This window comes from Lepisma saccharinum, chromosome 6 (assembly GCF_977018435.1).
Source record: "Lepisma saccharinum chromosome 6, izLepSacc3.1, whole genome shotgun sequence".
Classification (NCBI taxonomy): Eukaryota; Metazoa; Arthropoda; class Insecta; order Zygentoma; family Lepismatidae; genus Lepisma; species Lepisma saccharinum.
In genome coordinates, this window is record NC_139234.1 from 16901141 (window position 1) to 17045319 (window position 144179).

The 144179-nt window shown below is 37.1% G+C and overlaps 3 protein-coding genes across 3 annotated transcripts; all 3 read right to left on the reverse strand.

Moving 5' to 3' along the window:
* Positions 1 to 5878: 5878 nt before the first annotated feature.
* Positions 5879 to 14530, reverse strand: LOC145988596 (uncharacterized). The gene is made up of 4 exons (XM_083123587.1): positions 14026 to 14530; positions 10077 to 10173; positions 8285 to 8592; positions 5879 to 6016 (listed from the first exon to the last, which is right to left on the reverse strand). The coding sequence occupies exons 1-4, from the start codon at positions 14298 to 14300 to the stop codon at positions 5899 to 5901; spliced, it is 798 nt and encodes a 265-aa protein (XP_082979713.1). The 5' UTR covers positions 14301 to 14530; the 3' UTR covers positions 5879 to 5898.
* Positions 14531 to 24161: 9631 nt separating this feature from the next.
* On the reverse strand, positions 24162 to 74463 carry rl (Mitogen-activated protein kinase rl). Its single transcript, XM_083123588.1, has 9 exons — positions 74308 to 74463; positions 66846 to 66972; positions 59716 to 59826; positions 55136 to 55270; positions 51065 to 51181; positions 42480 to 42647; positions 40812 to 41000; positions 37355 to 37488; positions 24162 to 34484 (listed from the first exon to the last, which is right to left on the reverse strand). Exons 1-8 carry the CDS (start codon positions 74439 to 74441, stop codon positions 37360 to 37362), a joined length of 1110 nt encoding a protein of 369 aa, XP_082979714.1. The 5' UTR covers positions 74442 to 74463; the 3' UTR covers positions 24162 to 34484; positions 37355 to 37359.
* Positions 74464 to 102967: 28504 nt separating this feature from the next.
* On the reverse strand, positions 102968 to 129842 carry LOC145988598 (ankyrin repeat domain-containing protein 13D). The gene is made up of 13 exons (XM_083123589.1): positions 129466 to 129842; positions 123740 to 123875; positions 121435 to 121559; positions 118423 to 118468; positions 117548 to 117691; positions 116780 to 116960; positions 115902 to 116127; positions 115274 to 115399; positions 114908 to 115058; positions 114085 to 114246; positions 113076 to 113176; positions 108390 to 108478; positions 102968 to 104027 (listed from the first exon to the last, which is right to left on the reverse strand). The coding sequence occupies exons 1-13, from the start codon at positions 129583 to 129585 to the stop codon at positions 103826 to 103828; spliced, it is 1809 nt and encodes a 602-aa protein (XP_082979715.1). The 5' UTR covers positions 129586 to 129842; the 3' UTR covers positions 102968 to 103825.
* Between the last annotated feature and the right edge of the window lie 14337 nt (positions 129843 to 144179).

A 144179-nucleotide genomic window follows, 5' to 3' on the forward strand; every position in this document is an offset into this window, starting at 1 on the left:
ACGTTGAGTTTTAAACGTCATGCATTATACCAGGACTAGGATTAATATGTACTAACAAGTGGCTTTGTATGTAGCTACATACATATGGACTAAAAATTTGCCAATTATCGACTAACATATACGTAAAAATACCAAAAATGCTGCAAAGAAGCATTCTTCAATGTGATTCCTTATTTGAGTGATTTCAAACAAAATAAACAATTTATTATTGTCCATTGTATTAATGCACTGGTGGCGTTCTAACTGTTCACTCCCAAAACCCATCTACACTGGTCCGGAACTAAAACGACAGATAATACACGACCGACACTACCACTGCTTTGAGAACTAATAACATGTGAACATGTTAAACCGTGACAATTGGACCACAACACTCCTCAAGCAGTATTATTGCCTCTCTGTGATCCGCGACAGTCTGTTGCCTTCAATTTACAAACGATGCCGGCTTCCACAACAATAACAAGTACATATACTGCCACTAGACGATAAGGTGCGCAGCTTTTTCTTTTGCTATGAACTTGTCACCCACCAAAGCATGGCAATTTTAACACAGAAAACAATTTACATCACATTAAGCAGCAAAAATGACAGCCTCCTCTATGCAATTTTTTCAATGTCGGCACTTCATTTTCACGCAAGCGTCCACTGACGATTTGGTCGCTTGTCTTTGTCGTTCTTTCCCGGGAGTGTGGAATGATGTGGAGGGGCCTTCTGACATCTCAAGAGATTGTCTTTCGTTCATGATAGCCCTGATTGTTCGTTCAGGAACTCCAGTTGCAGCCACTGCTCTCTTGCCAAAATTCTTTATTGGGATGCCTACACCTTGACTGGCTTCCTCCTTCATGAACTCGTGCACGTTGCGTAGAATTCCCCAAGCTTGGCTATGCAAGGTTTTTGATTTCAACCTTGACAGAACTGGAGGCATTATGGTATGAACGTTCATTAACAAACACACACTTTCACATACACACACAAGGTCAAACCGGCGCCGAAGCCTGATGCACGCGCATTTCGTGCTCCGAAATTTCAACTGTTTTCGGGTTGTTTGTGTGCTATTGTGTTTGTGTTATTTGTGACGTGGATTCGTAGTATTGCGAGACATGAAATTCCGGATAACTGCAAGTGTGTGGAGGACTGGTCGTTTAGTTACAGGCGATTTTCTTTCTCGGCCATGGGTTCGGATCGGAGCTTCGTGTGGGCAGTTTCCAGAAGCCGCAAGAACAACGCTTCCCGCCAGCCACGTGGTTCGGCCCAGCATTGCCTCATCGTGGCTGCGTTTACCCTTCTGCTAGCAGGCGACATTCATGTCAACCCTGGTCCCCAGGTGGCTTCCCGTGATGAGTCTGGTGTGAAAATATACTATCAAAATGTGCAAAGCCTAACAAAAAAGCTATCAACTCTACAAATGTTCTGTAGCGAGTTTAACGAGTACGATGTGATTGGTTTCAGTGAAGTGTGGTTCAATGAAATGATCGCCGATAATGAAATACCCCTGACGGAATTTCAGATATTCCGTAACGATAGAGGTTCACGTGGAGGCGGAGTTATGTTACTCGTAAACAACAAGTGGCCCTGCATCAGACGCCTGGACCTCGAAACGTCATGCGAGTTAATATGGACTCAAGTAAATATAGGCTCAAATAAACTTTTAATCGGTTGTTTTTATAGAGCCCCTAAATCTGGCACTGCAACCTTGTCAACATTATTGGACTCTGTGCTAAATGCTATGGAGGAAACTGACATCATTCTTATGGGTGATTTTAACCTTCATATAAAATGGTCATCATCGAACTCTGGCCTCTGCACAGACAATGATGACAGGTGGTTTTTCGACCATTACATCAAGGCGATTGGACTTCAACAATTTGTAGATTTTCCCACAAGACGCACAGAAACTCTCGACCTGTTGCTGTCCTCGCACACAAAGGTCAAGGCCACTCCCGGTGAGCAATTCATTGCCTCGGACCACACCCCCGTGCATGCCGAAATCCAAGTCCCTGGAAAAGCCCCCAGGCCCTCCCCCTCCTCCAGACCTGTCTACAAATGGAAAAGAGTCAACTGGGAGGAACTTTCCCTTTTCACCAGCCTCATTCCTTGGACAATGATGGACCCCCTCCCCGCGGAAGAAGCAGTGGATTTCCTCGTGGACTGTGTGCAGGCTGTAATTAAAGATCACGTGCCCCTAAGGAAAACAAGAACATCCCGATTCCCTGTGTGGTATACTGAAGAGACTAAGCTTACGCTGAAGAACAAAAAGAATGCGTGGATCCTGTGGAAACAAATTCCGAACGTTCATACACTGAACACTTTTACTTACTTAAGGAAGTATAGCAAAAACTTAATTCAAAGGGACTATAATAATTATATTCAAAGTGTAACAGAAAGTGCTGCTAAAAATCCTAAAACATTCTGGACGCTAATTAACTCACGCCGGCAACATGACCGTATTCCCCTTCAACTCTCCTGGAACGGTAAGTCTGCTACAAAGGATGAGCGTTCATCGCTTTTTAACTCTTACTTCCATAGTAACTTTACAAAGAACGCTGCTGCCACACTACCGAAAGTCAGGTCCATTATTCCTTACACACTCTTTCAAATCTCAACTAACTGCAATGAAGTTCAAGAATTATTAAAATCTGTTTCAAGTTCCAAAGCTACCACTCCTAATGATATTCCTGCGATATTTCTGAAACATTTAGCCCATATTTTATCCAAACCAATAAGCACAATCTTTAATAAATGCTTCTCCGAAGGTGTGTTTCCTTGTACATGGAAGCAAGCAAATATAGTCCCTATCCTCAAACACGGAAACAAAACTCATGTCACTTCCTATCGGCCGATTTCCTTACTTCCTGCACTTGCACTGCTAGCTGAAAAAATCATTTCTAATCGTATCCTTGCACATGTTTCTCCGTTTCTCTCTCCTACTCAACACGGTTTTCTCCCTCATGCTTCCTGTGATACAAACCTTGCTTGCTTGCTTACCAAAGCAGTTAACTGCCTGAATGCCAAGCAAGACATGGATGTTGTATACTTAGACTTTTCCAAAGCCTTTGACTCTATCTCTCACACGCAACTCATTCACAAATTATCGAATAGATTCAATATTCACGGAGCTCTTCTTAAACTACTTTCATCTTACTTGCACAATAGAAAGCAAAAGGTTATCGTATCTGGTTTCTCTTCGTCGTGGCTCCCTGTAGTTTCCGGTGTGCCCCAAGGAAGTTCTCTGGGGCCCCTGTGTTTCTCTCTCTTCATGGATGACATTCACGAATATATTTCTTCCGAATGTTCAGTATTATTGTATGCTGATGACTGCAAATTATTCCGAAACATTACCTCACCTCAGGACACATGCTACATCCAAGACAATCTCAAACACATTGAACGCTGGTGTCAAGACTGGAATCTCAAATTAAATCCGGATAAATCTGTTGTCATGAGGTTTACCCTAAAATCCAATAACACAGTGCCATCCTACAAGTTATGCAACCAGGTTATTCCGTTCGTACGACAGCACAAGGATCTTGGTGTCATTTTTGATAGCAAACTGACTTTCAACCATCACATAGACTACATAACTTCGAAAGCGATGAAAACACTTGGACTAATTTACAGATTTACAGACATAACTCACGTTTCTGCCCTCAAAACCTACTTTACAATGTGTGTTGTTCCTATTCTTGAATATGGCTCCTGTATTTGGTCAATGGCATGTGAAAGCAATTTAAAGAAAACAAACAAAGTAGTAAGTTTCTTCGTCAGAATAGTCAAACACAGATGCCCAGCCCTTGCAAACTTCTCCAAACAAGAAATTCTATCCACTCTACAAATGCATGACCTTTCTCTTCGCCGTCAACTCTCAGATTTAACACTACTCTTCAGAATCATCAATGGACAACTTTTCACCAGCGAACTCTTGCCACTTCTTAATATCAGAATCCCACGTCCCAACAGTAAATGCAACAACTTCTTTTACATTAAATCTTCAAGGCTATCCTTAGAACAAAGATCACTTCTCTACAGGCTACAAACCATTTACAACTCATTAAAAGACGCTCCGGGCTTCCATTTAACAAAGCAGACTTACAGAACGGCGTGCATAAAGCAGCTGAAGAGTAAATAATATTATTCTTGATCTAGTTGTTATTATTCTTGTTATATATGTATATGTGTGTGTGTGTGTCCATCTTATTATTTTGTTTATTTCTCTTCCGGTTGATATCCTGATGTAAAATGGATTTTTCTGTATTCAGGACTTTTCAAATAAATAAATAAAAATAAATAAATACTTACTATAAAATAAAAATATAGTGCTTCCAATCCAACAAAACACTCTGTCACTTTACCTGCCTTTCTCCTTCCGCGACAGAAATAGTGCTTCATTATTACAGTTACTGCACTGCATAAAAGAAGCAACCACTTCGTCATGCTATATTGCCACATTACTGTCCCTGCCAAACGGTGTGAACCCCGAGCCTAAGCGCTATTCAATTGTTTTCAATGATGTTTGCGCGAGTGTCTCCAGGAATGGAATGACAATATGGCAACAATGGTGAAGGTTGGCGAGCAGCGTAGAACAAGTGATGCTAAGGGAGAGGGACGGCAAAGATATGTGTGTTGCACTCTACCCAATTTCAGTCATTTGTGATGAAGGATCATCATCATGCCCCATATGCAGTTGTGTGTGTTGAAAAATCAACATGATATTCCCAACAAAGAGTGAGTTTGACCCTTTAAGAGGGCATAGACGTTTCATTTTATTTGTGGTGTCATCGGCTCATTATTCAACAATATCGTCACACATAACCTAACGAGCTAGAGAACCAATATGACTGACTGTACAGTGTGGTGCACAAGTATTATCAGACAAATTGTCCATCAAGATTTTCATTTATTTTTCTATTATATTCTATGTGATTTTAAGGAATAGAATTTCATTGATGCTGGTGCATGCATTCTGTTCTAATTCTTGAACCTCTATTACATTAAACAAAGTAAAGAAACATCGCAATCAAAAATTTTCTTTGTAATAATTATGCATCCCATTCAATTATGACCAATAACAGATTGGAGGTTTTATCCACTACCATTTAAATGTCTTACAAACTTGTTGGGTCATTTATTTAGTAATGTTCCATTTTTAACACTAGCATGCCTAAGGTTATAGCATTTATAACCTTCAACACAGTGAAGTTTTAAATGAAACATCACACACTCATATACTTACTGAAGATGATTATCAAGGCCAAAGTAGAAAATTACAATATATATTGTGCTACTGAACATAATTGCATTACGACAGTATATAACAACAGAAACATAAAATGTATTTTACACATATGCACTGAAATTATATTGAGGAACATATAACATGAGCTTCCACTTATACAAGGTTTGGGAACAGATCAACAAAAGTATCGTCCCACAAATCATCATGCATATCTGCCTCAGTGTCATCTGCGAGTGGAGAGCTGAGGGACTCATAGCCTGCATCCGAATGGGGCGAGGATGGTTTCTGGGGGAATGACATGACATCCAGCCAATCCATAGTTTGCTGGTCGGTAGTTGTAATGTCCAAAGAGAGAGAACTGCAAACTGACGGAACGGTTTCAACAACTACAGATGGACCTGAGCTGAGACAAGAGTCAGATGTTGGAGTGTTGCACTTCTGTGAAGCATCAGTACTTTGAAGAGTGTCATTCGAAATTTCCAGTACGAAAGCATCTGATTTGGGTGAACAACACACTTCGCCCAGTTCCATCAGTGTGGCCAAACAAAGGGGCTTCCTCTCGATTTCGGTGCTTTCCTTGGCCTGTTCTGCAAGGTCTGAGGGACTCACACACTCAATCACAAAGTCAGACTCACTCTCACTTGCTGCACTATCAGCTTGTTTTGTCAAGTCACTGGAACAACTGACATCAGTTTCCAATCTGGCGATTCCTCCATCTGCTCTGCTTTCTGCCGCACTATCTCCCAGCAGGATTTCTTCAATAACTCTGCTTTGGTCAAATGCCTGAAAAGAGCAAATTACAAAATTACTCTACATAAATTAGTATACCTTATACTCTACCACATGTCCTCTTTTTCCAGGACATACCCTACATTTTAGGGAAATTACACACTGAAGCGACAAGCAACAGATGCCACTTGGGAACAAGTAAATCAACAACTTTTTACACCGTAGCGGTGTGACAGACCACAGGAGCCTGCATTCGATTGATGAAATTCCTCAAGCGTATTTTAATGGAGAAACAGAATACCACAACAAAATTGGATCAGAGTTTAAAACTAGGGATGCCCAGGGTCATTACTAGGTAGTGGAAAAAATTTCAAATTGTGTATTAAAAGTTGTTTCTAATAAATGTGTGAGCAACAGGAGATTGTGTGGCAACTGCACCCAATGTTTTCTTTCTCTTTTTCTCTCTTTCTTTATCTCAAATTTGAACAGGTTATCACGTTTTACTATCCAGCTGCTCAACATTATTGGGAATTAGTCAGAATTGTTATCTCTCTTAGGAAACTATTAAGTTTTTTCTTCCCCCAAATTAGAAAGCAATTTGTAAACTATTCAGTGACGGGTCTCCTCAAATAACTCCTAAGAACCATCCACAATGTAAAAAAATCATGTTTGCCAAGTCATTCATATTCTAAAGGGGAGAGTTGACGAGCAGAATGTGTCTTGCTTGATGAAGAACATTGCTAAAACCTTGGTATTTAGGATAATCTTTTTGCCGATTTTTTCTGTTATTTAATTGTGTTCTTGAGCACCGAAACTGACTGAAGGAAAGTGTCCTTACGAGTTCAAATATATGGAAGTCAGATGAGTTAAAGTAACGGCTCCAGAAAATATGAATGTGTGGGCAAATTCCATTTAATTTACACCTTAATATGCATTTAACATGTGATATTTGAGATAGAAGTTGCTCATAAAAGTTGTTTTCCTGTATGCTGGAAGGAGGCAAAGAAAGGGTACAGAGAGTATGTTTGGTCGAGCTTTGGGGTTGGTTGGGGATATCCTGCTATGGTTTACAATGGTGACAATTGTGGAAAAATTGTGCAGGCTGAGGGGATACCATCCTCTCACATCCCCTTCACTTTGAGCACTGCAGGTAGGGGCAATTTTGATATAATATTTTTCAGTAAAAATTGACAGCTTTGATAAATTGATTGCTTACGTATGTTTTGTTTCTTGAGCAGTTTTACTTTTCCTTTGTGTTTTGTGGGATAAGAGTAAAAATTTAAGTGCTCTTCACGTTCATTCTCCTAATTCAGTGCATATTTTTCAGGTTTTTATGGCATATTTGCCAGGTGTTGGTGCATATAAATTCTTGAATTTGATATTATGAGCAGATGTTCTTTGAAAATCAAAAATACATGTTCAATGCTTTGAAAAATGATTATGAAGGAATATATTAGAGTGGCATTGAAAACAACACATTTCTTCAGTATTAATTAAGAATGTCAATTAATGGTATGGTTTTCTGTATGTTCTAATAATTGTACTAGTTGTAGGATAGTACAAATTCCCCAACAAGACAAGAGCAGCGCACCTAACGGCAGCCAGAGAACTACGAACAAAAGACGCACGCCAAGCAACAGCGCAGCAAGTTCCAACGAGGATGGTGGCAGTGGCCACTGAAATTAATCTAAAAAGAAGAAAAAACAGCTTCGCGGATAAAAGTGAGTACTAGTTTCTCCGTATTTATATACTACCGCGTCTCTCTTTTCCCAATCATGAAGACAAGAGAAATACAAAATAGCAAATACACATATTAAACTTTTAGTTTCAGGATAGTACATTTTTATTCCAGTCACATTAGGCTGTTTTACTAGCTGCTGTTTGCTGCCTAGTGAACCTGACATCCACTGATTTGCCAGCTACTACTTGAAATAGTGCATGTTTTGTCTTCAGCAAACACCTGTTAACCCTGTGGCTTATTGGCAACTGATAAATGGTGCTGCAACATTTCAGTTTGTACCATGTACAGTGGTATCCATAAGTATTACCAAGCAAATTGTCCATCACCACGTTTACTCCCTTTGTTTTGTGCAATGAGAGTAATAAATAGTCATAGACAATTTGCTGAGCAATACTTATGGATCCCACTGTACTAACACAGAGGGGGTTGCATCATCTGGTTTGCATTATGATGCCATTCTATTGTGCTGCACTGATAACACCAAAAGGAGATCAGGTGTGCAGACCTCATGGGCTAGTCAATATGCTAAATTACTGCCCATTATCCTCAGTACAATTAAAGAATTTAAGCAAATCGCATACCTGCTGAGGTTCTTCCTTGACATCAACACCTTCTCCACCTGAGAGTAAGCTCTCTGCCAGCTTCTGGAGCTGCTGGAGGTACTCCGCTGGGCAATCAAACTCCAGGAGAGGAAGAGTCTCGTCAGAAGCAATGCCAGCTGCGACTCCTGTCCCTTCGGCAGAGGGGCATTAATGGACGCTGCAGGTTCAACAGATCCGCAGCCGACATTGGTTCTCACGGACAGACGGTTCTTCAACTCCTCGTTTTCTGCCAGCAACCTCTCATTCTGTTTCCTAAGCTCATCGCACTTGCACGTCAAACTGTTATACTGCAGGAAAGAAGACAAAAATTACTTAGTCATAGGCATGGCACTGAGTGTCTAAATTTGTTATTCATTTTGATTTATAAAAGGGCAAAAAAGGCTCATTATTTTTAAAGAGAACAGCAGGGGGAGAAAACAGTCTATTCCAAAGATTAACCAAAGTAAAAATGTATTAGATCACAAAAATTTACTTTAAAATGCAAGATATGTTACAACTTCATGTTTTAGATTTATCACTTAAAATTCCCCCTAACTTTCAAAGATTTCTCTTTAAAGAGGCTTAAGCTACGCACATTAATGTATTAATAGTATGAAATGTAAAAAAATGTAAATAAAAAAAATGAAGAACCAGCTGCAATGGATAATATTCATCTGATGTTCATCACCGTGATAGGGTGGTTAGTGCAGCATTCTACAAAGGCATCCCAAGGTTGCATACTTGCCTGGACATGGTGTTCTTTGTGAGTGTTCCTTCATCAATTTAAACATATAAAATCACTCAGTCACTATCTTCACAATTAGCAAAAAGTGGCAGAAAAGCAAAGCAAAATATACCAAATCAATCAATCCAATATTCATTTGGTGGACTCAGTAGGTGTCATCCCTCAAAGATGATTATTATTATTTCTACCACTCAACTTACTATGTCCCACCCTACCCCCTGTGCACACATACATACACACAAATTTGTGGCCACATATATCAGGTAATATTTTTATTTTTCCTGCTGGTCAGGCTCCTTATCTCAGCAGATTAACCTTACAGTGGATCCCTACTTTGCATATTAACTCTGATAGACACTACAGGGCAACTGGGGGAGTGCACTTCTATCCTTCCCTCGTATATCCAAATTGAAGGGGTTCCAGAGAGGAGACTAAACAGTTAATCCTCACCTTTATCAGTTCAATACTCCCAGGACAAACATATTCATTCCCAATTGCATGGGGGGAACCACTAAGATAACAGAGCTTTGAATTGCCCCAACATACGCTCAAACAGGTCGTTGACCTTTTGTTTTGGGACAAAAATCGTTACATTTGGAACCAAAAGCCAGACAAAGAGGCAAGTACAAAACAATTGTAATAGATGTGTGTATCTGTGTTCAGCTATATCTATGAACATAAACCACGAACCTTTGGAACACGATCCGAGTTGCAATACAATGACAATGCCAAAGTTACATATTAAAATTGGGTCACCCTATAAGACACCTAGTCGATAGTTAATCACAATGAGAATGAATGGCACAATTACAAAATGCACTTTCCCCAGCATGTTTCCAAGTCCACTTTATGTGCAGCTAGGCTAATCAGGACTGGACCTACTCTTTCAATCAACCCACTACATGCTCCCACTCGGTCCTGAATCTGGGACCCCTTGGTTACAAGGCAATGACATTATCACTATGCTATTAGAGAGGTCCTGCCAGCATTTGAACAAAACTCCAGGACAAACTGATCCCCAGTTAAAAAATTCAGAGAGAACATTACCTTTTGTGTCAATTGTTTTACTTCCTTCTCCAACTCATCCATTCTTGCCTTCTTCCTGTCGCGAGAGCTCTGAGCAGCAACCCGGTTCTTCAGTTTCCTGCAAAGTGAAACCCAAGACCACTTAGCATACAGAGATGGACAATCAACACAAAAATATCTATGGTATCTTCGTAAGAAATACATAGTCTGATTTCCATATGCTGGATAATTCTCTCCATGTGTAGGAGGATAAAGAAAACATTTCAAAATCTTGACATGAGTGTGGTGTGATGTTTGAGATTTTGTAGAATGTGCATAAGCTATTTCTGAGGTTGCAGAATGCAGCAATTTCATCCAAAATGATAGTTCATTCAGAATTGTAAGCTATTTTTTTTAAAATGGGAGAACTGGCATACCAACAAAGAAACAATCAACAAATGGGTCAGAAAAAATGTTTTCAACTAAATCTCGGTTATGCTTAATGAGTTATTGGACCAATATATTGACACATGATCAGTATTAAAGTTCCTAATTTGGGCAATGAGTATCTGCAGGATTCTTTCCAACTGCTTGAGTTTGAAGTTGTTCCGATTTGACATAATCACACCTTGTGGGAACTTTGCGAACACTGTTTCTGCACATAAACTGGGGATCTGTTGACATAATTTAGACCCCTCCCTACCTCCGAGAATCATGTTGAATTTTTCTTTAAAAAAAATGTCTCAGTAATATAAAATTGGTTCCAGCATGCAGAAAACATAAATATCTGATACCAAATATGGTCTGCATAAGTAAAAAAACTGCCATTTTTTTGGAGTATTTTCGCGGCTTTTATTAGTAAAAAACCGCTAAATAGCGAAAGAACACATTGAAAATAACTATCAGTCCAAAACCTAACAATCCTAAACTAAGGATGTAAAATTATAGCTGCTGTCACATTGGGTGCTATATCAGGGTGTCTACCAAAATAACAAGTCCAAAATTCTTGACTTTTTTTTTCTTCTTAACCTTTATTTATTCGACCCATACTTAGGTAGTTGGAAATTAGCAATTAAGAAAATAAATATTTATTTAGTGAGTTAAGATTAACACTGAAGCTGTATTTAATAAGAATTAGACTTGCTTTACCCTGGACTGCATTTGGCAGACTAGCAAGGCTTTGGTGTCTGGACTCGCAGCCAACAGTGGCGGAAATTGGATTAATGGGGGGGGGGGGGGCAAGGACACTATATTTTCCTTTGCATATAAGGTTTAGCATAGTGTGGGGGCAAAAGTGGTGGGCAACTGCCCCCAATCGCCTTCACTGACAGCCAGTATAATCTTATGTGGGGGTTTGTGTTGTCGTCCCTAAAGGTTTGAGATTGATTGTCCCTTCATCCATCATCTTACCACCATTCAGCAGAAAAGTGAAATAAAATAAACTAAATCAATCAATCAGTCCTTCTCATAGCAAAATTCTTGACCACAAGCATAATTTCTGGACTTTTTGACTTATTTGTTGACTTCTTTAGTTTTTCTTGACGTTCTTAACTGGTAGACACTTGTGCAAAGCCTTAGGGCTGTTAGGCTTCACAATAACACATTTCTGCAAGCTAAAAACAACTGAAAATGTTCATATACAACAAAATCTTTATAAACCATGAAAAACATTTCACTTTCCCAAGGGGGTACAGAGGATCAAGGGTACCTGCTCAGGGAATACTACTTTTTCTCTTTTTTTTTTTTTTTTACATTTAGTTCTAAAAGTGTTCTGAATGTTCAATCCTAAGAGCTACAATCTATGTGTACAAGCGTGCTTTTCTAGAGATTTTTCTGATTTTTGCATGCCTTACTATTTGATATTTGTTAGGGCATGAATCTTAGACCATTTTTGGTGATACACACATTAGCTTGTTCAACAAAATAGCCTAATTTTTGTTGTTGTTGTTGTTTTGGCTGCATCGTGAAATCCGCCAACCCCGATTTCTAGCACATTTCAAAATTCTTTGTCCAAAATGAAGTTTCTTCTAAGAAAGGGTGTTTTTAAGTAGCGTGGAAGGAAATTTTTAGAGATACACGTGCTACGAAACTTACATTTTTGTAATATTAAAATTCCTTACCTACGTAAGAAGGTTGCCCGAGCATAGAGGAGGCGGGGCCGTTGCAGATCAATTACCCCAGGGGCGGAGCGTAGAATCTAGGGGGGGGATTTTTATGAACTTTTTGTTTAGCCCTGAAAAAGCGACTGTGACATATCCATCAGTACGGATTTGGGTGGATGCTACGACATGGCCGCAAGTAGACATCCACCTCGCAACTTTAAATGGCTGTACACTCTTACTTTAAATGGCTGTACACTCTTAAATATTTGTTTCCGCGCTCGAGAATTTTGTTTTTCACAATTTGCAACACACAATCTTCCTTAAAAAAAAAAAAAAAATCCTAGCAAAATCGAGGGTGGAAGATTTCACGATGGACCCGTTGTTTTTACAAAACTAAATCAACAGTCAATAGAATATTGCACAATTGTTCAAGATTCAGAGATGAACAGTTCATTTACTTGCAGTAGTAAAATATTTGGTACTAATTTACTATTCCACAAACAGATTTCTTCATTTTTACACAAGAAACTACTTACGGTAATAAGTTCCTGTAGCATTGTCTAACAGCTGGAAGGTGTTTTCTGTCATGTGGGAATGTATCATAGCAGAAATTCATTATTTTTGTTAAAAATTATTTCTCCGATGCACAATAGCCTTTGGCGCGTACACCTCCGTAGATTATTGCGAGTTGTGCTTGTGTTTTGCAGGGTTTCCAAACACGCCATTGTTTTCCGAAAAAATGACTTGTCATGGATGCATGGTGAAATTCAACCGGGTGTGGAAGATCCACTGGATTTTGTAATTGGGTACTTGAAAAATGGGTAGCCCCAAAAACCATTCACGCATAGCCCCCCGACCCATTTCTGGCAAGGTTAAGTTAGGCAAGCATAGTTAAAATTTTGTTCGTAAAATAATGCAAAGAAGCTTATAAAAAATTCACTTGAATATTTTTTGGGTTACGAAAATTGGAAACGCTGCATCGACAAAACACAAGCACGGCACGCAATGATCTGTGAAGGTGTACGTGCCATACTGTTTCTTACGGAAACGAAACAACGCAAATAAAGGATTACTCGCAATGTGAATAGCTGACATTACTTTCATCAAAAAAACGTGATTACATCTTCAAGAATGTTTCGCGAAGCAGATAGGTAAGTACGAATGTTAAAAGTGACAAAACGAAGAAGTTGCATGTGTTCGTGGAATAGTAAATTTTTACCCACTCCTCCTAAAAAAGGTAAATGTACCCTTGTGCATGTGCACACATGCCATGATGTCATATGGGATGATGTGCAGGTGTAGAGTTCAACAAACACTATTCCTAAAGTACTGCTAAACAAACAAAAATACTAAAATGGCATCCGGTGCTGTATAAATTAAATGTGCATTTTATATTGATAGGAACATATTACAAATAACTTGTCAATTGCGCTCATCACTATCTCAGGCATTTCCAATTGGATAAGATATTGGGATCGTTGATAGCACTCACTTTGCCAATCACCAAACCAGATGCATATCCTATTTTTTTGTCTCTTCCTTATATGACAGTAGTTTTAAGACACCACTGATCCTCAGGTTAAAAAAAAATACTTTAGTATAAATAGAGGTTGAACAGATTTCTTGTTCTACTAAATTCCATTAGCAAATGAAGTTTGCGTAGTCTTTGACATTATCATCAATTTAATTTTACAATTCCGAATTAGAAACATGAAACCGATTAAAACGCCTAGTTTACTGAGAAATCGCAAAAACACAACAAAAATCATTATAAGTGTACATACTGGCATGTAGCAATAACGAATTCCTATGGGTTACAGAAATAAGAAGATATTTACATCAACTTGTCACTCTTCATTTATGGCATTGCTTGTATCTTGAAAACTTACTTTCGCATTAACTTTTCTTCCAGAGTTAGGTGTTCCAGTTTTCTCTTCCTGCTACGAATTTCCTGGTTTTCGCTGTCCCTCTCGCACAGGGACTCCGAATGAACGCGTTGAATTGCTGACATCTCAGATATCTGTGAACTTTGTATACTTTTCCTAACTACGGAACCGACACACGAATTTCGTACACGAACTGGGATCAAAACTTCTTTCATACTTTCCAATCCGTTAGAAGACTTTGGAAAAGCTGTGATTATTATTGTTTTTGCTGTACTCATTTTGTACACACTTTCCTAGACTTTATTACCGAATGAAAACAATACCATACGTGTTCTGGAACACACAACTACAACCAAAATACTTGGAGAGCCTCCCAGAAGACACTTTTATCACTAATGTTTCCTGATGAAACTGTTCTCCCTGATGTGAAACTTTTTCTTTTCTTGTTGTTTCTGCTAGAGCTCTCGCACACCCACCGGAACGACACGCTGGCAGTGACCTAATTATCTTGTGACGTCAAGTGCTCGGCCCGGAAAAATCTGGTAGCCAACTATTACTTCCAAAAAATTCCCTTTCTTACACGTTCTTACATAAGGGGAACTTGGGAGCATTGAGCGTTCCCCGAAGAATGGTTTTAAAACATCCATATGGACATGCTATTCTTCCACCTAACCAAACTAGTAAAACCAACAGCAAAAAATAAGAGTAAAATTGCCCTTATGTACTTATTTGCTCCGAGCTTTCGACGTGCCTCTATTTTAAATATTTCGTTCGATCAGAAATGTAGTCTCTCTTCTACATAATAACCTATGAATAACCTTAGAAATTGCGAGAATAGTGTATAAATAAATTGATTTATTTCAGTGTCCAAGTCTGTATAATAAAACGTATTCATTCATTCCTTTATTTTGGACTTAACAGCTTTTATGCAATTTTTTGTCCATTACAATATACATATAAATTCTTCATTACTCCTTTACATTTTAAAATATCCGTCTTTCCCCCTATTACATATTAAAAAAGAACCACAACAAAAAACGTTCCCCTTTACAATTGTATGTTACACTTCCTTAAAAATGATAACAAACTAGAAAAAAAACTCCAGTATTATATGGTGTGTATCTGCACTTTCTCAGCCTAATAAAACGTAACACGTTGATTCAGCAGAGAGTTTTATACTGAGTTTGCAACAATGCTAGGCAGCTGATACTTTTCAGCACGTGGACGAAAGTGATTGGCTGAGTACTTAATCACCGACAAGAATCGACGAAGTGGTCACCACAACTCTCTATGTTGCATCATTCTTCTGGACTCGCAACGTAAATAAAATATTTTCATCGCTGCTTGCGTCAGCGGTCGAAACATGCATGCAGATTCACGCCATCATGACTGTTACTGTGTGAGAGAAGTAGGTTATGTATTGCCTTTTAATAAATGTACACCAGCAATATTCAGCACAGCAGGCTGTTAAAGCGGAATTCAGGGCCTCGTGAACTGAGACGCGGGGAAACACGGAAAAATCCGGCAGCAGAACTTCTGTCGTCTGCTTCTATTGAAATGAAATGGTGTACCGCTTACTACAGGGTAACGTGCGGAACCGAAGCACGGAATTTCCGGCTAGAAGTAATAAATAATAATAATAACAAATTCTTTATTTCCGTAGATCCATATCCATGGGTGTGGAAAACGTCATACAATACTAAATATTACAAATGGAGTAAGATTACAATAAAAAGAACAAAATGCAAACACAAAAATACAAATAAATCATATGGGTTAAACATAAACAGTTATAAGTGTTACATACTAAACTTGTAAAACAGATAATCCAAATAAAGGAGACATACAATATCAAAAGAATTTAAATGCTTCAATTTACTAATCCAGTTTAACTATTGAAATTCATTGAGATTATATAGAGGTATATCTGTTAAATACTGTTTAATTGATTTCAGTTTCTTGTGAGTTTCTGTAATTTCTTTGATGTGTACAAAAGCAAAGTCAATTTCGGGTTCAAAAGTGGTAAATAAAATGAAACTTCGCTGTTATAGCGGTGAAGAGGCGACACATAAAATTACATTTTGGTTTTAAAAATGTGAATATAATTCCAAATTTGATTTTAGAACTGCACTTATTACACAATATAAATATATCCCTTCTAATAGCACATTAAATCTTTACCAGAATATTAAGTTAGTTCCTGCAAAAAGGGGTCCATTTTTGTTTCTCAAATATTTACAGCAGAATTAATCAATTTTCCGTGAATTGCATAACTCGCAGGATAATCCTGACTTCAGAAAGTGTCGCATCGGTATATAGACGGTAAATTTCGTGTTTAAGAGTCTATTTCGCATTTTGCAGTTCATTTCGTGACAAAACAGGGTAGGAAAATGCACCTCACACCTTTCAGAAACAGATAAATTAACATTACAATTTGTTATTTCACATTTCGTGTTTTCGTTTTTGCAACCGACGGGTCTGAATTTCGAGAGAAACAACATTTTCAAATGAATGCAATGAAGAAATTTGGAAAAAAAAAGTGGTAAATGGAAACCACTTAAAATAGCCCTCGTTTAGCATTTTTGTCTTTGAAAACTATTTAAAACAAAGACTAAAAATAGTCCCTCCGGATAAAAAACAAATCTTGCGTACGCTATGTCGCGAGGGATTCTTAAATTTGGTTTGAGCAGTAGTAATTCATTAACATAATTTGGAGCGGAAATATTCTGATTAATTCAAAAATTTTGATGTAATGCAACATGTCAAATGAAAATCAGCACTTAACCAAATTATGTTGGCCTCAGGAAATCGCAAAATTTCAATAAATCCATTGGTAGGGACGTGAAGTTTTCGTTTTAACGATAACACCGAAAAGTTGAGGAAAGCAAAATAAAGTGTTTAAAATGTATTGGGTAGGTTAAGGAGACAAGTTTTTGGTGTTTCGAAATCGCGAATTACGCCATTTTTTCAGAATAACACCGAATTTGCACTTTAACGCGAAAAACGCCGCGAAATATGCACTATAAACTGGGCTTAATACTACTTCTGTTCAAAAAGAACTACCAAAAGCGCTATCAGATTTGTCCATTTCTAGTTGAGCTAGTGAAAGTTCGATTCCAAAGAGTTTGTCATGCTTCATGTATTGCAGTTTGGCGCAGAAATGACTGACAATGCTTTGACCTCGTCCTGAAATAGATTTCGCCGCGGGAATCTTCTCAAAAGGCATGTTTTGCAGGAACGGGAAAATGTTCAGGGAGAAACGCCTGTTGTGTGGGGAGGGGCATAGGGGTGCGGTTGTATGTGTGTACACAAAACGGTATTTTGAGATCGGAGAGGGATTTTTTTGGCATTGTTAGGGAAATTTCAGTCAGTCAGAATCACTGAAGCTGCATGGTTTGAGCAGTGTCTTTCATTTCCTTTTCCTTCTGTGGTGTACTTCGCAGCATCCCAAAGCCAGCAGTGAAGGCATTAGTTTGCTTCTGAAAGACTTTACGCTTCAGATAGAACTACATTATTTGGTAATCACTGAATTTCAAAATAACATGGGAGCGGAAGGATTCCTTGCAGTGACGTGCACTGAGGAGTAGCTAGTCTAGCAGAGATAGATCAATCAATCTCAAATCTCTAATTATTTTCAAATCACAATATTTATTGTTTTGTTGAAGCCACAGTTCATATGCAACACTTTTTTTCACGCGCTTCTCGTCCCTCGGTGCGTTCAGCGGCCTAGCTCGCTCTTTCTCCGCCTCACAGTTCCAGGTAGAAACGGGTTTTGGAAGGGAAAGGGAAGATTTCTGCCTCTACCTTCCTTGCCCCCGCTCCAATGGTTGAAAGCCCATGCTTTCAGGTCCACCAGTCTATCTCCTATAGGACAGATAGGGGATTGGATTCCCTTCGCTTCCTTTGTAAATCCTCTAAAGAACTAAGGGGAAATTTTTCTGCAGTATTTCTGTCCTCTGTATTTACACTACTTTTTACACGTTGTACAATATGTATGTATAATATGAGATGTACTTTTATCATTTATGCAATTGGAACGTCTTATGTGCAGACAAAATTTTATGCTTTTTTAAAAAATATGGAATATATAATGATTAAATAACAAATATTTGCTCACGCTCTCTCTCGCTCTCGTTTTAGTAGTGTTTTATTTAAATATACTAATCTCTTGGCCTCAAATAAAAAAATGGATAAGCTAAACAATCATAAATACGGATGTACTTATTTGGGCAAGAGAACGCGCGTTCTAATTCTTGTTGTTGGTTTGGTTTATTTTACTTCGCTTTTCTGCCACATTTGGTTACCCATCGCTTTTTCTAGTTGTATAGATTTAATCGGAATAAGTAGCTAAGAGCTTGGAAAGTCGTGAGGGACAATCATAAACAGAGAATTCTAGGCTCCTGATTTCACAGTGCCCTGCAGATGCACTGGGAGGAAATTATTTGTATTTTCTTCTCTCTTCCATCGCTTTACCTAATTTCTGCCATGACGATGAACGTTGATTAAATTAAACGTGTGAAGAGTGGTTGCAAATAAACACTCAAGCAAAGGCCAGGGCTCGAGCCCGGATCCTTCAGCAACGAGATCGTGAGATGGGGAAATTATGGAAATCAAGCAATCCAAAATTTTTGAAAAAACGTTAATCATATATAAAGATGGTATTTCAAAAATTCAATTGAAAATTAATTCTCAGGAGAAATGCAGTTTGCTTTACCGATACCCACGCATTCGAATGTTTAGCGTCTTCTTCACATGTTTGTTGTCGGCCGACCTCATTGGGGGAGTGCAAATGGTCCCGGATCTGTACCCGATGGAGGCATATAGTGGTTCGGATCCAACATTAAACTATAGGTCTAGTCCCGATTAGCCTTTCTGTGTATAAAGTGGACTTAAAACGTCAAATCAACCAACAGTGGGGGAGTGATTACCACAGCGCGCTACAACACCAGGAGTTCCGGGTTGGAACCCCTACCTGGACATTGGTGTTCTTTGTGTTTGTCCCTTCATTAATTTTGTCGTATCATCTTCGCGATTAACCAAATGTATAAAAAAGCGAATCAAATAAAATCATTCATTGATTGATTGTTTGATTTGGTTTATTTTACTTCGCTTTCCGCCATATTTGGATAATCGCGAAGACGATATGATAAAATTGATGAAGGGCAAGGGACACACAAAGATCACCCATTGCCAAGCCGAGATTCAAACCCGGCATCTCTGGCTCAGTAGTCAAATCAAATCATTTTTGATTTTCGAAAGTGGGTGGAAGTTATGTGTACAATTTTTTGTAGTCATTCTTAATATTGCAATTTTTCCTGTATTTGACGTTCTTCTTTTAGGAATACTGGGCCCTAAAAAAGGGGGGATTATGACCCGTTGAGCACGCCACTCATTGCTACCTGAAGTGTCGACGTCACCGCACGTCACTGATTCCTTGATTAAGCGCAATGGAAGTGAGAGGCTGTTTCACGTCCACTTTATGCACATAAAGGTTAATCTGAACTGGACCTACAGTTTGTTGAATCCGAACCACTGTGGTGCCTCCACCGGGTATCAATCCCATGACCGCTTGATTACAAGGTGGCCACACCTCTACGCCGAGGGGGAGGCCCGAGAATAAAAGTAACGTGAGTGTAACAAACCGGCAACTTTCTGTCGTCGAAGGCTTCGAGAAGCTTAAAAGTAGGAAAGAAGATATGGTGTGCATCACACTTCGAACTGTGGAAGCCTTTGTTAAAGCAATAATTCCATTAGAGTGAATGGGAAAAAAAACTGCTATCTTTCTATTTAGAAGTTTTTTTTTATATATATACATAGGAAGTGTGGTGAGTGAATACTGTGAACATTTACTTACTTGCTAAATAACTGTGACGTTTGCGAAATTACAAGTATTACTATTTATTGCTTTGCTCCTCAGGCCCTCTAACTTGTACATTTTAATAATCCTGAAAATTGGGGGGGGGGGGGTAAGTGACCTGCCAAGTTGTACCTATGAATCAAACTTAAAGTTATAGAAATAAGTGTAGACAAAAACAAATTTTTACACATGCCATAATTCATTTATCAATATTTAATTTCAAGAGTACATATTAATTAGTATGAACTTTAACAAACATCAAATTATTTTCGAGTAAATTCTAGATCGTGGCAGCGACTTCTAAGAATTTGCCAGGCCGCATGGTCCGCTTTACGTTCAGACGGACTAATCGGAAATGGACCTACAGTGCAAAGTGAGATCCGAACTACTATATACTTCCACAGGTTACCGAAGTCGCGATCTCTTGATTACAAGATGACAGATAACCATCATGCCATCGGGGAGACACACAAATCTGAACTGGACCTACAGTTGAAAAGTGTGATTCGAACCATGCCCCGACTGGGGAACGAACCCGATACCCCTTTATTACAAAGTAACAGTCATGTACTATTGATTACAATGATTGAGATTAAAAAGCGACAACAGTTTTCACTGAAAGGCAGGCTAATTGAGACTGGACCTCCGCAGTTAAACCGGGATTAGAAATTCCGAAACACTGCTAATGGATCAAATATATAGTGCATTTAAGGTGTATTTTGTTTACATATATTTTAGAAAAATATATAAATGTTGATTTTCATATTATTAGAAGGGACCCTCCCCCATAGGCACCCCTGATCGGAGACTTAAAATTGCTTGGTGCAGTGAATTTCAAAAACTTAACATTGTCTCAAAGCAAGGACGTATTTAGGGGGGTCCAGGGGTTCCGGACCCCTTGAAAGATTTATCAAGTACTAAAATTAAATAATGAAAAATATATTTCTTTAGCATTTGTTGTATAATTTCCTCCTTAACTTATTGGAAGACAAGGATTATATTGGGATCATAGGGCTTTGAGGGGCAGGAAGGACATATTTAGGAGGGGTCCAGACCCACGGAAAGACTTACCAAGTACTAAAATTAAGTAATGAAAATATTAGCATTTGTTGCATAATCGATGGTTATTAATTTCCTCTGATCTCTTTTTAATCAAAAACTTAGTTTTCTCCAAACTACATGTATTTTTAATTTAAATAATTGAAACTAAGCAGTGTCACGCACTGGAGATAGATTTGAATGTTTTTGATAATCTATTTCTTGATTTTCATTTGGCATCATTTTTGATATTTGACAAATATTCAATTATTCATCTATTTGACATTAATATCATTGCCAGAGCACTTGTTTTTATGTAAATTATTCAGAGCTTAACTAAAGGTAAGATACGTAATGAATTTGCACTGTTATATCTCTATTATTATAGCTACGGTCTTTTTAACTAATCATGTAATAATAATATATTAATTTATGTATTGTAATTAGTATTGATTTGATTTAATGTAATTGTTTTAATTTAAACATTATTATTATTATTCCTGAGACACTTGGTTCGGACCCCCCCCCCCCCCGAAACATATTTCTAGATACATGCATGTCTCAAAGGGACCAATTTTACTCTAAACCAGTGCAAGCAACAAAAATATGACACAATCATAGGAGTGCCCAAGGGAGGAGGGGGGGGGTTGGTGGGGATCATAACTCGCCCATTTGGCCCAGTATTCCTAAAAAAAAAAGAACATCAAAGGCAGGAATATGGCAAAATGAGGACAGACTACTAAAAACTAAAAAAAAGTAATTATATGCACCCCCCCCCCTTATCGTAAATCTTGGCATGTCACTGGACACGATTCCTCGTTCCTGTGAAAGAACATGCTGCGGTTTTGCAGTCTATTACTTTCATTTTCATAGTGCACTACAATCCTTCCACCCTGAGCGTTTTTGCCGTCACTATAGGCAGATATAGAATCAGAGGCGTCTCGTGAACGCATGTGTCAATTGTGGGGAAAAAAGACAGCTTGCTCTGCGACAACATTCATGATCATTTCTACATTCTAATTTCTTCATGTAGGAGAAGTATTTATTTTATACGAGAGCGCTCAACTAAGCTTATATTACATTTCTTGGATCTGAAGTGAAAGTAATAATTCTTTTCCCACAATTGATGCATGCGTCACTTCAGATTCAATAAATGTAATAGAAGCTTAGTTCAGCGCTCTCGTGTAAAATAAATACTTCTCCTATATAAAGAAATTAGAATGTAGAAATGCTCATGAATAGAGCAAGCTGCCCTTTTTCCCACAATTGACGCATGCGCATGCGTTCACGAGATGCCTCTGTATAGAATTATTATTATAGGCAGAATAGATGTAGAATTATTTTCAGCGAGAGGCACAGAATATTCATAAGTCCAGAATAAGTATATAACATGGTGTGCCGAGCATAATATGTGGTGAGTTTTTGTAAATAAAAAAAAGTTTGGCGATGGCGAAGTTTGTTTTATGACCACTTTGCAGTCAGGTAAGTAAAATGAGACTAACTCTATAAACTGTGCCATGTGGCTCCGCTAGAAATCGAACCTGGGACATCTTGATTACAAGTCAACAGTGTTAGCAGTTTTGTGAAGCAGAAGCAATTCTACAGTACTTGAATTAGGAACGATTAAAAGAAAATAGTAGAGAAAATGTGAGAATTCACTTTCTACGGTATAACTGTCACAAGCATCAGAAAGATCTGCACGTGTGTGTGCGACATCTTATAATATGCAGATTCTTCTTTATCTCCATTAGCATAACTTTGTGTATAATCTGAGTTTCCATATTTGACCCTTTTACATCCCCACAGGGAAAGTATTAACGTAATGGTTCTGTAATCAAGTTGTCCTAAATTCAGCGTTTGCAGTGGAAAATGTTAGCTGGAGGGATGTTTGGTCGAGCCTTGGAGGCAGCTGGGGGATGCTCCCATGCTTCAACATGGTGACAGTGAGACAGCTGGGGGGATGCATTGTGAAAATTGTGCTTCCACCTGCATCCCCTCACTTTGAGGACTGCCTAAATTCGATTACAGCTGGTGCACACTTCAGTGTCCAACAAATTCAGTTCCGATTAGTTTATTTGTGCTAAACTTTATTCTTTGGCTGACTGGAAAAGTATATTACCGGAGGAAATCATGATATTGTTCTACCTTGTGTTGCTCGAACATTTTTTGTTTGTTGCAATTTAAGGATACCATTACTTTCCATAACATTTTTTTTAGGGGAGGGCATGTGTCCGCATGGCTTTCCCATTATATCTGCCAATGGACATCTGAAGCTCGAGTTTTCTCCACTAGAGGCACTCGGCACCGACACTTGCTAGACCCCTTGATATATGGCTGGCATCTGATCATGGATATTACACAGGGTTTGATGGTATAAAGTTACTTTTTAATATAGCAGAATTATTCACAAATAATCCCTCTCTCTTTGGCAGTCTAGAGGTACTTGAACGTCTGAAGGAAAAGATCATGCCCACAATGCACAATTGTGGATCCTGCACCACGACAATGCACCCTGCCATACTCCTCTGCCTGTATAGGAATTTTTGGCCTCACAAAATATTCCATTGCTTCCACACCCTGTGCACAGTCCAGATCTAGCCCACCCTCCCTGACTTTTACCTACTCCACAAGATCAAAATGCAGTAGGAATTGTATCGTACATTTTAAGAATGCAGTATGAATTATAGCGTACATTTTAAGTTGAAGTCACTTCACTTCAACACAGTGCTGAAAATTAATTATTGATGTAGTTTACATTGTCTATGTACACTTGGTAAACTATAATGTGATCTAGACTCAAGGCACGGCTAGACCATTGGACAACACCAGTGAAACAATTTTCGAAATTCTCTCTTCTTTTGAAAAACTGCTATGATATTGCAAAATTCTAAAAAATAAATATTTTTAGAATATGAAATTCCTTCTAGAGCATTCACATGAATCTTCGGTTTTCGACATTTCAAAAATGGCTTTGTTGGCATCAGCCAAAGATCCAACTGAGCCTCAACAGTCTATGGTACATCACTGTAGACAATTTAACAATGTAATCTATGTCGACATGGCAGCCAGCATGATTCTTGTTCTATAAATGATTCAGAAATTCCTCATGTAAGCTATTTGGATGAGCCAATACTATTTTACATAGGTGCTAGAGCCCACCCAATGATGATGCCACCAATCGAGTGTCCATTTAGGAATAACCAAACTCTCACACATAGAAATCTACCAAAGTAAAGACAGGATATGAACTAAAGAAAATGTAATTTATTAGGTACAAGTATTGAAAAATCACAAATGCAAACTGTGAATAACATAAGCAAGGAATCGAAAACATCTGGTAACCCAATTACAATAATACTGAATGTCCTTGCACAGACAGACAGCAAATCCTCAAAAGAAACCACTTGCTTCAAGGTCAACTGATAACAATATACAAAAAAAGTATCACATTCATCTGAAAATTTGAAATCAATAATATATGCATTAGCCTTTATAATTCACAATTAATAAAAAATGACAATTTGAGTTTTTTCAATAGCTCAGTACAATAAGCAACAAATAAAATCCATTTCTTTAAAATCTCTTTATCATATTGGTACAAAAGTTTACACATATAAATATGATTCATGGGACTATGTGCATTCTTGATCAGTTGTGTAACTAATATGCTTCTTTTTCCATTGTGCAAACACGAGTCAACATTCTTGATCTATGCTAGGAACTGATAACATACAAGATTCGACATTTAGAAGAAAACTAAAATCCAAATATCTGTCAAACCTTACTGTACTTTGAGTAGAAAAAAGAAACTAGTTGACAGAACACACTGATGTAATTGTGTTAGAAATTCTAAAATAAACAAACTGTATTTCGCAGGACTTAAACTCCATTCCATTATTGTTGCATTGCACTTGCCTCCATTATAAAACATTAACTAATCAGTCGTCATACAGGATTTAGACAATAATAGTGTGCAAAAGAACAAACATTATACATAATAGGATTTAATCTGGCCAACAGCTAAGACTGTATACTTTGATAGGCTTAGACATGGATATTGTAGTCCATGTTACTTTTAGTAGTAGTATTACAAGCATATTCAAAATGAATGGTGCAACAAGAAAGGGTTACAATTTCAAATATATTTCAGAACCTGTAGCATTTGCAGGAATTCATGCAAATTGTGAAAAGGTGTGATGATTTTATTTTCAGGGGACCCAAACTAATAACTCTTATTTACAATATTTGCCAACTGAAAAATTTCAAAACCTGCAATCTGAATATGTACCCTCCGTCCCACAGATTACTAGTTACACCTATGCTACATTGGCTTCTTGGATTTAACACCCTCCATTCCATTTGTGAATTACATTGTGTTTCTTGTACTGCATATCAGTTACAGATTGAACTTTATTTTATGCTTTATTTTTTCACCATTCATTTTTGAATAACCCTGTATATGTTGTACATTATTTATACAGGTTATCCACCAAACTAGAAATTCTGGAAAAATCAAGTACTGTAATTTCACAAGGAAATTTTAAAAAACCTAGAAGAGTCAGAAAATATGATTATTGTGCATACCACAAATATGAGTTTTTCATTTATATGTAAGCCTTAAATTGCAACAACAGGTGTTCTCATGTGTAAAATATAATGCTTATTATATATTTTTTAAACTCTTAAATATAATGTAAATTAAAAAATTGCAGAATGGCATGGACATTTATTTAAAAAAAAAAAAACATGGAAAAGTCCGAGAATTTGGTTTATTAAAATGACTGCGAACCTTGCCTCCAAATATTTCCCTTTTCTTGAAACATATTTAACGGTTTGCTAAAGTCAAACACAATCGACCCATGACATAACATGGGAAATTATGTTTACAAATAACTTCAGCAATACACCAAGCCATTTATATATTACATTTTGAAGGTGTTAAATTGGCCGTCACATTTTGTCATTTCGCTTACAACAGTTCTTTGGATGGTGAAATATAATTCCTCAACTTTTGGGAGTCCATATTCTATTTCCTACGGGTAAAAATGCAGAGAATGTGCTCCAGTGGAGAGCATGTACTCACATTCTAATATAAATGAAAGAGTATCCTCTTGTATATTGGGGTGTGTCTATATGAGGGCTCGGGCATAAGTCATGGGAACTATATTTTTTCTTCAAGTTAAATGGAGTACCACAATATGCTCGTATGTCCCAGAGAACGTGGCACCCATAGTATGTGGACTCGCCACTTGATAGCAGGGTGATGGATGGTTATTGTACACAGAGTTTATTCGTTGTTGAGTCGACTGTTGTGCTGCACCATGAACATTTGTGTATCAAAATAGCAGTTTCTTCGAGAGAGAGAAATGCCAGAAAATGCCACAGGGAGCTGGTGGATACTGTGGGAAATAGCGTCCTACCATAGTATGTACCTCTTTCGTTCCTGTAAAGCTAATATATGCTTTCTGATTTGTATTCACATATGGCACGATGATACATTTAAGGATGTTTTGTTTGCTTCTCTATCATATACCTGGTACACATGATCTGAGTTATTTGTACATTCCACAATATCATAAGACTGCCTCTTTGAATTAGTATATTTTGGATTTTCGTGTTGGTTCCACATTATCGAGGAAAAAAAAAAAGTTCTCATGACTTATGTCCCAATCGTCATATGTATATATTGGGTTATTACTCTTCCCGGAGGTGTGAAGAGTCAAAGGTCAAATTCCTGGTGGGAGCCCCAAATATTTTGATGTTGACCCAGTATCGTGAGAATAATTAGGGAGCTACTTAAAAACAAGCAGCATACTCCAATCTTATATATTTGGCTTGGAGGAGTTTTCTTCCAGTTTCTTTGAATTTTTTTTTTGTTGGTTTTAGCTGTGATGGGATTCAATGTGCTGATCATGAATCACCTAAGAAAAGCCACTTGGCAGGCCCGACTCTCTGAGAGTAGTGCCATGGAGTTTGTTTACATACACACATGGGCAAACACAAAAATGTTGATGAATCTACGAAAATATCCACAGGTATGGAGCACATGCTACTCTGCCACTGTCGTGATACATGCTCATGAGAATACTCATTTTTATCAATACGAGCTATTATTTAAATGTAGCTGATGATAACTGAATGACATGGTGGATATGTTATGATCAGCATTTTATTATTTTCTTCACAACAAAAAAAGGGGAAATTTTAAATTTCACAGACAGGTTGGGTCATGGCTTAGATTCTTGGTGGAGGTGCATTGTAATGGTTCAGATACCACTTCTGAACAGAGTAATAAACGAAGATGTTCTAGCGAGAAATGCTTGTGCAATTCGATCGTACAAAGAACATACCGAGATTTGTTTTAAGTCCACTTTGTGCACAGATAGGCTAATCAGTTTAAAAGTGGGATACAAACCACCATGCAATGTATCTCCACTTGAGCTTGAACCCAAGACCACTTCACTACAAGGTGACAATCTTACCACTGTACCATTGGGAAGATGGGCTAATCAAGACTGGCCCTACAGTTTTCAAGTGGGGTCTTCATCACTGTAAAATGTCTCCACTGGGGTTTGAACCAAGACCCTTTGATTACAAGGTGATAGCCTTACCACTATGCCATTGAAGAGATGGGTTAATCAAGAGTGGACCTACAGTTTAAAGTGAGATCTGAACCACTGTGCAATGTGCCAGAGATTGAACCTGGGATCCCTTGTAATAGTTATCACTATGCCATCAGGTGAGACAGGCACCCTCCCACAAGCGCGTGTCTAACATGAAAGCACGTATTGTTGGTGGTGGGGTTAGTTGGTACAGGCATGAAGGAAGCACCTGTGTCCTGCCAATATCTTCGTCATCTGGCTATTCTGATCATACAAGGCTGTGGAATATGAAACTTTATTTTTGTTATGGTGAGTGCATCATTCATATATACTATTTAATAACCCCTATGTCTCTCCTTCCCTTTTCTCCAGGTTATACATTGGGCGCATAAATTATTAATATATTTTCAGTGAATAAATACAAGGGGAACTCCAAACCGTACACACACATCATCAGGATCGGTGGATACAGTGGTGAATACTGGGAATACACCATTTTCTGTTGAGGCAAATATGAAATCATGTCAAAGTTTCTGCTCGTACGCCAAGGAGTGAGGCAGCTGGAAATTTAGCCTTACACTCATAATTTCTGACACCATGGGAGATGTAAGATTTCAAATCTATTTAAATCTGAAATCAACTATTCACAGATGTTCAGCAAAATTATTCCATTTTGTTTCTTATTGCTGACAATTCCGACTGCACATGCTCTCTTATGAGGCCTCTTATGAGGCTCTTGTGCCTACTTATTTCTCCTGCTCAGATTCATTATGCTTCATATGGGAAATGGCTTTGGCTACTCTCCTTACATCTACTGGTGGACACTCAAACAGATTTCAACATTGACAGTACATCTCAATAGTGCCTATATTTACCACCAGGCCCCACCACTACCAGAAATGGTGTCCCCATGGAGAAGGATCTCTACCGGATTTAAAGGAAAAAATAATTTCATGCAGCGCCATTGCGTGGCCTTTCAAAAGATGGCTTTACTGCATATTGATTAACTGAAGTTGAGAATCACTTCAGCTATAAACGTAATTGACAAGAAACATGTTAGAAAGAATGGGACGAGCTTGCTAAGAATTTGGCATTCAGGTCATGAATGGAGCTGCATTGAGCATCTTTAGGAGTCGTAAAAATTGCAGTATGTTGTTGAAATCGTAATAGTTATAACTTTATAGCTGTACTACGAACAAATTAAAAATGTATCATTCATTTGGACATACTGTATTATATTAAAAATGTGTTGCTACAAGATGCAAGTTATGCATTTCACAAATGTCTTGATACTTTGTGCTTGAAAAATAACAAAGAGTATGCCATTATTTTTTAATACACATATCATTGCATATCTGACAAAGAAGCCTAACCACCCTTCTAAAATGTCCAATGTAGCGTAGCAAGGTTTCACACTTGATATTTCACACAATGATATAATCCTCCTCTGTGGACTAAAATGGTTACAATGACGGAACACGTACAAGATCACACTGCCCATTCTGGTAAGAACTTCTCTCCAGCCAATGATAATTCCTCTATAACGATTGTCTTTGATTCACAGCCAATCAAATTCTAAGAGTTTTCCAAAATTACAGGCTATTAAAAAAGGCAGAACAACAGTACAAAGATCACAAACATAACCTAGGCACACTAAGAAATTAAGATAAATATACCAAGAGGATTTACTGGCCTGCCCAGCTACATAAACCACGAGAATGTACAACAGTAGAATTATACATTTCCATACAAGTCACTTATTAATGAACAACAGGTACTCTAATAGGAATGAGGTTTGGCTGTTGCCAAAAAAAATTGAAGATGCAAAAAAAGAAACTCCTTTTACATACGACAAACATTTTGGGCCCATCTGTTCATTACACTATATACATCACCACAATAACATGAAATCGAAATATAATTAAAAAACCAGCCACGTATTATTACGTAGAATGTATACACTTGTACTGATACCTCGTCAAGGCTGTGGGGATCGAGATAAATATAGAAGATGCATTGCTGGCATCTACTTTTAGTTCCGATGATTTTACTTTCATTCTGCACCACTGTTTTAAGTAATACTGCCCGGCTTATATGCTACGAGGAGTAGTTCGGATATATGTTTAGTGGTATCCATATTGTGGAGGCAGGGAAAACAATACTGTGAACAGTTGTCTGCTTCCAAAGTGTAGCGTTTGGTCTGCAGATCTGTGCCATGCAAGAGCAGGTGTAATGAGTGACTACCGTGGAAAACATGCCTACATTATTATAGTGCAAAACATCATGGCAAAGAGGAGAGTTTTACCGACAGGGCAAAAAAGGAAGGAATTATGTTGCAGTAGCAGATTCAGGGATAATATTTATGCAAATATTTACCCTAACTGGATATTTTATTCTGACCTACATTTGCATTTATTTAAAGCTGCTCATGTCACATGCCAAAATTTTCATGTGTCATTACGTAAATTCTCAACTTGGCACGTCGATGTAATACAATCCAATATTTTGCCAAGTTCCGTCACCTTCCTCAAGTAGTTGGCATTTTGAGTGTCAATTCAACCCAACTTGCTTATAATTCCGCAAGACATATTCTCCCCTCCTAAGATCAACATCTCCTTGTTTTAATTTTACCTGCCTTGACCAACCATTTAAACCACCTTTCTTTTGAACATCAACATGCGAGAGGCTTCTGTTCCTTTGCAAGTGCATTGAGGGAGCCAAGTGAACTAGGTGAAATATCAGTTTGTATTACACCAACATGCTGTGATGAGGTTTTACTTTATGCTATGCCTACATTTGCTGTTTTTATACATTACAAACAAAAGTCATTAGCTTGGTGTACTGTGAAAATACATGTCCTGGGTGAAAAACAAAGGTTTATTATTAGGGCTCAGATTTTTACGTAAATATTTCTTTCTCTGCATAAGTATGCACTCGCAACCAACTTACAAATTTTGATCATGGTGATATATACAAAGTTTTAAATTTTTATTTCACATAAAAACACACGCTTTCCAACTTTGTATATTCATATTTCTTTATATTTACTTCTAGGTCCATAAAATAGAGATTTTGTGTAGAAAACCCCAAGTAAATTTCATGATTTTGCAAAATTTCCTTAATTTCTCTGAAGATTTATCAGAATAGCATAAAATCATTGAACTCAATATCCCGACAACAATGCTCACGTATGATCTTGTTCAGCTATTCAATATTCAACATAAAGTGAGCCTATCACAATTAAGAAACACAGAAACTTTCAAAATCAATAGCATAGATGCAATTAGACTGTTATGTATAAATGTGTCAAAATGTGCTAGATAATTTAAAATACTGTGAAATAATTCTTTTAATTTTAGTGCATATTTGCCACAAAAAAATAAATATTTTCTACATTTTTAACACCTAAAAATCTGGACCTTAATTATTATCTTTTGTCATCTGTATGATAATTCACTTCATTTTCACAATCAATCTAGCAGTATAAAGAGGCAAATGTAGGAAAACTAAATAAAAAGAACAGATTTTTGAGAATCACATCATCACTGCTTGGGCTGGGAAATTTAAAGAACCAGCTTAGTAGAGCAATTGGATTGTCAATAACATTAGGTAAACTTTCAAATGCACCAACCAAATCTTTCATAAAAACATTGGGCATCTGTAAGTGTATGCAAAAGACACAATCTGATGAAACCTTTTTTTGCATCTGGATGAGAAGGAATGACCTGCCCATTGTTGTCCTCCTCTTTGACCAGCGACATTCACTTCCTCTTATCTTTTGAAGAAGGTGCCAGCTGGACACAAATTCACTCATTTGCAAGGCACGATCTATTACAAGAAGTTCTTCTTCACTGGTATGCCAAGTGCCTCGGTGCGAGCGGGAACAATGTTGGAAATCGAATTAATGGCATTTGTAACCAGAATGGATATCCCATCCACTAACAGAATTGCAAAACTCACTTTCGGACTACCCCTCGTAGTTTTTCAGAAGCAAAACATCATTCCAACTAACATATCGTAAATATATATTACTTACAACTGCTCAATCACAAGCATTTATTGACAAAAGTCTTGTACGTATGAATGAAATTCACGTGTCTAATTTTACCGCTGTGCTCATTCCAATTGTACAAACATGAATCAAAAAATACACAATACTAGTTTGAAAATACAACTGCAGATAAAAGAGGAAAAGACAATGTGATGAGATTTCATATACATACACCAAGTGCCACTTTAACAGAAAGATATGTGAAAGGTTTCTCCAACGACAGCAACAGAACATCGCTAAGTTGATCAGAATTATCTACAATAAACTAACTTCAGCAATTTTTTTCTCTTTTAAATGTAGTATTTTCATCTCAATTAATTAATTACCTTATTTTAATTATATTTACACACAAAGAATAACATGTACAAATTTTGCATTAAGAACAGAACATGCTCCAAGGATCACTCATAAAGCAAACCATTTGTGCATTTATTCAATCTTTGAAGCAAAATTCACTCTTAACAAATTCTTAAATATTTCTGCTTCTTCTGCAATAATCCTAGTCTCTTCTTGGTCAATTATATGCAACAGGAATCAGTTTCACAGAACAGTTAAGACTCCTATCAAGGAAAATGACAGCAATGTAAAAGAAATAAAATATAGTCAGTCATTTGGATTTTTAACGGCTGCAAGCACTAAATGAATATTTACATCAGCATTCTTACAGCTCCAAACATACACAAGTAACTTTTATAATCAGGCTCAATCAAAGAGATACAAAATTATTATGTACATAACATGCAGCCAGTTCTTCATGAATTACAACCTAACCTTAAATCCTTGCACACTAAACTGTAGACAGTCAATGTACATTTAGTGATAATAAACTTACATTTTCCCAACATTTCAACACACTTCAAAATTTTTTTTATGCTTATGGAATAAAAGACGCAGTAGTATATTAAGCGAATTGCTGACTTTATCCGCGAGCCTTACTTTTAATGGTTCTATTAATTTCAGCGGTCCCTGGCACCATCAACTTGGGAACTTATTACTTCACTATTGCTACTCCTACCTGTGTCCGGAACATATTTCAAGAGGAAGTAGTTTCCAGCCATACCACAAGAGTGACATTCTACAGTTTATTACCAGACTTGAACAAATTCAACATGCACTAGTAGTATGAACGAGACTATCAATTAGGTTTTTGTTATAGGCACGTGCATGACAAATATTATGCTGCTGCAGCTAAGAGTTCCTCTCAAATAGTTACCAGTCTTTCTAGTCTGGATGCATGTTCCATTGCATTATTTGAGAAGTAAAACTTTTTTTTTTTAATGGGTTCATCCTTGCCGTTAAGATATATTTTTATTTATAGGCAAGTAACTGATAGCATGAGACGTTTTAAAGAAAAAGCAGCTTCTAATTTCACTATTTTGAAATGAAATTGAAGTTTATTTTTAGTGCAATTATGTTTTAAGTAATAATAACTGCATAAAGCAGCTATTGCAGCAGCTTATTTTTAAGTATGCAACTGTTGTCAAGTTGCCTTGCAATGCTAATAAGTTGCAGTACAAGTTATAAATTATACGTATTCAGTTTATTCATGCCCTTGCCTTAGTAAAAGTTGTGAAAAATGATTATTAGTATTATTATAAGGAGGTTCCATACATAGATGTGTAAATTTAATGTTCTGCAAAACCAGGCCTGAATTGTTAACAGTACAAAGAAGTAATGTTGATTTTAAATATGTTTTTAATATATTGGGCAAGTGTGTTTCCCTTGTTCATTATATTATGTTAATTTCTTGTAAATAAAATGTATATGTATTCTTAAAGCAGCAACAGTAAAGCAACAAGTTCCCAAGTGGATGGTGGCAGAGGGCACCAAAATTAATAGAACCATTAAAATTAAGTCTCGTGGATCAAGTTAGCAATTTGCTTACGTGTATTCATAATTTTCATCAAAAGGTAAACTTGAAATATAAATGACTGAAAACAGTATTATTTCAAATAAAAATTAATTACAAACCAGTTAACAATTAAGCTTAATTGTTATTTGAAACTGTAGTGTTTTCTGAACTCTATGTGTATTATCAAATGTTATCAATTGAAAAAGAGAAGTGTACTGTAATATTAAAAGAAATACACAGCTTCAGACACTAATAGAATTGTTACTAATACTACAAGCTACTTTATTGTGAAAAATGCAATCATTGTAAAGAAAAACACTTAACAAATAAATTTACTATTGTAAACAAAGGCTTAAAAAGATGATGTGAAAAGAAAATTCTTTGACATTTATTTCAAATAAATTAATTCTGAAATATGAATAAGATTTTATTAAATGCCTACAGCTATCCCTGGAAATCAGGAATAGATGACAGCCGAATGCTGTTATGACAATTCAGTTTTATATTTTGAAGTACAAGAAACAAGAATATAATTTTCACTCCTTTTAATTCTTCATTTACAATACGTTCATTTGCAGTGAAAACTATGGCTTTTAGTAATGCAAATTTCCCCTTAGATATGAAAGTGAATTCTGTGACATTTGTAATACATTGCTTTTTCTTTTGCTTTTGTCTTTTACAATTCAGTAACTTTAAACATGCACACATATACAGAAAAAAAAAACAATAGTGGAAGAACATTGGACATTAAAAACTTCTACAATATGAAACATCTCCAACAATACACAAACGTCAACAATGATTCTCAACATTTTTGTTCCCAGGGAACTTTCTTGTCCACACACGCACGAGTCCATTTCCATGCATACAGCAAATGATAGTGGAAAAATAATCATAATAATTAAATGGACTAGAAATGTAATTCACAGAAATATATTATTATTATGGCATATTATTGATGTGGAAATATTAAAAAAACGTGACCACATTATATTCCGCTTCTTCAACGGATGCCGGTCTTTGCATTTCCAAAAACGAACCATATTTCACTTCCTGTGCTGACTGAAATGGATTGAAAGCATTGCATTAAATTCAATCGTAAAAATTCTTGATAATTGTCTGTGTTATGCACTCATAATAAAATAGTACAAAAAATGTACCCAGAGAAGTTAATAAAAAACAAGGTAGTTGTTTTGGTCTTCTAAATGTTTTCATCAGGAACACATATCATCATTTTAACCCTTAGTCCCTTGACACAACCATGGAGTGGTGTTTTGTGGGTAATTTGTGGCATGGTTCATTAGTAAAATTGTAGATTCTATAGTAAGATATGTAATTTATAGCACTCGGTTGAGCCAAAGTACACATTGAATGGTAGGTTTACTCCATTCACCAAGGATGAGTGGTGCCACTATTCTCCAAGTGACAAAGAATTCCTAGTTGTCAGTGAACATGTGTCACTTATGAGGGCAGGTAGAAAGAGTGTGTGTTGGCCCTTAAACCAATACAGGAACGTTCATTATCATGAAGATGATTTGTTTTTGTTTTGTACTGCATTACCAAACTTAACAACTACAGTAGTTTACCAAAAGGGGGGTGGATAGCTTCATGGAATGTCCTGGTATTAGCGACTTTCTTGGTTTGACTGCGAAGGGACAGCAAGTGTTGCCTGGTTGGAGGGTGGTGTACAATTGAGAGTAAAGCAACAAAAGCAACAACAATGCACACACCCTTGGACCCCTACTTTATTTTGAGCCAAATAATCTAGCTCTATTCTTTTATCATGTGGACTTTAGTCTTCCACCAAAAATCTTGGGACTACATTGCAGAAAGATCACAAATGGTGCTACTGAATGACGTGTAAAAATAAACATTTGTATCAATCTTTTAGAAGTGTTTAGCAATAGCAATGTGTGAAGAAATGTATTAGTAGTTTTCAATATTCTAATGTTTTGTTAGTGTTAATATTATGATAATAATACACATAATAATCTACAAGTGCCAAGTATAGTCTGACCCAGATATTTCTGCAGTAGAATGCTAGAAAGTGTTGCTAATCTGTTCTATAGAAAAATCGCTACAGTGTGCCGAAGCACAGCTGTTAGTAGAACAAGGAAATTAGAGAACTCAGCTCTTTCTAACGTTGAGTTTAAACGCCATGCATTATACCAAGCACTGGAATTAATATGTGGTAACAAGTATATTTATATGAACATACATATGGGCTAAAACTTCGCTAAATATGGACTAAAATGTGGACTAATACATGCAAACAATTACCCAAAATGATGTAAAGAAGACTTCTTCATAGTGATTTCAAATAAAATTAAACGATTTATTATTTTTCCATTGCATTAATGGACCTGGTGGCATTTTAACTGTTCACTCCCAATAAGCCCGTACACAATGGTACTGGAACTGCAACAACATGTGATACACGACTGACACTACCACTGGTTTGAGAACTAATAACACTGTTCTACACACATTTTGTTACAGAAATGAGAGTACCCAATCTTTACTAATATGAGGATGCTGAATACGGAAGTGTTTAAAGTGGAGGAAACAGAGCTATGCTTTCCCCTAGTTAAGAGAATTATCATAAAGCATCAACAGCATTAAGTTAATTTGCATCTGTCTTTCACAACGTCTCTCATGTATATTTTCATGCTTTTATTTTAAAATTTGAATTGTATGAATTTTTCCCAGGAATTGGCGGCGGGGAGCAAGTGCCCATGTTAATTATGATTAATTGTTATGTAACGTGAATTATGCTTATCTTGAAAATAAGCGCCAATGCATTGCTTATGGGTAACATGAATTATGCCATAACTTCAAATTAAGAACCAATCTTAGAAAATGAAGTGCATATTCATGTTCAGGAGGTCAATTTCAGTAAGAAGGAGCTACTTTCCTTTCCGTAACAGAAAAAAGTGAAAGTTTGTAGAACAGTGTAACTTGCGAACATGTAAAACTGACACAATTGGACCACAAACACTCCTCCTTAAGCAGGATTATTGCCTCTCTGTGATGGCCGACAGTCCGCTGCCTTTGTTGTACATATTTGCAAACAATGCCCGCTTCCTCAATAACAACAAGAATAAGAAGTACATATATTGTCACCAGACGATAAGCCGCGTGGCTTTCTCTTTTGTTATGAACTTGTCACCCATCAAAGCATGGAAATTTTAATACACAAAAAAAACATTCATCGCATTGAGCAGCAAAAATAACTGCTTCCTTCATATAATTCCTACAAGAACACGTGCCGGAGCCGAGAGTTGAAATGGTCATGCATACACATAATTCATTTCTTGTTAGCAATTCTAAAGCGATAAAATATGAACAATAGTACTGGAGGCATTATGGAATTTAACATTCACTAACCAAACACATGCACTTTCACATACACACACTCAACGTCAAACTGGTCAAATACTTAAAATAAAAATATGGTGCCTCCAATCCAACAAAACTCACAGTCACTTTGCCTTTCTTCTTCAGTGACAGAAATAGTGCTTCATATTTACAGTTGGGAACACTAGTTACTAGCTAGCCAATGAACATGCACTGCATAAAAGAAGCAACCACTACGTCATGCTATATTGCCACATTAACGTCCCTGTCGAACGGTGTGAACCGCGAGCTGGAGCACTATTCAATTGTTTTCAATGATGTTTGCGCGAGTGTGTCCAAGAATGGAATGATAATTGGCAACAATGGCGAAGGTTGGAGAGCAGGTTAGAACATATGATGCTAAGAGAGAGGGAGACAAAACTAAAATTGGTATCTACGCAACGGCAGAGATTGGTGTGTTGGCCTCTACGCCCCACATTGATCCTACCCTGTAATTTCTATTTAGATAGAGAAAACAACCCCTGCATTAAAAAAAATGGCCTTTCTAGCAACCACGTAGCTGTAAGAGGGCTTACCTCAACTACATGCGATGCTCCAATTCCATCTTCTCCTTAAAGAATACAGTCTCTTCAAATATCAACTGTTTCAACTTCTCCTTCGGCAGGTCGTCAAGCTCCATCGCAAACTTGAAAGGCTCCTCTGCTACAGGCTATTGGAGAGTAAGAGGAGGGGAGAAGAAATGAAATAACACATGCTTTGAAGCACAAGCAGAAATTAATCTACTAAAGAACAAACCTTAACGAAACAAAACATAAAATCTGTGTAGGTAACAGTATATCTGATAAAGTTCATTAAGGCTTAAACAGCAGATGCTTTATCGCTTTCACTTTTTAATTTAGCCTTAGAATATACAGTCAGGAAGGTAGAACACACTAAAGAAGGACTACAATGGAGTAACTCAGCTATTAGCACATGCAGATGATACTGATATACCAGGAAATGAGGTAAATGTAGTTAAAAATAGTACTAAATCTTTTAAAAGCAGCAAAGGAGATAGGTTTGTAAGTTAGCACAAATTCAGTATAAAACCGAATTCTTAGATAGTAATCAAAACCTAATTACATAAAAGAAAACAACTGATTTTCAGTTTTGAAAGTCAAATAAATTAGGGTAATACTAACAAATGACAACAATATTGAGGAGAAAATTAAAAACAGACTAATTCAGGTGCAGCATGTGTACTCAGGTTCTACTTATTAATCATAAAAATAAAAGTCCAATAAATAATATTATTAGCCCACTATTATAACTTATTTAATAAATAGAGGCATGCATATTTAGTTATTGACAAAAACACGAAATGTGAAATAACACATTTTAATGTTAATTTTTCATGTTTCTGGAAGGTGACGTGCATTTTCCTACCCTGTTTTGTCACGAAATGATGCGAAATAGACTTTTAAACACAAAATGTACCGTTTGTATACAGACTCGACACATTCTGAAGTCTGAAGTATCCTGTGAGTTATGCAATTCACGGAAAATTGATTAATTCTGCTGTAAATATTCGAGAAGCAAAAATGGACCCCTTTATACAGGAATAAACTTAATATTCTGGTAATGATACAAAACAGTAATTTTGCCTGTAGTATTATATGGGTGTGAAACTTGGTCCCTTACATTGAAAGAGGAACATAAATTGAGAGTATTTGAAAATAAGATCCTTAGGAAAATATTTGGACCTAAAAGGGATGAGGAGACAGGTGAGTGGAGAAGGTTACATAATTTAGAACTACATAATTTGTATTCACGTCCAGATATTATTAGAATAATTAAATCAAGAAGACTTAGGTGGGCAGGCCATGTCGCACGAATAGGAGAGGAAAGAGGAGTTTACAGGATTCTTGTTGGGAAACCTGATGGTAAGAAACCTGTAGGAAGGCCAAGACGAAGATGGAGGGACAACGTTGAGATGGACCTAAAGGAAATCGGTAGGGATGGAAAAGAGTATATAGATCTTGCTCAGCATAGGGACAGATGGAAGGCCTGTGTTGCTGCAGCCATGAACCTTCGGGTTTAAGAAGGCTAGAGAGTTAGTTAGTTAATTCTGGTAATGATTTAATGTGCTACTAAAAGGGATATGTTTATTTTGTGTAATAGTGCAGTTTCAAATTTTGGATTATATTCACATTTTTGAAACCAAAATGTCATTTTATATACCGCTTTTCACCACTATGACAGCGAAATTTCATTTTACGTAATGCTTTTGAACCCGAAATTGACTCTGTTTTTGTACCGAAATTTTGCTCTTTTATTTACCAAAAATATGTGCCTCTATTAATAAAATATTATCCTCTTGCCCAATGCCAAATAATCTAAAAGGTTAAAATATACAAGACATTCATTATGCTTGTAGTTTTGTATAATTGTGAAATGTAGACCCTGACACAAAAATGAAACCACTTAGTAGCAAATAAATATACTGCTAAGAAGTACTCAGCTACATGTGAAACTTAATTTGTGTGGCTACTCACACGGTCTGTAGTATGCATGCATAGCAGACGAGAGACAAGTTTACTGGGTTCTTATTGGAAAACCTGATAGCAAGAAATCTGTAGAACAGCCTCAACGAAGATGGAATGACAATATTAAGAGTGACCTAAAGAAATTGGTAAGAATGGTCAACGGTGGTGCATTTTAATTTGGCCCAGGATAGGGACTGTAGGATGACATATGTTGCTGAAGAAATAAACCTCCAGGTTTAGGAGTGCCAGTTAGTTAAGAGAACAAGCCGAGATAAATGTAAGTATCAACCAAGCGTTAAAGAAAGTAAAAAGAACAAAATATATTAAAAAGAAAATAAGTCTGAATTCCATACATTAAAGGGGTTTCTGAAACAAATAACTATGATAGATAAAACAGGATGGAAAGTGATATTTAAACCTGGAAGAAAAATCAAGACTGCTATGTTGACCGAGACCAAATATTATTGTGCGTATTCTATGAGTCACTTACCCATACACCCGACCTCAACTTCTCCAACAATGTTTAGCATCTCTAATCTCTCAAGATGGGAAAGAGGACAAATTATAATGCAGCTCTCATACTGCATATTTTGCAGAATGTGCAAGACAGGGTTGCAGTTTGAAAATTCTATGTTGGTAATGCATGCATAAGAGAACAGTGGCAGCAAGAAGTGAAGTTGAAGGATGCTCTATCCAAGAAGTGGGCTTTTTAGGGGAAGCACCTGTTTGTAACAATTGCATATGTTGAAAATAATTTTAGGAAGTTATTTTCAATTATTTCTTATGTGACAAATATGGCTCCCATGTGACTGTAGGTATGAGTCTGATCTTGACCAAAAATCATGCCACTTTATTTATTGATGCAAAATGTTTTGATAGGTGAAGTATCATGGGAAACGGCCATTTACATGTGGTTTCATGTCTGTTAGTTTTATTCTATGTATAATACGCACCATAGTAATTTTGGGATAAGCCTTTGGAAAAATTGCAAATTATCCACATGTAAATAAGGCACATATTAAGCATGAACACATGAAAGTTGGATTTTCATTTTTTAAGTAGAAAATGTGTAGAAATTCGAAAAAAAAGATCACAATTCACATTTTATGCCGAATTCAAGTTATTTTGTGTTTTCGAATAAATTAAAAACATCTTTAGAACATTCCACTGCATTTTTGTAACAATTAACATTTTTCAGTTTATTGCGCTTACACAAAATCAAGGTTGTGCTTTGGGAAAAAAAAACTACACACATTTATCTTTACAAAACAAGAGCTTATAAATTACATGTTTGTATCATATACATAAAGATAAACAGAACCGAGGAATTCTGCACCAAACAACAGGCTAATTATAGATATATTGGACTGGTAAAATTACTGAGATACTAATAAGAGTACAGATTATTTTTTTTCAATCTGTCTTCTATTTTGCATGCATGAAAAACTGTTTACGGTCTAAACTCTAAGGGATACCTCAGTCTGACTGACATGTACAGAGAACGCACCTCATCAGCAGGATCATAATACTGCTCAAGATATGGGTGTGCTAGAGCATCCTCCACCACAATACGTTTGTGGGGGTTGAAAGTCAGCATCTTGTCAAGCAGGTCGATTGCTTTGGAATCTGCATTTGGGAACAATTTACTCCATGGAACTTTTGGCTTGTATGGAAGCGACTGCAAGTAGTTCCTTGCCTGAAAACAAAACAAATTCATCAGCAAATTTGAATTTTATTTAGTTATCAGTACATGTATGGCACACTAAAGAGAAACATAAATCAAGAATATTCAGAAATAAGATCATTAGAAAAATATTTGCAACAAAAAAGAGACGAAACAAGTTCTACGTATAATTCTACAACATACTCAGAATAGCTAAAATCCAGTTATACTTTTAAAATTCTATAAGATTAGTTAAAATTCAAAGATTTTAAGGAAAACTTCCTACATTTTACGACAATACAAGAACAATACAACTTATTCATGTCTTGGGAAATAAGGAAGATGCAGTAGCATACTAATATATTGAAATGAAGTACACTTTTATGGACAAAACTGTTTTTTATGATGTGTAGGATGAATAATGATTATGTGAAATTGATGAAGGGACACCCACAAAGAACACCTATGCCAGCCCTGGACTCGAACCTAGGAACTTTGGTGGAAATCAAAAGTCTACTACTTATAGGCTCTGCTACTGAGCTAGCTACGTGCGCGTGTAAAAACTTCATTAACATTCAAAAATCACAACAGAGTTAGACTAGGGTGGGTATTGTGCTAGCCTGGTCCAACATTTGCAAAAATTCCTAGTTTACTGGGGGCAAAACAAATTACCTCACAGTTGCATGCTGATGAACCTAAAAATATTCCAAATGAAGTTTGGAACTTGGGCATATTTTCTGGCCGTCACAGAATACATATTCAGTGCAGAAACAAATTTGAAAGTAGTGGCCAAGACAGTCGAAATCTTACATTTCTTTGCTGCAGGCCCACATGGCATAATTTTTTCTAGAGGACTGTATGCGTAACTGATGCTATTCTTCTTCACCCGAGTGCACTTTCACACATCATTGTGAAACGAGACACACTGAAAGAAGCACAGATGCACACCGAGGTCAATCTTTCAGTGTCAATCTTCATTGTGATGATAATCACCACTTACAATGCAATGTTTCTGCAATGAATATGTATTCTGTGACGCTTTCATAACATTCTGCATACATCTGAGCTCAAGTTACAAAACATTAAACTGATCAGACCCTTCACAGTCATAGAGCACATCATTCAGCAGGGATGTCCCAAACTTCTGGGCATGCAATCCTTATGGGAAAAATAAAAATGCATGGGGCATGGCTGGAAAATGTCACCCAGATCCCAAACTTCTTGTGGCGTATTTTTAGGTCCACTGGCACCCATCTAGGGGAGTGACTTGCTAAATTCTCACCTTTTGAGAATTTTGAACCATCACTGAGGTCACATTTTTAGAAGATGGTTGTCTGAAAAATGTACTGCAGGCAACTGAAAGCCACACTTTCCTTAACAGACTAACACCAGCTCCTAATGACTGAAAGGGCATATAAGCAACACTCAATTGCAGAGGAAAAAAAATTAAAGTAGATTCTTCATTAACTCCTCTACCAATGGAGAGTTAAAAAAAACAATCATGCCAAATACCTTTTCATTGATAATGGAATCTAAGTCTTCTTGTGATGGGGATCCTAACACCCCTAAGATATGATTCAGCTGGTCCAGGTAGTGTTTCCCAGGAAAGATTGGTCTATTGGATAACATCTCGGCCAGAATGCAGCCTACCGACCAGATGTCAATGGATTTTGTATACCCCTGCAGAGAAGAACACAATGTAGTTAGTTATAAGGAAACAAAATATGAGGCTAAGTTTACTGTCTACCAACAATATACTCATCGGAAACTCTCAAATATGTATTTCATTGGTTAGGAGCTCCTCAATTACATTCAAGTGTATAAGCTAGTATTTTGTAGATACAGCGCATTCGGTTTAGCCTGAGCTCTGGTATGTGCAAAGCAGGAAATGTTTGTCGTCTGCAGAAGACGTCACGTGACTCAGAGGAGCAGTGTTGCAATATGCGGAAGTTACAATTCTACTAGACATGAAACTGGTAAAGCTATATGCTGTTGTCTCATTAAAAAAAAATACTTACAAATCTAAAGCAGCACGCTGTCCTTCACGATAGTGAAATTCGTCAATTGTTCTACGAATAACACACTTGTCAAATTTGTCCACATCAATTTTAAATTTCTTTCTTCTGTGTGGTTTGTTAGGCGTTACTAATCCCTTCCCAGTTACTTTGTAGCGATCATTTTCGTTTCAAAGTACTTAATGACATATAAGTAGCTCTTGCACTTGTTTCACGTTCAACGCAAGACCACTGTCAGCTTCTTTCTTCAAAAACTTATGCACGTTAAGATAATTTCTCAACTCACTCTGACTATGAATCACTTTGCTTTCTTGAATATTCACTTCAGTTTTCACCTCAGCTTCTGTTGAATAAAACACCCTAAGCAATACTGGTCAACACACCTTACTCGCGGTAACATGATCTGTCACCTCCCCCCCCCCCCTTCAAGAGCAAGAGCAGGAGAGGAAGGATGCCTCTTTCTCCGAGGGGCTTAATCAATGGGGATTTCACAGACAAAAAGAATAATGTGTCATTCTTTTCCTTGAACTATCACCTTCTCAAACTGTTGCTTTTTAATGTATATACACCTAGTCTTACCATAAATACTGTCACAACTTTTGAGGGTGGCTATACCTCCGACCGTAAAAGCGTGCACATGCTGGAGCTGTGATGTGAAACGTGAGTCATTACTGGTTGAGCTCCAGAAGTGGAAAGTCGTGTGTTAGTGTTCAAGGTGGAATGGGGCAAGTATGAGAATCGTGTGGCTGTTATAGTTCTGCATAAGGTAGGCAAATCTCCAGGGGAGATTTTCAAACTTCTGCAGAAGCTGAAAATTAATAAGAGATTCGTTTACCGCACAATTAAGCACTTCATTAAGACTGGGGCTGTGAAAGATCGCTCGAGGCAAGGCAGACCACACACAGTACAGACTCCAGAATTGGTAAAAGCAGTGGCAGCACGTGTGCGCAGAAATCTGGTAAGGAAGCAGTCAGTGATGACTCGAGAGCTAAACATATAAAAAATGTCTTATGTCTCGCACGTTACGCAGTGACCTGGGACTCCATGCTTACAAACGAAGCAAAGGACACCTTCTGACAAGTGAATTGAAGCGCCAGAGGCTCCTTAAATCAAAGTGCTTATTGCAGCGTTACGTGGCAAATGGGCATCGTTGCATCATTTTCACAGATGAAAAGATTTTCAGTGTTGAGGAGACTTTCAATGCCCAAAATAACAGGGTATATGCCAAATCCGCTAGAGAAGCTGGTGAAAAGGCTCCAAGGATCCAGAGGGCTCATCATCCTTCATCAGTCATGGTCTAGTGGGGTGGAGCACAACGGAGCTCCATTTCTGTGAAAAAGGGGTCAAAACATCAGGCAAGGTGTACCAGAAGACAGAACTTGAGAGACTAGTCAAGAATCTCAACAACACCCTCTTCCATGGGCAGAACTGGAGCTTCCAGCAGGATTCAGCCCCAGCACATAAGGCCCGAACAACACAGCAGTGGCTGGAGGCAAATGTTCCAGACTTCATTTCAACTTCAGATTGGCCTTCTGCAAGTCCGAACCTAAACCCTTTGGACTACAAATTGTGGTCCAAGCTTCTGGAGATGGCTTGCAAGAAGAGACATCCCAATATTGAAAGTTTAAAGTGGTCTCTTCTGAAGGCAGTTGCTGATTTTCCAGTCGATGTGTTGCGCAATTCAACTGATGAGTGGCCACAAAGACTTAAGGACTGTGTGCATGCTAAGGGTGGCCATTTTGAATAATGATTTGTGATTTTGATTGTCATGCATCCATTTCAGTAATATTATTAGGATATTAAAATATCTCTCAGCATTTTGTGTCAATTTACTTAAAACTTTGTGACAGTATTTATAGTATATTAATATGCAGTAAGTACCGAACACACCTACCAATAAGCTCTGAAGTCAGATTATGGATATAGGTAATTGTTAAGACAGTTAGCAACTCTGCTCTCAGTGGAACTCTCGCATCGGAGCGCTGACGGCAGAGCTCAAGCTAAGCCGAATGGCCTGTATTTCAGAACACTAAACTTTATATTATCATCATCAGGGCACATCTGATACCAATGTTGAACCACTACCCATACCAACGTCAGTACTCTAGCAGATTTCCATTCATACGGACAGCTGAAAATTGTTACAACATACCAATCTACCAGCATTTACTTTAAAATATTCTTAATTTCGCATGATATAATATTTAATGACAAAATTCATCTCTCTTCACAATGGTGTCAGAAAAATAATTTAAAATCATGCATGCTGGAAAATTTCCAGGATAATTAAAGCTGCACAAAAGTGTCACATTGCATTTCTGTAAGATCAAAATGCCTGGTATAGAGAAGATGTGGACAATTAACAATTAATGTTAAATATTTAAATATTAACAATAAATAATACAAATGTAAAAAAGAATCGCCCCTAGTAATAAGTGTAAAAAATTTCTTTGAAGCAGAATTTCTTCATTTGTGGATTTATTTCAACAGTTAGTGTGTGATATTTTAAAGTACATACTATGTAGATGAAGGAGGGAGTTCTTACATTTTCCTACATTTTTGCCCATTATCATCTCTGCACACCTTCTTGTCATTGTTCGTTCCGATACCTTTTTAATGATTTCACCACTCCAAATGTCAGCTTATCGGCGGGTAGACAGTCTACGAGAAAGCTTGTCAGCTTTTGTTAGAAGTTTCACTTTTCTATCATCTCTGGGTGTTGTAACTAGTTTCCTTCCACTGTCTTTTCTACGGTCTGTACTTCCAGTCTCTGAATTCCGCCGAACAACATTTGTGACACTTTAACATTTGTGACTCCTCTAACATTCGAAGTATCCATCCTTGCTTTCTTGGACTAAGATCTGTAACACCCTGCTTTACTACCCATTTCAATTTATTGTACTTTGTGTGAGCAAGAGGGAAGACCAATCAAAGGTAACTAAACAATAGCGGAAGGCAATAAAGTTTAACAATTTAATGACCTAACTGCTTTCTTTGTTGATTTCTTTAATTATTACCTTCATTGTTAGAGTAAGTAAAATATCAGAAAATGTTAGAAGTACATACAGTATGTAGAATTGTCAAAATAATTACAAAAAATAAAACATACTGCTTGAAAGAAAATATTAGATTTTGTCAATAGGGAGCGATTCTTTTTTGCCACAGAGTGTACTTGACAATCCTTCTTCTTTGATGTCTTACACCCATGACATCCAAAATTAAGCAATTATATCACACCAGTAACCTTTAAAAAAACTCAATTCATGTAAGTTTCAACTCAGGGTGGCTATAGGACCATGATAAAATTCAAGTATAATTCCCGGTGATCAAGGTGAATTTTGCAAAAATTCAAGGGTACAAGCAGATGTCTCCTCTATTTCAGCGTTACGTATTACAATCTCTCACATCCTCACACATACAAATAAATTAACAATATAAAGGGACTGTGCAATTTTAATGTATCCAAAATTTCAAATTCAATTCAATTAAACGGTATATGTATTTGAAATATTTAATTTAAGATGCGGAATTTACATACTCAGACTGGAAATACATCTACAAACACAAGCCGCAAATGTTCTACAAAGGGGACTAACTAAGTAAACAGATTGAGAGAATCCTGATCTATTTTTCACATATCTTTTGTTTCCTTTTTCGATAAAAGTAAAAGCAAAATTGTAAAAATTAGCCTCAGGTGATTTATATATACATGTATATACATAGGAATAGGATCAGAAAAGGTGCCAGAAGAGCGGATAAATACAAATGATGAAGGAGACAGTAAACACTTACCACACGAAGAGAAATAATTCTATATTTCGCGATCTGTGCCGCATTTTCAACTTCTACCTTGAAAATGCGACACAGATCGCGAAATATAAATTATTTCTCTTTGTGTGATAAGTGTTTACTGTCTCCTTCATTATATATAAAAAGTGAAAGAGGAGAGAGGAAACACTCACCGGACACAGAAAAAAATTCAAATTTTCGTGATGGTATGTCACATCTTCAGGAGTAGAGAGACGTTGTAGTACTTGGTGACAAGAAGGAAGAGTAAGCATGACCTGCAGTGTTGCCAGGTCCCGAAAAAAAAAGTGTTGACAGTGCCACAAAAAAAATATATAGATGGTTCTTTCGCCAGGCTTGTCGAAAACTGTGAGTGGTGGTGGGGAGGTTGGTTGGGGAAAGGTGGTGGTGAGGGTGAGGATAGGGGATGAGGGGCATTATTGGGTGGCCTTGCTCAGGCCTGGGGGTGTGGTTGCATTCATGGTCGATATGCAGGCCCTCTCCCATCTTCTACGTATTGAGGTGTTGGTGGATTGGGGCATGGAGTGGACGATCGCTACCTGGAAACAGTCATTAAAAGGAATATTGTAGTGATTGGTGTGAATGGCAACAGCAAAGTCCAGTTTTTGGGTAGAGGAGCGGTGGTTGTTGATGCGGAGGTTCAGGACAGTGGATGTTTCCCCCAGGTAGAAGCTCCCACAGATGTTGCACGTGAGGATATAAATTAGGTTAGAGTTGTAGCAGGTTCCTTTGGGGTACAGGGTGAATTTACCAGTGGCAGTGTAGATCTGGAGGGTGCGGGAAGTGACAAATATGGGGCAGGTTTTGCACCTTAGGCGGTTGCATTTGTGGGCAGGTGCGAGTTGATTGTGAGTAGGTGGATTGTGGTGGACCAGGATGTTTTGGAGATTGGGAGGGCATTTGAAAACAACTCTGGGCTTGTCGGGGAAGATATTTCTGGTGTCAGGATCACTGTGCAGGATGGGAAGGAGGGAAAATAGTGTGTGTCTGATTTTGTTGAGGAAGGGGGGTGATATTGGGTGACAAGTGCAGGGGGATTGGTGGCAGGTTTCTTGGTGGGAGTGAATGAAGCAGCTCGGGATATTTGTTTAGTGACCAGGGTGGAAGGATATCCACGATTGGTCAAGGCTTGGTGTAAGCGGAGGTTATAGTTCTGTCGGGAGGTGGGTGAGGTGTTGAGGCGTTGACCTCTGAGGGCCAGGGAGAATGGGATGGCTTTCTTGGTGTGGAACGGATGGAAGCTGGAGAAGTGTAGGTATTGCATATGGTTGGTAGGTTTGATGTGGATGGAGGTTTCCAAATGTCCTTCCTTCATGTGCACATCCACGTCTAGGAAGGTGATTTGGTTGGTGGAGTGAGTCCAGGTGAAACTGATGGAGCTGAAGTGGTTAAGTTTGTCTAGGAAGGTGGTCAGGGAAGTTTCTCCATGCGTCCAAAGCATGAAGATATCATCGATGAAACATAGCCAGAGGAGAGGTTTGAGAGATTGGGTCTCCAGGAACTCTTTTTCAACTTTGGCCATGAACAGGTTGGCATAGGATGGGGCCATTCTGGTACCCATGGCTGTGCCCCGGATTTCGAGATAGTGCTTGTCCTCGAAGGTGAAGTTGTTGCACGTGAGGACAAGGTGAGCTAGATGGGACAGGAAATTAGTGCTGGGGTTGTGGGGTTTTGGTCTGTTGTTGAGGAAGGATTGTATGGAGCAGAGGCCATGGGCGTGAGGTATGTTGATGTAGAGAGAAGTAACATCGATGGTGGCAAGGATAGTGTTGGCAGGTAATGGTGGGACAGTGTTAATTTTCTGAAGAAAGTGGCTGGTGTCCCGGAGGTAGGAAGGCAGAGCTCTAACAAGAGGCTGGAGGTGGGAGTTGACGCTGAGATTCTTTCAGAAGGTGAATTGTAACTGGACACGATGGGTCTACCAGGGTTGCCAGGTTTGTGGATCTTGGACAGCAGGTAAAAAGTGGGGGTGCGGGAGTTGTCTGGGATGAGCATGGATATGGTGGAGGCTGTCAGGCCCTCCGGGGGGACCTCGGGTGTGGATAAAGTCCTGGATTCTGTTGAGGTGTGTGGCTGAAAGGTCGACCATGGTGGTTTTGTAGGTGGAGGAGTCGGCCAGCTGGCGAGTGGCTTCCGCCAGGTAATCTTGAGAGTTCAAGACCACCATGGTGGATCCCTTGTCAGCTGGGAGGATTTTGATGTGGTGGTTCTGGCGGAGATCTTGAAGGGCTTTATCTTGAGAGGGATTCAAGTTGGGTTTGTTGTGGAAGTTGTCAAGACATGAGTTGTCAGTGATAGTGGAGATTATGGCAGTGATGTATCTTTCCAGGGGGTGGTTGGTCTTGGGAGGATGGTGGGCAAAATTGGAGGAGGCTTGAGTGGGTTTCATTGGTTGTGGTCTGTGGGGAAGGTTTTTTTGCCCAGAACTGTTGCCATCTGAGGTGTCTGGCAAAGGTGTGGATATCGAAGAGGAGACTGAATTGGTTGTGGGGAGTTGTGGGGGAAAAGGTGAGGCCTTTGGATAGAATATCAATTTCGGTAGGGGTGAGATTGTGGTTGGACAAATTTAGTACACTTTGGTTGTGTTGGGGTAGGTTATGGTCGGTGACCATGGGTCTGGTGGGGGTGGGTTTGTCCGTGGACTGGTTGTTTACCAAGGTGCAAGAATTGTGGGTGCAGCTTTGGTGTTTGTGCGATTGTTTTAGTGGTGATGGAGGAGGGGGTAGTGGCAAGGGAGGGTCAGGCAGTAGAGGGCATGTGGATTTGGGAGTGAATTGTGGTGGGAGTGGAAGGGGGAGAGTGCAGCCAGCCTGAAAAGCCTGGCGGCAGAGGTTGGACAGTTTGTGTAGGTGTTTGTTGCTAAGGTCGTTTCAGATAGAATGGGCTGCATTGCCAGAAAGATTCAATTTTTTGGTAGCATTCACCTGGGGTCAACAAAAGGATTTTTGTGAGGTATTGGATGGATAAGGACAGTTCCTGGGCACGATTAAGTTGGGATTGGTACATGGTGTGGGTTAACTCAATAGCAAAGTATCTTGTAAGTGGGAAAATCATGGGTTTAATACTTGGGTGCATAGCAGAAAAAGGCAGTTTGGGTGTGAGGCTTTTAGGTGTTAGGCCTAATATCAAGCATGAATGCAGGAAGCGTGCATGGGACATGGCCTTGGCATGGGAAACAATGAGGGTTCTAAGGCGGTTCAGTTGAAGTGAGTTGTACTCAAAAGGATTCATTCCAAAGTTGAAAAAATTGGATAAAAGGAAGGAGGGCCACAAGGGCTAAATAAAAAGTGAGAGAGGAAACACTCACCGGACACAGAAAAAAATTCAAATTTTTGTGATGGTATGTCACATCTTCAGGAGTAGAGAGACGTTGTAGTACTTGGTGACAAGAAGGAAGAGTAAGCATGACCTGCAGTGTTGCCAGGTCCCGAAAAAAAAAGTGTTGACAGTGCCACAAAAAAAAAACATATAGATGGTTCTTTCGCCAGGCTTGTCAAAAACTGTGAGTGGTGGTGGGGGAGTTGGTTGGGGAAAAGTGGTGGTGAGGGTGAGGATAGGGGATGAGGGGCATTACTGGGTGGCCTTGCTCATGCCTGGTGGTGTGGTTGCATTCATGGTCGATATGTAGGCCCTCTCCTACATCTTCTACGTATTGAGGTGTTGGTGGATTGGGGCAAGGAGTGGACGATCGCTACCTGGAAGCAGTCATTAAAAGGAATATTGTGGTGATTGGTGTGAATGGCAACAGCAATATATGGATAAAAGGAAGGAGGGCCAAAAGGGCTACATAAAAATCAACAAAGACAGGAAACACTCACCAGACAGTGGAAATAATTCGAATTTTCGCTAACTATATTGTAGCATCTTCAGCATGGAAAGAAAGAGACTGAAACTGAACCATATAATATATATATATATATATATATATATATGCATAAAAATTCGATGTGATTAATATAAGTTGCAATTTTTCACGTCTATGCAGAAAAATTCAAGCAGAATTCACGCATAATTCCCAGAGCCAACAATTCACGCAGAATTCCCAATTTCAAGGAATTCCTGGTGAGTAGCCACCCTGTAACTCCAATCAGAACTTTTTGAAGTTTAATAAGACAATCCCCATCCCCTTGAAATCTTGAATTAATGGACAACATCTCAAAGGAATGATATACATCTTTAAAACTTTAATGAAGCTGAAAAAAAAATACCCAAAAGGTTCATTTTCACAACTGTGAGGAAATTGAACATTTATTAGCCAATACCAATATATCTTACCTTGGAATTCAACATGATCTCAGGTGCCCGGTACCACCTGGTGGCAACATACTCCGTCAGGAAACCCGTGTGATCGTGATCAGGATCAGCAACTCGGGCCAGCCCAAAATCACAGATCTGCAAAAGAAGAGTTAGAAAAACTATTACTACAAGGAAAACATCCTGTATTTACGCATGTAAAGGCTGCACTTTTGGTTTTCCCAAAATTAGATGAAAAAATGTGGTGTGGTTTATCTTCAAGATAAGGAAGTCACAATTTTAATTCTTAAATGGATAGGCACAGTATTACCTTCAATGGCCAGTCTTTTCAGCATGAAATGTTAAATTATGTACTGTTCACAAATAGAATTTAGTACCTCTGAAAACAAAGTATAATATATGCCGAGTGTCATCAGCATATTAAAATGTTATAACTCCATTAAGCCTTGTTTCCATGATTATGAAAAACTAAATATGCTGACCAAGGCAGTAATTTATTTTATTAAAAAACATAAACTAACGTAACGTTTCAACCTTCTAGCAAGGTCTTCTTCAGACTCTCTATCAAGTACAAAAGTAACCAGATACAACAAGAAGGGTAATATATATACACAAACATTACTCCCTCCAGACTATTTAGAAAGTTGTTTGGAACTTTCTAGCAGATGACTTTCACTTTCCAACTTTACTTTCACCTAAAAGGCTAAACACTTCCATATAGAATGTGGTTGGACTTTTTAATTTCACGCTCTTTTCCCTTCATTTTTCTTCCTTCTCCTCTCCTCTTTTTCTCTTGTCCTTTCCACTCTTTCCAACATCTTCTTCCATTCTTTGTTTAACTTCAGTCCCCCATTCCAGTTCATAGTGTCTTCTTCGCCTTTCTTCTCTATTTCCTTGGCTTCCTTCCATTTTCTCACTAGCATTCTCTTCTCCCTTCCTATCTGCTTAGCCTCATCCCACTCTATGTCATGTCATGTCCTGTTTCTCTCGTGTGTTTAAATATTGCATTTCTCTCTCTCTTAAGTCGTACATCATCCCTATGTTGTTTCAACCTGTCTTTCAGCCTTTTTTTCGTTTCTCCTATGTACACACTCTGACATTCTTTACATTTTACTTCGTAGATAATCCCTTCTTCTTCCTCTTCTCTGTTTTCCTTTTTCTTGTTAGCATTCCTCGCTATTCCTAAGAAAACGGGCAGGGGAGAATTGGAAGAGAAAGAAAAAGAGGAGAGAAGGTTTGGAATAAGGAGTATGGGGAAGACCACAGAAAAGATATGCAAAGTGCTTAGGAAAGCAGGAATTAAAACTTACAGGAAGGGAGGAAGAAGCATCTTAGGAATAGCGAGGAATGCTAACAAGAAAAAGGAAAACAGAGAAGAGGAAGAAGAAGGGATTATCTACGAAGTAAAATGTAAAGAATGTCAGAGTGTGTACATAGGAGAAACGAAAAAAAGGCTGAAAGACAGGTTGAAACAACATAGGGATGATGTACGACTTAAGAGAGAGAGAAATGCAATATTTAAACACACGAGAGAAACAGGACATGACATAGAGTGGGATGAGGCTAAGCAGATAGGAAGGGAGAAGAGAATGCTAGTGAGAAAATGGAAGGAAGCCAAGGAAATAGAGAAGAAAGGCAAAGAAGACACTATGAACAGGAATGGGGGACTGAAGTTAAACAAAGAATGGAAGAAGATGTTGGAAAGAGTGGAAAGGACAAGAGAAAAAGAGGAGAGGAGAAGGAAGAAAAATGAAGGGAAAAGAGCGTGAAATTAAAAAGTCCAACCACATTCTATATGGAAGTGTTTAGCCTTTTAGGTGAAAGTAAAGTTGGAAAGTGAAAGTCATCTGCTAGAAAGTTCCAAACAACTTTCTAAATAGTCTGGAGGGAGTAATGTTTGTGTATATATATTACCCTTCTTGTTGTATCTGGTTACTTTTGTACTTGATAGAGAGTCTGAAGAAGACCTTGCTAGAAGGTTGAAACGTTACGTTAGTTTATGTTTTTTAATAAAATAAATTACTGCCTTGGTCAGCATATTTAGTTTTTCATATTAAAATGTGATAAAATCACATGTTGTACCTTGTTTTACCTCGAACCTAGGTCTATCATCTGTACCGCCTTGTCTCGTCTACCGTCAACATTATTAGTACTTACGTGAAATTTAAAAGATTTCGTAATTCCGCGTTGCACAATTTAATGGTTCAATCCTGATTGAACCATTAAATTGTGCAACGCGGAATTACGAAATCTTTTAAATTTCACGTAAGTAATTTTAAACCGCGTTTACCGCAACCACCATGAACATTATTAGTGTTTCAAAGGCAACAGATCTCATTGCAGTAGAACTGACAGAGGCATTCCACAAAGGTAAAACAGTAACCGTTAAAAATCGGGCAAAGATAGGGCTGACTGGTAGCTCAGTTGGTAGAGAAATGGTATGGAATGCAGACAACCAGGATCAAGTCCTGGTCGACACTGAATTTTCACAGCAATTTCTACATAGTAACTTCTCTATTTGTACAGAACTTAACTGCTCCTTGTTATACAAAAAAATAATTAAAATGACCAAACCATTTGGAATTTAGGAGAAAGACTTCAAAGTAAGTCAATCTAATAAAAACTTGCTAACACCTGCTTTAATTTATCCATTGTTGCTTCTGGCTTAAGCATTTTCTGTTGTAATGGTTCTCCTACTTCAAAAATGTATATTATTCCAGAAAAAGGGTAAATTTCCTTGACTTTTCCTGAAAAAAGTAACTTCCTAGGATTTCCAGGTTCTCCAGACTGATAAACACAATCGTACGTTAAGTACTCTGGCCTTTTCTACAACTTTCTGCTACCTTCATTTGGTGCAAAGGTACATAAACCTTAATCTTAAAACTCAGCTAGCTTATCTACAGGGTAGGGTTCTTTGTAGACAACGAAACCAGACAGGATGCCTTCCAATCGAGACGTTTAAACGAATATATTATTTAAACACATGATACATGGAGTAAGAATATTTACATGATAAGCTACTTTCTTCTATAATTTTCTTGTTAACAGTCAATTTTCACTCAATATGATTTTTATTATTTATTTTCTATATCTGTATATTCTTCTATCTGGACTTCCTTCTCAATGGACAGATCTGGATCTGGACTTCCTTCTTAATGGACGGATCTGGATCGGGACTTCCTTCTCAATGGACAATCTGGATCGGGACTTCCTTCTTAATGGACGGTCTGGATCTGGACTTCCTTCTCAATATGTAGGATCTGGACTTCCCTTAATGGACGTTCTGGATCTGGACTTCCTTCTCAATATGGAGGATCTAGACTTCCCCCTTAATGGACGTTCTGGATCTGGACTTCCTTCTCGAATTCCTTTATCCATTTTTCCTTTAAGCTTTGGGAATAATACTAATATCCTCCCTTGGGGCTGCAATTGGAACGCGCCACCACTAACTAGGTACAACAGAGTGTATACTTGGTGCAGCCGATTGACATGCGCATCCAAGTAGGTGCTACGGTTAAACCGCGCAACCAAAAAGTGCTGTGGGGCGTCGATCGGAACGCGCTCGCCACTGATGTAAACAAAATTTCCGCTACGGGAATGGTAAATCAACCAAACAGATGCAATATCTGTTCAAAGACACAAACTTGTATCAGTGCTTTGACTTCCTTAATTTTCATATTAACTTACACGTGATCATTGATTTGATTTATAAGATATATATGTTAATTTACTTCTTTCATATTTATTTTTTGTCTTCTTATAATATATTCTATTGTTTTTCATCTTTCCAATTTGCTTTGTTCTTATTTATAATTATTCATATATATTATGCCAATTCTTAACCTTGCACGCCTGGTGCTGCCATCTCTATTCGTCTTTGGCAAACTATTCACATTACTTGGTCCTATTGGGTACGTAACATTTCTGCATTTAATACAATGGTAATGTGGATCTTTAATATTGACAAACACTGGCTGACATTAATATTTTTACAGTTACCTATCAATAAGCAATATCTAATCAATATCTCTACCATCGTACAACACCCAGTACTATCCTTGATCACAATACGAAATAGAGGAGTATTCTCACCTTGAGATCACAGGTTGTGTTAAGTAGAAGATTGCTCGGTTTCAAGTCCCGGTGCAGAACATTTGCAGAATGGATGTACTTAAGACCACGGAGGATTTGATATAGGAAATAGCATATATGGTCATTGCTTAGTCTCTGCAAAGGAAATGAAACAAATTGAACTGTAAGAGTAAATATACAAACCATAAAAAATGGATGGAAAAACACTATTTATGTATAGAAATTAGTGATACATACCTCACCTGTGAAAATTTATAATAATAATTTCTATCCTGGACGTCATGGGCCTGCATCTTTGTTTAGGTTGAATTATTTATTTTACAGCACCAGTGGATAAATAATAAGTTTCTGAAAGTATATATCAGAATATCATCCCCAATACCAATCAAAATTTTCTGGAGTATCTGTGTTTTGAAGGGTCTCTAAAAATGTCACGTGGTGCTTTCCCAGTGTTTAAGTCACCTGGAAATTATGCTAATTGCATAATTTTCAATATTCTTGGAAGAGCATTGTGAATGAAGAGTGAGAGATCTGTGTTTAAATGCTGATCTTACATAAAATTAAGAATATTTTAAAACAAAACTCTGAAAGATTGACATGTATAATTCCAATTAAAACATATATATTAAAATTTATAAATACTCTCAAACTGAGTTGAATTGTTACAATTAATAGTATCAGTGCTGGTGGGAATCAGCATGAGTATTGCACTGCTACCAGCATCAGTTCAAAGTGGTATTGGCTCCCCTATTTATAACATTTATTATTTTGCTACAAAAAAATTACACTCAAATGGAAAGAATACCAGGGTGGCCACTTTACGACCATTATAAAATTCAAGTATAATTCCCAGTTTTTAAGGCCAACTGTCCAAATATTTAAGGGTACAAGCAGATGTTTTAACCTTTATTACCACTTCTCACCACCCACACAAATATATTAACAATATATAGGGTTTGTGTGATTCTAATGTATCGAAAAATTCTAATTCAATTAAATGGTATATACTATGTTTAAAATATTTAATTTAAGGTGCAGAGTTTACATTAACAATTTCACATATTCAGAATCGAAATACTTCTACAAACACAAGTCACAAGTGTTATGGGATATACTAATCAAAAAAAAAATGTTAATTGTATACAAATTTCACACTCAAAATTACCTAATCAACTTCAAGATATCTTATCTTGCAATAATCTTACATCTGTCGGATAGATTGTTCCGCAAAGGACACACAAAGTAAACTAATAGAGAATTGTTTTATTTTCCTTGCAGCTTCATTTTCCTTCCTAGATAAAAATAAAAGCTGAACTATGAAAAACTTGCCTCAGGGCTTTCATAAATATGTAAAAATTTGATTTGGATTTATATTTTTCAAGTCTATGGAGAAATATTCACAGAGAATTCCCAGAGCCAATAATTTATGTGTAATTCCAGGAATTTAAGGAATTCCTCATGAGTAGCTACCCTGAATAACCAAACAAAAGAAAAAAAGAAGCTGCCTAACATCCCCTGGGTGTTAAGTGTTGTATAAAATAAATTCCCTGGTTATTTTTTGGTTGTGTATGTTTGACATGTCCGATATCACTGCATGTATATGCAAATAAGTGATTCATGGATGAAATAAATCTTATCTTGTTACAGTCAGTGATTTTCTAAAATATACAAGTAAACGTATTTAAATAAGTGACTGTAGTGAAGATCTTTATGAAGATCAAATGGATAGATTGAGTAACAAATGAAGATGTCCTGAGATGAACACATAGAAGCCTGTGGAAATCAATTGCCGAAAGAATATGCCTGATGGGAGGCAACACCCTAGACACGGAGTATGATGTATTTTGTATACCAACAGAGCAATTCTATTTTCAAATGAGGTGCAACATTTTCGTGGAGTCTAAATATCCTGGAAATTATACAAAATGCATCTGATATAATTGCAATGGAGAGATGTATCAAATTAATACAGTAAAAGGAAGTACTTACTTATGTACAAAACTTCTTTGTTTGTGTTAATTCTATTAATTTCGGTGGCTGCTGCCATCTTCTCAAGGACTTGGAATAATAGAATGAACATGTATAAACACACACACACACACACACAAAAAAGTTTTGTGGATGAGTAAGCACTTCCTTTCAGTATTGCCTTCGCTTATTTTACTTCCCTTTTTGGATTAACACAAAGATGGGGATGAGTGATGATATGATGAAATTGATGAAGGGACACTCACAAAGAATGCCCAGGCTGGGATTCAAACCTTGGCCCATCCTTTCATAATTTGAATATGTAAGTTTGTATTGGTACAATACCATACTAATAAGAATTTTGCTTTAAAATACTTCATTCACATTACACACAAGATAATAATTTAATCAGAAAATTCAGTTCTCCCAGAAATGCTGTTACAAAAATTATGCATTTTGCATACATAAAAGAATGTATAAATGATAAACTCCAAGAAAGTGTTGGGCAGCATAACTATGGACCTGCAAGACACTAGGACTATGTAAAATTATTGGGTACTATTGGTATCAGCTCAGCCCTAGTGTTAATGTTGTCGTATGGCTACTCAAAAATAAACTTACTGATTATACTAAAATTTTATGTCTGCTAATTCATGAAAAGTATCTGGCAGCTTGGTATCCATAGTTGATATAATGTCTCATTTATAGGAGTAATGTTTAAGAATGAAGAAAATACAAGATTTGAAAAATAGGCAATTGGTTGATTGGCCAAAGCTCTATATGGTTACGAGGGTCACTATTTATATTTTGAGCCTTGGCAACACTGATTGAAGTTAGGCGCGATTTGACGTTTGCACGGAATCATCTGGCATTATTGACCATAACGTACTTCAAATGTTTTGTCAATAGCTTCATTTGTGTTGTTTATGTTGCCTTGGAGATTGCGCGACAACAATAAAATGGAATTAACTCGTGAACATTTTCGTGCGATGATTTCTTACGATTTTCGACGTGGATTATCAAGACAAGAGTGCATCGATCAACTTACTTCCACATTTGGCGATGAAGCCCCATCCTTTGCCACTGTGAAACGCTGGTATAACGAATTTAATCGTGGCTGCCATTCGCTCACCGACGAGATTCGCGAAGGTCGTCCAAAAACAGTTGTTGTTCAAGAAAACATTGATGCTGTGCAAAACCTAATACTGCAAGATCGGCATGTGACATACTGTGAGATTGAGGCAACCATAGGCATTAGTTCCACCAGCATATATAAAATATTACATGATCATTTAGCTGTGAGAAAGTATGTTCTGGTTGGATCCCACACAATTTGACAAAAACTCAAAAAGACGCTCGCGTCAATTGGTGCAAACAAATGCTCAATAAATACAATCGTGGTGCTTCAAAAGACGTATATAAGATTGTAACAGGTGACGAATCATGGATATATGCATATGAGCCGGAACGTAAACAGCAGTCGACTGTATGGGTGTTTCAAGATGAACCCAATCCAACAAAAGTTGTTCGCGCTCGAAGCACATTGAAACAAATGGTCGCCTGTTTTTTCGGGAAAACTGGTCATGTGGCAACTGTGCCTTTAGAGGAACGTAGAACGGTCAACTCTGAATGGTACACAACAATTTGTTTGCCAGAGGTCTTCGGTCAAATACGGAAAACAAACAAACGCCGTCGGATCATTCATCATCAAGACAATGCCAGCTGTCACACATCTCGTCTAACAACAGACTTTATGAACAGTTAAAAAATCGAATTGATGGGTCATCCACCATACAGTCCTGATTTGGCACACAATAACTTCTTCTTGTTCCCGAATGTCAAGAATAAATTGCGTGGACAACAATTTTCGTCGGTGGAAGATGCCGTTGATGCGTTCAAAAACCATACTATGGAGGTGTCTCAAGAAGATTGGAAAAACTGCTTTGACAAATGGTTCGAACGAATGCAAAAGTGTATTGACCATAAAGGAGAATACTTCGAAAAACAATAAAGCAGTTTTCAATGCCAAATTCCTGTTTTTTCATTGTTAGGCTCAAAATATAAATAGTGACCCTCGTATATATAGTCTTTGGAATGAGTAACTGTAATTTGGTTAAGTTACTTTACACTTAATTCTCTTTGTGCTTTTGCATGAAATATTTCCTTCTGTCAGGGTTTTCCTTTTTTTTGTGGGGGGAGGGGTCTACTGAGATACGAAGTTGTAATGCTTGGAAAGAAACATGCACATTCAAAAAAAGATAGACTTTTTGCAACTACTATTAATGTCTAGCAATGAATTCCATGTATAAAGTTGTACTTGAAATTTAGAAACAAGGGTCTTGTCAAGCTAGAGATAAATGAGTCGTGTAACAAAAAAAAAAATGATTTGATTTGAAATGCTTGGAGGAAAACAGATTTATCCCCTTCAAAGTAGTTCCCTCAGTGATTTGTTATTTCAGTTCCTTTTTTGGACAGACCTCGTACAAACACCATTCTTACTGCAATTTTTACGGGACTTCTTGACCTAGACAAAATGTGCCCAGCATGACCCTCCAAAAATTAAACTACACAATAATTTAAAGAAAACTGTACTCATATGCAAAATACATTACCTGAGTTTTCAACAATTTGTACAAATCTGTTTCCATCAGACACTGAACAATATAGACATCTTTCATTTGGTCGATGCTTATAGCACGGATTATGTCTCTGATGTCTATGATCTGGAAAGGAAATAATTACAACCGAATTAATTTACAATTAAGGAAACATATTGTCAAGTCAGAGGCGTGGCGTGCATGTAGCCGCTGTTACCGCAGGTAACACCAAAATATAAAGAATTGAAGAACCCGTCTTACAATATTATTACGTACATAAACTGGTAATATTGTCGTAAAGTAAACATTGCAGACTGACATTTTTTCTGACACCGGCAAAAGCGAAGAGGAGGACTGATCCGGTACCCTCCACAGGCAACATGAGGAAAGGGCCCTGAGCCCACCCAAGGAAGACTTTCCGTCGCAGCAAAGACTGTTTCGGCAGGAGGAGGAGGCGGGTTAATGGCACGACTGTTTAGCCGCCGCAGTTGCCGGTGATACTTACCGGAAACATACCAGTGTTGCCATATCCAATTGACAGAAAAGAGCTAAGTCACCTAATCGGGTCTATCTTATTCTGAAGGTGTCCAGTCACACTGGGGAACGATGGCGCAGTGGTAGCGTCGCCGCCTTATAATCAAGGGATTCCGGGTTCGATACCCGGTGGAGGCACAAGTGGTTCAGATCCAACTTTAAACTGTCCCGATTAGCATTACTGTTCATGAAGTGGACTTAAGTCGCCAAATTAAAATTTAAAAAAATCAAATCACACTGGGGCAAAAGCAAACTACCAAGTGATATTTTGTATTTACACTAAATATCAGCGATTATGGAAGTCCTCTTTGTCCTTCTTCGACATCATGGGCGAGAAGGAGAGGAGAGGGATGGGTATGGTCAAGGGGTGAGCTGTCCTAAAAATGTCAACCTAAAATTCTATATTTCACACATATAATATTATTTCGGTTACAGGAATTTGTGATAATTGTTGATAATACTGATTGAGATTGACATACGTTGTCGCAGGAATGCAATAATTTCGGATTGAAGAAATGTTTCTGAGGTGGTAGAACTATTTTTGTGTGAAAACAATACTTACAAGCATAATTTCCCGATTGTTATCTTAGCACGCTCTGAAGTGTCAGGTGTCGCAGGTTCGAATCCTCAGCAAGAAATGGTTATTTCAGTGGTCGTTGTTATTATTTTACTTACGTACTTATAAAAAATAATAATTACATACACAAAGAAATAATAATTTTATTTCAATAATTCACCATTCATCCTCATCGTTACGATTATCCTATAAAGCGAAAGCCTTAAAGGTAGCAAAGGACGTAAAATATACAAAATAGTAGTGGTGTCAGAAATGAGATTTCAGTGGATTTAGCGAAACATGGGAGTGGGAGTAGTTAGGAAACAGATGAAGACTACATCTACTCTACATACATCTTATTTGAAACTAAAAGTTTCGCGATTTGGGCAAATCTGGCTTCAAAAGAACTAAGATGGCAACATTAGTAGAACTGGACTTCTTGCAGGTTCCGAAGGAAATATTGGGGAGGGGCCGATGCTGAGAGGGGAGGGGGCAAGGAGGGTGCTTCACGTGTTACAAAAGTAAACAACGGTTTGTGGGAGGGACTGTGCAGTGCGAGTTTTGTGAGTGGTGTCTTTCTTCTTTATGTTGTTTTCGGGCATTGTCAATTAATTAATGGATCTTGCTCCGAGTCCCGAGGTGGCGGGTTCATCCTATCTGAACAGTGAACAGTGTGTGTAATCGTGCGATAGAAGATATTTTGAAGCAATCTTTCGGTTCGTTATTTTGCAGAAAAAATCGAAATTGTGGCGAAAGGGAGGCCAAAACCTATTTTGAACGATTTAAAATCCAAGTCGTCTGCTGGATATGACCGACATTTCAATGTTTCGTGGTATAACGACTATCCGTGGTTATGTGGATGTGTGCAGTTGTCGAAACTCTTTTGTCGGCCATGTACTCTATTTTCGGGTGGAAAAAAAAAACGTGTCGAATTCAGATGTGGATAACATGGACCATGACCATGACGCACCCAAAAATTCAAATGAAAAACTTCTCTTTATGACAGCATCATAGAAGTTTTTTGATTTGATTTGATTGATTTTGCTTCGCTTGTGCCGCTTTTGGCTAATTTGCGAAGATGGGGATGAGTGATGATATGATTAAATTGATGAATAGACATCACAAACGCCCATGCCCAAGCCAGTGTTGCCACAATCTGTAAGCACAATTTCCCTTTCCAAGGGGTAAAATTTCCCTTTTTCGCCCATTTTTTCCCTTCATCTAAAGAAAGAATTATTATTATTATTTTTTAATAATAATAATAATTAAATATTATTGTTGACCCATGTTCGTATGTATGTATAAAATGTTAATCAATTTAACTTTTAAATGCTACGACGCCAAGGGTACCAGGTTCGAATCCCGGCCTGGGCATGGCTGTTTGTGAGTGTCCATTCATAAATTTTATCATATCATTACTCATCCCTAGGGAGACAAATTTATGGTAAATAAAAACTGAGGAGAGCGGTAAATAAAATGTTAGATCAGCGGTATATACCAGCGGTGAAAAAAAAAATTGTCACACACTTTTTCATTATGAGAGGAAACAACATACAAAAGAGCTATAAATCGATAAACTACTTCATTTTTATATTATGTACACATACACAAGTACTTAGCTGTCCAACCAAAAAGATAACATTCATTAACACAAAATCACTTCATTTCTAAATTGCATATCTCAAGTGATTTATTCATTGTATGTATTTAAAGGATATCCTTGCTGTCCAACAAATAAAATAATCACTACTGCATATACACAAACACATGTTGAAAATCACATGATGATAAACAAAATTCATTCATGACTGAACACAAATGACACCATTGTTTCCCTTGATGTGCGGGAACAGACATCTTATCGCTGCTACAGCTAGCAAGTTCAATGCAACTGGAAGTTGAGTAGACATTCGGGGGAAGAAAGGAATGCAGCTTGACAGGGAGCGAAGTTTTCGAACTGAGATTATGTGCATGGGAAATCCCAATTTGCAGCGTCTTCCTGATGTGATCGAAGATAAAACGTTCTTCAGCTGCAAGTGGTAGGAAACTTTAGGCAAACGTATCATTATAAATTGACAGTTTGCGCGCACAACCTCGGTTGCCGGTTTTTGCGTGTTTTCTACTTAATTTGATGATATTTCACGGTTATTTCGCGAAAAAGCATTCATTTCGTGGAAAAGTACACATTTCGCATTACTTTGCGAATAAAACTCATGCATATTTCATCATTGTGGCTGTAGTTACGTCCAGAGTGTTCAAAATTGCATCTTTTTTTCACATTTCGCAATTTCGCGCATTGCGAAAATTCAAGGTCCCTACTCATCCCCATCTTTGCAATTAGCCAAAAGTGGCAGAAAAGCGAAGTAAAATAAACCAAATCAATAAACAATAAAATCAATAGCTTCTAAATGTTTTTTGGAAGATTTAAATTTTATTTCTAAGCCAAGCTAATTTTTTTTAGATGAAAGCTAAAACTATATTATAGTTGGCAACTGAAGATTTTCATCAGTAAAAAGCAAAAAACACACAAACAGAGATTGGATTTAGGGAGGCCAATGCCCCTTGTCTTCATCACACCATCAGAAAAAAATTAAAAATATTCTACACAAATAGTAAGGCGCACATATGAAGAGTTTGTGTGGAAAATCACATTTTTGTGATCCCCAAACGGTAGCCAGATGTGGGTCAACCCAAATTCCACCCTTCCTCTCAGAACAAAGTATACACAAAATAAAAAAATAATAAGTTCTCATTTTCAAAACTGGAATCTGTTATAATGTTTAATATAATTAATGTTTAGTCTGTCTAAAAATTTCCCTGAAAATTCGCTATTTTTCATCGAATTTCCCTTTTCACTTAAAATTAGCTCCAAATTTCCCTTCAAAAAGGGAAATTTCCCTTCATGTGGCAACACTGGCCCAAGCTAGGTTTCGAACCTGGGATCCCAGCATCATATAACTATTTTCAAAGTCGGATTGATCTGCTCTATAAGTAGCCTTCAATGTTTCTGTAAGTATCAAATTACGTATTATTGTGTCAACAACCAATGTTTGCGATTTCACTTTAGTCCTTATGTCAACATTTTTTTTCCTGATTAATAACTTTACCAAAATCTAGTATTGAATTTCATACCTACCAGATTAATATTATATGAACTACTTGGAAGACATTGGGGGGGGGGGCATGAGGTGGGGAGGCACCCAAGTCTCCCTTAAATGTCCTACTGATAACCAGTAACACTTTTAAAAATCCACGCCACGCCACTGTGTCAAGTATATACATGTTACATTATGTTTTGTGACATATTTCAAGTATGAGGTAATATATAATTCCATGTAACTTTTGTGAAAAACTTACTTTAATCGTCTACCAATTTCAGTGACTCACCGTCCCCATTCACAGATCAATCAATCAATCTTTTATTTTGGACCTAACAGCTTTTAAGCCATTTTTTGTACTTGAGTTCTTTCTAGAATATACATAATTGCTTTACATTCAAATTATCGTTATATCTTTTCACTCAATTACTTCATAGAAGTTATATTAAGACTATTTAGAACAAAAATAAAATCATTCTTCTTAGCAATTGTGTTATCACCATTCACAGAACACTGTCGAATAACATTCTAAAAAAAGTTTTAAAATAGCCCAAGTATAATAAAGTGTATCACTAAATTTGCCCATAGTTGTTTCTTGATTTCAGGCTGGTTCACTAGACGTCACTTGTATACATGTTCAAATTATTTTGATGTTAGTTTCCAATTTTCCTTAACTCAATATGGCTTGGTACATATGCTGTACCAACAGGTATTTCCATCAAATATGGCTTTCTACACATATGTACAGCTTAACCAGGGTGAGAAAACTCAGGCCAACTCATGAATTACAGTGCACACTCATTTGTTTTCTCCTCCTGCTTTCCCTTTTGGCCAAGTACCCTATCTTGATATATGTATAACTTCCCTCCTTTCCTTTCTTGTCAAAAATTTCAACAATGTTAAATATTATGCATGTGTCGACTTTTGGTGTGTATGGTTTCCCTGTTCAAGATGACACAAACACTTGGCACTTAATAAAGATGACGTAGAAATGTTGATTGACGATTCAAGCAAGGGCATCACCACTTTTAACATCAATGCTGTTTTTCCAGCTCTAACTGAAACATGAGTTCTGCAAGCAACAGACAATTTTTTCCAGTCTGCAGACATATGTGGCAAGTTTCCTTCTCACAACAGGCAAGTGATAATGGAACAGTAGGGTGTGAGTCCCATGTCGGCCATTACCAAAATAGATATCAACAATGGCACCTGTCAACTACAAAGTAACTTGCTACTACACCTGCACTCTTATCCTTTGAGGTCAATTTTTTGTTCTGATGTAGTGGCTTACATGTGATCTTTTACCTCACATTAGAAATATTTTTTCCTCTTTCAGAAGAAGTTTATAACTTTTGTAGAAGAGTGGCTCATATAAAAACACCAATTTGACCCCTCCCCCTTTCCTCCCTGTCCATAGGAACAGGTCAATTTCAAATTTAGTAAAAAAAAAAAGTTATTGTTCTTCTTGTTCCTCTTTTTCTTTTGGCTGATAGAGCAAATTTGTTCTCTAATAGTATGTGCCGATAGCCTAGCGTTTCCTGAACAAAATGAGGTACGACTCATAATCATACAATTAGTAGTTTCAGAGGTATTAAATTTATCTTTACCGAAAGTATGACATTTCAGGTTTCTCCCTGAAAACAGTTCCATATTTGGAGCAAATACCAGGAAAACAGCCTGTAAGGATTAGTTGCCACAGTCTAGTTGACCAACCAAAAATCAAGAAAAACAACTACACACAATATTGGTCATACACTTTGCTAATCTTGAATTATTTTAAAACATTTTAGTTGCTTTGTGTTATTTAGTGCCACTTTTCTGTCACTTGTGGCTAATTGCGATGAGTGACGATTAGATGAAATTACGAGGGCACACGAGCAAAGAACACCCATGCTCAGGCTGTGATTCAAATCTCAGACCCCTGGCATCGTAGTACGCTGTGCTAACGACTCCACCATGGAGGTCAGCTTAAAGTTTATTAGAATGCCAATCAAGAGTCTCCTACGAATAGTGACAGTCAGTCAACAAAATTGAAAGGCAAATAAAATTTAAGCTTAATTTCTTTTGCAAAAGTTACACAGGATTGTTATACATAGGTGTAAGAAGTATATAAGCCCTGGCTTACTTTGCAGTTTCTTACGTCTATATTTTCATATTTAAGTGTATGAGTTTATGATAACTTGATGAAAGTTAAAGTCAATTTTAGATGGTCATTAATAAAAAAGGGACTACATACAAAACATTCTATGAGTTATTTCTTATCTAGATTAAATTGATTGATTGAATTAGGATATTTTATAACACTTTTGGCTGAGTAGCATGCTTTGCTAACCACTTCACCACAGAAGTTTACTTATCTAGATTAAGGTAACTAAAAGTACCCTAGTTGCTTCTTAAAGTAACAGTAACCATAATTTGAGTTTTCTAAAAATGAGCAAGGATAATTGTAAGTGGAAATTATTTATTTTAAAAAAGTAATCTTCCAAAGAATATTTTAAATACAATACACATGTGACAAACTTTTATCAGTCAGTAAAAATCCAATATTTGAACAGACGGATGATATTAAATTTCTTATCTTTGAAAGTTAATAACTTTCTCACACAGGGCAGTGTTGAATTGTTCACCTGAAGGTAGTTTCTGTATAGCAGGAGAAAATGCATGCTGAAATTAATACAACTTACACCGTTTTCTGAAAAACATCCTTGCACAGTGTATTGACCATTTAGTTTTAGGATCATCTGGCTTCTTTTCCCATAATAATGACAGTTTCCTCCCACTAATGTAAAATTTTTGTTAGCGACAAACAGGAATTTTTACATTCACAGTACAAAGTTGTTTTTGTATTATTAAATAAAATGTATATTTTTATATATATATTAAAAATAAAAAAAAAATTAATATATGTCTCTTAGTACTAAGTAATAATTCTTACAGGAAAACACCAAGCAACTCACATTTTCATGCTTAAACCTTGTCAAAATCTTTATCTCTCGTAACGTCCTCTGACAATATGTTTGGTGCTCAAACGGAGAAATCTTCTTTATTGCTACTTTTGTCTTTGTGATATTATCATATGCAGATCTGGAATAAAAAATGTAAAAAATTAGGAGGCATTCAAAATATGACAATATTACCATTCAAGGCCACATTAGGTTTTTGTCTGTTCAGCAAAGTAGTTTTCAAAAGATTCTCTAAAATATTCCAAACAAGATCAATCCAGTGGTTTGATTTCCACCGTTATCTGGTATAGTTCCATGATATTGCAAGGCTAATTTCTACCATGTGTTTCAACACAGCAGCAATATCAAAACTAGATGAAGATTCACTTGAATGGTCTTGAAATAATTCTGTACAGATGCATTTTTTTTAGAATTTGGAGTATCATGGTAGTTTATTTTAAATAAGAGGCATTTTCAAAAATGAATCTACTGGCACAGGTCGAAGGTCCAATGTGGACTTAACCCTCAAATGCCAGATTTACTTACCCCATGCAAAATGGAGACCATGTTCCTGAAGACTTGTTGATATAACACAGAGACAGGCCAATGAAAAACTGACCCTTGGCTCTGTTTGAGACTTTGGTATAATATTTCGAAAATGTACATAAATCAAATTTGATTTCACTACTCAAATATCTACATATCATTTCTAACCTTAAAGTCTCAGTGCGGTCATTCCATGTCAAGTGAACCAATGAAAAACACTTAACCATCTTTGATTTTATTCATACTTAGATGTTATGAAGTACCACCTAAGGTAGGAAAAACAGCAAAATTTAATGTTTTAAAACTACTTTTAACAAATATTTGTTAAAAACTCGGCCTCCCTGCCAAAAAAAGCAAGAACCCAAGTTACGCCCCTTTCCTACATACCAATTATTTCACCATTTGGCCAATGTGGTAAACAACATAGTCCCTTTGTAAAGGAATGGAATTTACATTGCAATATTCCCGTGTCATATGGTCTTATCTAGTGTAGTATTTGTTTATACATGTCAAAAACTATGATCCCATTGCGATCCCATAACAAAACTTCTAAGACTTGATGTTAAAATATGTATGTTTCTATGTGCATTTTGTAAAAATTTTCAAAATATAGGTTTTTGAAAAAATCTATTTTAAAAAAAAATTGAATGACCTTGCAATGAAAAAATTTAAAAAGTAGTCATGTGATATATCTAATTAAAGTTCATAGCAAAAGCAACAATTTGGTTCTGATCCCAACCTTCTACGTCAATTATAGCTTGATTTATGAGTTCTTCTGTGATTGCATGTGTGCCGAAAATTGTGTTTTTTTCCATATTTCAGAGGGTTCTAACTGGAGAACTACAACAGGTACAGATCTGCAATTTTTAGGTGGTACTTCATAACAACTAAGTATGAATAAAATCAGAGATGGTCACATTCAAAATTGACCAAAATTTGGTTCACTTGACATGGACGGTGGTCGCTCCAGGGTGGAGGCAAATTTAGTTTTTACTGATTCTCTATTCTCTTCTTTTAATTAAACATGTGACAATGAAAACCTGATCTATATTGAACAAAGAAAGGTGACGTTTGTGAAGAACTATTTGGTTTAGGAATTAATTCATGCACCTGGACAAGAGATGGCGTAACGAGCATATCGTCCCACAGTTCCGTGTAGCTACACATGCGTTGAAAACTCCTGTCAGCGTGCATCGTTCGTAGTATAGGGCAGTTGATTGATGCGTCAACAACAGCATTTTGTAGTCAACTGAACATGGCGCAGTTCGTGCCAGATAAAGTGTTTTTGCAGGGTGTTCTGCTTCATTACTTTAACATGCAGAAAAGTGCTACCGAAAGTCATCATATTTTGGTGGAAGTGTATGGTGACCATGCGCTAGCTGAGCGAACGTGTCAGAAGTGGTTTGCACGGTTTAGAAGTGGTGATTTCGGCCTGGAAGACCAAGAGCGACCTGGACAGCCAAAAAAATTTGAAGACGAAGAATTGAGAGCATTGCTCGATCAGGATTCGTGTCAAATGCAGGAAGAACTTGCATAAGCATTAGGCGTTGATCAAACAACAGTTTCCAAATGCCTCAAAGCCATGGGAATGATTCAAAAGATGTCACATTGGGTTCCACATGAATTGAAAGACAGAGACGTTGAAAGACGAAAAACCATTTGCGAATTGCTGCTTATAAGACAGAAAAGAAAGGGGTTTTTGCATCGCATTGTTACTGGCGATGAGAAGTGGATCCATTACGAGAACCCGAAATGAAAAAAGGCCTGGGTAAAGCCAGGTGAACCAGGTCCATCACAACCGAAACGAGATATTCACTGTGCAAAGGTTATGTTGTGCATATGGTGGGATATGAAAGGTGTGGTGCACTATGAGCTGCTGCAACCAGGTGAAACTATTAATGGAGAACGTTATAGACGACCATTAATGCGTTTGAAGCAAGCTCTGGCCAGGAAACGACCAGAATGGGAGAACAGACATGATAAACTTGTTTTTCAACATGATAACGCTCGCCTACATGTCGCAAAACCAGTCAAAACCTATTTAGAAAATGTCGTATGGGAAGTTTTATCCCACCTGCCGTATTCACCAGACGTTGCTCCTTCGGACTACTACTTGTTCGATTGCGTGAATAACAATTTGATTGGACAGCGGTTCACTTCTTCAGAAGATATCGAAAAATGGGTCTCTGACTGGATCGCTTCAAAGGATGAGGACTTCTTTAGCCACGGAATCCGTAACTTGCCTGACAGATGGGCAAAAGTGGTGGCTCGCGATGGACAATATTTTTCTTAAGGTATTTATGTATTTTGTTTTTGAACTACAGCTTCAATGTGTGCGTAACAACCACACAAATTAATTCCTAGACCAAATATATAATTACAAATTTCAAGATGAAAAGTTTAGGCAACAAGAAAGCACAGAAACTGAAGTGATATGGCAAATGTCAGCATATGATAGTCTGATTTCACATTGTCAGTGGGGATGCTGCAGGGGGGATGGGATGCAGAAGAGCAGACCCATAGGGATGTGAAGTTTTAGTTTTATTTTCCCCTAAATTTTGATGTTTATTTTTTACTGTAATTCTGTGTTGTTTTTCACGGTTTAGGTCGAAATTTGCCATTTATTAATTTAAAATCGGTGCTATTTTTACATGCACTTCTACTGTTATTTCTATGCTTAAGATTTTCACATTGCTTTAGTTCTGGAAAACTGAGACAAATTTTAATTTTAATGACAAGAAAAATAAATTTAAGGCTTACCTTTGTGAGGAATGACTACATTTCTTGAATTTGAAAACTATTTCATCTCATCAGCCACTAAATATGAAATGTTTATTGAACGATATCACCCAAATCTTTGAAAATAATCATATTTCCACTTTTCACTCTCGGAGAATAAAATTTTCAAAAATTGTTTTCTTCTTCAGTTTACAACAACATTGATGGTATTCCACATTTCGTGGTAAATGTTCCAAGTATTTCTCACAATTCCAATAACATCATGCCTCTAAGCAGAAAGATTGCAGATTTCCCATTCACTCCAATGGAAAGTATGTTTTAGCAAGGGTTCCGCAGTTCGAAGGGTCATGTACTTAGTGTCTTCTTTTCTTCTTCTAGACTCCTCAAAGCCTTCAACGACAAGAGAGTTGCCACTTTGTTTCACATGCTTTAGTTTTCTTCTCTTTGTGCCACTCACTTCCATTGTGCTTAATTGTGGAATTCTTCCGCTCCCATGTTATTTCTCAATTATAGCATGAAGTCCTTCAGAAGCAAACTCCCGTGTACAATCAAATACATTTACTGCTGACTTTGGTATGCTGTTAGGTACACCACCAGAAGGAAAATGAAGTACAAGACGATGCACAAACCATGCAGTCTCAGAGAACAGTGATTCTTTTGATGTTTCTGACTCAGATTGAACTTTCCTAACAATGCCAAAATTTCCTCTCCATCCTCAAAATACAGTTTTGTGTACACACCATCGTACCCACATATCCACACCCTCTAACCCCCTCACCTGCAACAAAACAGGTGTTTCTCCCTGAAATTATTCCTGTTCCTATGAAACTTCCATTGTGGGAAGATCCACTAAGTGAATTCTACTTCAGGACAAGGTCAAAGCATTGTCAGTCTTATCTGTGCCAAACTGCAATAAATGAAGTATGACAATCTCTTTTGAACTTTCACCAGCTAGACTAGGAATGACAGATCGCATAGAGCTTCAGGTAGTTCTTTTTAAGCAGAAGTATTATTCACAGTTTATATTGCATATTTTACAGCGTTTCTTGCATTAAAGTGCAACATTTGGAGTTATTCTGAAAAATGGCATAATTTGCATTATTTCGCAATTCCGAAACACCGAAAACTTGCCTCCTCAACCTACCCAAATACATTTTAAACACTTTATTTTGCTTTCCTCTCAACTTTTTGGTATTATTGTTAAAAACGAGAACTTCACATCCCTACCTATAAATCCATAGCCTATCTGAAGAGCAGAGGCGATCACCATCTGGAGGGTGACCCTCATGAGAGCAGACCTCTCGAACATCCTCATACTCTGGAATACTTTATTGGGGTGAAAGAGGGCAAGGGTAAGTTGCAAGGGAGGTTGATTTAAAATGAACACCTCTGCTGAAGAGAAAAGAAAAATGTGATAACATTTAAAAATTCAGACTGTAAAAGATAATCCCAGCGAGACACAAGACATATGCCAAGAAATATATGTGGCCCTCAAAAGGGTCATTCTACCAAGACTCAACATCTCACTAGCAGAAAAAGCAACACTCAAGGCCCTAAAAGAAGTCACGGACATCATCATACTAACAACAGACAAAGGGAACACTTCAGTTATTCTCCAGACTGCAGACTACGACAAGAAACAGAAAACTCCCCCGAGATCACACAGCAGCAGTTGAAAGATAGATCACAGCACTTCTGAAGAAATTACCAAAACAAATTCAGGACAATTCATAACCCCCCCTTTGACCCAGCATTCCCTAAAGAAAAGGTTAAAGCAGGAACAGGTGGCAAAATGACGGGTGACTACTAACAAAAAAAAAAAAAAGTATATGTAATCCCCCCCCTTTCAAAAATTCTGGGCATGCCTGGTGTTTAAAATGCTTTCCAATAAGCTACAAATCACATCTCTACCTGCAATAGTAACCGTGTAATGACCACTTGAACTTGACAAGGCAATGCACCCCCTCCCCCTTCCAAAACAACATTTTGAGGTTGGTATTTATATTACACCCATTATGGTGAACACACCTGTACAAAAAATCAGAAAAAATTGAGAGGGTTAGGTTTGGGACAGTGGCACTGGCATGGAATGACCAATAATGTAAACTTCCCAGGACATAAAAACAAATTGTACAATAGAGGATGTCATGGCAATCTCATTTCTGCAAGATGAAACATTTTGGTCAGCTTAACACTTTGAAAATCTGGTGATACGTGGCACTTAAGTTTGATAGCGTAAAGATGTAATTTAAACCAAGGCAACTAGTTGCACGCCACTGGAAACTTGTTATGGCCTCTTTTCATATTCACAGGTGAACAATGTCATCATGTGCGATAAACCATTTATGCCAAAAAACAAATAGTTGTGTTGTTTGATACATGGTGTTGTAGTGTAAATTGTGCTCAATATTATTCCCACATGAAAATGCTTACATGTATAGGTTAGGTGGGGTCAATTACAATGCACTTCCCCATTTTCTTCTGCATGAGTAGGTTCAGTTTGACATTTCAGCACCTTCTTAACATTTTAAAATCCAAAAACACAATTCCAACAGACCAAATATAAGAGAACAACTTCCACAGCCTGCTTTTCAGAATGAAATTCATGCACAATTATTGTTTCCCACTACTGAAAACTAAAATATATACTTTACTTCGAGAGGGAAACCAAACTACCACTCATGTTATGTATCTATAAAGTTATGGCATGAGTTTACTATATCAGAAACACATTAAAATCGTATATTTTGTGTTTCGAATGGTTTGAACTTACCAATTGTGTATTGCAGAACATAGTTCGAAGTGCCATTATGCTTTTTACACGAAAAGAAACAATTTTTCACATACAGTGTGATTTTTTTTATTTGTTTATTCACTTCCGTAACACACAATATGGCGGGCACATCTTGACTCATGTTGTGGGTATGCAGTGTTTCCAACCTTCTTCACTGAAAAATACCTACTATCGTGTTTGCCAAGTGTGCAAATTGTACATTATGCATGGGTAGCTGACAGATAGCCTCACGAACCATTCACGGATAGCTCCACAAACCATTCACGGATAGTCCCACAAACCATTCACAGATAGCCCAATGAACTATTATGCACGGTAGCTGATGGATAACCCCACGAACCATTCACTGATAGCTCCACGAAACATTTCCGATAAGGTTAGGTTAGGCAAGAGCATAGTTAAAAAAGGGGGGTTGGAAACACTGACAGAGGCTTACACCATCACACGTACGCACCATCCGGTTCTCGTAGGGCAAGCAAATGAAAGCAATAGCAATTGTAAGTCGGTGAGATATTTCTCTTGAAAAATACATGATTTCCCGGTCAAATTTATTCCACGATGAAAGAAAATACCTCGACGAATGTTGTAAACCTTGGAGAAACTCATTTCCGTAAGTAGTTTCTTCTGTAAAATTGAAGAAATGTGTTTCCAATATACTAAACTGTCACCAAAGTTATCAACATGAAAATATTTAACAACTTACAACGGGGAAATCATATATAAAGCTGAGCACTTTACTGTAGAAAACATCATGATCTAAACTCCTTCCTGGCTTTATCTGGATTCCATTAACTTATGGGACAGACAACACATTATTTATAGTACAAAGTTTGAAAACAATACGAGAAGTTCTTCTACTTTACATCTGTAAATATTGCAATTTTTATTAATGATTTTAGATCATATTTATTATTATAAGTTGAAAAATGAGTGGACTGAAACATGCATAAATACAATGTAAAGAGAAATCAGTTGGAGCAAATCGCTAGTTTGGTCTAGGATACTAATGTATTTTCATACATCTTACAAATCTAGAATGAAGGAGTTCTTATTACTTTAAAAATAACGAAAGCATAAAATTATCACCAAAAAATAATATGTCAACTACTTCAGTGGTCACAATGATAAGGAGGAAAGTTCGTTAATATCGATAGCATTCCTTGCAAAATTTCGATTTCACCAAATTTTTAAATTAGTAACAGAATGTCTACTGAGGAGTTATTCTATATCAAAACAAGTAATTTCAATAGATTATGAACATATCAACCTGGTTCACACCCGCGCTGTCATTTGCGCAGACTTGTAAACTATACACAGACAGCGCACGAGTACCTCCCTTGTTCTGGGAATTCCTCTCGAACATAAGCAAATTTTACAAATAAATATTCGGTAACTTACACAACCATTCCATAAGCTCCTTCTCCAATGTATGTTATGTTTGTATATCGTGGAGCTACTTCGAACGCTTGTCCTTTTACTACTTCCACAGGTGTGTTATTACTCCCACCTGCAGGACCGCTTTCAGCAGCCATTTTCAACAAATTTAATAGCGAACTGTTGCCAAGTGCTCACGAGACAGAAACCCCACCTTCCTTTGCAGATAAAACAAGCCTCCATAGTTCCAAAATTGAGGATATGATACAAAGTTTTCGTTGGGACAGACTGTGTAAAGCGCTTCTTTAACAATTCAAAAGCGATAGTTTCAGGGCGACGCTAATGGGGCGGGATGGGTTGCATAATTTTATTTAGGGGACTATTCACCGGATGTTTACATTTCTGTGCTTCTCTGGCGTGGGACTGCACTTCCGGTTTTGAAAAGAATAACATGGAGTTCAAAGGTGTAAAGGCAGTGTCTTAAGAAAATGCGACAAAGTTTGTGTGGCTTTTGGTGTGAACATGAGATAGGGAACAAATAATTGTTCTCAGATATCTATGCATCGTTTTCAGACAGTATGGAAAAATCAGTGGATTCAGGTAGTATAGCGAAAAGATTGGACACAAACACGAGGGAGTAGGCTCTGCAGTCGGCACTTCATCAAATCAAATGAAAATATTTTACGTGTTTCGAAAATTATAATTGTCTAACGAACATGTGTTGAAGACATTTAAAAGTTGGAACTGTTTATCAGTGGCGCAGGAAAGGCGGGGTACAGGAGTACATTAATTGTTTCGCGATCGAGCTGTACTCGAGAAGACTCCTTTGTTTCGTGCCGATATATGACAAGACTGCAGAAGCTGTGACAGACAATTTTGAACACTTCCGAGTGCTTAGGCCTGAATATGTACAATTTGGTTGGTTTCGGCTTTTATAGGAGCTGCAGACATGAAAGGACAAGACACATTAGAGAGAAATATTCGAGAACTGTCTGCATCCAGTTCGCAGCCTACAGTTTGAATCTCGCGTTGTCGCGTGGATTGTCCATTCCGTGCAAGTGTAACAGCTTCGTAGAAATACTCAAATACACCATGCTACCTCCATTTGGTGCAAGGAGCATAAATCTTAATCGTAAACTTCAGCTAGCTTATCTATAGGGTAGGGTTCTTTGTAGACAACGAAACAAGACAGGATGCCTTCCAATGGAGACGTTTAAACGAATATATTATTTAAGCACAGGATACATGGAAAAAGAATATTTACATGGTAAGCTACGTTCTTCTGTAATTCTTGTTTACAATCAAGTTTTATATTTGTATGTCTTTTATTATTTCTTTTGTATATTCTTCTATCTGGACTTCCTTCTTAATGGACGGTCTGGATCTGGACTTCCTTCTCAATGGAGGATCTGGATCTGGACTTCCTTCTCAATGGACGGTCTGGATCTTGACTTCCTTCTTAATGGACGTTATGGATCTGGACTTCCTTCTTGTCTTCTTTGTGAACTTCCCTCTGGATTTCCATTTATTTATGTTTTTGACGATTTTATGAATTCCTTTATCCAGCTTTTTTCTTTAAGCTTGGGAATAATAATAATATCCTCCCTTGCGGCTGCGATTGGAACGCGCCAACACTGACTGGTGGCCGCGTGCACCAACGCCGATTATTTCGAAGTTCAGATGAACGAGATCAATTTTAATCCACTCTAAATGAACTTGGTTTAAAGATTTGCATTGCACCAACGAAAAACGACGTTCACGAGATTCCGTTCAAATGATCCGAGATTAATTTGTAAGGCTATTCGCGATTAAAATTAACCGATATGCCATCTGGTGGGATTTTCAGGAAGTACTCTAAGTAGGATACGTTGTATTGAAGTCTGCTAAAGCATGGGGAATATGCGAGAGAGTAAGGTCTACTGTTCAGGTTTTTTTTTTTGCTCTAAATCGTTTTATAGGTCAGAACAAATTAAAAGTTTTCATGTGTTTCCACCCAGTGGAATCAACAAAATGAAATTTGTTAATGAATCAGGGAAAACGTAATTGAAAGAAGATTGGTATGGGGAATATAACACTGTAATTCGACAAGGAAATTACGAAGAATGCACGAGTCTGCTTACTTTATTTTTCGAGAGATAAATATATATTACCATGAAAGTAAAGTTTTAAATTGTACTTTATAAATAAAGCTTTTTTTTTCGAAAAATCATGAAGCGTCTTACCCAATGCGTCCATGTATTACCGGTATTACGTATGTGTGAAATTTGGAACAGGTGCAAGTCGATTAAGAGAGAAGATGAAAATAGTTTGAGAATGAATTAATGTCAAATGTAACCAGAAAAAAAGTGGACATGCTAATGTTACTGTTTCATTCAGTACGATGTCCTTTCTCAGTGAGTATAGCCTGGTCATGAAATCGTGAATATTATTATTAAACCAGCCTTTCTCTTTCGAGAAAGAACTGCAACGATATGTTCGCAATTTTCTCCTGTCCCAGCTTTTCAAGTACAGGTCAATTTCAATTCCTTTATTTTCAAATAATTTCCGAGAACCCCAGTTACAACATGATGTGCAGATGATACAGCACTGCTTTGGACAACCAGTGCGTATACATAGTTTCGTCTGCATTTTCCGTGTTATTTTTGCCTATCATAATTAAATGCTTCGTTCTCAGTACAGCTTCACGTTTGTTAGAGAACCTGGAATTCACATCGCATTCACAATATTTAAAAATAATGCGTAATTTAAACGTTTTTTACCATACCAGTCATGATAACACGCTGCTATTTTGTACTACTGCTGAATGTAAACAAAGATTTATCCTACTTAGAGCGGCCATATTGGAAGCGACACTAGCGCTCAGGTGGTAATTTTAATCGCGAATACCTGATTGGTTGTCTAAAACAAATGACAATCGAGAACCCCACCGAGTAGTGTGGTGTGTTAAAGTATCAACGTGTAAGAGAAGAAAGAAATTCGGGCCGCAAACTTATCTGAATTTGAGAAATGTAGTGATCAACCTTGTCGACGAGTACAAGGATGTAGTAGAGTGTAAAGAAATAATAATCTTAAAAAAAAAAGAACTGACGGCACAAGACAAAAGGATAAGGAGAAAGCATGGAACCTTCTTCTACGGGACTGCAATTCGCGATTAAAATTACCACCTGAGCGCTAGTGTCGCTTCCAATATGGCCGCTCTAAGTAGGATAGGTCTTTGTTTACATTCAGCAGTAGTACAAAAGAGCAGCGTGTTGTCATGACTGGTATGGTAGAAAACGTTTAAATTACGCATTATTTTTAAATATTGCGAATGCGATGTGAATTCCAGGTACTCTAACAAACGTGAAGCTGTACTGAGAACGAAGCATTTAATTATAATAGGCAAAAATAACACGGAAAATGCAGACGAAACTATGTATACGCACTGGTTGTCCTAAGCAGTGCTGTATCATCTGCACGTCATTTAACTGGGGGTTCTCGGAAATTATTTGAAAATAAAGGAATTGAAATTGACCTGTACTTGAAAAGCTGGGACAGGAGAAAATTTCGAACATATCGTTGCAGTTCTTTCTCGAAAGAGAAAGGCTGGTTTAATAATAATATTCACGATTTCATAACCAGGCTATACTCACTGAAAAAGGACATCGTACTGAATGAAACAGTAACATTAGCATATCCACTTTTTTTCTGGTAACATTTGACATTAATTCATTCTCAAACTATTTTCATCTTCCCTCTTAATCGACTTGCACCTGTTCCAAATTTCACACATACGTAACACCGGTAATACATGGACGCATTGGTTAAGACGCTTCATGATTTTTCGAAAAAAAAAGCTTTATTTATAAAGTACAATTTAAAACTTTTCTTTCATGGAAATATATATTTATCTCTCGATAAATGATGTAAGCAGACTCGTGCATTCTTCGTAATTTCCTTGCCGAATTACAGTGTTATATCCCCCATACCAATCTTCTGTCAATTACGTTTTCCCTTATTTATTAACAAATTTCATTTTGTTGATTCCACGGGGTGGAAACACATGAAAACTTTTAATTTGTTCTGACCCATAAAACTATTTAGAGCAAAAAAAACAAACAACAAAAAACCTGAACATTAAACCTTACTTTCTCGCATATTCACCATGCTTTAAACGACTTCAACACAACGTATCCTACTTAGAGTACTTCCTGAAAATCCCGGCAGATGGCATATCGGTTAATTTTAATCGCGAATACCTTACGAAATGCATTCACGAGAGAACAGCGTACGCTGAAACTCGCCCGCTCAATAAAGATATATTATTATTATTACTGTATTGTGGTAAGTATTTGAATTTTTCATTTCTTAATTCTTATATATTTATATTCTCGTGTCGTGTAAATAGCCAGTAACATATATTTTCGTAGATTTATACAATCATATTTCCAACACCATGTAGCAATAGCGTAATATTGCTCTGTTCTAATTTACCTTGCACTTGCACATGTTTTGTGTTCTGGGATAGAAAGTACAGTATTTAGAAACATTTCGACTTTGCACCACAGAACCACGAATTATTATTTTGGTAGTTTTTAGTTTACTTTACACATTTCTCGAATTATTATCAGCATTGTACATCCAACATCTCTAGCGTTTGCACGCCCTGGATATCACTTTCCGCTCTTTTTATATTCGAAAACAACTGCTTGCAGTCGAAGCGTCAGTATTGTGAACCAGGATCAGACACCAAAACGGTGGCGAATGGCCGATCAGAAGATAAACTCGTTTTGATGTTCCTAGATCGCGATCAAGTGTTGAACCGTCTTCGTGCAATGGAATTTTCCAGTGATCCTTTCCCGATCCGAGTTTAATATTTGATCTTCGTTCGTGCACACGGCCATGGGTACAACAGAGTGTATACTTGGTGCAAACGACCGACACGCGCAACCAAAAGTGCTGTGGGGCGTCGATTGGAACGCGCCGCCACTGATGTAAACAAAATTTCCGCTATAGGAATGGTAAATCAATCAAACAAATGCAATATCTGTTCAAAGACACAAATTTGTATCAGTGCTTTGACGTCTTTAGTTTTCTGATCAATTTACATATGATCACTGGTTTAATTTATCGCGTATATACATTAATTTATTTCTTTTATATTTATTCTTTATCTTCTTATAGTAGATTATATTGTTTTTCATCTTTCCAATTTGCTTTGTTCTTATTTATAAGATTATTCACATATATTATGCTAATTCTTAGTCTTGCACGCCTGGTGCTGCCATCTCTATTCTCTTTGGCAAACTATTTACGTTACTTGGTCCTATTGGGTACGTAAACCATAGATGTTTTGATGCCTGATGAGAAGAAATGGACAAACACACATACTCAGATGGTTCCGGCAGACAATGTTAATGCATGGAAACGGGAGTCGACAAAGGGAAATATACTGTACTGTCTTTGCCCCCCAGTTTTGGCAATTGGCACCTTGCCCTTCCCGGTTTTGGAACCCAATCGCCGCCACTGACTAACTGCATTGGATTTTCTCTTACCAAGATCGTTATATATTTTATCCTGCATTATTTCTGCTCAAACATCTTCGTACTTCAGTATCTATACGTATATGGATAGCGGATTCTAAACTAATGATTCATTGATAAGATAATTCAGAACAGATAACTTCTTGAGAAATGTGGGATTATATTAACATACACAAGTTACTTTTTAAACTTTGTGACTTAAGAATTGGAATAATTCTGGGAGTGGCTAAAGGAGGGGCCTCAGGGGCATGTTCCCTGTAAAAAAATATTTTTCTAAAAGGGGAGGACGGGTTCGAATCCTGGCTTGGGCATGGATGTTTGTGAGTGTTCATTCATTCATCAATTTCATCATATCATCACTCATCCCCATCTTCGCAAATTAGCCAAATAGTGACACAAAAGACGAAGTAAAATAAAGTAAATCAACAAATCAATCAATCTAAAAGGGGAGGGGGTCAAAATTTAAAAGTTACATGTCTCATGTGTGCACTCCTGTTTCAAGCTCCACTCCCTGTGGAGAGGGGAGGGGGTGAAAGGCCGATAGTATTGAGTTAGTTTATTTTCCATTTTTTTCGATTTGGGCTAATCGCGAGTCGCGACAATGGCGACAAGATGAAATGGATGAAGGGCTGAAGGGACATACCCATGGACGACAAGACACAAACTCCACAGAGGGTTAAATTGTTTCTTAGTTCAGATGCCAGAACCTCGCTAACCTGCAAAAATGCCACCCAGGGTGTACTACATGGAGGAGAGGTTGACGCTGAAAATGCGACAAATAAAGTTCTCTTTTGTCAGCGTTATTGTTAAGTATAGCTATTGTTGTTCTTGCCTCTTCATGGGCCGATTAGGTGAAGAGAGAGAGAGAATAAAGGAATGAATTGTCTCACCCCTGAAATAGTTTTTTCGTCACAAATTGTTTGACGACCTTAATTGCCATAAATTAAGTCGTTCAGATAAAATTGTTTCTGCTGTAAGATACCTAGGAGGCCTGGGAAGTGAGTGAAATGAGATGACGGGTACCGATTTCCGTTGCAGGCTACGACGCCGGGGTTCGAATCCAGGCCTGGGCCGGGGCGGGGCCTCCGAGATACTTATATACTTATGTAGGCTACTGGCACCTCACACCAGCTTCCGTGACGTTACAGGATTAGTCAAGTATAGTCCATTTACAACATTTAACAAAGTCCATTATAAGAGTATAATATTTATTTTTCTGACTGAATCTTCCTTTCTTATTCATTCAGAACGTTGCTTTCACCTCAAGAACATTTCAAATGTTATATGGCCTTAAAAAATACGTAAATAATATTGATAAAAGTAAAATACAACCTTTACCGTTCTGCATAATGTACTTTTATTTTTCGAATTACCAAGGGGAAAAAGGCAATATAGATAAAATTTCATCCTACATTTGGAACTTACTGTAAGTTCGTACATAATTATCATCGTTAGTATATAATTGCTATTAAATTGCTGTGTAATTAAAACTTACGGTCCAAGTTGTGTATGCAAGATAATTTTGAAAAAGGTTACGTATAAGAGGTTGAGGAATGAGCTTGTAAGATTGGAATTTCATATTAAATAAGCTTTCCAACTTTGGAAACCCAATTCGTGTCTAATTTTAATAAATGTTTGATTTTATCGAAATTTTGGTAAATATTTCGATTCAGCAGTTCCCGTGGTTTGGTTGTAGGTTACACATTTTTAAAACCATTTTTCGCATTAAAATCTTACATGCAAGCAAAGAGAGAGAGTGTGAAATACTAATGCAACAAACGTACTAGCCTAACCTATTCGAAATACCTAGATGTTAAGAACACCAATATAAAATCTAACAGTAATTCAAGCTTATGAAAAGGGATTTACGATCACACGGAAAATGAAACTCGTTGAAAATATTAATGCAACATGCACGAAACTTACTTTAATTAAGAAGTCCAAAGCAAAAAGAAAGAGGACACAATAAACCTCATGCTCTATCAGGATATTATTGTTAAATGAATATCGCATTCTAAAGTTCTTATAATTATATCTCATTTCGGTAAACAAGCTAGATAATGGTAAAATCCAAGAGACAAGTTAGACAAGTTATGTTTCAGGATAACGCGTAAGTTTTTAAAATATATCAGCGTGCGTTTCATTCATACCTAACAACGACAATTTACTTCTAACTTTACCTGGATATGTACTGAAATCGTGTCATGCAATATTCGCTGATGTATGTTGATAACTATATTTTCCCTTTGTACTTGTGATATTTAGAACAGGTTGAGATAATATCTCGCTCTCCTACTTTTTCACAGATCATAAATGTAAATAAGGCAAATGTGTTACATGAAATCAAAATGACTGACTATGCAAATGTACTAATTGTTATTCTTTACATAGTAAATTTTCACTTTAGCAACTTGTCTACATTTCCAAATTAAATGTTGTAATATGTAAATAATGTACACGTTATTATATAGTTCGCTAACTAGGGTGTCCCACGAACGGCGCAACTGGGAATTAAGAGTGGCGTTGCTTTGTAACCGAAACCTGTACATACATAAGTCATACACCAAATGTTAGCCCTGTCCAAGTAGATATTTTTAAAAATAGAAACAACAAACAAGGTGCAGTGTTGTTCATGCAGTGTTGCCAAATGTATGTGAAAGTGTAAATTTATTTTTCCACAAAGCATGGAAAATTGCATGTCAAACATTCGTACGGAAATTTGGACGTCAATTTCCACCTTGGGTAGGTGGACTATTTCGCCATCTATAGTTCAGAGAAGAAAACCGATCGTTTTCGCGTATAGCCAATCCTGAAATGCCTCGTAAAGCGTACCGGTCCAAATGGGTGTTTTAAAAAAATATATGAGGTACAGTGGCAACACTGTTGATGTTTGAAGGCAACAAAAGGTGTGTTTAGTGATGGTCTATGACATAGAAATATTGGAAACAGGAAAAAAAGAAAATGAAAATTATGGTGAAAAAAGTGTTACTTACCTACTCCTGGCAACCATGCAATGCGCTTAACAGGCAGTGTAGCTTTACAAAAGATGTTGAAAATGACAACCATTTTCCCTGAGGCATTCATCAACACGTTTTATCATGTTGGAAACAACTTTATGCAAGGTTGATTGGTTTATATTGTTAATGGCTGTGCAAATGTTTATTTTTAGATCATCAAGTGTTCTTGGGTTATTAATGTAAACTGTTTGTTTCAAATAACCCCACAGAAAAAAATCTGGAGACGTCAGATCCGGGGAGCGACTTGGCCATAAGTTTTTGCTTATAATGTGATCGCCAAAAAAATCTGCCAACATGTCTAAAGTTTCATTAGACGTGTGACATGTTGCGGAGTCTTGTTGAAACCAACAATCACGTTCATCACGTTCCAACAGAGAAATAAACTGTGTGATAAGGTCACGATAAACTATTCCGTCAACTGTTGTGTTGAAAAAGAATGAACCGATTATTTTTCTCCGCGAAATCGCGCACCACACACCAATCTTTTGTGGATGAAGTGATTGTTTATGTAACAAATAGGGATTGTTTCTTGACCAGTGTCGAGAATTTTGACTGTTGACATATCCATTTAAGTGGAACCATGCTTCATCCGTGAAAAAAACCTTATCCAAAATATTCACACCATTGTCTCTAATAAAATTTCTAAACCACTGGCAGTATTTTACACGTGCACCTTTGTCTGCTTCCTTCAGTTCTTGCACAGCCTGTACCTTATATGCACGTAGGTGCAATTGTTTAAACGCTCGGTGAGTTGTTGTTTTTGATACACCTGATTGTGCAGCAAGTTTACGAACAGATTTCCTGGGAGATTGTGATATTCTCAGTTCCACATCCTGCAGCACACCTTGTGTCAAAACTGGTGGTTGTCAGTGGTAGGGTTTGTCATTAACTGATCCTGTTTCACGAAATCTGGAAACAAGTCGATATATCGTCGAATTTTCTGGAACACTGTTATTCGGATATTTCTCGCCAAACACAGTTTTTACACTAGCGTACGATTTTGAACAAAAATAATGTTCCACAATGAACACCCTCTCTTCCAAAGAGTACTTCATTTCACAGAACAATTCTAATCTTCCCCTACGAACAATGCGAAATGCACGGCTCAAACAGTTCTGAGTACACAACTAACTGATTCTTTTGTTCCCGTTCGGTGGGCGCTCTTATCGCATTGCATGGTTGCCAGGAGTAGGTAAGTAACACTTTTTTCACCATAATTTTCATTTTCTTTTTTTCCTGTTTCCAGTATTTCTATGTCATAGACCATCACTAAACACACCTTTTGTTGCCTTCAAACATCAACAGTGTTGCCACTGTACCTCATATATTTTTTTAAAACACCCATTTGGACCGGTACGCTTTACGAGGCATTTCAGGATTGGCTATACGCGAAAACGATCGGTTTTCTTCTCTGAACTATAGATGGCGAAATAGTCCACCTACCCAAGGTGGAAATTGACGTCCAAATTTCCGTACGAATGTTTGACATGCAATTTTCCATGCTTTGTGGAAAAATAAATTTACACTTTCACTTACATTTGGCAACACTGCATGAACAACACTGCACCTTGTTTGTTGTTTCTATGTTTAAAAATATCTACTTGGACAGGGCTAAACATTTGGTGTATGACTTATGTATGTACAGGTTTCGGTTACAAAGTAACGCCACTCTTAATTCCCAGTTGCGCCGTTCGTGGGACACCCTGTACATCGCAATAATCAAAAAGATCTTCCTGTTTTTGACAGAAATAATCGTCAAAGGGAAAATATAACATCTATGACTGAGTACAAAGTAACACCATTATGCCTTGTTTCCATGATATGAAAAACTCAATATGCTGACCAAGGCAGAAATTTATTTTATTATAAAACATATACTAAACGTAACGTTTCAACCTTCTAGCAAGGTCTTCTTCAGACTCTGCACCAAGTACAAGTTTAACAAGGTACAAAAATGGACGATATATATACACAAACATTACTCCCCTCCAGACTATTAGAAAGTTGTTCTGGAACATTCTAGCAGGCGGCTTTCCTTTGTCAACTGTACTTTCACCTAAAAGGCTAAACATATTTTCTTCCATCTAGAATGTGGTTGGACTCTTTATCTCACGCTCTTTTTCCTTCATTCTTTCTAACACCTTCTTCCATTCTTTGTTTATCTTCAGTCCCCCATTCCAGTTCATTGTGTTTTCTTCACCTCCTTTCTTCTCTATTTCCTTGGCCTCCTTCCATTTTCTCACTAGTACTCTCTTCTCCCTTCCTATTGTCACGTACACAAACTGCATTGTTGGTGTTTGATGTAGAGGATCATAGATGGCAGCATGCAAAAAGAACGACACTTATGTTTGATGATGCATAAAGCAGTTTAGAAAGTGGGCCAGAGATGGCAGCACTCAAGGAGACGTTTGCCGTTGTGAAAGGAGAAGGAGCAAAGAGATGATGTGGTGAAATAATGATTGTAGATATTAATACTAATTATAATGAAAGAAATAAATGATCTTAGTACAATAACAGGATATAAATAAGGTGGAAAGGGTAATTAATATTCAGTAATAGCATAAGTGATCATTATACAAAAGTAAAGAAGTCGAATTGTAATTACGATTGTGGGTCTTTTTCGGTTTCCACGAACTGAGAGTTCCGTGTGGCTTTTGGGTTGTTTCGTCCCAGGTGTAGCGCCATCTCACGGCAGGCACCCAAGCACTTTTGGTAGGCGCATCTATTGCAGCTCCAAGTTAAGGTTAGTCACGGCCAGGCGGCGATCGTTAACTAACCCCTTTCTCTTTGTCTGGGAGATCGATTTTATATTTCCGCCAATTTGGATAAGATCTATATAGAAAAGAAAGAAGGAAAAGTACACAATATGTAATAATTACAAGAAGAAGCAGCAGCATTAGTAATTATAAGAAGAAGAATTAGTCATTACAAGAAGATGAAGCCTTAGTATTTATAAGAAGAAGATGCCTTATTAATTATAAGAAGAAGAAGCCTTATTAATTACAAGAAGAAGAAGCCTTATTAATTATAAGAAGAAGAAGCCTCAGCGATTACAAGAAGAATAAGCCCAAAGAAGATTGGCTACAATTAATAAGAAATAAAAATAGAAGAAAAATATTATATAAAAAGATTTCCAAAGTTATCTAATATTTGTACATGATTATTCAAGAATATATTACGAATTGTACCCTCCGTAGTGGGTTAAATCTATTGTTTCTTTCCATATATTCGTAGTGTTAGTCACCCTGATGTGCCCAGAGGTATCTCATTGTTTCTACCCTGTACTAAGCTGGCAGATGCTCACGTGAGAGGACGTGACATTGATTAATGGCGACCAACGTGTGGGGCACGATACAGACTAGAGGTTGAAATAACGCAAAGAATAAGAATTTGGAAAGATAAGTTAAGCAAAAATGGAAGAAGGAAAATATATATGTTGTGAAGAAGAAGGAAAGAAGGAAAAATTAATACAGTGTACGGTATGTGAAGAAACGAAACACTGGGTATGTGAAGGAATCCGGAAAGAAAAATATGAGAAGATATGTGAAAGGGGAGAAGGATACGAATGTAAAAATGCAGGAAAGCAAAGTTAAGGGAAAAGGAAGGAAAGAAAGAAGAACAAAACACGATGAAGATGTTGATGAAAATGATGATGGAAATAAAAGAAAGTCAAGATAACAACAGCAGAAGGTTGGAAGAGAAAATAGAAGAAAACAGCAAAGAAGTTGAAGAAAGGTTGGAAGAGAAAATAGAAGAAAACATCAAAGAAGTTAAACAAAGGTTGGAAGAAAAAATAGAAGAGATGGCAGAAGTATGCGAAGAAAACAGGAAAGCATTTGAGAGAAAGATAGAAGAAATGATAAGGATATCAGATGAACGACATGAAGAAACCAATAGAAAGATCGAAAAGGAAGCTTCAAGAGTGAATGAAGAATGCCAGCAGAGGAGTACCAGTTTAGAAAACAAAAATTTTGGCAAATAAGAAACAGATAGATATTAACATTTCCAAAATAGATGAAGTAGAAAACAGAGTAGAAAAATGAAGATTGCGACAGAAGAAACAATAGTAAAAGAAACTTTAAAATTTAGAGAAATGATAACTAGAGATCGACAAGAAGTTAGGGAAGAATTAGATGAGAGTAATAAGAAGATGCAAACCCTCGAAAGTAAGATCGACAAAGGAAAGCAAGAGAATAAAGTACAATGGAGAGAAATAATACCTAAAATAGAGGATATGAGAATACAAGATAAGCCAATAGGTTTCAATCGAGAAGGAAATGATGTAAAAGAAGAGTATGAAAAGAGGAGAATAAAAAAGGAAAGTAGTAGCGACGAATCTACTACAGAGGAGGAAATAAAGCATAAAAGGAATCATGAGAGGAAGAAAAGGAAATGGAAAATTAGTGAAGAAGGGAGGGACAATGGAAGATGGTTGGACAAAGTAAACGGAAATAATTTCGAAGTGGGAAAATATAAAACAAGAATCCCTAAGCCTAATGAATTACAACACTTGCCCAAGTTTAATGGAAATATATCTGACAAGTGTCCATGAAAATTCCTGAAGGAACTAACAACTAACGTGAAGCTAATGAGGATACCAGGAAATATGATACTGGACCTTATCGAAGGATGTTTTGAGAAGTCTGCAGCAGGCTGGTATCAGTTAGATCAGCACAAGTTTGGAACATTCGAAGAGTTTAGTAAAATATTTTTGGAATATTTTTGCAGTGAGGAAATTAAGGAAAGGCAATTGGAGACGTTGAAAAGAAAATATATAGATTGGTGCAAGGTTGAGAGTTTGGAAGCACACACATGGGAAACATTAAAGAGCTTCAGAAATTTGAATGAAAAGTGGAATGAGGAAGAGTTGGTTAGACAAGTGATACAAACGCTACCAATATGGACACAAAGAGCGGTGGCCCTAGTAAAGATAAGGAAGGTGGAAGACTTGATAGACTACCTCAGAACAGATGACACGCTGAAAAAGACTCAAAGGTCATGGGAAAAGGAAGGTAGATATTATCCTAAGAGGCATCATCTTGAAAAGAAACATCATTCAGAGCAGAAATTCCGGAAACAAGAATTCGGGATTAGGAATATAGAGGTCAGAAATGCATATAGAGGCAGAAAAAGAGGATTCTTAGAAGATAACGGAAATGGCAGAAGACGAAATTATGTTCAGGAAGAGCAAAGAAATTATGACAGAAGGAATATAGGACCTTGGAGAGCAAACCGCGGATATAGAGGAATAAATGGTTCTTGGCAAAATGTGAATCAAACAGACTCAGAAAGAAGGATGGAGATAGAAGAAAGGCAACCTAGAGGAAACAATTACAACGAGAGGAACGAGAGGGGAAATACTGAGATAGATGAAGAGCGAAGAGAAGCAGTGGAATTATTCAGAAGCCAGGTGCAGAACGAAGTAGGAAATGCTGGGTGGCAGCACATAAATGAAGAGTCGAGGAACGTGGATTCTGTCGAGAGGCTAAACTTGTAGAGCTCTCGCAGCAACTCCCAGGTGTGAGAGCAAAGGAAAATGATAAATATATGAAGGGAGAATATACGATAAATGAAGAAGGAATTCTGAAGTTATTTTTAATTGGAGAGCCGAGTTTTGAAAACTTAAAACCTGGAAGATCATTGTATGTGGAAGCAGAAATAATAGAAATTAGGTTAAATGCTTGATCGATTGTGGGAGTGTTGTCGAAGTAATGAGCTATAAATGTTGGCAAAGAATTAAAGAGAAATACCCACAAGCAAAATTAGACGCTTCTGAAAAGGACAAAGTCAGATTAGTTATGGCTGCGGGAAATGAAGAATACAAAATTCAGTGCACGGTACGCATCATGATGAGCATCAAAGGAGCGAATTTCGAAGTAAAATTTCTGGTGATAAAGGGTTTGAGGTGTGATATAATCCTAGAAGTACATTTCTTAGAAAACTACAATGGGCACATACACATAAAAGAAAAACGACTAAATCTAGAATCAATGGAGAACATGAAAGTAGATATCCCTATGAAGGATGAAATAAAAAGTTCCGAGAGCGAAATAGGCATTAGGAAGCAAAGTATTGTATATCAGAAACATGATGCAGTGTATAAGAAGAAAGACTACGATGATATAATTGAAAATGAAAATGTAAAAGGTGAATATGAAAAGGAGGTCGAAATAGAGGACCATAAATACAAGGCATCGAAAGAAGAAATACAAGCCAGAGTGGATGAGTGTCATTGGATCTCGGAAAAGGAAAAAGAAAATTTAAGATATATTTTGTTGAAAAATAGGGGAATATTTAGCCAACGCCCAGGAGTGACGGATGTATACACCTATAGCATTGAGGTAGACACAGCGAGTCCAATAGTGTCAAAGCAATATCCTATACCCTTTGCAAAGAGAGAAGCTGTAGAAAAGGAATTGAAGAAATGGTTAAGTTGGGGGATAATAGAGAACTCCTATAGCGTACACGTAAGCCCAATGCACGTGGTAGATAAGCCGAATGGAGGTGTGAGGCCCGTACTGGATTTAAGGGAGCTAAAAAAACACGTGCTACTTCCCAGAAATCAAGTAGAAAGAATAAATGAATTACTACACACTTTTTCAGGCAGCATATACTTCACATCATTTGATAATACTTTGGGATACTTTCAGGTAGAAATAGAAGAAGAGTCTAGAAAATATACAGCGTTTCGATATGGATCAAGGTTATTTCAATTTAGAAGGCTCCCATACGGTCTAAATTCCTCAGTATCAGGTTTTATGACGGCTCTAAATAGAATATTTAGTATAGAAACATGAGAATGGCTTGCTATATATATGTGTATACATACGAAAGATTGGGAGACACACATAGAAAAAATAGATTTGGTATTAAGTAAATTGGCAGAAGCAGGATTGACTGTCAAATTGGAAAACTTCTCTTTTGCAAGGAAGGAAATACGTTTCCTAGGTCATGTAGTATCTGGAGGTGAAATAAAGATGTGCACAGACAAAAATGACGCGATAAGCAAGTTCCCAAAGCCAAACACAAGCAAACAGCTCCAAAGATTCCTGGGAGTATGTAATTGGCGATCAAAATTTATACAAAATTTCGCAAGCAAAGCCAAGCCATTATATGAACTTCTCAGAAAACATATAAAATGGAAATGGGAAGGAGATGAAGACGAGGCTTTCCAAAGACTTAAGCCAGACCTTATACAAGCGCCAGCTATAAGCCAACCTGATTTTGGGAAAATGTTCTTTTTAGGCAGAGATGCATCGAACATTGGATTGGGAGCATACCTATTTCAGAGGAACGACTCCAACGAAGAGAATGTGATACAATATGCTAGCAGAAGCTTGAAGAACTTCGAAAGAGCGTATACAATAAGTGAGCTAGAGTGTCTGGCGATAATATTTGGAATAGAAAATTCTCTGCATATCTGAAAGGCAGAAGATTCAAGGTGGTATGTGATCACAAGAGTCTAGTTTGGTTAAATTCTGCAAGACAGTGGAATGCAAGGCTGACGAGATGGGCGATTTTACTGCAACAGTACAGTTTTGATGTTATGGATATAAAAGGAAAGGAAAACCATGTTGCAGATACTCTAAGCAGAGCACCTTTGAAGAAAAATCAGGAACCAGAGGAAGTGATTAGGCTAGAAATCAACGCTATCGCTGAGGAAGAAGTAAATGGTATTAAAGAAGAGGAATGACGAGTTGGAACAGAGGAAGATGAGGAATTAAGGGATATTATCAAGGTGTTGGAAGGAGAGGAAGGAAACAAGAAAACAAGGATGTCTAAGATAAAGAGCAGATATAAAATTATAAATGGCATCGTTTTCCAAGTTAGCTATGAGAATCCTAACCAAGTAAGGATAAGTGTACCACGAACCTTGATAAGAAGAGTACTTGAGGTCGTGCATGAAGGATCTGGCTACTTCGGAGTTGATAAAACGTTGAGATTAGCTAGAAGATTTTACGTTTGGTAGACTATGAAGAGTGACGTTGTTAACCATGTCAGAAATTGTACAGTTTGCGTACAAACTAAACTCTCAAAGATAAAATTCTGGAAAGAAGAATTACATATTATCGCTAAAGGGCCATTAGACATGGCTTCTATAGATCTAATAGGACCATTACCTAGGTCTAAGGGATTTTTGTATATATTGACGTGTGTGGACGTAAGTAGCAAGTTTATCATGTGCTATCCTTTAAAGAAAGCTACAGCCAAAGAAATAGTCAAGGAGTTGGATGAAGGATTTATCAAACATTATGGTAGCTACAAAGAAAATGCTGACAGACAACGGGACTCAATTTACGTCAGAATAATTCAAGGAGTATCTATATTTCAAAGGGATAAGGTTGATTAATGTTACAAGATATATCCAAGTTCCAATCCAATTGAGCGTTACAATGGAGAGATTGTGAGATTACTTAGAATGTACTGTCATGATCATCATACAAGGTGGTGTGCAGTAATTAACACGATAGTTCGATTATTAAATAACTCTATATCAGCTGAGGCAAATATGAGCCCGACAGAAATTTTCTTGGGATATGAAGCAGAGCCGATGATTTTCGATGATTTAGAATGGCCAAAGAAGGTTAAGGAAAGGGAAACCAGGAAAGAATCTTTCAATGACTTGTATAACAAAAGAAAGAAGAGGACGTCAAAGGAGGAAGTTAAAGGGAAGAAGATAGAAGTAAAAAAGGGTGATATAGTTTATTGTAAACACACCCTATAAGTAAGGCAATTGATCGCACAATTAAAACACTGTTTTTCAAGTATGGAGGTCCGTATATTGTATTAGATACGTTTAGGAATACTATAGTTATACAAGACATGGTGACAAAGGAAGTAAGAAGAGAGAATCTAGATAATGTAAAAAGATATAATTGTACGGAAGACGTTAAACAAATGTTGAAAGAAAGACATGAGAAGTGAATAGTAAGAATGGATGTTGCAGAAAATTTTTCCTTGTATACAAAATTTCTACGAAGGAAAAATTTTACCCAAGGGAGAGGAATTTTGTGTCACGTACACAAAATGCATTGTTGGTGTTTGAGGTAGAGGATCATAGATGGCAGCATGCAAAAAGAACGACACTTATGTTTGATGATGCATAAAGCAGTTTAGAAAGTGGGCCAGAGATGGCAGCACTCAAGGAGACGATTGCCGTTGTGAAAGGAGAAGGAGGAAAGAGATGATGTGGTGAAATAATGATTGTAGATATTAATACTAATTATAATGAAAGAAATAAATGAACTTAAGTAGTGTAATCAGATTCCCTCAAATTCACACTTGATACGAGGCCTATTATTTTTATTAATTTAAGCACAATGGAAAACCTATTTTGACGATGTTTTTTTCGATTTTATACTATTGCAAATCTGTGTTTTTTACCTCACACTTGATACGAGGCCTATTATTTTTATTAATTTAAGCACAATGGAAAACCTATTTTGACGATGTTTTTGTCGATTTTATACTATTGCAAATCTGTGTTTTTTCACCTCACACTTGGTACGAGTGTCATAATTTCTTACGAGTTAAAGTACGTAACACCCACGCACACCCACACCCATGCACACCCACACATACACCCATGCACACCTACACCCTCCCACACAAATTTACTTCCGGTCTACTTGTATTGCATCATGTTGCGCAACAAGTTATTACGCAATATTATGATGACCCGTATCTAACGTGTTGTTTTCTGATTGGTTGGTTATGACGTAATGCGATGATGTGGTGTCTTCTGATTGGTTGGTTATGACGTAATGCGATTATGTGGTGTCTTCTGATTGGCTCACTGTTTCAGATGTTTTCAACGCGGTCCGCGCTTACTTAAAGGGTTTTCGCATTACAGATCAGTCAGTATCGTGAGAGTGTTTGAAGAGTACGGACGTGTTGTTGCAGTGTTCCTCATAATTTTTTTGTTAAAAGTTAAGTATTTAATTTATTTTAAAGCTACATACTATTTTATTATTTTAAGTTTAAAAAGTGTATCAAGTGATTTTTTTTCATAGTAATTTCGATCAGATTGAGTTTTGGTGTGATCAGATGTTACTTGTTGTCTCCGGAAATTCTGTATAAATAACATAGCTGAAAATTTTATCGTAATAGCTACAATTATTTTATTTTGAAGGTGGTTCAAGTCGTTTTTTCACACAGATTGAATTTCTACGAATTTGTATTTGTATTGAATTTTGTATTTGTTTCCCGAGAAAATTTATATATAAATATCAGAGCTGAAAAAAAAAAACAAATTTATTATAATTATAACTATTGTTTTTTTTTAAGTTACATTCTATCAATTATCGTAAGTTTAAAAGTGTTTTTTTCTAGTAAATAGAATCTTATTGAATTTTGAGTTGATTGTGCGTCTTATTGTTATTTACTTAAAGCATATTAAAAAAATGTCATCTACCAATTTCATCGAATGTGTTATTTGTGGGAAATTAATCTCCAAAACTAATATTAGCAAGCATAGGGCAAGATGTAACGAAACAGGTTGGAAAATAAATCGTTTGTTACCTACTAAGCCTTGTCCTCAATGCGAAAAAATAATTAGCATTGCACATTTAAGTAAACACCTGAAAATTTGCAAGGCATCAACCGGACATGGAACATTGAAAGATAAATTGATCATCCTGATACTGAAGCTTCTACTTCCAAACAAATTAAGATGTCTAATGACCAAAAGCCGATTAGACCTGCATTCAACAACCAACTCCTGGGTTTTCTTTTTACTTCGAAACCAGACTGTGATATTTCTAGTTTTTTGAGTGAAATTAAAACATCTATCATAAATATTTTGAAAAATAAACTGGAAAACAACTCCATAAAAGTATATGTTGATCTAATCTGTAAATATGAGAAAACCAATGGTACAAGAAATATTTTTTTCACAAAACGAAAACCCAAGTTCTTTATTTGGCAGACATTGATAATTCGAATGTTTTTATTCTAATCTTACTAGTGAATTGATTAGGAAACATGATGAATTCGAGGCTAAGGGATCAGGTTGGTCTTTATGTAGAAGTCTTCACAGATTAATCGCATATGTAAACAAATTTACACCTTTTTCTGCTTCGAGCTACGTTCCACTTCCGGTAGAAATTCAGCATAAGAGAGCTGTGCTGAACATTTATAATACCAACAATAAATGTTTTATGTGGTGCATTTTAGCGGCGCTTCACCCGGTTCATTGTTAAAATAATCCATGTCGGGTTAGTCATTACACACAATATATCGATGAGATTGAATATGCTATGACAGGCATCGATTACCCTGTTGCTATTTCTCACATAACAAAGTTTGAAAACAGGGCACGAAATGGAGAAGGAAAACGATTAGCTATAAATGTATATTCGTATACTTCAGTTAAGCATTTTGTGCATCCCGTTAGGATAACTAATATTGTTGATGACGAAGCCCAATCTGCTTCTCATTGCTGACGATGATGTTCATCATTACACGCTAATTCGTTCACTCTCTCGCTTGGTCAGAAGCCAAACAACCAAGTTTCATGCACACATCGAAATTTGTCCAAGGTGTTTAACCGTATTCGAGGATCGTGACCAACGTAATTACCAACATTTCCAAAATCAAGAAATTGCCAAACAAAAACTTGCTGAACATAAAATCTACTGTGGAGTCAACAGACCGGCTCGCATGTTAATGCCCAAAGCAAATGAATTCGAAGAATTTAAAATGCACAAGGCCTTGTTGGAACATCCGGCCATTATCATTGCAGACTTTGAGGCTTTTCTCAAACCATTGTCTTATTGCGATCCGGATCCCGAATTTTCTTCCACAACACCGTACCAGCTTCATGATCCAAATAGTTTTGGATATGTTGTTGTTTGGCAGGATAGAATAGATAAACCATATATATATCGCGGACCGCATGTTATTGAACTCTTTTTTAAAAAGATGGTGGACGAGGTTGAGAAAATTGGCAGCTTCTTATGCCAATCGAAATCAATGCTTCCATTATCTAGTGATGAACTTCAATCTTACAATAACATTGAAACGTGTCCGGTGTGTGATCAACATTTCACGGATGAGAATCGGGAAGTATTTCACCATAATCATTTCACCGGAAACTACATTAGTGGAATCTGTAACACCTGCAACCTCAAGATCCAGAAGCCTAAATTCGTACCAATATTTTTTCACAATGGATCCAATTATGACTTCCATTTTTTAATTAGGAATCTTGGATACGATACGCAAAAAATAGATATTCTTGCTCAAAACGAAGAACGTTATATTTCTATAAGTAAGAAAGTTAAAATTCCAGGAACGAATGAAATCATAGAGATGAGATTTCTAGATTCTTTTAGATTCCTATCGGCAAGTCTCGATGCTTTAGCGAGTAAAGTTACTGACGAACAATGAATCTAAATTTGACGATGACACTCTCCCACCTCAAAAAGAATTCTTCAGTCAACTGAAAAAAAAAACGGAATTACGAATGAAGAATACGAACATGCGAAATTAATATGGAAGGAATTGAGATGCAATACTCCTGGCGATTATCACGATGCATATCTCAAATTAGACATAACAATACTTGCTGATGTTTTTCAGGTATTCAGAAAAACAGCAATAAATATTTATAAATTAGATCCAGCATACTTCTACAGTCTTCCTGGTTAGGCGTGGTCTGCTATGTTGCTCCAGACCAGGATCAAGTTGGAATTGATATCGGATGTGGACATGTAACTTTTTATAGAAAGGGGGATATGTGGGGGGATGGTGCAATGCTCGCAGAGATACGCAAAGGCAAACAATATTCACATGTCTGAGAATCAATACGATGCAAATCGACCTTCGAATTACATATTTTACGCTGACGTAAACAATCTCTACGGATTTGCAATGATGCAAAAACTTCCATACGGAGGATTCGAGTGGATATATCCCATTTCAATTGATATTAATCATTTTGACGATCGTGAATTTGGTTTGTTTATTGAGGTGGACATTGAATTTCCAAATAATTTGCATGATACTTTTTCATATTTACCTCCGGCTCCCGAAATTAAATGTCCACCTGATTCTAATCAAAGCAAGCTTATGTTAACTCTGAAGAGAAAAGAGAGATATGTCGTCCACTGCAAGAATCTCCAGTTTTTGATTGGAAAGGGTGTTCAGGTAGTAAATGTGAGAAGAATTCTCAAGTTCAAACACTCTCTATGGTTAAAATCTTATATTGAGACCGACACGAGACACAGAACAGCTGCCATTTCAGAATTAGATAAAGATTTTTATAAACTAATGAAAAATGCCGTTTATGGAAAAACGATGGAGAACGTCAGAAAGCGTATAGAAATAAAATTGGTTTCAGATAACAATAAATGTAGAAAATTTACAACGAGAATTTAACACTTTTAATCTAGATATAAAATTAATAAAATTCAGAAAACCTATTTACGTTGGTGCAACAGTTCTCGACTTGTGGAAACTGTACATGTTCGAATTTCATTATAATATTATGAAACCTTTATATAATGATAAGCTGTCAATTTTGTACATAGACACTGATAGTTTTATTTATGACATACGAACACCTAACCTCGACGAAGATCTTAAACATCCTTCCATGCTTGGGTATTTCGACACTTCTTCCTACCCTCAACCTAACAGATTTGGAATTCCTTCCCACAACAAGAAGGTTCTCGGCAAATTGAAAGATGAGTGTAACGGTGATATTATTGTTGAGTTCGCTGGTTTGCGTTCGAAAATGTATACATTCAGAACAGAAAGCAGCAGTGACGTGCACTGAGGAGTAGCTAGTCTAGCAGAGATAGATCAATCAATCTTACGTCTCTAATTATTTTCAAATCACAATATTTATTATCTTGAAGCCTCGGTTCATATGCAACATTTCTTTCCACGCGTTTCTCGCCCCTCGATGTGATCAGCTGGCAAGGATGAATACCCTAGCTCGCTCTTCTTCCGCCTTACCAGATCCAGGTATAGACAACCGCCCGAAGAGAAAGGGAAGATTTGTGCCTGTACCTCCCTTGCCCCCTCGACCCCCGCTCCCATGGTTGAAAGCCCGTGGTTTCAGGTCCCCCAGTCTATCTCCTATATGACAGATAGGGGATAGGTTTCCCTTCGATTCTTTTGTAAATCCTCTAAAGAACTCAGGGGAAAATTTTCTGCAGTACTTATGTTCTCTGTATTTACACAACCTTTTAAACGTTGTACAATATGTATGTATAATATGGGATGTAGTTTTATTTGTATATAAATGGGAACGTACTTATACTATGTGCAGACAAAAATGTTATGGTTTCTTTTTTTTTTTTCAAATATGGAATATATAATGATTAAATAACAAATATTTGCTCACGCTCTATTTCTCGCTCTCGTTTTAGTAGTTTTTTATTGAAATATACTAATAATTTGGCCTCCAATAAAAAAAATGGGTAAGCTAAGCAGTTATAAATACGGATGTATTAATTTGGGCAAGAAAACGCGCGTTCTAATTGTTGTTGGTTTGGTTTATTTTACTTCATATTTCTGCCACATTTGGTTATCGCGAAAATGAGGATGAGTGATGATATAATGAAATTGATGAAGGGACCTCACAAAGAAGAATTCAGGCCGGAATTCGAACCCGTGACGAGTGCGCATTCTTGTTCCTATGTGCTGTACTCTGCAGTGAATAATGAAATAATTTGGAATATAAAATGTATCCCAGAACTAAAAAAGCCAAATGAAAATTGTTGAAGAAACTACAAGAAAGTGTGTTTTGTTACCTGTTCATCCCCTCTAATATATTTAATTTTTGCCACCTTCCATCACTTTTTCTAGCTGTATAGATTTAATCGCGATAAGTAGCTAATGAGCTTATGGAAGTCACGAGGGACAATCATAAACCGAGAACTCTGGACTCCTGATTTCACAGTGCCCTGCAGATGCACTGGAAGGAAATTACTTGTATTTTCTTTTTCCTTTCTTTAGCGTTGCTTTTCCATCACTTTACCTAGCTTCTACCATGACGATGAACGTTGATTAAATTAAACGGATGAAGAGTGTTTACAATGGAACACTCATACACAGGCCAGGGCTCGAGCCCGGATCCTTCAGTAACGAGATCGTGAGATGAAGAAATTAGGGAAATCAAGCAATGCAATTTTTTTGGAAAAACGTTAATCATATGCAAATATGGTGTTTCAAAAATCCAATTTAAATGTACGTGCCACTGAGTAAATATGCAGTTTGCTTTACCGATACCCAAGTATCCGAATAGTTAGAGCTTTCCACTCATCTTTGTTGTCGGTTGACTTCCGTGGGGGAGTGCAAGTGGCCCCGGATCGGTACCAGGTGGACGCACATAGTGGTTTGGATCCAACTTTAAACTGTGGGTCCAGTCCCTATTAGCTTTTATGTACATAAAGTGGACTTAAACACCAAATCAATCAACCGCGGGGTAGTGGTTATCACTGTATGTTATGACACCAGGAGTTCCGGGTTCGAACCCCGACCTCTGCATTGGTGTTTTTTGTGTTTGTCTCTTCAATAATTGTATTGTACCATCTTCGCGATTAACCAAATATGACAGCGATGCTAAGTAGCATAAATCAAATCATTGATTGATTGTTTCATTTGGTTTGTTTTACTTCGCTTTTCCTACACTTTCGGCTAATCGTCAAGATGGCAAGATAAAATTGATGAAGGGACAAACACAAATAACACCCATGCCTAGGTTGGGGTTCGAACCCGGGATCTCTGGCTTAAGAGTCAAATCAACATGTTTTGGATTTTCGAAAGTGGGTGGTATTAACACGTGCTTCTTTTCAGTAGTCCTCCCTCATTTTACAATCCTTTCCTTTCTTTGACGTTCTATCTTTAGGAATACTGGGCCCTAAAGGGGGGAAGGGGATTATGACCCACACCAACCTCCCTTGGGCACACCACAGATTGCTACCCCAAGTGTCGACATCACCGCACGTCACTGGAAAGCAGCGTCACGAAGAAAGCAAAAGGAACGTGCAAAGATACTGTGGAAAACAAACTAACATTCCAGGATTATATTCATTGCCTTCCTTCACAGTCGAGGATACTTCGAGAGGATAATAGAATACAAAGCTCAAACCATGAGATTACAACGAATAAAATAAAAAAGTAGCCCTGGATCCACACGACGACAAGAGGTGTATCCTCGAGTGTGGAATCCATACTTTGCCTTGGGGGCACTTTAGTTTAGAAGTTAATAATAATTGCACTCAACACATGTGAAAAAAATAAACCTAACATCAAACCAAAATTTTGAAAATAACAAAAAAAAATCTACACATAGTCTATTTTTTTATACATATGTATATTATTCTCTCCTATTAAAATTTTTCTATCACTCTTTCATTTTTTCCATCATAAATATATGATTTCTCCACAATTAAAATTGCACTGCATATTGTATTTTCAGGTAGAGTTTCATGAATTTCACATATCAATTTTATATTAGTTCGATCATTTATAACTACCAATTTTCTTTTGGATGCATTTATTAAAAACATTGGTCTGTGAATTATGAACTCATCTGGATTATAATATATATATATCTATGTTACCTTCAGTTACTCTTTTAAATGCACTATAAGCTTCATATAATTTTAAATAATCTTGTTCTGTAATGTTTAAATTGTAATTTTCACGAGAAAATACTTCATTTCTGCCATTCTTCAGATACACATTTTTAACTTTACAATTATCAAACTGGCTGCTATCCTTTTCCTGATTGTCACCTCTCCCTGTTTGAAACAGCACAGCTACAAACTCTGGCATGTAATATTGCAAAGATTGGAACTGATTAGTAAGGTCAAATTCAAACAATTTACCCTCCACAGGCTTCTGAATGCATTGATAAGTATAAAATTGAATCGGAATTTGGGGATTTTTCAAAATATTGGCTTTGTATTTGAGAGCATAATTTGATTCATATTCAACTATAGGCATTCGCAACTCCTTAGATTGGATCACACATTTCGCAGCTTTGGGTAAACTAGCCTCATTAGCTGTTCCATCTGCATTCGAGTTTTGTATCTCATGATGGCATTATGATCATTGGGTGCTCTGCAAAATATGACACTCAAACCACCTTTCCACATAATTTCTTTATAATCAGAAAAAAAGCCAAATAGCAATCTCATAGGGAACAGTACTGTGCGACTTCTTGCTTGAATTTGTGTTCCAGCTTCGAACCCACCAATTTTATAATATGCACTCTCTGATTTGGACAGTTTCAATGTTCCTACTGTAGTGGATGTAATTCCAGGGCAATCAATCCTGTCAATCACTGTACCATGCTTCCCGACTTCAATTTGAGAAAATAAGAATGGAACAAAATTATCTATAAGTTTTACATTAGCCCCGGGGAGGGGATATTCTTCACCATTACTTTGTTTTACAATATCAAATTTTAGTATATACAGATCAGATCTATGTGTTTGGAGGGAAGGACTGTAATTCATAACTCTCGATATATTCCATCTTGGTATTTATTTATATATTTTAAATATTAATTTCTATTATTGCAGTGCTATTAGCACCGGCAAAATCGATGATTTCATTTCTCTCATCCATAATTGTTCTCTCTATGTAATTAACTTTATCAATAGAAACAGGGAAATAGACTGGTGGGATTGGGGAATAGAAGATAGGTTCCATAAATTCCGAATTCGGTTTAAATGTAGCAATGATACCTGTTTCTTTGTGACTGCCAATCGAATTTTCTTCTGCTTTGATAATCATACCTTTGGCAATGTTCCAGTGAATATTTAATGTTTCTATAGCTAAGAATTTTGGTATAATTTTACCTATGTGCCTAATACCTGGTTCTAATTTGCTATTGTTCTCAAATCCTAAAAGTTCTCCCATGGTAGATAAGTCCACTGTTTCATTGGTAGTTACAATCTCTACTCTGTGTGTGTTACAGAATTTTGAGAAAGCAAGACAGTGGCTAGAAGTTCAAATTGTAAAGTAGATAAGTTATACTGTCCAGGAGGAATAATTATTTTGTCATTACCTACTAATATAGTATTGTTGTAGATAGTTACGTTCGGAATCAGATACAAACTGTAGAATGCTCTCACAGCTATGGATTTTGGATAGATAATATCATCGTACCAGCTGTTTCTCCCACCCAAATTAATTTTTATGTTATTCCCTTCGAATGTAACTTTAGACTTGCCTTATTAGACTTAGATCGTGGGTCGCTGTTCCAACAAGATGAACAGAATTTTGAAAATTGGTTGTAATTTAAGTCTCCTCCCACATAATCATCGTATACATGTTTCAAATTAGTATGATCTTGACGAAACAAACAGATTAAGTTTGTATTATCTCGTAGTAATTGTTTGGGAATTTTGGAATAAGTTTGAGCTAAATAAAAGCAGTCTTATTTCTTTGTGACGACCCTGTGTAAAGAAATTTCTAATTTCATTCTGATTTTCCAGAATAACATCATCAAACACCACAACAGAATTTTTCAAACATTGGTTGAGAGGTTTTATTGTTGATGCAAATGTAGCTATGACCAGTCCCTCGTACAGCTTCACGAGTTGTTGCTATTTCGGTTGTTCTAAACTTTTTGAGAATACATACAAGTGTCTATTTTTCCAATCTAGCCAATTGGGAGCAAGCAAGAAATTATCAACCAGCAAAGTGGTTTTTCCACAACCTGATGGGCCTGCAATGAGGCATCTTATGTTATCAGGTAACAACTCTCCATTTTTTTATTAGTTTCCACTACATCTGGTAAACGCTGTACCACATTCCATGTTGGTGTCAAAGAATCGCCTGGTTTGCTTCTATCCAACTTTTGTCTGGCAGACCTAACCATTTCACATACAATTTATTATTTTTCTTCTTCAATATTTTCTCGATTAGATATGTATCTCGATATTTTGTTTTACTAAGTTCCTCTTCATAGAATCTCCCTTTCAATATTTTGTTATGATTATCTTTTATTATATATGTATTTCTATTCCCTGGTAAAACTTGAACCACTGAGAATAACTCCGTACTCCAATTTTTAGTAAAACCCTTCTCGAATAACTGTTTATATTTACTGACCCTTACCTGATCCCCTATTTTAAACTTTGGCTTCTTGCTAGTATATTTATACTTTTTACAATAAACAGTAGAAATCAATCGTTGCTCATCCAATCAGATCAGCCTGGAAGAATTCATTTATACCTTTTTGTTACTACACTTAATCGCTTGTAATTGTGAAGGGCTGGTTTGTGTAATTCATGAACTATATCTTGTCTTGACATAGAGTTCGAAGTGAGAATATTGCATAAAATGGATTGTCCTCAGGGTATAACCGCTTTATGTCAAATACTAGCTTGTCACCAATTTCAATATCAAAAACTGATAATTGAAACCTTGGTGCTGTTAAGTGACGAACACGGTGAACGGTTTCACCAAGACATTGCTCTAATGGAAAAGTGGTATCAAGGCAAATGGAGTGCCGCAATGCTGTCTGACTACTGGACCTTACGAAGAGATGTTCCTGAGGCAAAGTTTTGTAGGAAATCGGGAAGGAAACATTTTTAGGTATGTTTATACACTTTCATGTTACTCTTGTACTTCATTCCTTTATATACTGACACAGATTTATTACCTTTTATGTTTGTAGCACTTTTGTGAAAGCGATTCCTTCGACCAATACATATAGAACATAGGCTGAGGTAGGAAAATACAAAAAACATTTTTACAGGAAATCTGAGCCCAATGGAGAAATTCTGAAATCAGATCTGCATTCAGAGGCTCAGCAACGCCACTGATTAGTACCTTGAATTCTTTCGTAAAAAAACATATTATGCTTTGTTGATCTACGAACAATTCCTTTTATATCTTCTTGCCTTCAAAATTGAAAATAACATCTTTCACAAAACCACAGTTTTCACCTGTTTATTAATGATTCCAATTTTTATTTTTGCTGCTAAGATGGTTTGTATTATATTATACAAAAATCAAGCACATGGTTGTGTTTCTATTTGTTACTCATAAACTTACATGCAATGTTAGTTTTTGTAAACCAATGTCAGCTCTCTTCCACTTCCTGCATGTAACCACATCAAAGAATAACAAAATGCCACAGAAGAGAAGGGAAAAAATACACACATAGAAATGTGAAAATTTTAAATATATATATTTTCAGATTATCATAAATCATCTTTTGTTTTTTTACAAATTATCAGAGCTTCTCTTCATCATACAAAAAGCACCGAGATTGTATTATTTGCTTCAATATATTTTACATTTCCTTGTTACAGTTTCATATTTCAGAAAGAAAACAACTCTATTTCACTACTATAATTGAAGTAAAATATTTATTGCAGCATGTAATATTTTATTAGGAGAAAACTTGAAACCTAACCAACAAAAATGAAGTAACAATTTAATAATTCTTGTCATTATACACTTTATTCATGCATAAATCTTCGAAGGATATTTGGAAAAATGCTATAATAAGGTTACAAAGCCAGAAAAGCACCGGGAAAGTATTTGCAGTACAAAAAAATGATTTGAACACCATTATGCTCTTCAGAATTATTATTATTGTATTGCAATAGCTCTCATTGGTCAACAATTCTGTACAACAATAATAGTTCCTGAGTAGAACATCTAACAAAATAAGTTTATTGTTGGCAGAGTTATACATTGACACCTTTGGAATAAATTACCAAGATATAAATATGAAGCCAAATATACATATTTTGTTGACAAGGATTTGAAAAGTATTTGTAGTAAAATTAACCAAACACCTTTTTAAAAAACTTTCTTCGCAGTCTACTGAGTATTTAGTGATGAAAGTAGGTAAGCACCTGTTAAGCGAATGAACGTATCCTTATCGAGTCCAAGTTTCCTGTCTCACAGTTTGAATCAAACCATGCCATAGCAGAAAGTGCTTTTTGATAAAAGCATGACTTTTTTTTTTTGCCGGTTGATGACTGTAGAGTTCTGGAACTTGCAGTGAACACACGTTAATCATTTCTCTTGCAGAGAAAGCTGCAACACTCTCTCCAACATTTCTTCTTCCTCACGTCTTTTCCTGTTTTCCTCTTGCTGCTCCCTCTCCGACAGAACGAGAGCCATTTGCAAGTCAGGGTCAATTCCCGTGTCCGAAGCATCTTGGTCGAGCGGACTATAGATATTACCATGGTAACAAGCAAGGCTGGCCTGGATTGCCCTAGGGGGGAGGTAACATGTTATAAGCAGGGTATAGTAAAGGCTTAAATCTAGCAGGCACATTCATATTGGAACTATTAATGAAAACTGCACTCGGGTAAAAAAATTGTCAGACACAAAAGCGAGCTCCTACAATGTCATATTTATTGTGTGGTCCTGGGTTTGATCCCAAATAGGTGTTCCAAAAAAAAACTTACGATTTTGCCACAGAATAGTGAAGACAATTGCAGAGCTCCTTGAAAAGAAGTAGTAGTTGACTTTGGCCTTGAAAACTAGATAACAAAGATGACGGGGCTTGATGCAATGACACCACATCACCCAGCATAAAAAAAGATGCTTGGGAGTATTTGGCTCTCATATGACTCCTAAATCAATATATGGATTGAGGAAGACAAATCTGAATAAAATATTCCCATAGTTTTTGAAGTTTGATAATTGACTGGTTGCTTTCGACGATTTTCAGAGACTTAATCTTGCTGATTAACTTTTAGAACAAGCACTTTAGTTCATTATATGGAACACACACTGGGAAGGCACTTGAGCACTCTGCCATGCGAGTCTAGAATGAGAATGCTGTAATGAAACTGAATGTCACAGGAAGGGATGAAATCTGGTCTCTGGGGGGGTATATATTTTCCCCCCTTGCCAGCAATAAACAAGGAAGGAGAATTAACAACAGGGCTCAACCACTATTGGACTTTTGCATGATTTGCCAGAATGCCTTCGTAGTTGGCATTCCCTCTTAACATTGTAATATTAAAACCTTTATACCTTTCATAAGATGAATCCTAAAAATACAAAAATAAAATAATAAAAAAAAAGTCCTCGGCTCTGTGCCTTAACAGCCAATCGAGAGCCAAGGCCTGCCAAGTGGCTTTTTATTGGGTGATGTATCATCAATCCCATCATCACTTTTTTCTGGCTATTTAGATCAGAGCCTTCTCTTCCAGTAGAGCCCAATTGTCCTCATGATGCTGAGTTCAGCACTTAAATATTGGGGTTTCCTTCAGGGTTATAACCTAGGACCACTTGCACAAAAAAAAGACATGAACATTATCTAATCAGTTACATTGGAGCCCCACTCTGAGTGCAGTCTTCATGTTAATAATAATAATAGTCTGGCATGCACACTAAAATAAAACAAGCTTCTACAATGTAAGGTGAATTAAGACACAAATTTACTCAAGTTACTGCTAGCAATGTTGTATATCACTAATAATATGAACTAACCTGTTTTGATAATACACTCAACTGTTTTATCAAATCAATGTAACTACTAGTTAAATGTGATGTAAATGATTGACTGGTCTGCCTGCCTGCTTATGCAAGACCAACATCTGACTGTGAATAATTAACCTCACTTTGACTTATTGACACCTCAAAAATTAGTAAAGATACACATGTGAAACTTGGTGGACTGAAAGGGTATTCTGGCATTAATTTCATTCTACATAAGCTCCTACGCTTGCTTAGCTTTTATGTTTTCCTGGATCAAATTAATCAACATCTATTAATTACTCAGAAACTACTACACATACAACAAAAAAGAGTCAGTGTACAGAAAGATCTAGTTTACTCTGATATAAACAATCCATCATTAAAGTCAATACCTATCACTGAACAGTCAACTGTGTAATGTGGAACAAAATCGTAGTTATACTTTTTCACTTGTTTAATATAGTGACAATTTCCATAGTAAATGTAGCAGAGCAAAAACATTAGTAAATTAACACAATAAAGCTGCAATGCAAGATTTAATATTAAACATCGTTATTATCATAAATCAATTAATTACTTGTCTATTCAGAATAATTAAATGTTAAATTAGCAGCAAACACTAAGAATATTGATATTAGTATTGATTCATAATTAGATTAGCTAAATTCTAATTTTAATAAATATATTCACTAAAGTATAACTGAGGTCTTATCATATAATATAAAATATGAACAATTTGCATAGATAAAGAGGTACCTATACTGAAATATAGTACCACAATAATTCAGTAAATAATAATAATAGTAATAATGCATACGATACTTAAATACAGAGAGCACATTCAAATACATAATATTTACGTATATTCAATACACAATTTCATAAATATTATAGATGAAAATAATACAGTAAAATATTTCCTAGGTATAATAAACTACAGACTTCCATCAGTTGATATACACTGCTGGACGAAATAAACCAGACACTTGCATTTTTTTGTGAAAATGCATAAATTCTGATTCGAAGGCTAACTAAATGTTGCAGAAACTGAATTAAGTACGAATGCATAAACAAAGTCCGGGACTATGAATGGTGCATATGGTACTACATGATCTGCCAATGTCAAATATTAAGGTGTCCGGTTTTCTTTGTCCAGCAGTATATATACTGAGCTGTACTTATATATATTTTACAATATTAATAATTAAAATAATTAATTTATTAACCTGCTAATTTAGCCTAAATTTACTAAAATTCATATCACATATAAAAGTTTCTAACTAGAACAATATGCAGCTCAAATTAGTGCTTAACTGGGATTAAATATTACTACTTAAAAACTTGCCAATACCCAGACGAAGACAACTCAAGACCTTGCATTGCAACTACTAAGTTAGCAGTAATTCAACCTTCACTGTTCCGTGCATTACCAAGTCAGTTTAACATTTTCTTGAAAGAAATATTAACATATTTATAAATTGACACAATAAACTGTCTTACGCCCTGTGCAGGAAAATACATTATAAACTATTATATATTTATGAACAACACAATGATTATTTTTAACATGCTGCATCATTAGAACTAAAGGAATTAGTTGAAAAACACTGCATTGGATATTACATAGTTTGTCAAATCTGTTCCACAATGGCCAATTACTTATTGTAACAGAATACTTGATCACACTTTCGCCATTTCTATGCTTACACATAAAATATTTTTATTACTAGATTTCACTATCTTGCATTAGTCAGGAAAATATATAAACAGGTGTTTCCCTTCCAACTACATTGTGTCTGATGATGCAAATAAGTTTGTGAAATGCCACTTGTCAAAAATATGCCGTTTATAAATATACATATATAGTGAATTATATAAATATTCTGATTAAAAATTCTCATAAATTTACATGAACTGTGGAAATTTTTGTACGGGGGTTTCTTAAATTATATGTAATATAATATGTAATATTTGCAGTAAAAAGTTCATTTAAACTATTTTCTTGTCTGTTGAGGATAGGGGGTGAGAGGGTGACAGAAGGGCAATCTTTCCAACTGGAGGGAAGAGTGCCCTTCTGGCATCCTCACTGTTGACAGATAGAAAGGGAACTGCTGTGCCATCGGTGGCAAGTCATCTTTTGTAGGAGAAAGCAATACTGTTTAGTCACATTATTTCCAATCAGAATTAAAAGTACTATATCTAATGCTTCCAACATCAAACTCTCTCTCCTGTTGCATCTCATAGTGCTAGAGACCTTTCTCAGCCTACACATTAGTCTGCACAGATAAATGTTGGGAAATTGTATTATTTGGGGGTAAAATCTTCATAACAAAAAAAGAAAAATAGATAAATCTGCACGGGGTGTCTTGCTTAGCACTTTTTACTTTTCTTTTATAATCTGTGAGATAATGGTAAAATTGTATATGTGTAATAGTTTATCATGTTCATTTATATTTTGCATACTTTTAATGCACATAAATCCTCAGTCTTACTGATTCATGCCACACTTTGAACTACATGTATATATCTTTGGAACACTATGCAAACTGAAATATCTTCCAAAGTTACATATTAAATACGTTCTCCCACAGTACATACCCATGCCATGCCAGCATCTAAGGCAGCTTTCAGATTGAAGTGACTAGCAATTTGTACAAGAATACACACTTTCCACTTCAGACTTTAAAAAGCATTCAATGCCATCTCCAAACTCAGACAACACAATGTACGCTATTGAGAAAATAGCCCAGTCTGACAGACATGCAAGCAACATGTGCAGAAGGGTTGCATTTACTTGTCAAGGTTGTTTCCAAGTGATAAGTGTCACCTGTTGCTCGTTACTTTGGTCTGAAACTTCTCTTAGGAACAAAACTTAATTAAGTAGCACATGCTACCAAAACTAGCAAGTTGGGCATCAAGGAGAGCAATTAACTGGAAGTAAGAAAATTAATGATGTGTGCAATGGATTCACTCCATACAACAGACCATCGAAAACATATAATTACTACTTTCTGAATACTAAATTATCTGTAAACATTATACATATATATAAAGTGTACATAATTAACATATACTTTCATGATAATCTGAAACAAAGTTGTAAGAAGAGAAGCGAAAGCAAAATCTCCATGGCACAACTGTTTACCTTTGCAGCTGTCTCTCCTCCTCAGCCTGCATATTTGGGGTGCTGGGCCTTGAAGGGCGCTGGGCTCGAAGAGCTTCCCAGATGTCAACCTGAATAACAAAAAATATATTTCATACACATGTCACATTAGTTATGGTAAAGTTTTTTTGTTTTTTTTTTGTACATTTGGACACTTCTGTGAAACATTATCCAGTCAATCAAAAGTTGAAAACAGTAGGCAAAAAATACTGTTTCAAACAACATTGCTTTAGTTACTTAATATGTACAAGGCCAGCAAAAAGAAACAAAACTACAGCGCCTTGAATAACGTAGTGTGGAAAACGACCCAAGAAACTTGTTACCCGAGACGATGACAAGTAGTGCGTTGGCAGTGCGATCGACCCAGGTGCTAATTTTGTTATGAAAGTAATGCAGCTTAGTTAGTTTTTGGAATATATTGTGTAGATTTGTTTCTCTATAGGCGGTAAGTGAATTGATGGAAACAGTTATATTTGTGGAGTGATTTGCAGTCACGAAATGGCATTAACTTACACAGAAAAGTAACATAAATACGTTTTATGTGCAATGCAACACGAGCATCAACATATCGCATGTGAGGCTGGACGTCAAACGTTGGATTGTGTACATAAGTTTATTTTTGTATACTAATAAAATTGAAATAGTGTCATGAAGGAGAAAAAATGTTTCGTGGCGTACATATTATGAAGTCATTTTCCCGAAATGCAGATATTCGAAAGAATTTAATTTCATATTCCATGGAGTTCAAATAGCCGATTACATACATGCCTTCCCCAAAATTCTGTGGGTACCGTGAGGTTTTCTTTAAGCGAGGGAATGGACAAACTTTCATTAAATGTCAAACTGTTCTTTGGCTTTTTTGCACTTGATCCACACATTTCTCTGCATTTTCTCTTTCCAGGAACAGTTTTTGTGAAATAATTTGGCAGATTTGGAAACTTCGTAGGCACTGCATCCTTTAATAATATCCTCCCCCTTAGCAACCTTACCTCCTTACCATTTATTACGTGAACATAATCTCTGATAATGTATTGTTCATCGAAATGCAATTCACAAACACCAGCTGTGTCATAGAGTTCCTTGTCAGCTCTGGGAATTGCACGATCCCACTCGGCTAATTTATCTTTTTGTTTGGGAACACTAAATATACAAATACCCTTTTCTTTACTTGAACGATATCCACTAGACAACCAGGCACAAAACAGTGGCGACAGTTTCCAGACATGGTGAAAATATAACTCAACCAATGCGTTGTTTACATTTTTCCAGTAAGCGGGAAACGAAAAGCGTCATATTTCACGCTTGCGAGTTTTTGGGCGGTAAGTTGGACAACACGCGAGTGGATGTAAAACAATCTTTGAAAAATAAACGAGTATTGTCTGTGTGAATTTCCATAAAAATAATATTTGTGACAATGACAATATTAATGAACCTTTCAGGATAATGCATACACAATATTAATTCTCGCAGCAATTGTCATGTTACGTGTTACAATCCATACCTATGTTATCTTCCGTATTGTTAATAAAAAACTCAAGGACAGGTCATGATCGACGGTTCATAATATTCCTTAATATTTTCGCGACTACTGTACCAAATATCACAACAATTTTCTGATACAAAGAAATGTTACAAGGAAAAGAATCAGACGTTGCAGCAAAAACCCCATTTACTTCCATTATAAGCAGTCGAACACCAAGCACCGGGGTCAACACCAGCGCCTCTAGCGGATCATTTTTGAGTGGAACCAGCGAGAGAGGGCAGAACCATGCCGTTTTCCACACTACGTTATTCTAGGCGCTGTAAACAAAACCTTTTCAAAATAGTTTTATTTACTTCTTATGGAGCTTATCAGATTTAACCCCATCAAAGTACAGTCAACTCTCGAAACAACAACCTTTCACAGTTCCCGGGAAAAGGGTCGTTATTTCAAAGGGGTCGTTATCGGAATTTGCACCAATTTTCAGCTTAAACGGAGCTCAAACGGACACAAAGATGCCTAGGAGACGGTAGCACAATTTATCCTGGTAGTTATACAACCTGTTATGATGCGTGTTGTGAGAAGGAAAATAGAACATGAAAACGTTTTCACAAAAAAGGATTTTAAATCATGTTATTTTCTTTTAATTGTGCACAGTTGTTGCTCTTCCACAAAATTCTTACAATTCTAGTTCATGAGAAACCTGTTTGCACCGAGACCTACGGAAAGGAAAACAATCTCTTGTTTACTGCAAGCGAAACTCGAAGAATCTTGACACCAGTCAGACTGGCGCCAGCAAAAGTCTGGAGATAATCGGGCAGAATGAATGTTGGATTTTATAGGGGTCTACTGGAGCATTGTCTGTTACAAGATTAACGGGTAAGATAAGATTTCTCGGGAGAAACAACAGAACCTTTCTAGGACCACAAAAAAAAAAGGCGGGGCTGTACATTTCCTTCTGGTTCAGCTGTGTAAAATACATTGTAAAAAAAAGTCACGTTTTCTTTGCTTCAACCAACTTCATAGACAATCCCCTCCCCCATTCAAGGGAGCAGTCCAAACTCCTTCCTCGACTTGTAATCCAGCGTGCAAAAGGAAACACGCAACTACCGATCTGTTTTCACCCAATGCGTCTAGGACACGTCATTAAACAGCGTCGCAGTCGATAATCATTCGGGCTTGGCATTGGATTTCAATTTAAACTATATTAGTCCCAATTAGCCCATCAGCATAAAATGAACTCAAAACAAGCTTTATGAAACCTGCGCATTTTTAGATATCAAAATGGGAGATCGTTATTTACTCTCACGTTAATCAACGATTTAATCTTGGATTTAGGAGTATTCTCGATGTCAAACATCTGCTCCTCCAAACATTTTCCACTTGAATAATGTTTCTTTAAATCGGACACAGCGTCCATTCCTACATTGAGCACTTTTTTTTTCTCCCACATGAATGGTTCTGGGGAAAGGTGGTGATTATATTGTGTGCATATCCTTCCAGCACGCTCCGAGTGTTGAGGAAGTTTATTCTTGTCAGATGCAAAATAAAATTTACAGTTTTGCTTATCAGAAGGTGCAGAACATGAAGTTGTTTAAACTCTTGTTTTTCTTTCTGGAGATCGAATTTTGTTATCTTCAAATCAAAACAGCTTTGCGAGATTCAAAACAATGACTTTTTGTTTCGTGCTGGATGAGTCATTGCTGTTATTTTTTGCAGACGCTAGACAAAATACTGGCGCCATCTGCAGCGTAAAACAAGGAGAGACCGGCTGGAAGTTCGAGCAACATGTGGTCGAAGAGAAAATCCTCAACATTTTAAGATAACGCAACTGTCCAAGACGGAACTTTTATCAGCAGTCTGACCCTTGCTTTACGTTTTACTATGCAACAGACAATAATACGGGCAATATTTCCTATACAGTACATAGCATTAAAAGAAAAAATAGGCCCTGAATTCTGCAATTATCACATTGCCGTGCACACCAGTTTTTTTTTTAATTGTCCTATGGTTTTTGTTCGTTTTTAAGAATGTATCCAGAACTGGTTGCTCCATTTTAGACGTGAAAGGAAAGGAAGGGTGGTCCTTGCCTGAAATCACCTAGTGTGCACACACGAGCAAGAAAATCGTGGCTGAAACAATCGTCATCACTGCCCCCTCTTCCCCCTACATGTTTGCTGAGAGGAAAAAAAGAGAGAAGTCACTCAGCCAACGGAACACTTTTTTTTTGCAAATTTTACATCGGCACAGTTAGGAAAGCGTATGAAGTGGGAAACGGGAGTTATGATGCATGTAAGATCGAAGTAAACTTTTGCGGAAGCTTGGATGACAAATCATTAAACGGGTTGACGATCTTTAGTTGGCCTATGTGGCTTTGATTATCTCGAACAGTTCTTTTATAAAGTGTAACAGGGAACAAATAACGCGTTTTGAATGAAAGTGGTTACTGGAAGTTGTCGGCTACAAGGTCAAGAATTGCTCACTCACGGGGACCTGCTGAATGTAGGTCAGAGCTGGACAGACTTCCAGGCATCTGTATTTTGGAACATTCCTGCGATCTTATCTCTAATTTCTCAAGTTGGTTCCCCCTTCACCTTTTTCAGTTGTCAGCAGCTCTTAGGACAAGGAAACAAGTCAAGGTCGATTTAAAATAACATCCAAGCACATTCGATCTTCTCTTCTCGCGCGTATCCAAGAGCAAGCGAAATCACAATGGCAAAACAAGCCTAGCGTGTTGGGTAGCAGCCGTCGGGTGCAGGTTAACATTGGCACGCTTGGGAGAGGGGAGGGTAGAGGTCAAGTGCTATTGGATAACACTCAAGCTTGGTGTGGTGGTGTCTATTTTTAGATCAGACCCACTTGCGAGCGGTAGAACACTCGTGAAGGGAATCAGTGCGAATAAAACGAGTGCAAAAAACTTATTTTTCGGCCGATTTCCTTAAATTTTTCAACTTTTTTCCAAATTTTTCACGTTACTTCGAGAGGGTCGTTATTTCCAAGGTCATAGAATCGAGAGTTCACTTAGTTTACTCCACTATTAATACACTGGTCCCAGTATTACTTCACGTCAGAATGCATTCTGGCTTGTGTTTTGTATAAATTACACAAATATGCAAAAAAAAAAACCAACACTCTATACACAGTCTCTATTGGTGGTCCCAATTCCAATACCTATACAAAAGCTGTACCTCATCTTTCTCACTCCCAGCTTCGATTAAGCTCTGCTGAATGGCAAACTGCAAGAGATCATCTTCCTCCTCCACACTGAACTGTTTACGGACCTCAGCACCTGGAAATAAATTAATTAATTGTAAAAAATAAAATAAGATCTTTCAGGCAACAATTATACCAAAGTTTTTGTTACGGTAGGTTAAAGCAATACAATAGAGCATCAGTTCTCATATGTGCTTCCACAGAATTTTTGGCATGGGATTAAACAAAATGGTTCTGCTTCTACAAAAAATATTACTTCAATATGAAGTACATGAACTCCTGTAACAACCTTGTACCAGTCTTATCTGTTAATATAAGTCTCTTAGAATAATTAATGCAAAGAACTATGACTGTAATGAAATTACATGTGTGAAATATATGGTATTCATTTTCCAGGTAGGAGGGTGTTTGTCCTTATCTTTCTCCCCTTTCCAGATGCCCATGTATATGGAACAAAGAATTGAAAACATGCCAAAAAGATGCTGAAAAGTATCATATTTATGTATTTACTTTTTAACTCAGAATTGGGCAAAGTAAAGGGTGTGACTTATATTTGAGATAAGTAGGTGGAACTTAATTTTAATTCATCTATATATATTTTTACCAATTAACACTACTAATTTTGTAACTCCTAGCAGTAAAATGGCAGAAACTACAGGTATAACCAAAGAGCACAGTGCACAAACTGAAACTTAAATTTCATTATGTAACTCGCTTGTACTCGACAAATGTTTCACTGACCAGTCAACTCAAGCAACAACAGAGAATTAATCATAACCACTACTTTCACCCTTTTGGAATTTGCAAAGTTGCCATATTTCTCAATACTTCTGTTTCCCCTTTCAGCAAAATTCTAAACAGTACTATCTTAAAAACAGGTTTTAGTTTATTCAGGTATAAATATAATAAACATCCCAGACTGAGATAGGCCAGGGCAGAGGTCTGCACTAAACCAATCAGAAGATGAATTTGTTAATGACTTACCTAATTTCACATACATGGCAGGAGGCACGAAGCAACTGTCATCAACAATGCATGTTATTCTCTCCTGCTCTTTCAGCCTGGTCACTCCGGGTATCTCCTCGTCAAGTCCGAATATATTGCCAAACGTGATCCTAGCATTCAAGACGTGGAAGAGTGGGATCTCTGGAACGAAATTCCAAGGCCATGTAAGACATCAATTTGGATACAAGATTAGATGAATAGAAGTGCCTTAGAGGTGGATAAGCATGGTGCTGGAAGTGACGTAAATTGGGTAGGTCTGCACCTCAGTTTATTACATATATGAGCAGGAAGTGTGGGCGGGCAATGGAAAAAAAAACCTCTAGCTCTATTTAGGATGATATTGATCTCGACACTATGTTATTCTGCTAGGATAGAGCTGGAGGTCACCCCACTCCCACCCCAAACACACACACATGGACTAAACATAGTGTTTTGCAGTAAAGCATGGACAAACTTTCACAGAGTGTAGAAGACATCAAGAACAATAACTTTTCTTGAGACCTTATTTCAATGCCACAAGCCTTCAAAAATGGCAATTTTTCATCCTGTACATATGCAGCCATGCAGTACAGATTCACAGCTGCCACTGGGAGTTATATTTTCTGTTGGAGAACAACACTTTCTTTTTAAATATGTTAGGACCTATTTCATCATTTTCACCTTCTTTCTGGCAAATGGGGTAGAAAACGAATGTACACCAAAAACAAAACAGTTAAAATTTTAGGTTTTGTAATGGGAACAGTTTTAAGCTCTTCATAGATGTTTGGTGAATTTAGGGTTCACTATACTTAACCCCACTTACCAATCTTAACTGGGAACCCAGCCGGAAGCTGCATCTGAATGAAGTCCTTGAGCTTTGCGAAGTGGGAGCTGGAGATGGCCATGAGGTCCACGATGGGCATTATCTGCTCCTGCAGGCTCAAAGGGTAGTTCTCGCACAGCCATAGGGTCGCCTGCAATATACGCAACACACATTATCAATGCTATATGCAAAGTCATCAATACTTATGAAAATTAACCGAGTTAAAGTTTAATTTAGTCTAAGAAGGAACTCAGATACAATTAAATACTTGTGAGGTTGCTGAAATTGATACGCAAATAAATTAATCATAACAGACATGACACAGAATTATTATATATTTATGTAAGACATAAAAACTTTACTTACTTTGAACTTCTGTACTTTAGTGTTAATCACTTTGGGTCTCCCAATATCCCTCCCCATGAGGTCAATGTCACTAAAATATTCTTCTGGAGTAATATGACACGGATTGCCAATGCTAAATGTCTCCTCCTGAAAGGAAAGAGGAACATTAGTGATGGTGAGAGAAATCATCCACTCTTGTATGTTTAGCGCACACTTGTTCTCAAGGGACACACAGAACATAGAGCTTAAGACATTTCTAATATTTTTTGGTGCTAGCATCTAACTAGAATTAACACTGTTGTTTCTTTCTCAAACACAATCTTCATCCGAGTTGAGAAGGATATTAAATATGATTTTTGGTTGAAACAGGTAGGCTTCTATTCTTTTCCCTTATTCTTTGCAGACAAAAATTAGACTTGTCATTTAAATCAATCATCTGATGAAAAATGTTTGTTCAACTATTCTGATAAAAATGAATAGGTGCTGGAAATACCAGTAAAGTAAGTAAAAAAATTACTTGTGTTTCTCATCCATAAAATATATGTATCTACATGTTAAATATGTATAGTAAAGGCTAGAAACTCAACAAAACTCCCCTTGCAAAATGTTGAATACACAATGCAAAAGAAAGTAACACAAAGCAACATACACTGTTATTTTCAGGAGCAGCATCCTTCTCCTCCACCTCCGCAATCCCGAGGAACGACTGGAGAGGAGTCTTTGGCGTCTTCACTCTCATCTTGTCCATCTCCGTCAGATGCTCTGTCCGAGTTTTGGTCACGAGAGCAACGTTCGTCGCTCCGAACACTTTGCACTCATGACCATTCACGGCTTCTGACTTGTCTGACCTCCATCCCCAGAGACCTGACTTGTTTCTGAAATAAATAAATGTAAAAACACTAACTACAAGTGGGGTTTACCCAGAAGAGGAGGGGAGGAGGGTGTTATGTCCCAATTGCTTAAGATACCATAAGAAAAATAACATTGAATAAGAAGCATCAAAATTTTTCTAGTTCACTGGAACTTGTTCCATATTTCAAGAAAATTCTTCCCATAATGCAAAATCTATTTATCCTGCTTTTGACCCAAATACTTGTAAATATTGCAATGGCCACGTGTCCCAGCACACCCAACAATTTTAATTCAATCAATCAACTTGTAAATAGTTTTTCTTGTATGTACGCATTGCTTGCATGATAGAATTATTTTCCTGTAGTTTACGGTTATTACAAGCATAAGAAAACAGTTTTTTCTTTGTGACGTTTCAGGAGAACACACGCTCCTTTCATCAGACATTTATTTTCATTTTGACTAAAGATACAGTTATAACAATGGTTTGTAATTTTTAAACAAAAAGAATCTGTTATATAATGGATGTTACAAAGAAAAAACTGTTTTCTTATGCTTGTAATAACCGTAAACTACAGGAAAATAAAACTTGTAAATATCCTGGACAAATTTCATATCTACTTATAACATACTCAAACAATACTTTTAAGTTTATGCAGACACTGAGGAATATCTAACCTTTCAAAGCTAATCTTTTCTGTATCTACATATGTAGTGACAATGGGCGTTGTCAATCTTGAGGAGACGGCATCTTCGGTTGGTTGTAGGAACTGTAAATCCTCAGCAGCGACCATGTGCATCTGCTCCACGTACACCTGCTGTGAGTCATGGTCCACCTCCATCATCACAGCTGTGTCGTCTGAAACAGAAGTAAGCCATATTGGATTCAGCATTGAAACAAATTCCAAGAATAATTCCAGTTTATGTAGTTATATTTCGAAAGTATAGAAGAGAAACTTCTGCAGTTCACCAAAATATTCTCTTTAGTGGCTTGAATAGAGCTTTAGCGGAGGCAGGGAAGGAGAGAGAGTGTTTGTAAAGAAGTAATAGAAAAAAAAATAGTGGTCCAATGTTTGAAAACACTTTTTCAATTTGAAGGCATTTAATTTAATTTTTACATGTGATATTTGGAAACTTTATTAAATTTCAAAATTTTATATTAACAATTGCTCATAAAAGTATAAAGGTGAGTACGCCATTCTGTAAGAAAAATAAGTCATCAAATTTTAAAAGGCTGTAAATTTGAAACTAGAGTCAATATTCAACAAATGAAAAATATGTTTTTTTTATATTTGTTTAAAGATACCGTACACCAATTTCATTCAAATTTGAGGTGGTGATGAGGAATCTTTGTTACATGATGTTGCATGATCTCACTTGCAATGACCCACTCCCCTTCCTATTTATTCACATGGTATTCCTGTCAAGAGAGAATATGTTACTCACGCTGCCCCTTGAATATGTAGCTTCTGCTTCCTCTCTGCCAGCTGGTCTGGTCAAATCCCAGGAGAGTCGTGTCTATCCTCACATTAGACCCCTGCTTGTATACTTTGTATGTGTCACTGGGGCACATCCTGGACACCAATGGGACTGCAAGAAGAAACTCACATTAGACACCGGAAACAATTCTCAAGCTGCTGTGACATGTACACATAAATACTCCTTTATTGGATAATATGCTTTAAAGTTGAGTATGCAATTCTGCAAGAAAAAATAATATGTGTGTAAGTCAAGACTATTTGGCAAGGCACTCTAATTTCAACCCCTCATCAATATAGTAAACTACACCTCCCCAATGGTGTAGTTGGGACATCCTTGCTTTATAATCAAGGGGTACCAAGTTCAAAACTCGGACCCACTGTAAACTGTAGGTCCAGCCCAAATTTGACACACTGTATGTAAAATGGACTGAAGGCAAAAACTCACTTTAAAATGTAGGTTCAGTCATGATCACCCTCTCTCTCCAATGGCATTGTAGATTACTGTTGCCTTGTGATCAAGGAATCTCAGATTTGATCTCTGGTGGAGGCACATTGTGAATCCTTTTTTTTCTTAGTGCCATTTTTGTCACCTTTGGCTAATCACAATGCTAAGCATGAATGGTAATAAATGTAATTGATGTAGGGTAACTCACCAGGGAACACTCCTGCCCAGGCCTGGACTCAAACCTTTAATCTTCTGTGATGAGATTATGAGTTGGCAGTACTTGGTCAATGAAGTGGCAATATACCATTGTTTGCTCAGACAATACATATATATTTAATAGAAGCTTTTATTTGCAAAGTAAACATTAGTAAACATGATGTCAATGTTACACTTACCCCAACTTGTAAATTCCCACTTCATTTCCACATAGAAATCAGGGGCCTGTAATTAAATACAAATACATAAATAGTGACAAGTAATGAATTTAAATAAGTAGAATTTCATGTATTCAAAGAGCATACAATGCAAAAGTTAATTAATTAATAAACACGACAAATATAATGTACAGGTAAACGAATATTATTTATCATTTAATATTTAATATTATGAACTGCACACCGATTGTTTTCCTGAGGTCAATTAATAAACAAGACACTGTATAATGGACAGAAAAATGAATACGTATTAATTATTATTCACTATTTAGTATGAACAGTGCATTGTTTTCTATCAGACAAGAAAGAGTTGGAAGAAAAAACTTGTATTGTGGATTACTTAGTTTGTTGAATCAGTTCCATGATGGTTACAAGTTCCTTTTTAACAAAACACATAATCAAACAGTTGCCAGGTCTTATGTTCTTAACATTTACTGATCCTAAATATTTATAAATAGCCTGTAATTTAGTGCAAAATTCTACAATTTTGTTATTATTTTTATGGATTCAAACACAATTAATATAAGGTGGTTTTGATCACCTTAACTCTCAGAGAGGTAATGCACCATAAATAAAATAAAAATTTAAAAGTTCCAGTATTTCGCCAGTGGCAGTCAAGTATATAGTGGAGTTAAAAATACACGAGTGGGCGGTACGAGGAGGAAGATTATATTGGTTTGTAGCACAAGCAAATCTCATGACTGATATCCGGGAGTCAACACATAATGGAAGATTCGGTGTTGTCAGACATTCTCCCAATTTTTTCTTTGTTGTACATGTGACATATTGTGGATACTAAAGAATAAATTACATTTCAACACTCATTGTCAATTAAGTTTTTTAACTATTCTGGCACCTTCCTTAATGTCCCCCCTTTTTTTCAGTTTTCTCTTTCTTCCACATAAGAACTGTTCAGAAAAATCTGGTGTTTCATTTTCTTACATGTACCTTAAATAGTCTTTAATTCTGTCCTTTGCTGCATGTTTTGAGTGACAAATGTATTTCCTATTGCATATCTGATACTTGTATGCCACTATCTAACCCATCTGCATACCATTTAAATGCCAAATTTTTTGCCATGAAATACCATTTAAATTTAGCTATCTCCCGTGAAGGTTGCACAGCAAGACAAGATGTCAAATATTGTGAAAACTATCTAAGCAATTTACGTGAAAATTTTATATATTGAAGTGGAAGTATAGTAATAAGTATGCACATATGCAGTTTACTTGAAAGATAATTAGAAACTCACCTAATAATTTTGATCACACACATCTTTGCATTCCATTTCCATTCTTCAACCTTTTATTTTTTTCCTGCCACAGCCACCTCTTCCCCATTTCACTACATTCTTCAATTTCACTAACACAAAATGAACCCCCGTGTTCATCTCCACTTCCAAAATCCATATTTTCCTCTTCATCGCTATCGAAAAGCAACTTTTCAATCACAGAATCTTCTACAACATTCTTACACAACGTGTTTGCAAAACGTAACAAATGAAGGTTTGTTTACATGAGAAATTACTGAACAAAACACACTTGAAATGGTATGAAAAACTTAGCAGAACAAACGTACACATCATAGATTCGAAAGATCATACAACCTCTGCCATCTATTGAATGAAAAAGAAACTACGTGATGAAAATCGGGAACCCGTCGATTCGACGACTAGGTACAGCAAGCGAACGTCCAGACAGGTCGTCGATTAGACGACTACCTAAGCAGATGGGCTAATAAGGAGTCCAGTTGGGTATAAAGTGCAGTTTCAAAGAGACAATAAATATTGTGATTTGAAATTTATAAATACTGTAAGATCAAGTGATCTTTCATTGTTAGACTCACTATTCCTCATTGTACAGCAGTCACTTAATCATTATCGGCAAAAAATTCATACTGGCCAATCAATAATTTATAATTTTATATTAATAAAAACAATCACAAAATTCAAGAATTGTGTACTCAATTACAAGAGAAATAACAGATTAGTAAAATTATTGTCAATTTTACCCTCAAACCAATTTAACAATATCAATTGACTCCTGATCGAAACATTTCACTATTTTCATCTTTATGCACAAATGAATCAAACCAGTTTGTCCCTCGCATCATGGATTGCTATTTTTGCCTCTATTCTTAATACTACCCACAGACGGTACACAATATATCCCAGGCTCACACTGCTTTCCCTTGGAGCTAGTCTTTAGTTTATTTCTCCAGATCTGTTTTCTAGCTTTGTGCAGGTGTTTGTTTACCTCTGCACACCAGAGGAAGGCCTTCTGCAAGCAATAAACTGGGCACATATCCCCATGCATATCTCATCTTCAAGAAGAAAAATCTGGCAAAGAAGTGTGTTTAGTGTAACACAAAGGGAAAAGGAAGATGATGACATGGCATTGCAAGAAATGTAGTTACTTCAGTTTCCCTGAATTTCCTTAGGTGTACACATGCAAACATAATGTTCAAATATGTGGTGTAAGAATAGATATTTTACTTGGTAAATCAAACTTTGGTGTCAATACACACAGCACTCTTATCTCTATTCAGAATTGTGGAAAGTGTCCAGCCATGTGTACCTAGGAGATAACAAATTGGCAGAGTCAGCAGATGGTATGAAAAGGTTAAACCATAACCCTGGTCTGTCTGTCTATGCAGGCAAGAGTGGATGCCATGGCAATTTTCTTCTTTGTGTGACATATCACCTCGAACAATGGCTTGCTTCATTAAAAAAGCATGGGCCAGGTGGTTTATGGCTTATATCTTACAATTATCACTGACGGATACTCTGTTGGAAACACTGACCAACAAATCCCTTCAAGAGATCGCTGTTTGCCAATTCATCTCCTGTGTGCACATGACCGTAAATCTGATTCCAGGGAAAATGTCAGTGATGAAAGTTTGTAAGAAAATGGGTTACTGTCTCATTTCTAGACACAAACATCACCAGATCTTCCCATAGCACAGCAATGTTACCTCTTTCAATTTCTGGAGAAGGCCCGGAATGCCCCCCACTCGGCTGGAGTACCTCTGGTAGTCTCTTCTCTCCAGCACCAGTTGCAGCATTTCTGGATCGCTTGTGGCCACAGCTTCCTGCACCACTGCACAAAAGTAAAAATAAATTTATCACTGCACCGAGGCTTCATATATTGTCAAACATGCAATTAAAAATGATAAAATACCACGTAAAAAATCCCAAATTGTGCCCATATGCTGTACATGCACCTTAATAAAAAACAATAAAAGTTTAGTGATTTGTCAAATAGTACAAAGTCATTTTTTTTATCTAGTTTATTGTTATATCTTAGAAATATTACGGGAAAACAGAGTTTGTATCGACATGTGGCGACCGTGGGACACAACCGAAGTTCCAGATCTTTCAACGAACCAAGATAATCCTCAACCAAACACTTCCAGAGCACCGAACAGAAAAGTATCCAAAACCAAAACGTTGAACAAACAAAGTCAGTTATTTGTGTGTAATGTGCACGAATATGTCGAAAAGAAAAAGCTAGGAAAAGGAGCCATTGCAGAGACAGCCAAAATATTAAAGTTAGACAGAAAAACCGTGCGAAATGATTCGGAGAGGTCCAGTCACCAAAGAAGCCTGGAAATAAAAAGAGAAAATTTAACAAAGTGGACGAGTTTACTTGTGATTTCATTAGACGCGAAATTTACAAGTTCTATAGTAAAGGACAGTCACCGACAGTGAGTGAACTATTGCAACTTTTAAAAAGTGTGTCGGACTTCCCTTATGAAGAAACAACGCTTCGAGAACTAATAACAAAAACTTGGTTTTCGGTTTGGTCGCTTAAGGAAAAAGAATGTAATAATGGAATCGGCAAGAATTGTTACTTGGAGATTCTACGGAGACTACAGGAGCTGCGTTCAGAAGGTTGCAAACTCATTTACTTGGACGAGACTTGGTCCACATTAAATTCTCATTAAACGTTATAAAATGCTATGCAAGATTGGACGAATCAGATGATTATTATGATGTATTTTCGGGTCACAGAAATAATGAAACACCATAATTAATTATCTGTGTCGATTTATTTATTTATGTCACATGCTTTGAGTGCAGCGCGTCGACTTCCCCCCGCCGCCCTCTTAAAGCATGGCAACAACGCATTGCCTGGAGCTTTGTTGGGGTGGTCTTGCTAAGGAGGTCTTAGCTCATTAGAAGAGGGGCAGGCAGGGTACGATTCCAAAGGCAGCCGCCTGGGGAACCAATGAACGCGACAACTATATTTTACATATCAGTCAAGAAATAAATACATATGTCACGGCTCCAAGTTTCATGTGAGTAGCTTAGTTGCCAAGTGCCTAATCTGAAATTTACACCTAAATATGATTTGGTACTCAATTCCCAATAGGAGCGCTAAAATTTAGGCCTAGATTGATTGATTGATTTGGTGTTTTAAGGCCACAGTAAGGCTAATCAGGACTGGACGTACAGTTTAAAGTGGGATCCAAACCACTATGCGCGTCCACCGGGTATCGAAACTGGTACCCCTTGATGATAACAAGGTGACGAAGCTACCACTGCACCATCGGGGAGGCCTTTAGGTCTAGGCATAGCATTGTGAAGACACTCAGGGATGTTACTTTGAAAATGATAGTAGTTACATAGCCAGGAAACAGCAGCGATGGGTTTTTATGTGATGACCATGCATCACCTAATCAAAAGCCACTTTGCAGGCCTTAGTCCTCAAAGTGCTGTTGGGAGGTGGGGGTGACAATGTCTCTTGCACAACAGCATGACAAAGTAGAACAAGTAACCTCAAAAGCTTAAAATGAATAACTAAACAAGTGCGGGATTCCAAAACTTGGTCCCAGGATCAGTTGCAAAAAAGATTCATCCAGACTCTAGGGAAACAATTTTTCCAATGCTTGGGAAATTTGATGTGCTCATGAAATGAAACCATTGGAAATGCTTGTGTGGTAAGCTTTTGACCAACAGTGACCATGCCAGACGAGCATAAACCGCTAGTTCAAAAACAAATCTCACGGGCAAATTTGATAATTTCAAGTTTCCTAGACATTTCTCATTCTGAAAAGTTCACATTCCAAATCCCCCCACCTGCTTCTAGACAATATCTTTGTTTTCCAATTTATACAAGTTTCATTATATATTCATAAAATGCATATCATGTTATTAATTTCCCAGACATCCTGTTAAGAATACACATAAAAATTTACACAAAGGTAAATCAAGAAGGAACATATCACATTAACCAAAATTATATCACATGAAACTACGAAATAAATCAATCCTCACCAGTCCAACCATCCTTATTCTCAGTGTTGACATTGGTTCCATGCTGCAGAAGAACACGTGCTGACTCCAAATGGCCCAGGGTGACTGCAAGCATCAGAGGAGTTCTTCCCCTCGTATCCCTGGATTCCTTTTCGTGCTGCAAAAGAAAACATATTTAATATGCAGAAAAGTCTTCCTTTGCTCTTGTTTTAATTCAACTTTATGCTCAGATAGATACATTGGGACTGGACCTACGGTTTGAAGTAGGATGTGAGCCACTGTGAACTGTGCCTCCAATGGGAATTGAACCCCGGACCCCCTTAATTACAAGGCAATGACATTACCTTTGTGAAATTACGGAAACCCTTAATCTGTTCTTGAACCTAATTTTTGAATGAATTGTTTACATGAACTATGGGGAAAGAAGGGGTAGGTTTGTTGCTCATCTTATGTTTTTGAAAATTTAGAAACAAATGTTTATCAATGTCTGAAGTTTTCTGAATATGAATCTGTCAGTTCTAATTCTCAGGAAAGAAAAAAGTTGGTTGCAGTGGTTATCACACTTGCTGCTAAAAATGTATTTGTTGGGGCCTTAAAAAGCAGCATATGCATGCAAAGGAGGAATTGTTATACTATAGCCATCTAAAATGGCTTACCTAGCTATGCACATCATCATTTTGTAAGGGGAATGTTGTTTTCACACAAAAGCTATAGAATATACAGAGAAAATTCAATTTAATTCTGCAGAGCATAAGCGAACATCACCATGAAACATGCATATGGAAACTGTTCTGCAATAATAATGCACAGTATTCCTTATGCCTTTTTAGTGTATGCATTTAACCATGTAGCGAATTCATATGATGTAGAACAGGTTCCTGAATAATGACAAGATTAGCATACAACTATTGGAAGTTTAGCCATCATTTTCTGTCAGCATACTATGGCGCATACAATAACTGCCCTTGCCTCCAAGGTGGCCAAGTGAATCGAGTTCTGGACTCATGATTTTGCCACTGAAACCTGGCATGGACACAGTTGTTCCTTTGTGAGTGTCTATTCAACAATTTCATCTAATCACCATTCATTCTCATTGCCAAGATTAGTCTCAGGACGAAGAAAATAAAACAAATTTCACCCCTTTCATTTCTATTTTGAATATTTTATATATAGTTTTTTCTACCCTTGATGGTAACAATGAACATTCAAATAGATAATGGGACAAACATTTACTTTTTTATCTTTAGTATTGCCACCAGAGATAGTAATATTTTTGTATATTCTTATTCAATGAACATACTAGAGAAAGGAGTGAGTTCATATATTATTCTATTTGATTATATAGTGCATGCAGTTTTTAGATCTTGCACAGTGGAATGAACAAACAATATATGGCAAATTGTTTATCGATCATCATCATGTTAATTTATATTGTGTTGTGCACTCCAAGGTTTCCATAATGAAACAAAAGTGACAAATGACACAATTGACATTCTCATCAGTGCAAATGAATTCCATGAAAACATGGTGGATGTAGAGAAAAATGAATGAAAACAGGAGTGTCAGCGTACAATTTGCATATAATCCACTTACTGAGGTCTGCTATACAATCATTCTGCACTGAAATGTTTGAGTGTCGGACCAAGTTCCAACTATGTTCATTCCATAATGTAACCGGTGTTACCGCAAACAGCAAAATGTAAAGAAATTAAAAAGTTTTAAAATAACAACATTGTTAAATACGTTAACCAACAGCGTTGCATTCGAGTATATATTGCAGAGGATATTTTTTTCTGCAGCCGACAAAAGTGAAGAGGAAGGCCGTTCTGCTACCGTCAAGAGGTAATGAGGAAAGATATGGGCCCCAATGCAAGGGAAGAGCAGGGAAAGACTGTACTAGGGGATTATTCATATGCCTGTTTAGGGGTCCAGTTGCCAGTCCAGTCTACCGTATCAGCAAGTGTTGTCACATAGAAAAGAGCTAAATCCCGCCTAAAACGGGGATACCATTTCTCTGAAGCAACAAGAGCTAGACTGCAGAGCCAAAGCTGGATTTAACTACAACTGAGACCGTTTACGTAATAGACGAAAAGATAAGTACTTGCGATCCATGATTTGGAAAAACCTTGCTCCAAAGAACTAAGTTGGCAACATTAGTACGTACATCTGTACTTCCCTTCCACCTCTGGAGGAGAAGAATTCTGTCCTCTGCTCACTGCACAAACATCAAACTGACACGAGAAATGTGTGGTTCTTCTTCCCCTTTTCACTTCTTTGCAAAGAAACAGAGATGGTTGACAACGCTCGACTACTATTCACTGGATTTTCGCGGCAACTCTCTCATGAGTGGTAGTTCTTTCTAGGAGTGATTGTGGCTAAATCATTGAGCGGATTGTAACAAAAAGAAGAAAATAAACAAAAATCTAGATCTTTCTTTTTTGGGGAGGGGGCAGAGCGGGGGGGATGATAACGTCTCATGGCCGGTAACACTTTTGAAAAAGTCACGCCACGACACTGGTTCATTTCGATATTATTATTCACACACATTTTCTACATGATGTGATCCATCATATATAGATGTTTCCAGGGAGCAGCCATTTGTTTGCTGTCATCTTGGATACAGACTACTGCAGCCATCCATAGCACATTTTCCTTCTACAGGTATATACTTTAGCTTCTATATTCTTATATGCTAGAAGGTTAGGTGGATCAAGTTTGGGGGCTCTTAGCATTACAATCCTTTTATGATGAAATGACAAAAAATGCAGTTACTAATAATAATATTTCTTTAGTAGATGAAGATTGTTTAGGTTGCTTTATGGGCACAGTTGCTCATTCAACCTACTTTTCATAACAAAATATCAAATAAAATGATATTTTATGTACTTTAAACTATGCATAAAAAAGAATACTTTCTCAAAACTTCACACTTAGTTCCACACCCATTTCCAGTATTCTAAGTGACTTCCTACTTCTCCTAAAATCATTACACAATCGGAACTGTGATCTTTGTCTCTCTTTCTGTAACAAAAATTTATCATTGTATCTATAAAAAGATTCTAGCAGAACATGTACAGATGCAGTTACACACATTTGTATGTTCCAAATGTTATGGTTTTCATGACATCTTGACTTTAAATAAAATGTTGTTGCATTTCATGGATTACCATCAATTCACAACAGAAAGTATTAGCACACCCTGATGACATAATCACTGGGTTAAGGTTGACTGTATAATTATTCTTGTGCAAGTTGTACTGGTGGGTGTAGAACACATTGAAAATACTGAAAATCACTACAGAAGTAAGTTTGAAGTTTGGAGAAACTTCTTGTGAATTCAGGGCACATAATAATAATTTGCAAGGAATTATATTACGAGAAAATAGGTTGTGCAAGTAACAATGCTCACAAATTATTAAAATTTTGCACTTAACTTTCTTAACCGCTTAAAATTTATAAACAGTAATGCTGTAAGCATGTAGGAGCCTAATTCTAAAGCTAAGAGTGCTAAACTGGATCTGCCTAACCTACTCACGTAAGGAAATAATAGCAGGACAGAAACTGTTCTATTGATTAATGTGAAAAAATGTCTGTATCATGGTGACATGGGAATTGCACAATTGGGATCTAGGCCAAGGTAGGTATAAATCAATTACGAAGGAAGCTTGAATCTAACTGTCTAACTCAACCAGCATTGCAAGCAAAGAAAGGTAATGATTCCGAACATTTAATGACTTTCCAAAAGTTTTATAGAGTATTTGAAATAATTGAAAGGATTGTGGAAGGATGTGATGTTGGAAGCTAGAGAGCACCACAGGCCAATATTTTAAATACTGTTAAAATGGCACTTCATTAAAATTTAAAGTGAGCATGGCGCTCACCCGTGACCGATCGACACATAAATAGAAATCGAACCATGTTAAAAAATCTATGATTAGTTCGGAATTAAACAAATGGAACTTGGGCTCACAGGAATATATATTTATTTTCATTCAGAGGGAAGTTGACCTTATTCCATAATCCAACAAAATGCATAACAGCAAATGAATGAAGTAAGATAATTAACAAACAATTCCATGATGATTAGTCAACAAGAACTTTAGGAACCATCAAGAGAACATTCGACTTTGCTATTTCTGAGAAAATATGAAGGAATGATATTTGAATACCAGCAGATTTTTAGACAACCATTCTTTGCAGTAAATGAGAACTAAAGGATTGAGTTATACATGTACCATCTACTATTTACTACTAATATGGTGTTGAACAAGTCATTTTTCTAATTAAAATGAGCATAAAACATTACAGTATGAATTTTAGTGGAATATCAAATAACGCACAAACATTTTTATTGACAATATCAAGAATCAAGGTGAAATTAGTGTACCAAAATTTCATCTCAATCTATGGCCATGGATGATAATGAACTTCTTGACTTTGGGACTAGCAAAAATAGTATGTAGAAATATCCAAATTTGTTTAATGCTAAGATTTAGGTAACACTTCTGTTTAGTCAAAATGGATTTCTTCATTTTTACAGAAGAAACTACTTACGCAAATCACTTTCTGTAGGATTGTTGAAGTTCCCAAATGTATTTTCTGTTATCGTTTCATCCTTTGTAGCGATAATTCATGTTTTTATGTATGAAAATATCGCAATTTCCATTGCTTCTATGCACGAACCGGATGTTCCGTGCGCTTGATGACGTAACCCCCTCTTACTGTTTCCAACCACCCCGTGTTTTTTTCAAGAAGATGACGTGACCCCAAATTTTAGCTATGCTTGCTTGTCTAACCTAACCTTCCCGTGAATGGTTCGTGGGGCTATCCGTGAATGGTTTGTGGGGCTACCCGGGAAAAAATAGAAAATTAATAACATGCAAGTAGGCATTTTCTTCCCGTGAATGATCTGTGGGGCTACCCGGGAAAAAATAGAAAATTAATAATACGGAAGTAGGCATTTTTTGGTTTAGAAGGTTGGAAACACTGCATCGCTCGACAAAAAACAAGCACGACGTGCGATGATCCAGAATGCTCGCGCCATATTGTGCCTCACACAAGTGAAGAAAACGAACAACAATAATTACTCGTAATATGAAAAATTGAAATTATTTTCGTGAGAATTTTATAATTACACCTTATAGAATGTTATTGAAATTATTTTCGTGAGAAATTCATAATTACACCTTATAGAATGTTCCACAATGCAGAATAAGTCAGTAGCAATCTTAAAAAGGACGAAATTAATGAGTTATAGGTGTTTTGACTATACGGAAGTAGTACCACGACGTATTTTTAGTTCTTGTACACATATACGTTGCTGGCATTCTAGGTGTGTTAAGCCGGAAAGTACACCATCAAATAATGGTATACTTTCAGGCTTAACACCCTGCACAAATCACATAAGGTTGCAGTTTAAAACCAAGCAAACTACATAACAGGCTTCCTTCACCATCCACTAACACCAGTTTCCTCAAGAATAAAAGAGATAATTGCATGCTACACATAAGTTAAGTTATGATGAATAACAGAGTATCGGTGTCAGTGACGATTTTCTAAAAGCAAATAAAGTTTGTCCACCAATTGGGTTCATTCCTACATATCTCAACTAGGTATATCGATTAATTTCCATGGATTAATTTAAGTAGTAATTAATTGATAAAAGTGTTTGTTAATTACATTTGGAAATTTTTTTTAATTTCAATAATTTAAGTGACGAAATAAGAATATACAGTTATCCAACTTACCAGGTCTCTTGCAAGTAGCTTGTCAAGTTCTCTGTAATCGTTGTTCCATACTAGTAAGTGCAAGGGATAATCCCTTTCTATTTGTTCTAATGCACTCATTTTATATACAAATATATACATATACACATACACGTATCATATAAATATTAACTAGCCCTATGTTCTTATTTTTAATACAAAACAAATTAAGGATAATTCCACACAGAGTATTTCTTGAACTATCATCTTGAAATCCATGTCTGTGTTTTACAAATTATACAAACTTCCAGTCACGACAAAATAACCAAAACACATTTTTTTGCTCGTTTTTATCACGAACACTTTCCGCACCTTCGTGCGAACCACGATATGGCGTCAGCGCGCAACATTGTTTTTTTCTTAGCTCATCGTTCAAGGCGCTGTACTCATCATCTTTTATGACAGGAAATTTAACTCCGCAGGAATGCAAAATTTTCAATGTCTTATCTTACAAAGCTATTCGTATGACATATATACATGTACATCGAAAATGTAATGCCTCAGTTTCGTTCTCTATTTAATTTACAATTCAAACATAAGATTACACCTTTATTTATTTAGCAACTTGCGAGTCTTGCACACAAATTATGCAGGAGTTTAGTTTATTTACGTCACGTAATTGTACAGCTAAAAAAGGGACATGCAGTGGCGTCACTAAAGAGGAGCACGGGAGGGAAAATTTACTAATGGTTCCCTGTTTTTTAGGAAAGAAAACACTCGAAGTGAAGGGGGGTGCGGGGAGATGGTATGCAAAGAACCCCCCCCCGATGTCTCCGTCCATCAACCATGTTAAACCGTAGGAGCATCCCCCAGCAAATCCCGATACTGATCAAACATCCCCCAGGAACCCTCCCTCGTCTAATATTTCCTACTAGCCGGCTTTCGTGGCGGAGTGGTTAGTACATCGCACCCGGCCTGGGCGTCAGTGTCCCTTCATCAATGTCATCATAAGTGGCGCAGGAACGGGGGGGTACAGGGGTACATTGTACCCCCGCAAATTTTTGAAGGGGGGTACTGTACCCCCCTAAATTCGTAAATCGAGTTGTACCCCCTGTACCCCCCTTTGGTAATTTGACAGCAGACGGAAGATGCTACTGTTAAAATTACCTATTATCAATTCGCCCAATAAAAAATTATTATTGTTTATAAATTTTAAGCATTATTCCTTACCACAGAAATTCAAAACATTTAATTGTAAACTTTTACTACATTGTGCTTGCTACTAGATAGTTCATTGACCTAAGTTCTTGGAAACCTCTTTAAGGAGATGAAAATTGTTTAAAATGTGTGTGGAACGATGGAATCAGATTGACTCTCAGACAATTACGCTGCAGACGATTGCTGCTTTGCGTAAAGGGGGGGGGGGGTACACATTTCTAAAGCAGTGGTCGCGTCGATTCGAAGATATGATACAAATCTTCATCAGAAGAGTAGGTATATGACTGACCCCATTTTCTTTTGAATATTTATAATGGAATTTTCCGAAACGGAACACTTACACGAACGAGACGAGACACGACAGACCAACTTGGGGGGGGGGGGGGGGTACAATACATTCCTGTACCTCACCCATATTTTTCATGAATTTGTAAGAGGGTGTTGGGAAAACTATACTTAAACCTATATATTAAGATATATATTTTTAAAAAAAATAGAGTACCGATTAGCCTATCTGAGAATGAGGTGAATTTGGAATAAGTTTTCATAACTTCAGAGTGGAAACCGAAAGAAAAATAAGCACAAACAAGAACGAGAAGGACCTCACCACACAGGAGACGAGATGAGGCTGTGACAATTCTCGACTCAGCGCATCGCGATATATGATTCCTAGGTGAAATGAAATCTTTCCTAGACATTTAAACAGGGTGCAATTTGCGATTTTATCAGAGGGGGGACTATTTTTTACCTATGTATTAGGTATACTTATAATTGGACATTAATTGCTTAAAATCTAATTGTGATATCGAATGCAACACAAACACAACGTGATTTTATGTTAAACTCTAAAGTCAAATTGTAAGAAAATTACATTAGTCAGATGAATGCACGAGATAAATGAGACTCACTGCAGGTTCTATTGGTAGATTTTGGATTGGATTTACAAGGTCTCTGGGAGTAAGATGGGAATATTTGATTGATTGATTTGGTTTATTTTACTTCGCCTTTCTGCCACTTTTGGCTAATCGCGAAGATGAGGATGAGTGATGATATGATGAAATTGATGGACACTCAAAAATAACACCCATGGGCAGGCCAGGATTCGAACCTGGGACCTCAGGCATCATAGCGCGCTATGCTAACACCTCATTTTTTTTTTAAAGGAAATACCCCCTACACGGAGGTATCCCCCACCATTCACTCTTTTTCTCACTTTTACACTTTTCAATTCTTACATTTTCTTTGTTTCATATCAACTGGACGAACACAAATACCCATGCCTTACCCGGGACTCGAACCCAGAACCCCTGGCGTTGTAGCGCGCTCTGCTAACCACTTCTCCACGGAGGTCGACGTCCCCTCCGCCACGGAGTCCGGCGAGGTGGGAATGTGTTTTGGATTTTCTTTGTAGATGCGAATATCTTTAACTGTGACGCGCACATGCTTCTGCTTACATTAAAGTTTACCTTTTCACATAAAAGATAAATTCACATGTCTTCCTAAAACACACGCATGTATCTGCATTTGAAAATAAACCTTGGCCGGCTCTTCACATTGTCCACCAAAAATTGAAAAGAAAGAATAAACTTTTGAGCGTACGGCTTTCCTTGCTACTTCTGAGAGCTGAAGGATTTCGGTTTTGTAAATGTACCTAATGATATTACTTTCAGTACTTGAAGAGCGTCATTAGGTACAGCTAATTATATTCAAATAAATGATTTGTCAAATTTTTCACAAATATTTCAAAGTTAAGACTTCTTACGAATTGATTGGGAACCATCTGAACTCATTTTTTTTTTTAATATTTTGGTTTGAGTTGCTGTTTCAAGTCCACTTTATGCACAGTAAGGCTAATCGGGACTGGACCTACAGTTTAAAGTGGAATCCAAACCACTTGTGCCTCCACCGGGTATCGAACCCGGGACCCCTTGATTACAAGGCAATGACGCTACCACTGCGGCATGGGGGAGGCCCTTTCTTTTTTAATACAACAGCCTATAGATGTCTGAGAAAATACCAAATACATGGCTTCTAAAAGGCATTGGATGTGGTACACATCTGCCATAAATTGTTTAAAGACATTGAAAATTAGAATGAACGGAACTGAAGTGGAACTCTATGTAATGTAGTTTCTATATCCAGTGGGTGGGAGATGATTATTCCTGGTTGGGGTGGCTCAAGATCCCCCTCACTCCTGATTTACCGTTACGTGAAATCCAAATAAGCCCAGAATGAGTTCCAGAGCTTAGCCTTATATGTTTCAGAATTGTTAGGGTAAGGACGGGGCAAACGGACACCCTAAGGATATATTGAAAAATAACTATCAAACTGTTTATTGAAAAATTACAATTATGGTCGATATAGAAAGTGTGAACATTGAGCTAACAAATAGTACAATGTATAATTCAAAATAATGAACGTTGTCCTCCAAATTGTTAAATGAATCAGTGTGTGTAGCAGTGTCCGTTTGCCCCACCATGGCGGGGCAAACGGACATGTGAGAGGGGCAAATGGACACTAGCTCATTTATTAACTGTCATGTCTCTCAGAAGAAGAACCCACAAAGTATGGGTCATTTCCATTTGCAACGCACGTGGAACCAGACAGAACACACTAAGCACTGCACCCAGTGTTGACCTTGCTTGTACACAACGTTGCATACACGGCACACATCTTTTGCGGTGCGTTTAACATGCTTTCCCAGTCTTGTTGTTTCATTAGCTGCAGTCAGTTTTTCTCTTTGAGGCGAGCGATGAAAGAAGGATCCGTTAATAAGTGCGATTCCCCCGTTTTTCGTTTCCTGCTCGAGGTCCCAGAAGTTGATGGCAAGGGGTTGAGTTCTTGAAATCTTCCTTGGGATGAGGCATCGTCTGTCGCTAAAGGTTCTGGTGATCGCTGATCTTGACCATTCACTTCATGGACAGTTCCAGGAATAAATGCGTGCTCAGGCAGGCGTTGTGGATTAAATGGATGAAACCCATTTACTGCATTCCCCACTGTGGCCGCACGATTCCAAGCCTCTGCAAAAATGCCACCAAAGGCCACTTTATTGATACCTTTCCCCGGATTTCTTCGCACGTAAACTCTACAGCCGTCGTTGTAAAATGTTGTAAGTGGCCCAAAGAACGAAATGTCGAACGGCTGACGTTTGTGTGTGATGTGTGGAGGTAAACACAGAAGGTACATGTAATTGGCTAATGCCTTCTCCAGAGTTGGTGGATCTGAACAATACGATCCGTGTCCATCAAGAATGAGCACTACAGGAGCAGGGGGTTTGACACTAATGAAATGGTCCATAAAATGAGCAAACTATTCCCATTGCATGTATCCACTATCCGAAAGAACTATTTTCGTCCCAGGAGGCATGCCAATTTCATAGTTCTAATTATATCTTTACCCCTTCATGATAACAAAAGGAGGCACATACTGGCCAGTTGCAGATCCACATGCCATAACACTGATTGTTTCTCCCCTTTTACAATTCGTTTGGCTCACGACTTCTCTTGCCCCGCATTGATATGACTCGTTTTGGTTTGTAGATCAGTTACATGCCTGTCACGTCACAGTTGTATATGTTGGCAGGTTTGTCCCATATATTGTGTTCGTCTAGCAACTTCGTTAAATTATTGTAAAAGATGTTAACACTTGCCTTAGATAATCCTTTAGCGCGAGCATATGACAGAGCCTCTGAAACACGCAAGCTGAGTTACTTGTGACGAGCTAAAAATCCTTGTATCCAGTCCTTCCCTGCCATTTGTAGATCATTAAAGGAATGTGGCACACCATTTGTAAATGCATACCGATATACCAAACTGTGGAGTTCCTTATAGGTCAGACCATATCCTATAGAATCAAGTTTCAGAAGGTGCTCCACCAGTTGTACCTCCACTGCATTTGAAAGCGTAGTGTGTTGGCCAAATTTCGGAATTTGCACGTTGCTACTCACCCGTCTCTGTAAAGTGATTCGGGGAACAGACAATGTTCTTTCGGCTGTAGCTAGAGGCATGCCATCTTGTACTGCATTAACAGCCCTCTGCATATTGTCATCGTCCAGGAACAGCGGTCTGTGGATCGTTCACGATGTCGCACTATCCTGTAACAAGGACACATTATTTTAGAAAGGCATACGTCTGAAGGGTAAAACCTGCATTACATACAATTCACACATGCCCTTTCGACTTTGAGTCAAATGTAGATTAGTTGCTGAATTACATAATACCTTATAGTATTTAAATGATATGCACTTTATGCATGTCCGTTTGCCCCAACACAAGCCTGTCCGTTCGCCCCGCCTGTAGCCTTGGGCTTTACATTTTCGAAAAAGCCCACCGGATGGCAGCAGCATGTTGACACAGGCTGTGTATGTCGAGGAGGCAATGACATATCGACACTACAAAGCGAAACTTTGACGGGACCATCATAATCCAAGCAATCCTTATGTTCTGCACACAGATTTTTACTGTTTAGGTTTTTGCTAGTACAAATATCCTTACCTGGTCAGGTTTTACGGCTGGATTGGCGTTCTTCTTCAAGATTTCAACCGATGTTCAACACACCTTCTCGCCAACGTTCTGCTTCAAATCACAACGCCAACCGATGCACTGTTGCAAGCTTCAAAGCCAAATTATTCGTATTTTTCTTAGGGACTGTCCGTTTGCCCCGGTGTCCGTTTGCCCCGTCCTTACCCTATCTGATTTTAAAATCTGTTTTTTTTTTTAAAAAAAAACAAATTCTAACAAAAACAATGAAAAATATATATGCATATTTTGCATTAAATAACAGGACATTCGTGTGTGCTGTTCTAAAAGAGAATATTTCTCATGGCTTCACATTATACCTAGGTATCAAGGACGTTTTTGTGGGGGTCCAGGGGGTCCGGACCCCTTCCCCCCGAAAGACTTACCAAGTAGTAAAAGTAATTTATCAAAATATAATTGTTTAGCACTTGTTATACTCAATTTCCATCAATGCCAATACCATGCTTGAACAGCGTAACAATTAAAAGTTAGGGTGCGACAGAAATATCTCCCGGATTTCATTTGTGAATAACAAAGCAACGATAGATGTTATGCAAAACTTTATTGCACAGTTGGAAAGAACAAGGTTTACCATTTTATTGCACATTTGCAAAGAACAAAATGTTCCAATTATTTTTTGTCAAAATTGCCACAAGTCACCATTTTGTGTGACATAGTTGACTTTTTAAAATGATATCGTCCAAATGCCGATCTGCACAGTATACGCATCTCTGAAGTCTCGCCCTGAAGTTCTGCATTACCCTCCTAGTCATGTCTGGTCGGTATTGCCGCTCTTTCCTGTCCGATACCATCTTTCAGATCATTGGCTGTTCTCGGCCTTCCTTGGTAAACTTTAGCCTTCACGTACTCCCACAGAAAGAAGTCGCAGGGTGCGAGCTCGGGGGAACGAGTTGGCCATGGAAGGTGACTTCGAAGTGAGATCAGACGCCCTGGAAACATTTCACGTAGCACGTTCATCGATACGCGTGCTGTGGCACCATCCTGTTGGAACCACACAGCCAATTTGCCGCGTTCGTTCGAATGCGGCTGCAGGAAGTTGCGTAACATCCATACATAACGGTCAGACGTTACATTAACTGCGTGCAGTCTTCCTCAAAAAAGTGGAAAAGTTCATGGAGTTGTCTCGGTACATATGGGAAACAAAATGGTAATCCTTGTTCTTTCCAACTGTGAAATAAAATTTTGCATAACATCGATCGTTGCTTTGTTATTCACGAATGAAATTTGCTGCACCCTGTATACTCGATGGTTTTCTCCGCTGAACTTATTGGAAGGCAAGGAATTTGCCTCATATGGCTAAAAAGGATTCCAAAGATTTATGCACACTACTAATGACAATATCCATAAAATATTAATCAGGAACTTTACTTTTCGTTAATTGGATCTAACTCCTTTTTTTGTTATTCAATAAATATTCAATTCTTTTTCTATCTGACATTAAATTCCTTGCCAGGGCAGTTGATTTTGTGCAAATCTTGGCGATCTTAACTACACGTACGCTAGATAATGAATACCTGCTGTTATATTTCTATTATTTTACTATCTTCTACCTATTCATGTAATAATAATACAATATTAATTAATGTACATATTTAATTAATTAATATATTAATTTAATTAAATATAATTATCCTATATATATATATATATATATATATATATATATATATATATATGGGAGGCTGAATTTTGTACCCCCCTAAATGAAAAACGTTCCTGCGCCACTGACAACTTGTGTCCAAAAGTGGAAGAAAAGCGACTTAAATTAACCAAATCAATGAACTTGGTTAGCATAAAAAGATGGGCAAATAAATGGCCGTAGCCAAACGCGTTAACTGATCGATTTTCGATCTCGCAACCGAGGTTCCCGTGTTCGAATCCCGGCTTGGGCATGAGTGTTCCTTGTGAGCGAATGAAAAACAAATAGTACAAACATGGCCAACTGAGTAAAGTACAAGGATAAGAGTAAGCTTCCATTCATGGCGTGCCCAAGGGAGGGTTGGTGGGGGTTATAAAACCCCATTTGGCCCAGTATTCCTAAAAAAAAGAACGTCAAAGGTAGGAAAATATGACAAAATGAGAGCTGACTACCAAGAAAAAGCATACAAAACCCGTCCCATTCGAAAATCCTGGGTACGCCACTGCTTTCATTACCCACGATATGCAACAGTTGCAGTGGCGGATTCAGAAGTTACAGTTGGGAGGACGATTTTATGCCAGGTAGGCTATCTCATCTCGCCGAAATCAATTCTAACCTACACTTGCACTGCTCTTTACATGAACATTAGTGCCGTGGATGGAGTGGCGTGCCAGAATTTTAGAAATGGGGATTACCTACACTTCTTTAGTAATTAACCCTCATTTTAATCAGTCATTGTTTTTGCAAAAATAGGGATCCAGGGCTGGAATAGATGCTTCTTTTGTACGTAGTTGGGTTGTCGTAATTCCTCCCATTGCACAGTGGGCCAGAATTCTTAAAAATGGGAACAAAAATCGAAATTCCTACTTTAAAGCAGAGCCTTTAAACCATTAGTTCCCTGTAAAACAATGATGGGGCTGCCTCAAAACCAGTGATGTGCGTCTACGCGTAAACAACGATAGTCTACATTCTACACGTAGACTAGTTTATACACGTAGATTACGTAATCTATGTAAACAACATGGCGAAAGGTGATAACTTAGCAAAGGGCGCCGTGGGATTAAAAGAAAATTATATTGCGTATCAGTTGCTAATGTGTGAAGAGAACTTTTCATACTCTTTCTTCCAAATTCGAACAATTTCTCACCTAGGGAAAAACCTAACATAGGAAATATTCTAGTATTTAATGGGAAAAATACTAATGCTGCCTCACGACTGCCATCTGTTGTTGTTTTCTGCATACTATTTATCTTCTTCCATAGTTGATGATAGAAGAGAAGAGAAATTTTGTTGTAAATAGGATTATTTTCATTTCGTTAGGAAACCCTTCAAAATTAATTTTAATGCACTTTAGATTGTCTACTAATCTATGTAAACTACAACCCAATGTAATATACGCGTAGATTACGTGTAGACAACGCATGTAGACGTAAACGTATAGTCTACGGCATATCACTGCTCAAAACGCAAATATTTCCATACAGATGTTAACATAAATGGGGACTTAAGATTGGCGAAACCCACACATTTGTTAAATGCCATTTCACAGATGTCTCTCATACAGTATCAAATATTGAGACTGGTGTTGAATCAGAACGTTATCTGGGTGGGCTTCTGTGGCACATATTCTACATATCGTCAAGGTATATACTTTCTGTGGGTGGAGTATGAATTGATTTACTGAATTGTGTGCATTGTTATACAACAGTGTCGTGCGGTGACATTTTTCGTTGGGGAAGCAGAACTAACTAACTAACTAACTCCCTAACCTTCTTAAACCCAAAGGTTCATGTCTGCAGCAACACAGGCCTTCCATCCGTCCCTATCTTGAGCAAGATCTATATACTCTTTTCCATCCCTACCGATTTCCTTTAGGTCTATCTCAACGTTGTCCCTCCATCTTCGTCTTGGCCTTCCTACATCAGGTTTCCCAACAAGAATCCTGTAAACTCCTCTTTCCTCTCCCATTCGTGCCACATGGCCTGCCCACCTAAGTCTTCTTGATTTCATTATTCTAATAATATCTGGACATGAATACAAATTATGTACTTCTAAATTATGTAACCTTCTCCACTCACCTGTCTCCTCATCCCTTTTAGGTCCAAAGATTTTCCTAAGGATTTTATTTTCAAATACTCTCAATTTATGTTCCTCTTTCAATGTAAGGGACCAAGTTTCACACCCATATAATACTACAGGCAAAATTACTGTTTTGTATATTTTAACTTTTAGTTTCTTAGATATTAAACGAGAAGACAAAAGTTTATGAAGAGAGAAGTAACATGCATTTCCTGAATTAAGCCTGCTTTTTATTTCCTCTTTAATATAATTTTCACTTGTTAATATTACTCCTAAGTATTTGAATTTGGAAACTGGTTCAAACGAGTTTTTATCAATAATTAGATTTTGATTATTACCTAACACTTGGTTTCGGCCTGTAAGCATATATTTAATTTTCTCTTTGTTAATTTCCAAACCTATCTCTTTAGCAGTTTTGAAAAATATCTTAGCATTATTCTTAATTGTATTTATATCATCCCCTAATAAGTCTATATCATCTGCATATGTTGACAACTGAGTCACATCATTTAATTTTAGTCCTTCGTTAGTTTCTTTTACCTTCCTAACAGCATATTCTAAGGCAAAATTAAAGAGCAATGGAGATAATGCATCTCCTTGTTTTAACCCATCATGAATTGTAAATTTGTCAGACACATTAATACCCACACGAATTTTACTTTCTGCTTCACTGGTGCATACTTTTATCATACTAACAAGCTTCTTAGGTATTCCAAACTCTACTAATATATTATATAATTTATCTCTTTTGGCCGAATCATATGTTTTTTTTTAAATCAATGAATAGGTGATGGACATTTTGATTATATTCCCCCTTTTTTTCAAGTGTCTGTCTAATGTGAAAAATTTGATCTGTAGTCGATCTGTTACGTTTAAATCCACATTGATAATCACCTATAATTTCATTAGCATATGGGATTGTTGTTGCAGCCATGAACCTTCGGGTTTAAGAAGGCTAGAGAGTTAGTTAGTTATGGGGTTAGTCTTGTTAAAAGAATGTTAGATAATATTTTATGTGTTGTTGAGAGTAGAGAAATTCCACGGTAATTATTGCAGTTCATTTTATCACCTTTTTTAAACACAGGAACAATTATAGATTCTTTCCACTGTTGAGGGGTTTCTTCTTTATTCCATATTAAACAAATTAATTTATGAATTTGACATATTAACGAATTTCCACCATATTTAATTAACTCAGCTGGTATTAAATCAATGCCAGGTGCTTTGTTATTCTTTAGCCTTTTAATAGCATCTTAAACTTCAGTCAAGTTAGGTTCTGGAACTAAAGGTTCTGCTGTGTGCACAGTCAGCTCCTCTATGTGTATGAACGTCAATTATACTAGTATGCCTTCTCTTATCAATGAGAATATGATCTATCTGATTATGAGTTTTACCATCTGGAGAAGACCAGGTATATTTATGGATATCTTTATGTTTAAAAGTGGTACTTTTCACAATTAAATTCTTTGAGGTTGCAAAAGTAATCAATCTTATACCATTATCATTACTTAATTCATGAAGACTTTCTTTACCAATCGTGGGTTTAAATGTCTCTTCTTTGCCAATCTGTGCATTACAGTCACCTAACAGAATTTTCATATCATACTGAGAAAATTTATCAAAGACCTGTTCTAATTCTGTATAAAAATCATCTTTAGTATTATCATCTTTATCTTCCGTTGGTGCATGTATGTTTATTAAAATAATTTTACACCACCTACCCTGTAAAACTGCATATGATATCCTATTATTAATAAATTCTACTGTTTTAAGAGCCGAGATAATTCTATTATTTATGAAAAAGCCTGTTCCAAAATTATGATTTTTAGTACCACCATAGAAAAAAGTATAATTTTTAGTTTTACAATTCCCTTCTCCTGGCCACCTAACTTCCTGGACAGCTACTACATCTAATTTATACTTAACTATCTCATTAACTGTACACTGAAATGCCCCAGGCCGGTAAAGGCTCAGAACGGTGCCTAATTTAATATCCTTATTCCTAATGTAGATCTTATCCTTAGTCCAGGGACCTCTCAAAGTAGTCCCCGCCCGGAGATCCAAATGGGGGACTATTTTACCTCCGGAATATTTTACCTTGGGAACATCCATGGCCTCATATTGCTGTTTCTTGACATGTATTTTTACAGTGCAGAGTTGTCAGCTCTACGCCTAACCCCCAATATGAATGGAGGACCGCACCTGTCGTTGGTCAGCGGATCCCTCGGATCTAGCTGGGAGAATCACATTGTAGTCCACCAGCCATATCCCACTTCTGCTGATTGTGGGACGCTCATAGAGCCATGACAGGACAGCTCTGTAAATCCCAACAGAGCAAAATGTTGACCATTTCACTCTGTTGGTTGACTAACTGCAGTGAACAAGTCACTGGGCGATGAGGTCGTCAAATCCCTACGCCTACTTGGGGAAGCAGATCCCGAAAAATTAAGATAACCAAGATTTCATTGCTTCTACATGTTTATACTGAAATAATGAGTACTCTATCTGATATTGTTTTCTTACGTCTCTGGTACTTTAATATTGTCTTCAATCTCCGAGTATCTGAAGGGGAAAGATGAATGTCCTGGCGCAGTTTTTCATTTATTCGAACTTTATTTGGTCTGTTGTCACGCGTATTTAATGCAACGCGAATGATTTAAACAATTTTCACACTTTGCAATATTCACAAATCCATTTTGGCACCACGTAGTTCTTTCCGTAGAAATAGTTAAAAATGCTAACACCAAAGTTTCTGAAGCTTTCCGTTTCCACATAGGTTAATTCGAACTTCTAGTAGTTTTAAAGTTTATTACATTTGAAGCCCTTCTCAGCTGGCACAATTCGGGAATATCGGGAGTTGGACACTTTACACTTCAGATTTCACTCGACACACACACGCACGCACGCACAAACACACATGCAGAGAGAGATATAGAGAGGTAGAGGTGTGCAAAAACAAATACAACATATATAAATTCACACGCCGGAAACAGTAACCTTGCAAAGCGCTTGCAAAAAACGTGACTGCGGTCAGCGAGTGTTACCAACTCTAATAGGCGGATGTGTTAGATGTCTTAATAAACCAAACGCTCTGAAAAGTTTATCTTCACATATAATATGCCATACGTATGTTAGCAATCATATTTTTGTGTTTCTCTTATGCTTTGAAACTTTATAATTAATTCAATAATATTAAAATTGTAGCTATTTGTTGATATGCTACAACGCTGGCAGTATACATTAGACGTGGACACTTATTCGTGCAATTCGCAACACTGAAGACATCAGCAGACTTCAACGATGGCACTCTGGCTTTATTTCGGCCCTCAGCGATTGGAAGACGAAGTTCCCCTCCATGTAAACTTGACTCTCATTGGGTAATTGAACGTCGCCTCTTTCTACTTTGTCCCTTTTGCGGCTCTGGGCTCTGGCTACAAGCGGTCCAGGCCAAGGTGATGTGTCGCAGGGCAGATGTTTTGTCAACACGCCACGTGAGGGTGCGGATGGACCCATAACGGAAAAGGACAAACTTTGGAGGCTTGCAGGTTGATTCTGTATAATGGAAAACTTAAAGTTAAAGAAATAATGCTGTAACCGTAAAGCTGTGGGCCAGCACTGTTGGCCTTGCTGCACTGGAGTGCACGCGCATGTTATACAAGCTTATTCCCTTTGACTTCCAAAATTTGTGGGATGAGTTTACATGAAGATTTTTATGCCGAATTATTCAATGGGTGTTATAAAAGCAACCAAGAGAAAACTGGCTGCCAACTCGTGCCAATGCGCAATTACGAAATGGATAAAGAATATCAGTTGCATGCGGATTCACCCTGACAAATATGCCTGTATTGAAATAGAATTGCATTAAAACGCAGTATTTAACGTAAACATAAGAGAATAGGAATACATTAGAGACCAGATACAGGACATCAGTCCTACATACCTCTCAGCCTGCAATCGGGAAAATCTGACAGTCAGTGGCGGCGATTAGGGGGGAAAGGGGGCCAGTTGCCCCCCACTTTTTATTACTTTTGCCCCAGCACTATGCTAAATATTATCTGCAAAGGGAAATATACTGTCTTTGCCCCCCAGTTTTGGCACTTTGCCCCCCGGTCTTGGAACCCAATCGCCGCCACTGCTGACAGTTATTCATACGTTAGTTTGCAACAAAGCGAGCGGTACGTCATCTGCTCAAGGGAGTTACATTGTGGCGCTTGACCGGCAGAAATGAAAACAAATTTTACAAGATTACTCAAAGAACGGCATATGCTCAGTATACTGCTTGTCAATCCTACGTGCATGGATTTGATTCTGGACTTTTTCCTTGGTATTTCGTATCGAGTCGAATTCAAGATAGGCAGGCTCGTGGAGAAGACAGAGCGAAAACGGAAGCCCGAAAACCGAACGTCCAGGAGAAATTCAAACGCTTCATTGGTATTTTCGTTGACAAACCTAAACAAGACGGTAGAGGTGCCTCTAATAATGGTAAGACATAACATCAATTATTTCAGGATCCACAAAAAGTATGTGGAAATCACAGGCATCAACGAGGTGTTAATGAAACGATGCAACTATTTTGTAAACACAATCGTCAAGTCACCGTAAGAACGTTCACAGTTTTCGTGAATATGCGTTAGAAACTATGAAACTTCTTGTAGCAGAATATTTCTGGTATTGTATGTCCAATGACCTACAGAACATCTTGGTGCACCGTTCAGATGCCATAGCAGCAGCTTCTTCCAGCCGGCAGCTCTCTGAGGAGAATCAAGAATATCAGAGAACGACTGTCCCGTTATACTCCCGAAATTCAACCAACAAAAATCTTATGCATCATCTTGACATGATCCTCCCGAATCCTATCAAAGATTCGGTCATATTTAATATTATTTTTAATTATTTTGCTTTTTATATTCACTATGAACGTTATGAAAGTTAAGATATTTAATGGTTGACCTAATGACATAATTTTGTCATTCGAAAAGTTTCGTGTTTGTTGTTTGCAAGCTTCGTGAAAGCAAAATCTTTCATTGTTGACAATTAGTTAAAAATATGATGTTCTCAGTTTTAGAATTAAACTATTATGAAAGCCATAACAGCTAGATTTTAGTTGAAGTTATTAGTAACATAAGCCTTATGGACATTGGAAAGCAGTTCTTAAAGAATGTGACAAAGTTTGTGCTAGAGAATATTATAGAAACTTCAAGGGTCATAATTGTTGTTATAGACATAGAAAAGTGAACCTTATGGAACATACTGTTTCATCTTTAAAATATTGCCATTATACA

What these genes read in the sequence shown, in the direction of transcription:
- LOC145988596 (XM_083123587.1), bottom strand. Translation starts at nt 14,300, where the DNA reads ATGAGTACAGCAAAAACAATAATAATCACAGCTTTTCCAAAGTCTTCT. An exon ending in GAAGAAAAGTTAATGCGAAA is followed by an intron (nt 10,174 to 14,025) that starts GTAAGTTTTCAA and finishes TTCACTTTGCAG; the next exon opens with GAAACTGAAGAACCGGGTTG. An exon ending in TCAAGGAAGAACCTCAGCAG is followed by an intron (nt 6,017 to 8,284) that starts GTATGCGATTTG and finishes TGCTCTTTTCAG; the next exon opens with GCATTTGACCAAAGCAGAGT.
- rl (XM_083123588.1), bottom strand. Translation starts at nt 74,441, where the DNA reads ATGGCTGCTGAAAGCGGTCCTGCAGGTGGGAGTAATAACACACCTGTG. An exon ending in ATTCCATTATCAATGAAAAG is followed by an intron (nt 41,001 to 42,479) that starts GTATTTGGCATG and finishes TTTTGTTTTCAG; the next exon opens with GCAAGGAACTACTTGCAGTC. An exon ending in ATTATGATCCTGCTGATGAG is followed by an intron (nt 37,489 to 40,811) that starts GTGCGTTCTCTG and finishes ACTCTCCAATAG; the next exon opens with CCTGTAGCAGAGGAGCCTTT.
- LOC145988598 (XM_083123589.1), bottom strand. Translation starts at nt 129,585, where the DNA reads ATGTATATATTTGTATATAAAATGAGTGCATTAGAACAAATAGAAAGG. An exon ending in TGGGTTCCCAGTTAAGATTG is followed by an intron (nt 114,247 to 114,907) that starts GTAAGTGGGGTT and finishes ATTTCGTTCCAG; the next exon opens with AGATCCCACTCTTCCACGTC. An exon ending in CTGGGAGTGAGAAAGATGAG is followed by an intron (nt 108,479 to 113,075) that starts GTACAGCTTTTG and finishes TTTGTTATTCAG; the next exon opens with GTTGACATCTGGGAAGCTCT.